Raw genomic sequence first — 140,085 nt, forward strand, 5'->3', positions numbered from 1 at the left:
AGGAGCTATAAAAATATACACAGAGTTCAGAGACCCTAGGGGGTGGGAGGGGGGAGGGGGAGGAGGAGGAGGTGGGGAAAGGAGGGAGTGAATGAGGGAGGGAAGAGAGGAAGAGAGACACAACCTCTGTTCGCCAGGAAAATTTAAAAAAAGGGGATTAAATTAATATACAACGCAAAAAGGGGAAAAAGGAAGGAAACAAGGTCATTCTAAGTTGTGAAAAACAAAAACAGCAGATAAAAAAATGTCTAGCAACAGAAGTGTAGTTTAACAGAGTGGGTAAAAATAATAAAACAATAGAAAACAGAAAAAAAACATCTAGAAATTATTTACTGGATATTCATATATATAATCTATAAGTATTGATAGCGATAAAAAATCTCACTTTTTTGATATTCGCTCACTATTTTGTGTTTTGGTATTTAAGACAAGTCTAAAGAACGCACGCGCACGCACGATCACTCACACACAAAGCGCACACACACACACGCACACAAACTAAACCCCACGCACGCATATGCCAACTCATATGCAAACTTGCTGTACTGAAGCACACTAACTGCACACACACGTCTAATGTGGAGCAGCAGCGCCATAATTATTATCCAAGTCGTATGCACACTCGCACAGTCACGCACACACATTATTAAAATATACAAGATTCTGAGTGTCACCGATTGGTCATTGGACCTCCTCAGGCCAGGGCCTGGTCATGTGACCGCCGCCCGGGCTTGCTGATTGGGTGAGTCCGAGGCCCCTATTTTTCTCAGGAGAAACAAACACAAACAATCTAGAATTCCTATTGGTAAGTTAGTGGCAGGGGCCGGTCTCTGGTTGGCTGATGGAGCTCTGAGGGGTGGGGCGGTGAGATAGGCATGTATGGCCTCTGGGAATCAGAGTTCTCCGGCGCTAAGTGGGATCAGGGATGTAGTTTTTTTTTTTTTTTTTTAGTTGTAGTCTCTTTTTTTCTTTTTCTTTTGTAAAACATCTCAGGTCCCAAGGCCAGGTCCATACTCCTCGAATAAAGTGTGTTGCCACACACACACAGACTGGCGTTATGGGGACGACTCTTCAATTCAGCACGGGTGGGGCTCTTTTAACTCTGAGTTAACAAGAAGGGGGCACTCAGAGGCTCTTGCCCATTCGTGAGGGCCTTGTTAGGAAGGGCTATGTACGAATACGACGTTGCCCTTAACGCACACTTGGTGGCCCAGTTGTGTGAGAATGGGGTGGGGTGGTTTATTCAGCTAGAAACACAACTGTGGCCGGGCTCACGGGGCAGTGAGTGGGGGGTCCATGGGACAATACTGGTAGTATTGAGGGGTTCAGGGTCGGAGCTGTGATGGCGAGCTTTGCTGTGGCTTCATTTGGAGCAGGGGATCGGTTGGTAATGGGTAGAGGGAGGTGGATGTGTCCAGTCGGCCGGAGCAGTGGCCGTCTCATACTTTGTAGTAAATGTTGGCCGGGCTCTGAGGCGGCATCTCCTGGACGATGTAGACGGGGTGTCCGTAGTCTCCGCTCACCTTCTCGTAGTGCGGGCAGTAGGCGGAGTCCGACGTCCGAAGGGGGATGATGATGTCGCTGGGCTCTGAACCGTTATTGTTGGAGCTGGAGATGCCACCGCCTCCTCCCCTCTTGGGGCTGGTGAGCGACGACAGTGACAGTGGAGGGTGGTGGGTGTCCGAGTGCTTGGCGTGCCGCCGCCTGTAGCACACCACGCAGATCACGGCGGTTACGAGCAGGAGGAAGGCAGAGCCTCCTGCGGCACCAGCGATGAGGGCGATGTTGGAGGGTTGAAGGGGCCCGTTCTCGCCACCGCCCTCGTTCCCGAAGTTACCGCTGTTGGGTCCTCGAGACTGGGTGGAGTTCCCTGTGCCGCCTGAAACAAATCATAGAACAATCTTACTCCAACATCCACACTATCACAAGCTGCTTTTAGTGTTTCCGTTTGATTTATATATGCATATTAATCATCCGGAATATACCAGGGCAATAACGCAGCTTCCTCTCACAATTTATGTTTTCATGAGCTTTTAAGTAAACATACCAATCCTTATGGCTCTGTACCACAAAAACATGAGTAATGGTGCTGGTTAAGCTCGGCTAGTGAAGGCTGCAGAGGCTTAACCCATGGAATGCAGTAAGTATGCAGCAAATCTCGCAGATGCTTATATGTGGTCTCTTTATTGATGTAATGAAGTGGACAGCAGTGCATATAAAATGGAGAGGGGCCGTCCATAGACTCAGTGTGTGAGTGCGAGAGCACTGTATAGTATATACTCTTGTGGACAGCCTGGCTAAGCCACAGTGTGGATCAAGGTAACACACTCTATTTCCCTAACCTTAACAACTGTATTTACTTGGCATTACAGCCTGCCACATGAAGAGAGCTTCACCGCTCAGCTCCTACCACCAGACCACACACTCTGCCTGCCTGCTGGCTTTCCTGCTTGCCTGCCTGCCTGCCTGTCTGTCTTTTTTATCTGTCTTCCTGTTTATCAAACTGTCTGTCACGTTATCTTTCGCTTTTGTCGGACGATTGCTCCCTCTGTCTGTTGTGTGTCTGTCTGAAACCTAAGATCTTCACAGGCCCCGGAGCTCACAGATTTCTCGGCAGGACGTCAGGTCAGAACTCAGCAGGTGGATGATGGTCTGGACGAGCGTATGAGTGTGTGTATATATATATGTGTGTGTATGTTTATAAAGTGGGGGAGGAAAGAGAGCTATGGCTCTGACACCGGACCGTGTGACTGTGTGCGGCGAACTGGTTAAGGCTGGTAATGCGAGTCCCTGCTATATAGAGCCTTTGGATTGGGCTATCATTATTCTTGGCACACATCCCTTTTCTTTTCTCCCTGTCTGTCTCTCTCCTGCGTCTCCTCCGCTTCCTCGCCCTCCCTTGCTCCGTGGTTCTCTCCGTCTTCGGGTTATTGTAGCTGTAATGACCTACCTTGCTCTGAGCTCAGTGCCTAGCAACACAACACACATTCAGACAAACACACACTAAGGAATGGACGTACACATCCTTTGCAAGTGAATCCATGCAAACACACCTCATCCCCCTGCTGTTAGGCCCCCCTGTTGCGCTGGACTGACTGGGAGCACAGCACTAATGCTGGACGTCGATTATACTCCCTTCTCCTCCTCCCGCTTTCTTCCTCCCTCCATTAACCCAACATCCCCGATTCTCCATCTCCATTATGATCGCCGCCTTTCACCGGCTCTCTTTATTATATCCTCTACCTTCACCTCTCCTCCTCCGCATTCTCTTCTCGCTCCCCCTATTTTCCACCTTCTTACTCCTTCCCGTGTTTCCTTTTTTATCACACAAGTTTAGACTTTGACGCCTTGTTTGCCCCCTTGTCTCACTTCTTTCTTGTTTTTTTTTTATTTCATTAGTGAATTTCACCTTGAAGAGAGACATCCAACAGGTGAGAAAGAAAAACAGGTCAAGGTGATAACGGAGTCTTATCCTTGTTTTTGAGCTAGCTGTCCTTCGCCTTCTATTGCTTGTAGAATTTACATCTCAGGAACTAGTTGGTCTTATCATCATCTATTCTACACGTTTTCTAGAACTGTGAACACACACGGTAGTTATTGTTCCACTTGCGCGTGTGTAAATCAATGCGTGTTTCCACCTTTATTTGAGTACATTCAAGAGCATGTGAAAAGATTACATAATTAATGGAGCACCAGAGGCTCCGATGCATAATGGCACGTCATTGCTATCCTGTTTCTTTTATGAATTCATTTGTGGTGATACAGACGGGGGGCTTCATGTGCATCAAGGGGCCTGTTGTGGACTTGGATCAGGGACTTTGAGGTTGCATACACTCCTGACACAATGCTCGGAGTGACAGAACGGCATGAATAGCTCGTTTAACGATAAACGATGCAGAGACCGTGCATTAGAAAAAACTGTTTCCTTCATTACTTTTAAATATATATTTCTGGTGGTTTCACTCAGGTTGTTTTTGTTGCACAATACAGGTGAATAAAGCCGACATTAACACTGCTAAAATCCAGATTGTCATCACCAGCATGTAGGTGGATTAGGGCTGTAAAGCTACTATCAAATCTGTATCCTATATCTTTTCATTTCACACAAATATATATATTCAGGTTTATAATGGAGGTGGGTGGAAGCTGTTAATCATTAGATTGCTTTGTTTGCTCTGTTAAACCTATCGACTGCCATTCATATTATTGTCTTTTTGCCGTCAAGTGCCAGACTTTAATATCACCAGGTAAAAATAACACCTGTGCAACAACAGTCAGCTTTATCCTGTTTTATTGAGAATGAACCCTGCCGAATGTTTAAATATGAAACTGAAAACACATCTGTTTACACATTTGTTTACATTTTGGCATCTTTGAGATCCTTCCACGAGTGTGAGTTAGTTATTTGACTAACTCATGACCCTGAGAAGAAGTAGTTTCTTTGCAGTAAATTCTCAGACTCTTAAAAACTCAGACGCTGTCCAGAGAGAGATTATCTGTTCATATCTAAATACTGTATTTGTTTACATCCCGAGAGAGGATCAGATTCAACAAACAGACAAAATGAGCAACTGTGAATCACCGGCAACATTTCAGCTATTAGTCGGGATGATATTGAGTGTATTCACACGGGGGATTTCAAATCCTGGCATAACTGTTGTGTCAGGAGTCAACACAATCATTTCAGATAAGTGTGTGCTAATATGTCCACGTGTGAGAGTCAAAAATGTGTAAAATCCTTCATCATGTGCAAAGATGTAAATCAGTCTCGTAGTCTCGTCTCGTTCTGGTAAAAACAATGCATACCATTGTTGCTTATTTCACACATGCAGCTCTCACCAATGTGAGGTATGGACAAGTGATTGGACAATGTGTGAATGTCCCAATTCACACATTTGGTATAGTACACAAATTCTCCACAGAGAGAGAGAAAAAGGGAAATGAACACAACCGATGTTCTTTTCTCCTCCACTGAATGACTGCGAGCTAGAGCGTGAGCCTAAGCCTCTCTCCAGCTCCATCTCCTTGTTCTATTCCCTTTTCCTCTTTGCTTTTCAATTATTCTTCTCTTTCTCCTCCTTATGTGCCTCCCACTTCTACCCACTCTGTTCCATCACTCCCCTATGTCTTCTTCTTCCCTCTCCCCTCATCTTTCCGCAATTCTCATTTCTATCTTTCTCTCTCTCTTGACGGAACTGAATCCAGGCCGCCCCAAGTAATGACAATAATAATTCTCTGAAATGTCGCCGGCGGTCTGGCCCTCTCTCCTGCTGCCCTCTATCCCTTTCTCCTCTTTCTTCCTCTCTCTCTTTTTCTTGTCCTTCTCCCAAGGTAGCTATTAGCCATCCATTCCCCGCCTGCAGCACTTAGCTCGCAGGGTTGGGTGCAGAGACGACGAAGAGAGCAGAGAGAGAGAGAGAGAAAGATATGGAACTGAATAGAGAGATCCACAGATGTCACCGCTGCACATTCTCCATCTGTCGCCTCCTCCCTCCCTCTGCCTGCTGCTTTTCTTTCTATCTACCAGTCTTCGCTTATTCTCTCCATCAATTTTATGGATGGATCCACCGAGGATTATCTCCATTCGGTCTCCTGCTTACCTGGGTTTCTGTTGGTGGTGCGTCCCGCTGGCGGGTCCTTCTTCGGAAGCCCATATGGGCCTGTGGAGGAAAAATAAGGGTGGAATATGAGCAGAATGAAAGAAATACAGAGACTAGAACAGCCGAGGCTCTCGCTACTGGAACCAATAAGTGACATTAGCAAAGAGAGAGCCAGCCAGAGAGAGAAATAAAGACAGAGGAGCTTTAATAAAGGCTTCCCTCCCTTCCATTCCCATTATAGGAGAGCACATATTGATTGGGCCTCCATGTACCGAGTGTGAGCACTTTTCCATTTGTTTGAATGGGAAACTAAAGAGAGGCCGTTTGTTGTTTTGGCCAGAGTGAATTTACACAAGGCCATAACGGCTTGTAATCTGTAGTCGCTAAATCAGGCCATCTGTCTAGCAAGCCCTCAGTAATGGTGATAGCATTAAAGTGCGTTTATGTGACACATGCAAACGCACACACGCACACACACATGCGCGCGCATGCACAGATGCAGCTATTGTAGAAGTGCCACTCCTCATCGCTGAAAGAGACGGTTCAGAAAATACTAATTTTGTTCGTTTCTGTGCCATCTGGCCGACAGTAAGCAGAAAGAATAGAGTTTTATATATCGGGATATGACTGTTGAACTCAAACATTTTAAAAAGAAAGTCTGTTATTGGTCATTGCAGCAGCAGGGGAGAGCAAAATTGATATGACCATGGGGTGCTTATGGGTAAAGCCACAAACCCACACACTGCATCGCACAAACTAGTGAATGTGTGTGTGCATGCGCCGCCATCAACCTACATACACTGACATTTAGAGAAGTGTAAAGCTATTGGCTGGCAGATCCCTCATGACGGTCAACCAAACAGAAGTTAGGGGCGGTGCTGTCTGGATCAATAGAAAGTGCTGTGTGGTCAGCAGGGACCAGTGGAGGGAGGTTCAGACTGAATGTGTGTGTGTGTGTGTTTGTGCATGTGTGTGCGTGTGTGTGACAGAGACAAAGAGCAAGCAAGATAGATAAAGAATTAAATAAGAAGAGACAGGTCAATGTATGTGTGCGGGGCAAAGGTGCAAGTGTGTGTTTTTTTTTTTTTTTTTTTACAAGTGCATGTGTGTGTTCCTTGGCGCGGAGAAGAGCGGCATATCTCATCAGAGATCACCATGAAGCGGCACGCCGCTTATTTAGACGACAAACAACACGGACGTGACCTTTCAGCCACACAGCAGATAAGACAGAGAGACAGAGGGTGACAGAGGGAAAGAGTGAAAATAACAGAGGAGGGGGGGAGTTGTAAGGAGAGATGGGCCAGCATGCAAAATGAAAGGGAAGTGATGAGGACAGGGAAAACGGGAATTTGAAAAAGGAAGCAAGCAGTGTCGCTTGAATGAAAAGGGGTTAAAAAAAAAAGAAAGAGAAAAAACAGGCGAATGCAGAGAGAATAGAGAAGACGTGGAGGGAGGACAGAAGAGGAAAGAAAAAAGACAGATGATGAGACAGGGACAGGGAGAAAAGGGAAATAAGGATGACAATAAAAAAAGATGCGTGTGTGTGTGTGTGTCTTAAAACTTCATAGAGCTGTGTAGAAGTGACAGAGTGTTGTCCATGTGTGTGTGTGTGTGTGTCAGGAAGGTTTCTACTGCCCATGTGGTGAAAAAGCCAAGGGGAAGGAGGTGTGTATGTGTGTGTGTGTGTGTGTGTGTGGTGGTATTTCTATTAGCTGAGCTGACTATGCTGATGTTACGGGCTGATAGAGCCACAGCAGCACCACTTGCCTCTTTGATGAAGAGCAATACACAAGGCCTGATAACACAGGATAGGCTAAAGAAACAGAAATAGGCGAGGTGTGTGTTCATGTGTGTGTGTGTGTGAGAGAGAGGGGGGGGGTCGTGTGAAGGACAGGTGCCCATTATGTGTAGGAATGCGCAGGTCAGTGAAAATGCATAAAAGGGCCTTTTTTTTTTTTTTTTTTTTGAAAAGCCTGCATGTGAGGGTCATTACCTGCGAATATTTTCCAAACAAATTAGAACTGTGTGCAGCCTCGAGTCATTAAAAATCACTGACTGTGTGCTTTAACACTGAATGGAGTCATTTTGTTATCGCGCCTTAGCGTGCAGGTCTGCTGTGTGGGGGAGATGCGTGTGTTCTCGCTGTGCACGTGTGTGTCCACATGCCCGCAAGGGCGTTTCAGTTAGGGTGTCACCACCACCATATGCAGCCATGTCTTTGCATGTGTGAGCTAATCTCCATGCCTGTAATGTATATCCTGCTCAGAGATATGCACATTTCAATGTGTGTGTGTGTGTGTGTGTGTGTGTTTGAGAGTGTGTGTCCAGCATGAGTTAAAAGGCAGAGTGAGAGGGGAGTCAACAGGGCTCATTAGAGCTGACTGATCCCACACTTCTCCGCTGTTCTCGCCACTTAACGAGACCTAATACGCTCAGTGAGAACACACACTCGCCAAGTGATGTACACACGCGCGTGCACGTGTGTGTGCGTGCGTGTGCATTTTGTACGTGTGTGTGTGTAGGACAGAAGAAGATGAGAGAGTTGGTTTTAAAGAGGAAAAGGCTGCATGTCAGACGAGGTGCAGTAATGAACGTGTTGTGCTCTGTACTGTACAGATGGGAGATGATGTGAGATGCGATGGACTGCAGCCAATGTGTGTTAGTCACAGTGTGTTGAGTGAGCGATTGTGTGTGATGCTGGAATAACAATGTGTGTGTTATGAGTAAGAGAGTGTGTGTGAAAAAAAAATGTGTGCTGGACTTACTGAAAAGCTCATATGTGTGTGTGTGTGTGTGAGAGAGAGATAGTGGTGGAAGAGAGAGGTGAGAACACTTACTCTGCCCCACTTTCAGCACCACCTTCATGCCTTGCGTGGCACACACTCCGCCTCTCATGCTATCCAGGCCTTGGCGAGTCCCATCTGACGTAGCTGGAGGGATGGAAACAAAATTACATAATTAGCCAAGAAGCAGGGTGGTATATACAGACACAAACACACACACACACACACACACACAGTGGTAAGCCATCCGTTAAAGCCACACAAATTCACTCACTCTCCCTCTCTCAATCTATAGCCGTCGCCAACAATAGCTTCTATTCATATGGTCGGCCATTCCAGAGAGTCAGAGAGTGACATTTGCAGAGGCAGCGATTTAAAACTCCACCAGAAGCTCTGAAATGTCAAACTACGAGGCGGCAGCACTTTAATAAGTCCTCATTTAGCAATCCGCTGGAATTCATTAACACCCCCACCGCACTGCATGGACTCAACCACTTTCAGTCAACTGCAATTGCTGCTCAGGGTGGAGAAATAACAGGAGAGGGGGGTAATTTAGAGAGGCACCGACTGGCTGATGGAAAAAAGGGATGGTAATCCAATCATGGGTGTATATGAAATAAAATGGAGCCCCCGAGACACAAAACACTGTGTGTAGAGAGAAACTGGACCTGATTGGTAAGAAAACAGACTGTGATGAATGAGCTGAAGCTCAAAATGGTAGCAACCCATTACTACCACTGCTTTTAATTAAGAGAATTTTTTTTCAAAAATCAGACTTGTGTTGATACAGGCAATGAGGTATTTAATATACATTCTGATGCTAGAGAAACTTTATTTGCAACAGTCCAATCAAAACAGCAACCCTAACCTCTTCTGGACCCGTTCTTTCTGCTGTAACCAGGAAGGAGGCCAAAGGAGGTCAAGCAGCGCTGACAAAGTGCGCCGGCAAGAGGGTGTGTGAGCATGAATCCATGCAGCACTCTAACACTTCCTCTTACATAAAGCACATCAGTGAATGCATTAAAGATCACTGGTCTGCAGGTCACAAAGGCTGGAGGAGGATGGGAGGAGGAGGAGGAGGACGGAGCAATCAGGATGGAAGAATCAAGAAAAAAAAAGTATAGGGCTGAAGATATGAGGATGCAGAGACTATTTAGAATTTTTATTCTGATCGTCCATATCAATCCTTTGTTTCTCTTCCTGAGGTTTCTTCCATTTTCAGTCCTCCCGATCCGATTTGAAAAACAGTTTTCATTTTAAAGACTTCAAAACTATCTTTGGTTTTAAAGTTTAACGTAATACAGGGACTGATATGTGGCCACTGTGGCTAGTAAAAAAAAAAAGACAATAAACATATTCTTCCTCCTTCCACCAACCGGCCCAAATACCACAGGCCCACACCACCCATTTATACTTATTTTTGCCTTTATAGCCCCTAGGCTAACCCTCACCTTGTCTCCTTAAAGAAATATAAAAAATAATTTTCCCCCCGCCACTTCGCTTCAGGCTATAGATTAGCCTGTCTGAAGTGAAGCAGTAAGGAAGGGATGGCGGGTGGCTCCGGAGAGAGAGACAGAGATAGAGAGAGAGAGAGAGAGAGGTGTGAAAAAGAGGCAGTTTTACTTCTAACACCTCCCTCTCTGTCTCTCCTTCCATCCCTGCAGGACGCAGAGTGTGAAAGCAGAGGAGGAGAGAAGCAGGCGGAGGTCAAGGCGAGCAGCAGTATGAAGGGAAAGGCAGCAGACAGGGATGGATGAAGGGATATATATAAAGAAGGTTTAAATAAAGCGCTGTGAAAACTTTGTGGGTTCATCAGGTTTTCCTACTATTTGTTGTGTTACAACATCACTTTAAACGTAGTATTTTTTTTCTCCCGTCTGAGACTAATGCAGGAGGAGAACGTAATTTATTTTAATGAAGTTCAAACAAATGAAAATAAGCGGAGTGTGCCAAATTAAGTACGCTGTGGTTTCATCAGGGCTTTTACAAGTGTCATTGTACTCCTAATATATGTGCGTGTGCTCAGATTCAGGGTGTAGCAACATGTTTTGAACATTATTTTAAGATTCAGAAAAGACCGGGCTTAATGCAAGAACCACTTATGCAAATATGCAAATTTTCTCACACTTAAAATGAGCTCTTAGGTACAAATGAAATTTGCAAGTGGTCCAGACATATCATATGAGCCATGCGAGCTTTATACAGACATTTTTGGCATCAGACAGTTTCTCTTTGTGTCTGCTCTGATGACTCGTTAGCAGCTTTACTGTTAATATTCTCTAATTGTTTCCGCTCGCTGTGTTTTCATCTGCTGTCTCCTGACAGCAGGCCTCGGAGCTGTACGGGGTGTGAAATTCTTTTGTTTACTCTTGGGTAACTTTTTTTTTTGGTGAATGAAACTGGTCCACACAATCATGAACAGGTGGCATTCATCAAGTTGAAACGGGCCATTCATGACAGAGTTTGTACAGTTAAGAAAGTTTGGTGAGTGCGACCTGGAACACTGAAAACCTCACAGAGAAAAGGGTGAGAGAGGCTTGGTACAAAAACACAAACATTTCCTTGCACAAGGCCCAACATCTTGAATGAAACATGTCGAAACACGCTGCATAACTTTTATAATTATTATTTTATAACTGCATTAAAATAAATCTAATTGTCTAATCTCTTAAAGAAGGGACCCTTATATAAGTTTCATAAAACTACAATATAACAACACTAAAGTCATATTAAAGCACAATTAAATGGGCATTTATCATGTTCACTGGTTACCCACTCAAGCGGAGCAAAGTGCTACCCACAAGGGAACTGTGTTCATTTCGCTTGTTATGAAACATACAGATAAATATATTCATTGGCAGTATTTTTCTGCATCTGTTTGAATACAAAATAAAAAAAATCATCATACATAAATATTTTCTGTAACTGTGTGGGACGGCCTCCCTGTAAATAAAAGTAAGTAAATAAAATGTCAGGAATTAGTTTTGTATTAAGTTTTGTATTGAATTCTGTACACAGACAATCATTTCATCAACTAACTGTATAATATTTATTCATTCAAATGTTTTTTAACATTATAAATCTCAGGTTCTTATCTAGGACACAGTGTATGAAAACAAAATGATTAAATGATTTAAAATGTATAATCTGTCTTAATCATCTTAGAGCTAAAAATCTGCTTTTAGCCTTAACTACATCCATATGCAAGGGGGTACAGAGTGTGATAAAGATGAGCTGTAGGGCAAAAAACAAGAGCAGCAGCCCTGATTAAAGGAATGGATTGAGGATGGCATAAATACCCTCAACTGGTCTGAGAGAGAAGGGCGGAGGACTATGATTTCTGAGAGTAATAACTGCTGACACGCGAAGAAGGACAAGAAGGTGACGGGAGACGAGGGAGGTGAGGAAGACGAGGCTGAGGATAGGAGGAGGAGGAGGAAGTCACGCAGGGAAGCGAAGCAGGGAGACTGATTGCCTGTGACAAGCTGCTGGGTGATATGATGGGGACAGGAGACTATGTGAGACGATAGAGATGACCCAGAGCCCAGTGGACACAGGGAGGAGGAGGAGGAAGAGGGAGGAGGAGAAGGAGGAGGAGGGAGGGAGACAAGATTCGAAGAAAAAAACGTAAAGTGGTAGGACAGAGAAAAAGTAGAGAAGTTAAAAACAGAAAGGAAGGAAAGAGTTTAAATGACATGATAGATAGCAGAGAGGTAAAAGACCCTAATGTCTCCATTATGGAAAAGTGGAGCGGTAATGGATACAAAGAAGAGGGAGACGGAGAGAGACAGACACTGAGAGCAATGGAACCAAATTGAGCCAGGAGAGCCTCCACAAATGTGATTTTGCAAATGTAAGTTATTTTTTTTAACATCATAATCAACAGGTCACAAATATCACGAAGGCAATTTCTGTTGAAACAGTGAACTGTATCAGGACAGATCCTCTTCAATCCATTAGACGTGTTACAGGTGCCACTATTTCTGTGAATGTCAATTTCACACAGGAACAAAGTGAACAAAGAGATCCGAGCTGCTTTGTCCTTGGATCGAAAATATTCCCCCACTCCATCTTGGTTTCTAAACACTGAAAATGTTGAAACATTTCCTTGCACTTGAGGAAAGGGGGGGGTAAAATATCACCAAATCAAGGTAGAGATAATCACAGAACATCTGTGAAATCCTGATGACAGACAGAGATGAGAGCGGGAAAGATGGATGCGATGTAGGAATGGCATGCTTCAAATCTTCCCCACCTCACTTTGGGAGGACAGACAGAGAGAGAGAGAGAGAGGAAAAAAGAGTGGGGAGGAGTGTACAGAACAATTTGGGATGAGATAAGACGATAAAGGAGGAGGAACAGCGAGGTAGAAAAGAGGGAGACGGGAGAGAGAGAGGACGGGATGAGTAATTGAGACAATGATCAGCAGTGATGGGGGGGGATGTGAAGCGCCAGAGGACAGAGGAGAGGAAGGGCGTCGCTCCGCCACCCTCATTCGACAGGAAGACAGGAGGGAGAGGCGGAGGAAGTGGAAAAACTTAATTAATGAAATAATACTGCAGTCAACCTCAATCAGACTGCACAGCACCGGGGCTCTGCACACAAAGAGGCAGGCAGGGCGGCCGGCCGGCCGGGCAGGCGAGGGGAGGGAGTGTGTATCTAGTTCATAGAAAAGATCACAAAGTGGATGAGAATCTTTCTCTGTGTCTCTCTTATTATTACCAAGGTCAGTGCCGGGCCAAGTCTCTTCTCTGCCTCCATTATCGCTGCTGAAGTTGGCGCACTGTTATGTAAAAGACAAAAATGACTCCATAGGAATCATATCTCACATGGGTCATTCATTCATGGACTTGAACCTCACGCCCGACACGCGTTCGTCCCTATATCAACCGATACTCACTGCAGTGGACTGCGCAATGCTACTTCATTTGCATTAAGACGCAGTCCAGAACTTGATGTTTGCCCTCCCACTCTATTCCTCGGGCCCTCCTGTGGCGTGCTTTACAGCCCTGCTTATATATTCCACACATGCTGAGTGACAGCCGGCCTCCCGCAGCAAAACACTTGCTCGCTACGTGAGTGATGTGAATTTGTGTACATGCTGATGTTGTTATTTCCATCACGCTCCTAACTGCCTACTTTGGGACACCACTCACATTTCACTTTGCTCAAAAGTCACAAGAAGTGCTGTTATGTTGCCCGATTTAATATATTTTCTGGTTCCAGCTTTTAGTGCGATGTTCTTCGAGTTTCTTGGTGCAATGTGGTTTTTACTGGAAATGGAAACGGAGCTCTTTGGGCATTTAAATCAAAAATGTAATGCCGAATCCAAGGCTGGATTATCAACCAGACCCCATGACCCCACAACCGCAGGGGTTCCAAAAGTTAAAAAATAGTTTAAGGATATCCACCAACATATTGCAGTATGAACTGAAAAGATAACGGTCTATAGCTGGCCCTGTCTTCTTGAGGGTCCTTGAATCCAAGGATGTAGATTCGATTTTAGAGGTAAGGGTAAACACATGATGTCAGAGGCTTATGGTGGTTCAAGATTTACAAATTATTGGTTGGCTAACACACCAGAAAAAAAAACTTTTAGTGCCTCTGATCTTCTTCAGGAGAGTGACCTGTATGTAACCTGAAAGTCAAAACCTGGGGCAAAATTACAATCCTCCTCCTTCTTGTGAAGCATAAAACTGTGAGCATACAACTAAAGGTGACAGAAAAGAGCAGTATTTCAGCATAGCGTAGTATTTAATATGTTTTACTTGCAGATGACAGGATGTATAACTCACTGAGAGGAGGGGCGGTCAGCGAGGGACCATAGTTCAATTTTTTCCCAGGGCCCTCAGGCAGATTAATGTCTCTCGTGTCAAGTTGCAGGGTTTTTTTTATAATAAAAAAGATTGAGGTGGGGCTGTCTAAGTATCGATGTTGTGCATAAATACTGTACGTGTGGCCGAGCCGTTGCAACAGTCTAAGTTAGCTACTGTACCACAAATTACACACACATGGTTTCGGAGCGCGAAGTGATGACAATTGTGATGACAATCAGATTAAAGGGAGCAAAAAATGGGAATGTGGCGTGCAGCAAAAGAGCAGATTAAACAACAAACCGAATGAATAAACAAGCAAACAAAAGGCCACGGAGGAACAAAGCCCGCTCGCTCGCGCTGGCTCACGTTCCACGAGCACCGCGGCGCCCCCGCTGGCCTCTGGTGTGTGCGGTGGCATGTTAGCCACGTCATGAGTGTGTCGGGTTAAGGAACTCAATAATCACGAATGCAAATGCAACGCGAGCGACGCAAAAGCAAGTGGTTGTTTTTGTATTTTACTCCGGGCACACTGATGCATGCTCGGGCTTGAGTGTGTTTGTCCTTGTGTGTGTTTGTGTCAGTGTGTGTGTGTGTGTGCAAAGTGTTCCCATCTGTGCAAATCAACCAATGTGTTGCTTCACAGCAGCTTTGCCTTTAAAATCCTCCTTTTAGTTCCACTTGTTTGGCTTTTCGGACCACATTCCCCAAAAAACAACCACGAAACTAAGTTTGTCACTCGGGTGGACTGGGTGTGTGTGTGTGTCTGTGTGTGTGGGGGGGACTTGGGGGTGGGATTTACAGTTGCCTTCCTGTTTAAATTTGTAGGCCTCACTCTCCAGAGGCTCTATGAGCTCCATGTGTGTCATCTAGATGATGAAGAGCATATAACCTGATCCCCTCTCCCTTGAGGCGAAGCTGAAGGATTCATTCTCTCTCCCTCATTCTCCACACATCCTCCAAAAAAAAATCCTGGATCTCGCCATCGAAATTTCCTGTAACTAAAAACGTCTTCATAAATCTCTGATGGCGTTTTTATAACCTGGCTATGACGCATTAACGAAGCTATCACAAGCCATTACCTTGCGGCGGCGGCACGGAGGGGAAAAGGCATTAAGTTGTGTACTGGAACAGAACGGGCATTATTTTAGCTCCCCCCCTCGAAAAAACACACCAGCCGAGTATTATTTTCACATTCCACCTCCAAATACACAACACACCATTACTTCCAACATAGCATGAGGTTTTCCAAACTTCTTTTTCTGCGGAGTTCAGGTTTTTTTGTTCTATTGTTGCAGACAAAAGGCTTACTGTTGACTCTGTTGTGGTAGCACTTGATCCATAAATGGGACCGGCTACAAACAAGGACAGAGAGAAGTCTGCATTTTTTTTTTGGTGCCTCTGCTGCACAATGACATGGTGGTATGTATGTGGTTTGGAGACAGTACAAGTATGTGTTTGTCACATGAGATAATGCAAGAGCGGGAAGAACTTTGTGCTGATAAAGACTCGCATTGTTAAAATGTTGGCTTGTTTAATGGAGAAAGTGTCCACTTTTTTCTGTTTATGATCACACTGTGGCTAAAGTAACAATATATGTTGCTATGTGTTGTGCGTCGAGTGGAAAGAGCACCAAAAAATTGGCATTTAAAGGTACTTTGGTTACTATGGTTACTAATTACTATTTAAAAGTCTACTTTATTAGCTAGAGAGTACATTTTATCTCACCCATGGAATACTGGAAGGTTAACATAAATCAAATTATGTTACTACCTAAAGTGCACGAACAAATTAAAGCCAAATTGAATGATTTCTGTTGGGAACTCTGCATAATTTGTATTCTGTATTAATGTGATAGTATAAGTATGACGTTCGTCCTAGAATAAACTTACTAATGCAACTGGTGTCTTTTATTTTTACTTGTTTCTTGCGAGCTCCAGCACACGTTTGTGAGACAGGGAACCAGAAGCGACAGGACCTGGACTGGCCGACGTAGGGAGCCAAGTCATGGTCACAGGTTGAACTCACATGATGTGTCACATGCTGACCAAAAAGACACACATAAATTCACAGAGAGGAATCTCACGCAAGCCCCCAATTTCACACATGCCTCCACAGAGAAAACCCAGACGTCAACTTGTACACGCCACTCACAAATATATTGTACACACACACACACGAAATCCACCAGAGGAAAATAATCTCAATGTCTTTGCTTGCGTGCGGTTGATCTCCTCTCTGCTCGATGACATTTTAATTCTCAGCACTTTGTCGCTTTCCATCCATCCTATTCTATTACAATCACCCCCTCTCTTCTTTATTCACCCTCCCTCCCCTGTTTCTCCATCTTTCGATGTCCCGTGTGCTTGAGGGAGGGGGGCTGGGGATAGGGGGCAGCTCAGAATCACATCGTATTAACCTCCAGTACCAAAACACACACAACAAAATTGGGCCAAGGCACAGCAGCCTCCACCCTCCTACCGCCCATCAGAGTTCCAAACAGGAGGACTGGAGTGAGGAGCGCACCTGATCTCCACATCTGACAAACACACACATGCACGCAAGGCGCTGAGAGGGAGTCTGATTGCTTGTGACAGATCCGCTGCCATTTTCTCGTTTAGTTCTGAGGCAATGTGTCTGTTTTCTGTCACCACGTTTGCCTTTGACTAAATCCACATCGTGATTTATTGGACAGCTTGCGCCATATTAATAATCCAGCTGTCGTGTCGTATGTGGGTGTGACCTTCCTTGTGCATTCTCATATGGCTAAATGTTTCGTGTAACACAAATATAGGTCATTAATGTTTGCATACAGTACATCAGTGTGCATGTGTGTGTGTATTTGAGACCCCTCCGGTTCATAATTTGGTTTGATGTACAGCAGGGTAATGATGGCTGTCATCTGCAACATTAACACAGTATGGTCACTGTGTCCCTGCGCATCAATAAACAATCTACACAACCTCTCAAAGCTGCTTATGGCCTCTATAAGAGATATATATATAGGTCCAAGAGGGGGGAGGAGGGTGGTCATTATCACTGCCAGAGCGAGAGAGAAAGGGGGGCATAAATAAGGTCATCAGTAGGCATCAGTGGCCATAAACATAGAGGCTGTTTCTTTCCTTTCATTCGCGTTAATTAAATAAGAAACAAATCGTGGAGGAGTAAACGTAATAAGTCTGACCGTCCAATTGGGAAAATAATACACGCCAAACAAATGTGACCGCCGGAGCATAGACATGCATAATGGAGCAAAAGAAAGACAGAGAGGCACAAAGAGAAAAAAAGCAAAAGCAAAAGCAAAAGAAAAGAGAGAGCAAGGCCATTAAAAAGAGGCCTAGTGACTGGGTGGATGAGCCTTGTGTAACGTCAGTAAAGTGCTAGTCATGTAGGACAGTCACGACCAATGTTCCTTACAACTGGGTCAATGTTCCCGTCCTGGGGCAGCGAGGGCATTCTGCGTGGTTTTTCTGAGCGTGTGCATGTAACCGCCAACTTCCACAAACCTGCCCCAAACTGCTATCCCTGCAATGACTGTCAAGTGCACCTCTGAGTGGACCTGCATGCATATTAAATGAATACTTCAATGACTACTTATCAATACTTAATGAATACTTATCAGTGAATCCCTGAGTGACTTCTACAGCACTGATTTTTTTTTTAAAGGAGCCAATGCGAAGCCTTTTCACATGCGGCTCAGTACGTGACGCAGCCCGACGCTGACGGGGCAGGAGATATGAAGCTGAGCGGCGAGGTTGAGTTCATGGTCACGTTTGACTATCTGAATGTGATATTTTCCAGCGCCGGCTGAGTCGATGTCGGATTCGCTGCAGTCACACAGAATATGAGGTAACACTTGGTGGTATCGCAGAGGAATCTGACTGCCTGCAGACCCGCGGTGTGCGTGCATGTCTTGTGCGTGTCCTTGTCTGCTGGTGTCTCTGCTGGCATGTGTCCGTCTTAAGGTTTGTGTGTGCATGTGGGTAGCCGTTCTGCATTATATCAGCCACTAGATTGGAGGCCTGGAGAAATGGGTCAGCGCCAGCCTCGTCGTTCCCTCTCACTGTCTCTCCTGCTCCATGCTCATGTTTTTTTTTTTCCCAGCCTCTCTTATTCCCAAGTCGCTCCCAGAATAAAAACGAAACACCTCCGGTTGTCCACTCCTCCTGCGGCTGCCTGGATCTGGGTTAAACCAGCCAAGTCCATCACTCACTCCCTCTTTCCCCTCCTTCCTGTCTCCTTTCTTTTCTTTTCTTTTTGTTGGATAAAGAAACTCTAAGAAGTCTCCACTTGTGTGTCTTAATAATCTCGGTCGAGGAAGAAGACACATGCAGCGTAATGATATGGATGTTCAGACGAGGAAATGAGACATCAGATGTGTGGAGTAAACAAAGCATGCTTCCACTTGCCATCTCCTGACATTTAGATTGAAGAAGTCATGAACACAAGCGGTTTCGATAAAACGCTCTTATGATCAACGCCGATGTTTTTGATAAAAACTAATTTATCATGTGTCTCAGCTGAAAACATGTCAGAGAACATTTTGGTGTCTTTGTGTCTATGTAAATCTATGTAGCTCATGGTGTTTCATCAGGGTGGTCCTATTTATACACACACACACACACACACACATATGCACATACCTGTTGCAAAAGGGGAGGGGGGGGGCACATCACAGGTAACAGGATACCATACTCATGACTAATAGTACTTGAGGGATGTCTCCCTCTTACATTAATGCCCCTATCATTCATCCTGTTGTCTTTTTTTGGCCCAGTAAGTTGTCCCCAAAACCCTCCCCTTCACTCTCCACCAACGCACTCACACACTCCCACACACACACAAACACGGGGGAGTGCACATTTACACACCTGTGTGAGCACACAATCACTAAATAAAAGCCCTCAGTCTCACATTAGCCTGATTTACCGTCTCAATTTAGGCATGAATTCAGTGCAGCCAAGAGGAAAACAGGAGACAACTACACCTAACTCGCAGTTCCACATCTCCTGTCACTTTGTCATACTTTCATCACGATGCGGAGAGGTAGAGGGGGGGGAGCTGCCGTCTGTTGCAGCAATCACTCTCTCCTCCGGTAGCTCTTGCTTTCCCTCCACTCCAACGTTTCCCTCTCCATCTCCTTTCAATTATTGCCTTTATGTTTTTCGAGCCTTTCCTGCAGTCCTCTTCTTTGTAGGGGCTTCCTCTCAGGCAGAGCCTAGCTGTGACATTGTCTGTCATTGCAGGATTACAGCGTTGGCACCTCGCCACGAACATGCCGAAGACGCGGAGGAGACGACCCTTTGCCGCATGCATTCTGCTCTGCCACGGGGTACGAACCTTTCGACTAGAAAAACAACTCATGAAAAACCAAATGTATCTTGAAGTACGAACTTCCCTCTGGGACATTAAGCTGTCAGATTTTCTTAATTTAAGTGACTTTGAGTCAACTTTGTAGCTGATGGTGACTTTTAGACAATAGAGATACTGAAAAGTTGGCAGAATACAGTTTAGGGAGCACTGAGAATATAGTTTGACCCCAATGATTATTAAAGGCCATTTTTGGCTTCATTTCTTGGCTGATATTTTAGTTTGTAGGAAAAACATTTGAAACAGCTCATTGAAATGCACCATGTCCATCCAACAAACACTGGCTCATATACACTTTTACTAACATCAATCACACAAGAGTATTAAGAGAGCCTAAAGAAAGCAAACAAAAAAGCACCATCATGTTAAAACATCACAGGTCAAGTCATTTTCAGATTATGTAAAACCTCTCTGAAGGACAAGCGGTCAAATAACGCCGGGCCTGTTTCTTGCTTTTGGGTGATTTGATATGTAGGTTATGCTTCTTTTGGTAAAATAGAAATTGGCAGAGCAGGGGACCGGGAAAGGGAGAAGTTGCTCGACTGAAGGACAAACGTCTGGTAAAACAAGAAGCTAGGAACAATGCAAAAAAAAAAAGAAGAAGAAGAAAAAAAAAAAAGAGGGAAGTGGGTCAACGGTCTGAAGGGAGGAACGTGACAGCGATCTGTGACATGTAGCAGGAGAGAAAGAAAGTGAAAGCAAGTGGGAAGATGGCGACAGGGAGAGGGGAGGGGTTTCTAAATTAAGAAGAAGGGAAGCAGAAGGGTGTGAAGGAGGAGGAGGCGGCGGAAGAGTGAGGGCGAAAATGTGAGCTAAAAAGATGGGAAAAGGCAAGAGTCCATGGGAGGAAGGAGCTGTTAGAGAGAAGAGCCTCATAAATGTCACTTCTTTCTGGGTGATATTAATGGCAAATGTCAAAGACACAGGACTTACAGGAGGGTTAGGTCTCCAAAAACACACACACAAACACATGCATGAACACTCAAACGCACAGAGTTTCTCCCTTCAGACAATGACTTTTGAAAGGAGGCAGTGAAGGAGTGGGCCTGCAGAGGAGCTGTACATCTTAAAGACTGTAATTACACATAACTGTCAGTCTAATTAAGGCTTTTAATGAACTCCACGAGAGCTCGGAAAGGACAAAAAAAAAACGCCAGCCGCTGGAAAACGCGCGCGTTTGTTTGCGTGTGTGTGATAAATGATGCGCTCAAGGAAGAACGCGCACATAAACGCCAACACAATCAAACATTTTAATGAGCCTGAGTGCAGCTTTGAGGTCCACCATCTAATAAACATGCATACCTGTAAGGGTCTCTCATCTCCTATTGCAACACACACACACACACAGAACTAATTGTTCCTGTCATTCCCTCTCTATGGTGATGAAGCGTTAAAGCCCTGCCCACTGCAGAAGCATGATTGGACCTATAGGAAAGACCTTTCAAACAATTGGATTTGCCATTAAGGAAAACTTTATTTAAGATTTAACTGAAATACATCACAACAGAGGACTAATCTACATTACACATCATTAAGCTCGGCTGCTAAGGCTCTTGGCTGCACTCTCCTGCTCGCTGGCCAGGTATAGGAAAATAGATTGTATTCAAAGGCTGGCAAAATGTTAGGTCTTGATGTAGTGGCAGATATAGAGCAATAACCAGAATCAAATGTTGTTTGATTTTGGATGGGCGAGCTCATGTACAATGATTGCACAGGGTACAGTCTCTGTTGTGGAGCTTTATAAAAGGGTCAGTTCACCCAAATTACAAATAAAATATATATATATATATATATATATATATATAATATAAAATGTCCTCTGTAGTTTGTAAGATTGTCTCACTTTATTCATGTGAATGTGCTGTACAAGTCCAGAAATGTGTGCATTATTATCATGTAGTAGCTGTGGCAGCAGCATTAGTTCCCATGGAACTAATGATATATGTAGCAACCCTAGCTTTGGGGGTAGTGTAGCTATTTTGAATATCATATTTCCCAGCTCTAGTATTTCACCGAACAGCTGGTTAGCTCAATCAAATGCTACATGGCTGGTTCATTTTCGGAGAAATGACTGGGCATTATTTGGGCATTTCATACATTTATTAGATAGTGACAGGAGAGAGATGACTGGAAATGAGTGGACAGAGAGATGGGGGGTGATACACAGAAAGTCTATGAATGTTAATCACTGTGGTTCATGGTTGTCATTTTAACCCCTGCAGCTCCTGAACCTTGTAGCTTGACTCTTGCCATTTGCTCTTTAGTTAAAACTCCCTTTTCTCCGCATAAAGAAGATCTGTTAAAGGCAGTGACACATTTTAAATAAGACTACTATTATCATTCCTTACTCTTTTGCTTTTACTAGCATTATTTCTTTCCATGTCAGGGGGGGCCACCATCCATTTTAGGGCCCCAGCTAATAGATCAAGAAACACGGGGGGAAAAAAAACAGTCTCTCCTTTCTTTCTCCTTCAAGTTTCCTTCTTTCATTGCATGCCATTCTTTCAACCAGGAGCTATGTCACAGGCTGTAGACATTGTGTGTACGCATACACACACACACACACACACACACACACAGAAGCACTTTAAACCTGGCTCAGTTTTAGTGTTTAAATGCACCAGCCAAGACTGTGCTATTACACAATCCTGACGAGCATGGAGGTCCCTATAATGGATCAACACAGATTCAACACAATGCGGCAGTGTGTGTGTGTGTGTATGCTTGCCTTTAAAGTCCTTGAACCATGACTGTAATACTTGAACACAGAGTCGTGCGTTTGTGCGTATGCGTGTGTGTGTCTTCGTGTGTGTGTGTGTGTGTGTGTGTGCTCTTTTGTAATGGATGCTTCAGCCTCTATGGACATATACCTTGCAGTTCAGAAATGTTTGACTGATCTTTAACAGTACAGGCCTCCTCTTCCTCACTACCCCCCACTGTTACTCTTGTTTCCAAAAGAGGAAAGTAAGAGAAACACACACACACACACACAGACACACATACATGCACAAAACATGGGAGCCAGCCAGCCGAAATAATACATCTTGACATCTGTGCCTGCATACTGCTCGGGGGAGAGATTGAAGAGAGAGAAAGTGGAAAGAAGAAGGGTGAGAGATGAAGGGGAAGATGATGGACAGCAGAAAAAAGCATAGGGCAATTATATACTGTTTGTGTGTGCGTGCGTTAGAAACTCAATGTTTGTGTGTCAGTGTATATTTCTATACGTGCGAAACAGTGAGAGAAAGAGAGCGATGACAGTTGTGTTTGTTTAGTTCTCTGTGATTAAAGAAGCCTGCTAGAAGCTGTGTGCTTAGCTGTATGGCTGTTTGTTGTGTGTGTGTGTGTGTGCGCACGCATGCTCGTCTCTGCTTTTCAGAAACGTGGGGGTGTATGCACTCTGAATGTGTCAGTCTGTCTTCACTTTTGCATGTGTGTCGTAAATCTTATTTGCGCGTCACGAGTGTGTCTGAGGGTTGACGCGTTTGAGCGTGCGCGTGTTGCAGTGCGTCTACCTCCACAAATGTGTGTTTTACGACTAATCTCCTGGTCTCGCTTGCTTTAGTGAACTCATCCACGGATATCTCGTGCACGCGGGACTGGAAAAACCAGTGCGTGCGGCTGCGTGTGTGCTCATCGATGCAAGGTTTCTCTCGGTGTTGTTTATATTTCTTGTTCGATGCAGAGTTCATTTCATGTGACGGCTCAAAGATATCTGTCAGTCTCCCTCTGTCACCTTAGTTCAACAAGCTTTATTAGCCTGATTATGATAATTCTCCAACTGCCAAAGTAAAGTACACAATGCCAAGTCTGTCAAAGAAGATAAAAACAAATGTACGAAGAAAACCTGTGCAGCAACTTTTGCTAAGTTCAGCAGAACATTCCAATATGTCACAAATATTTAATCTGTATTTGTTTAAGGGCAAGCTAAAATTAAAAACTAAATATTGCGAAACTCTGACTCATTCCGACAATAAGCAACACATTCAATTCATTTAGTCTGATGCATGTGTCCAATCAAAGTGTCCAGAGGGAGAACTCTATCTGTTCACTCACCATGAAGATAAAAAACATCCGCTAAACGCACGAATGATAATATGATGCTCCTTTGATTATGGGGCTTTTATTTTGCCAAAGACTTACTGTCTCGCTCAAGGGCACTTGGATGCTTGCATGCATCTTTTTCTTCCAAGTCAACCTGCTAAAACACAAGCTCATTCACATGCAGTTCCGTTTTGTCGAAAATCAAAAGCAGGGTATTAAAAAAAAGCACTTGACCAGAACTTAATGCGAGGAAGCAGATATGAGGAATTTTAAAACTTCCTTTTACTTTTCCACCATGTTTTGATGATTCAAAATGATCATTAAGTCCTGATCTAGAAACTTATAGTAAAAAAATTCATTCAAATTCATCTTTTGACTCATGCATGTGAAATTCGCAAGTGGAAAAGTCATTATTCTGCTAGATCTGATAGCAAGAGGAATGCATGTATCTCCCCGCCGCTCACTTTTACTGTGCTGTCTTGGGCTTTCAGCAGGGAACCGAAAGAGAGGAGAGAGCATCTAAAAGAGTAACACGTGTGCCGTGGGGGAAAGAGAGCTGGAGACGGAGTGACAGACATACAGAATGACAGAAACAGAGAATTAGACAGAGTTGCAGAGAGAGAGAGAGAGAAAAAGAGTTTCCCACCTGAGTGAAACTTTTAACAGGGTCAAGTGTGACGTTCGGGTGTAAAAACAGCTTGGGCTAATTCATAATTTAAACGTGCCATTCACACACACATGAACACACTGAGCTCCCGTAGGATCACAAGCCCACTACTCTCACCTCCAAGGACCGCTAGACGCTCTTTTAAAAAGGCCTGGTTTCAAAAGAAAAAGAAGAAGAAGAAAAAAAAGAAAAAAAAGCTGCCACAGCATGCCAAGACGTGGCAGATGGGAGACATTTTCAACTCACAAACTGACTGACAAAATCTCACATAACAAGAACTGATTCTGGTGCTGGTGTAAGGATTGATATGTGTGGTGTACTCTCTACACTCAGGGAGCAAAAAGAGTGCACTTCAACGTCAATGTCTTCAATGAGGGGTACTTAGCTAAAAATATCAGTTTCACGGGAGTTCTGTGATAGAAAGAAGAAAAAAAAAAACAGGCAGCACAAATCCAAGCAAACAGGCAGAATCGTGTTAGCATCTCATATAACGCAGCAGCCCTAAATAAACTATGACTAATTTGTCACTCTGTGTCATATTTGTGGGTTGAGCGACCCTTTTTCTTTCCGAGTGCCGCCGCCAAAACTTCTTCGATTACTTTATCGGTAATCCGTTTAAAGCAGTGTGCTCCAAGTTGCCGTAAATCTGTCCTGCTCCTCTAATCTTCAATTCATCACACATTTCCTAATCACGCTCCAAAAATAACAAACCTGGTATTACTTACTCTCTATTTTCTGTACAACGTGAGCCGAGCCAAATGCAAGCTATCAAAAGGTTTATGGTGTGTGTATGAATTACTAAAGACTAACAAACTACCCTGTCCATCTTGTTATATTGTAAAACACAAGGAAAAAAAAAAGGACTTTATTCTTAATTAAAGCTTCAAATAATATGAAACGGGCATGCAATAATGTACTAGTGCTTTCTTGGCAAGGTCAAGCTTGTAAAAACAGTTCTTAAATCTTCAAAAGGGACAAACCTGGATAAATAAAGGTTAAACCAATAAAACAGAGCGGCCATTCTCCATTAAACCTTGTCTTTCCTCCCAGCCGGCCGGCTTCCAGAGGCAATGACAGCAGGACTGTTGCTGCAGATGAGGTAAGACACTATTTGCCACAACGGGGCCCTCTTCTCCTCGCAACGTCACCAAGAGAGCAACCGAGCGAGGCTGGAGGTGCCAATGAATTAGTTCACTGTTTTCACTCATTATACTGAACTGACTGCCTCACTTTCTCTGTCTTTATTTACACCCTTTTCTTCATCTCCGACTTCTCTGGCACCACACACACACAGCCAACAAAGACCCCGCTCATAATGAGGGCATAGCGGTGTCTGAGTGTGTGTGGTTTGTGTGTGTGTGTGTGTGTGTGTGTGTGTGTGGAGGAAGGGGGATTATGGCAGTTCCAAAGCTGTGAATAGGGGCCAGGCTGGGCCTTGGCCCTGGCTGAATTAATTACTCTAATTAGCTTCTTAATTGCATATATTAAACCAGTGGTTAGCAGGGCTGGAGCCGTGGTTAGGGCCTGGATCTAAAGCTGGAGCCGGGGGTGGGTACATGCGGACAAAAGGGTATTACACACAAACACATACGTGCACACACATGGTGGCAAACAAGTTCCACCTTCCCCCACCCACTTGACGTGGGTGGGGGAAGGTGGAGTAGGTAGTCTGAAGTGGAGAAACGAGACCAAGCGCTCCCCTCCATGATGAGGGTATTCAATTATCCAACTCCCCCCTCATCAATATATAATCAGCACATACAGCAGCAGCAGATGTGTGGTACTAATATGGACGATAAGCCCCCCCAGAGGGAACAGAGAGGATTAATATTAGAACACCAGGGACTACTTGAAGCACTCTTCATCTGAAACTCTTCACTGTATCACTTACTCAGCGCTCGGCTCCCTGTGACATTCAAGATGCCAAACCCTGCCGCTGATTCGCAACCATCGAGCCTCGCCCCCCCGTCTGGTCCACGCACCACGTCACGCAGACTTACATAGATCATGACAACATCAGAGCCATTAGTTCCACCGCCTGTTCCCCTTCCCAGCTTTATTGGCTCCAACGTTTTGCGCATTCTAAACAATTATCAAAATCCCTTGGCTCTCCACAGCGGACAACATGCATCAAATTAAGCTTTTTTTGGGCTTGAGCTGACCCCAGAGTAAAAATAAGCCAGGCCGAGAGAGATAGAGAGCGAGTGAGAGACAGAGTGATCCTCCAGCCAATAAAGGTGGAATGTGTGTGTGTTTGTATGTCTGTGTGTGTGTTGGGAGGGGAAGGATTTGGACTGTGATGGCAAGAGGCGGGGGGTAAAAATTGCAGAAAATGCCTTGTTGTATTAGTGAAATACGCCCAAAGTATCTCACAACAATGACGATTAGTCAAGAACAAGTAAACAGCCAGTCCGCTAATGAATCTCTCTTCAATAAACAAGTAGAGCACACGTGCACGCACGCACACATCGTGCACAAGTGCCGACTGATAATGACGTTCTTTGTGGAGTTTTTTGGGGTAATTAGGGCCGCTTAAATGGCGGTTAAAAAGGATTTGCAGCTGATTGTTTGTCCTTGTGTCTTTGAGCCGTGGGCCCTCTTGCTCCACTGAGTGTCAACACTGTCTTCTTCCACTGTCTCCTCATAGCACACAGAAATCCTCTTTCATCAGCTTCGTCCACAGCCAGCCCTTCTTCTGCTTCTCTTCATTCCTCTCCTCTCCTCTCCTCCTCTCCCTTTCTGCAGGCTCAAATTTATTCTAGCTCATCTGTTTCCCTGTAATTTACTCTCTCTCTCACTTTTCCTCCTCCTGCTCCTCCTCTTCCTCTCCATCTTCTTCGACCGAACAGCTGCCGGGCTCCCAAGAACACCATAATCTCCCTCGCACATGGCAGAGATCATGCCTGTTACTTAAATAAACAATTCTCATAAAAGAACACCAGCAATATGAATAGAATCCTCTTGATGGAAACGGTTTGATATTATGGAAAATGATGCACTCATTTGTTTTCTTTCCCAGAGTTAGATGAGAAGATTTCATGTCGGTGCATTAAATACAGATCTGGAGTCAGGCTGTGGTTAGATGGAGCTTGCCTGGCTTTATCCAAAGTTCAAACATGCACCTACCGACATCTCTAACCTCCACCACCACGTCCAAAACCAAAATCAAAGCTTCTGTTCACTAACTGTACCTGTGAGATAACTGCTGGTTGGAGGAGTCAAAAAATAACATTAAATAACATAAAATTGTTGTTTTTACATTTCTATTCTTGGATGGGTTAAACAAACTAGTAATTTGTGTAAATAAACAAACTTGAGAGACATCGATGGATATATATTTTTTCAGTTTAGACACAGTCAGACTCCTTCAAGTCCTCAAGGCTTATCTTCTCGACTCACATTTCATACAAATACATTGTGTAAACAGCTTGTTTTTATGTTAAGCTACACTTACCATGCCCTTATTGCAGCCGTTTTTCACTCCACACTCATTTCCAATCAGTGTGTGTAAGCAAACACACACACACACACACATCATGTGTGCTTGTCTGTGTGTGGGGCCGCGCATCTGTCTGTGTGAATGCGTTCATTATGTTGATCAGGGGTCATGTTTGCGTGAACCTGGACACTAAATCAAAGCTATATTAGTAGGCTAATGCGTTCTCCTGATGGCAGAGGTCAGCCGAGAGGTGCGCTTGTTTTAAACTCCCCCATGTCTGATTGCCGGGAAACACATCCCTCTGCAAGAGGTTCCATCGGCAGAAGGCAGCAGCACAATGATGCCTTTGTCTGTCAAGCTGCGATGGGCAACGAGAAAAGTTTGCGTATATGTGCGTGTGTGTGTGTGTGTGTGTATGTGTGTGTGTGTGTGTGACGGACCGACAGTGTAGGAAGGTTAAATGAATCATACAATGTTAACCAGGAGCAATCCAATTAGGGAGGGATTCTTCTTGTCTGACCTTTAACAGGAGAGACGTATTCACACTCACTCACGCAATCAACCCCCACCCCATCAACACAACCACACACACACACACAAACTCTCGCAAACTACACGGTCAGCCTTCCACAAAAACAGACACACAAACATGGCATAGCACACACCCACAATGCACCCTTCGCTCACGCTCACACACACACATAAACACTCGACCAACATCACAATCACACACAGCCAATCTCACAGACAGTAGTGCGGCTCTGATTGCTGACCTAAATCGGCCAGGCGATCTGTCACTTTCTCTTACTCACACTCAGCACACATCTTTTTTTCATCCTTTTTTCCCCTCCTCTTTCTCTTCTGCCTCTCTCCACTTTTTTTTTTTTCTTGCCCAAATATCCCTCGCTCTCTCCGAGTGTCACTTTACATCAGCTCATTCCCGCTCCCGCTCATCTACTCTGCCTTATTATCTTTACGGAGATGCCTTGGCCTCATTTGTATCCCACAATATAGGTGTCAACGTACATGTTGCATATTTACAGTGATTTTTGCAGTGATCTGTCCTCATGCATCTAATGAAGATAATACAGTGAAGCTCGGGGGAATCTCAGACTTAATCATTTAAACTTGAGTTGACTACCATCCTTTTAAATAGAGTTGTCTTTTCTATTGCCTATTTTCTCCCGTCCATTGTGAGATGCAGATAAACTTTATCTCTGGAGGGAATATTAGTTGGATCCATTGCACCAACCCCCCGCTGGCCTATTCTATTCCATTTTCCACTTTTGCACTTTATTTGAAGCTATTTTCACACATGAGAGTTTAACTGAGGCTGTTCGCCCCAAGAATTCGATGTGTTTAGTGGAGTGTGAAAAATGTGTTGCAGGGCTAGAAAAGCAGTCTCAGGTCCACCTCAAAATAGTTGTCAGAGGCTGACTTGGAGCGAACTCGAGGCATGTCCCCCGAGGGCCAAAACAGATGTGAAAGCCTTAGCACACTTGAAGCTGAAAAGAAAAAAAAAAAAAAAAGCGTAACGCAACTTCATTTGTGTAAAATTCATGGTGGTCTTGGATGAGGAGGAGCACATCTGTGCATTTGTAATTTGTAATGAAGAGATTAACAGGTTAGAACATAGTCGGTAGAACACAAGACCATCACTCGAGTGAGTCACGATGTTTGAGTTCTTCAAGCTTCATCAGACAAGTATAATGTTACAGGCCAAAATGTCATCACTAAATAAAGTTAGTACAAGTGGCTGACTTTGTGTGGAATTTCTGATTTGTTCTCAATGATGAGATTGTGAAATGATTACACCCTTGACATGAAGCCACTCTCATACAGAGATGCCACAAATACTTGCACAACCTTGGCAAATTTTATATTCTCAATATTCTGCCTGTGTGAAGCCTCTCGACATCTCGACACCACTGCGACAACAGCTGCTTATTTTGTAACAGCGGTGCTTAGAAAAGACGACGGTTTAAAAAAGAAAAAGAAAAAAAAGAAAGAGAAAGAATCTTTCTACCACATCTGAGCATGGTGAATTTGTTTTGGTGTCACTTGTGAGTAATTTTTGAGTGTTTCATAGAAGACCCAGAAGAGAGAGCCTTTCAGAAGTGACCACAGGTTCAAGAGCAATGACTCGATGTCGTTTTGGAGCGAGCGTGCAAAAAAATGAGCCACTTGTTAAGGATTTAAACACAGAGATTCTGATACTCTGCAGGTTTACATGAGATGCACGATCACTTCCACAACAGGTAGCTTATCTCAGCAAGGGAAGATAGGATATGCACTGCTATACAAGGAATTTCCAGTGGAATTATTCCATATAAAACAACCTTTAAGCCCTTTCACTGTGGTCATCATGCATCTGTCTCCTTCAACCTCTCTCCTTTCCTCCTTCCTGCAGCTCTTCCTCTTCTCTCCCCCGTGTCTTCCTTGCTTTAGAGCCTGGCAGGAGGCTCAAATCAGAGGGCTTAAACTTGATCAAATATTCAGCAGATATAGATTTCTCAGAGTCCCTGGATTCCCCACCTCTTCCACCCAGCTGCTTCCCATCCCCTCCTTGCCTCCCTCCACCCAGCCTTTCCTTGAATCCCTCGCTTTTGCCCTCCTCGCTGCAGTCACAAACAACAGTTGTGTGCTTCGCACAAACATTATACACACTCACAACAGTCACGCACGTATGCACATGGGGAATCATAAACTAACGCAGAGTGGCGGAGAGGTGCAGCTCATTTAGGCTGCAGTGCAGTGTTTCTCTCCTCCATTGTCTCTTCTCTCTCCTCTGTTTCACTCTCCTTCTTTTTGCTGTCGCTCTCCATCTTTCTCCCTCTTAATCTGTCTCCCACTCCTTTTCTCCCTCGCTTCCCGCATTTTATCCTCCCGCCCTCTCCTCCATCTGGATTCTGTGTCATTTATTTCAGCTTAACCCTGATAAATAAACCAGTGAGTACTTCTGCATTATTGAACACTTCGACATCGCTGTCTGCATGCGCTGAGCCGGCCCCGTGCTGTCCAACAATTAGACCACACACACACACACACACACACACACACACACACACACACACACACGGCCCCACCCTGTCCCAAGTTACGCAGAGACACCGACCAAAACTTGCTGTTAAAGACTGAAAGGGTTACACACACACATTCATATAAATATGCGCACAGGAAAAGAAAGACACACGAGGGAAAAAGACAGATGGAAGGACAAGAAAGATAAACATAGAGACAGAAAAGAGAGAAAATAAAGTTTTGCAGAAAACAGTCTAAGACACCATAGTATGCTAATGACTACCAGCCAAACACACACCATTAACTTTGCCCAAAACTCATAAAGTTACCCAAAGACACACACATGCAAACATGCACAAACACACAGATTTATTTTTCTAGGTGTTCATGCTCCAGTCAGCTCTTCTATTATTCATATTAGTCGGGTGGGGGTTGTTTATCTCTGCCATTGTGCGACGGCAAGCACCAGGCTCTCTGCAAAGCCCCTGGGGCCCTGCTCCCTAAACACACCACTGGGAGTCATTCACGTACACACGCAAACACAGAGAAGTACCTTCACGTCCGTTCCACATATCTATACATGCACATGGTGGCCGCATAGTCACACACACACACACACGCAGGATTTCATACCTGTATCTGTGCACACACATACACACACACTGCCATCTGTCTCAGTACGCAACAACAACAACAACAACACTGCAGTCCCACGGTGACTGACCCGTTCACCACAACAGATCTGACCAATCTTTGTGTGTGTGTGTGTGTGTGTGTGTGTGTGTGTGAGCTATTTTCAGACAGATATTCTGTGTGCGTTTGCAACCGCAAGCCTGCTTGTATGCGGTGTGTGTGTGTGAGTGCATATATTTATGAGAAAGCCCTTGTGTACCGTGATGTGAGCATGCATATGTTAGTGTGAGCACCAAGGAAAATTACTGACGGGTGTGTGTATGTGTGTGTGTGTGTGAGTAAGAGAAAGAGAGGAGATCACTCACATATGAGGTCATATGTGCGTCGACTGTGAGCCTGCAATCATTCACTGCAAGTTGGTGTGTGTTCAAATATGTATGTATATGTATGTATGTGTGCATACATTCATGTGTGTGTGTCACATTCCCCTGAGAGCAACAGCGCCGATTGAAAGTGACCGCGTTGTTTTAGTGTCACCCTGCAGATGAGATGACATGTCTGCGTGTCAACCGTCACTCACATCTCATTCACATCAGCTGCATGCAGAAAGACACACCCGTCTCTGTCTGTTGTCGTCTCCTTCCATCTTTCTGTTCCCACTTTTTTCTCTCCCTTTCCTCCCCCGTTTTCCTTTCCTTTCATCTACCGTACGTGCACTGTTTAACTCCTTCTCACTCTTTTCCCACATCCTCCCTCCCCTCTTGCATCTCCCTTTTGGGACTCTCTGGATCTTTCCAGCCTTCACTTCCATCAGCCAACCTCCAGCGAAAAACACATCGACTTGACTGCTAGCCAGGCCTATTACTTATAACATTATGTTTTTAGACCATTTTAGTAGAAGCTGGGTGGTGTTTGCCACTTTGGGCCATTAACCTAACATGATTTATATTAGAAAATTGTAGGAAAGTATGTTCAGGCACAATTTAATAATATTTAGAACCATTTTATTTTGAAATTTAGCCACTTAGCATATTTTCTGATGACTTTTTTTCCTCTCGTTTTTCTTCCCTTATCCTGGTCTGCAGATTTATTGTAATATCACAAAACACTGTGTGTTAGAAACATGAAGAAATAACACAGACTGGCCCGTGTGACCGGAAATTAATCTCCCAAAAGCTACATGTCTGAGGATATGTTCACCAAAATTACAAAACCTTTGGATAATCCACAATACACGCTGTATTAGGGACTATTTTTTCACAGTGAGGCCCTGTGGATTATCAGAGTGACAAGGACATTGTTTCCAGAGATGCTGCTGTTGCTCATTTATAATGATGAATCCTGGACCGGCTTTGAACAACAACTGTCCTTTAAGTTGCAAAACAGATCAGCAGCCTGGAGATGGTTTCACCGAGCAGCTCTTATTAAGAAAGACACGTCATCAAGACCACATGCTGATTGTAAATGTGGATGACCGTGTGTGTGTCTTTGCGTGCACGGAAAGTGTGTGTGTGTTACAGCAGGCCCTGGCGCCTGGGTTCAAAGAATTCATTAAAAGCTTGATCTGTGGTTTGGGTTGATGTACAGAGCATGTCTGTCTGTGTGTGTGTGTATGTGTGATGGGATTGGAATGGTGAAAGAAAAGAGGAGAGAGGAACTTAAGGGTGGAGAGACACAGACAAAAACAGATGGAGAGAGAGCGAGAGTGAGTGAGAAATGGGTTTACATAAACCCTGACCCCGTGTTATGAATGAAAACATCAATCAATGAGTAGAACTAATCAATTTCCCCACTCTTTCTCTCCTCTCCACAGGAAGCAGAAGTTAAGAATTACATTTAATGGGATTCATGTAATCTGATTACAACACAGTGGCATCTGTGCCACATTAACAAAACAAAACAAAAAAAAGAAACTGAAAAAACTTTTTTCAGATTGCTCACAAGATTCTCTCAAGTCGCAAACATTGTTTTCTCTAGATATGATCTATGACACCACTTGTTGATGAAAACATATCATGATGTGGAAATGAAATCCTAAAGAGTATCATTATCTTTGCACCACAGTGGCAAACTGCAAAGGAAACGGATTACCCAGTGGACCTTAAGCAAGTTACTGGTAATCTGTAATAGGTTTAACTTTGAAATTAACCTCCACTGGCTTATTTCCTCCTGCTGTTCCACACACACACACACACACACACACACACACACACACACACATGCACTTGCACACTTTCTATGTGTGCCAGCATGGCCTGCAGTGTGCAAATTAAATCATGCTATGCTATAGGTTAATTAAAACAAGATTTCCCTGAGGCTTGCACATACATTGGTGCCCTTATGCACATGCACAAACATGCATTCACTGTAACTAAATTCAGGGACTATCTAGTCCTCGGTGAATTCACTATGCATGAAATCCCCCCCCTATAGAGCCAGTTAACGCATGCAAGCCACTGCACATATGTGGCCCTATATGTGAGCAGCTGGATTAACAGTTATTAATTATCTCACAGCCTCATTAAGTACACGGAAGCTCAGAGAGACTAAACACAAGTCTTCATTAAGAGCACACAATCAAACGCACACACTGCGCGCTATAAACAAGCTATCTGGTGACGTTATCAATAAGTTATCAGTACCAAATGCTCTCCGAGATCAGCCACTCCCTTGTCTCTTCACCTCTCCAACACTCACTCTTCAAATGTGTGAATACAAGTGTGTGTGTGTGTGACCTTGTGTAGCAACCATCATTGATTGGGCTGGAGCTGTCAATCGATCAGTCTGGTCTGTGTGTGGAGATAAAGGTGTTTCTATCTCTGGACACTCCTGTTGCCAGGTGGGAGTACAGACGGTGGGCAAAACCCGAAACTGTGCACCACATTTGGCTCGCTGCTTACAGATTGTTTTTTAGCCCTTCAAATGGTTTTATGAGTGCTTTGCTGCAGTGTAACAAAACTTCAAGTTTAAAACACTAATTATTTATTGACGGAAGTTCTGCAGCGTGCGCCGGCTTCGTGCACGACAACCATCATATAAGATTTGGACGCGGGTCACTTTGAATATCTCGCTGAATGCAAAAAGATGGAAACAAACTGGGGCAGCTGAAGATGTTGTGGTGATGCTGAATGTCCGGTATGTTGCTGATTACCTGCTTGGCTTAAAAGCCCTAATTTTGTTATGACAATATGAACACAATGTCTGGATGCTTCAAACCTGTTGTGTTATAGTGTGTTTCTAAATTATGGACGCCCTGTAGCAGATTCCTTGACTTGATTCTTGTCCATGCTGACATGGTGTTTTTGTTTGGGTTGTCTAAATTCTGAATATGGACAAAATTAAAAATCTGGCACTCTTAAATATTTACAACTTAGTCCATCTGCAGGCCATACGTTTCCTTAAATGTTGTCAACTGACTGCATAGTGATAAAGCGTATACGCCAATGTAATGTGCTTAGAATAGATGCATGCATGGCTGATACAATCTTTACTCTAGTACACCATAGGCACGAGGATAATAACATAACACTGATGTAAAGATATAACACACAAATCAAGAGATTTAGCTGCGAGTGTGTCGTTTTCATGAAGTGTTTTTTGCAGCCACAGTTGAAGTAGCTGTTCACGTTCTGCTCTTTAATGCCTGTCACTCCCTGAATCAGGTACGAGCAGGTATCAGATTACATTAATATTCCTCCCCTCTGCCAAAATTCCTCTATCCCTAGGTAAACCTCACCACCACTTCATGCTATCTCGCACCGCTCATATCTAATCCGAGAGAAATGCTTGCATGCTGATACTGACGTAGGGTGCAGGAGAAATATGCCCAGTGCCTCACCTCTTTTCACAAACATGCCAGGTAGGAGGACTGATAGTGAAAACTGAGGGCTCTTGAAACTGGTGAACAAACACAGCGCACAGAAAGACACGGGGGACTTCACAGACTCGGAGAGATCTTGTATTCTCTTTGTTTCTTTCTGTCTCTCCATCTCTGTCCCAGCTTCCTCCTCCTCCTCCTCCTCTTGGCTCTACTTGTTCCATCTTTTTTAGGGTTTTTTCATTTTGTATTTTTCTATAGCCGCAGATGAAAAGAAGTGAAAAGAGCATTTGCACACCTGACTGAATAGAGCTCGCAGGTGCGTGGGAGGGGAGCTATGGGAATCGAACAGGGTCTCTCACTCTCTCTTTGTCTACCCTGCTCGCTCGCTCACTCCTGAGGTGTTTTTACAGTGCTCATGTTTGTATTGGAAACTCATGTGTGTGTGTGTAACAATGTGTGCATACATGCATGCGAGTGTGTGTTGCGTGCTTTACTCCAATTGTGAGTGCTGAATGCTCTTGGCTCTCGGTCTGTATTTAAAAAACAACCCACAGGTTTCGGTTGACGCGACCTTTACTTGGAGATTGTTCCGTCCGATACTAACGCTTGGCCTGGCTTCGACTTGATGACCTCATCAGGTCTTCACACAAGTCCAAACAAACGTTCTGAATAAACCAAAACAAACTGTGCTTCACCATTTGTGGTCACCGCAAGGCTGGCACTAACAATAAACAGGCCCCAGGCCAGCACAGCAGCCGAGCGGGACAAAGACGCAACAGTGACAGACACACACACACACACACACACACACAGCCTTGTGTCAAATGTAAGCGTATCTCACTAAACACAAAATCCCACACAAGTGGCAAAGAAGGACAAATCCAGGGACACGCTGCAAAAGATTTAAACAACGGGAAGTCATTTTGACTTTTCATCACCTGAAGTGTGTTTAAGCTCACAGAAGTGAAACAAGTGAAATGAATTAAAGTAAGTCAAATAACCTAAAGACACAGCAGGGTTTGATTACTAGCTACTCTGGTCATTTTCTTTTTTTTTGCAGTGTACATCCTGTACTGTATCCACCCGCGGACCGGATCACACACAATTCTCAAACCTAATTACTCTAAACACACCCGCCCAATCATCACCATCATCACTGGAATAAACAAACACACTCAGGCACAATCAGAAATCAGCCATGCAATCATAACAACCCCCACCCCCACTACCCCACACACACACACTGCAATAAAGCTCAACACACACACACACACACACACACACACACACTCAATCCTCTAATCTCCTGTCGTCCCGTTTCCTCGACTCACCGATGATGTAGTAGTCGTGCATGCTCTTGAACTCGTGCCCCCAGAGGTTGGGCGAGAACTCCTGGAACTTGATAGTGAAGCGACGTTCGCGGGTGGGCTCGTCGCACGTCAGCACGATGTTGGGGGCGCCGGTCACCTCGCAGCGGTCCGCCTGTTCCCGCGACGACACTAGGTAGAGCTTGTAGAACTCGTACTCCGGTGTGGACCTGGCGGTGTCCAGAGGAGGGCAGATGAGGTCCAGCCGGTCCCCGATCTGAGGGTACAGGACGTAGCCCTTATCGTCCCTGAACCTGGAGGGAGCAGGGAAAAAAAATAGAAAGAAAGAAAGAAAGAAAGAAAGAAAGAAAGAAAGAAAGAAAGGAATCAGGAGGGGAAAGAAAAGAAATGCAATTCATTAATTAAAGTCTTTTGCTTCCTTCAACTGCAATATGAACCAGTTCACAGCCACCTGTTCTTGCTGCTGAATGAGCAATAGATGGGTGCTTTAACTCTCTTATTTCACCCATTTCTTTCTTAGTTTGCTTCCTTTCACTGGAAACAGGTGCCTTCATAGAAGAATTGCTGTGCACTCGACTGCACAAATATTTTTTCACCAGCTCACACAATCCCCTGATGACTGCATAAGGTGATGGAAGAAAAACATAGGGAAATATAGCCACTAGCTGATGATCTGTACAGAGCGAAAAAAAAAACCCCACTAATCTAAGGCCAAAAATCATTCAGTTATTAGAAAAGCATAACTACCCCACAGAAATGACCTTCGGTTCAGAGATTTACACTAAACACATACTTAAGAAGTCATGTATGCAAAACAAACTTGAGGCGCTCACAAGTGTGGGAGCAGGAGCAATATTGCCTTTAAAATAAAGCCTGGAGTTTGCTTGAGGCTACACGGAAACCGAAAACAAAGAATATTGAAAAGTAAACTAAAAGACTTGCAAAGTATTCACATGTGAATGGGCATGGCAAATGAAAGAGGAGTACTGTAAACAAAACAGCTAAAAAAAAAAAAAAACTTTTACTTTTTTTTTCCTTTGCAATGCAAATTTTCTGGCAGAACTCATTTTCTTCCCCAGTCCCCCCCCCATCCCTCATATTTGGAAGTGAGAACTGAAGCATGTCCGCAGAAGAAAGAAACAGGCGGACAACTATCGCGGCACATCAGCAGAACTGAGCTACCATGCCAAATCTCAGGTATGTACAGTTAATTAGTTTGCTAATTAGCTGTTTTGATGTCGGCCTGTCATCCACTTGTGATATGAATGATGTGCAGTCTGTTTGTTTATAGTCTACCTCGTGATTTGACACTTGTTATCTATGGAAAACCTGGAGCCTGAAGTAATTTGAATGCAACAGTTTGACTATATTTAACAAAATATGCCAGCATGGTTTATTATCACCATTATTTAAAAAATGACTATCAGTGAGCAGCATTGATTTAACACGCTCTTAATGTTGTTAAATGGATTTCCTGAGCAGGTTTTGAGGAAATATTTCACATGAAAATTGATGCTCCCAGCAAACACTCAAATCGCTCAAAACCCAGTTAGAAGCAGACATGAAAAGTGTTTCTCGCAGTATAGAGGGTTCTGGTGTGTTCACTGTGGCTGCACAGCTTTCAGAGGTCTTTCCAGAGCAGAGAACATGAAACACAGCACCCTCAGGGGCGTAAACTCAACAAATGACTCAGACTGTGTCATTCTCCCTCACAGCACAGGGCCATCTCTTGCTGATAAGGCCAAATACTATGAATTATCAACTTAGCTCCCGAGGCCTGTGATGACTTTAACACTCCGTGCAAGCATGCTTGGCTAACAGTGGAAACAGAAAGCAGTCTGTGCACACCCATAGAGACTTTCTCACAGGTTGAAAGAAATGTAACTGCTGACAGAAAGAAGGAAAAGTGTTTTATAGCGGTAAGAAATAAAAAAAAGTGAAAAAGGAGATTAGCTGTGTTTTCTCTTCCGTTCCAGCATTCTCGCAGAATTTTAAGTGACATTTTGATGTGGAAGTGGAAGGAAGCAAATGCCTGCACTGTTAAGAAGCTCATTTTCTGTTACCTCTGACTCAGACTGTCTTTCTGTTTCCAACTAATCCACACGAACACTTGGGAGTCACTCAAACCTGCTTAATTATTCTCTCTGTTCTGCTGTCAGACAATTTGACCATTAAAAAACAATACAGCGTCACAAAAGCACGAACAGATGCATAACTGTACTGTTAACAGACACAATAAATCTGAATGATGTCACATTAGCAACAAATTACACTTTCATTTGTCCAATAAACAAATGTCATTTTCTTCCAGGCCCCCGTGCTAATTAATTATTTACAATATTAAATAACTGAAGCTGCCAAATTGATTTCTGTTGCAATAACTTCATCTGGAAAACATTCTCTTTCTTTTTTCATACATGTCTCTCATTGCTTGACTTTCAGTCTCTAGTTCGGGCCTGCATTTCCCATAATGCAACTTTATAGTGTTTTTGTTAGACCTTCACTGCCTGCTAAATGCCCCCAATCTGTGAATTACCACTCTCCCAGTTTTAACACAGGCTTTCCATTAAAATACTCGCACTACAGGCACAAGACGAGATAATGACTTGATGACATCATGATGACAACATCAGTTTCTCAGACTTCAGAAATGTCCCTCCACAGCCACAGGCTGTCTGCGTAGTACTAACCGAGAGAAGTAAACTGATCCTCGTGTTAAAATTGGCGCAATGCCCCTTTAAAAGTTACTAAAGTGCCAAAACTTTTAAGCAGAAAACACACAAAGCTCTGCCACAATATGAGAGAAAAGACACGCTTTATTTAGCCTTGCTATCAGATCATCTTTGTTTTCATACCCGAACACACCCAAACACCACACACACACACACACACACACACTTAGCATGGGTGATGAAAACAGGCTTAGGCCTACATGCATTTAAGGCTTGGTAGTTGAATATTAGTCAGTTTGACCGTGCTTGTTTCCTAAAAACCACAATATGTATAAATAAAGAACTAATTTAAATCTTCAATAGGAAGAGATGGAGAGATTTTGTGACCCATCCTTCCCTTCCATACACGCTACATCTACCTCTTAGTGCTGGGAGCCAACAGCCTTACACCTGCTGTAAATTGAGATGTAAGCTTTATCTGTTGCCGCGTTTGGCTGCCGGCGTACACCAGAGGGGAACTTGAGAAAGCAGACTGAATGGCGGAAGAGCTTTAGGGCCCAAAGGCCTGCTGGGAAGCCACTGTTCCACTTCTCATTACCCAGGTCACTCGGGGTTATCAGGCAATACTTAGACTGGAGAGGTAGGCACTCAGCTTCACTCAACACGTACACACACACACGCACATATTTCACCTTCCTGTTGGGCCTCAGACGGGCGAGCACACGCACTCACACCATTTTTAGAGTATGAACTGTAAACATGGTGGTGGTTCCTGAGGCTTCACAGCAAAGTCTAAACATCTAAAAACAAATCTATTCCACACACACACACACACACACACACATAGAAATGCCCTCCTGCTAAACACAAAAGGTTTGCCCAAACACATCCACCCACGTCCAAACACACAGGTTTAGTTTTCCCTAAACACGAACGCTGAAAGACACACACACACACACACACACACACACACACACACACACTCTCTCTCTTCTAAAAACAAGCACCTTTTGCTTCCTGCATGACGCATTCTGTGAGTGGTATCTGATGGTACCCTGAGTCACAGTCGAGCTGCATTGCAGAATGGCAGAGCAAACACACACACACACACACAGGATGGTATGAGAGTTAGGGTAAAATGCCACTGGCAGGTGCAGGGCTCGAAAAAGAAAGGAAGAAAGAGGGAGAAATCAGTGAAGTGAGAGAGTGAGAGTGAGAGTGAGAGAGAGAGAGAGAGAGAGAGAGAGAGTGGGGAGTGGAAAAATATTGAACATGTCAAGCAAGGTATGTAGCAACAACAAAGAAATGAAATGTGGTGAACAAGCAGAAAGGAAACACGGAGACAAAGGGGGAAACACTCCACAGGAGGGAAAGACCTTAAAATATAACAGGACGGGGGGAAGAGACAAAAAAAAGAAGACTTGAAAAGAAAGAAGGGATGAAGGAAAGATAGAAACAGGCAGTGAACTCCGGCACATTTCTGCCACAGAACTCAATTTTCTGATAGGCTCCATGGTCAGGGTGTCAGATTTGCAGAGTTAACCCTGGTTAACCTAGTGTGTGTGGGTGAATGACAGTGTGTGTGAGTGCACTGTAAACAAGGCGGGATAGGAAGACCTTATCTAAATCTAATCAAGTGGTAGAGCAAGAAAAATAGCGCATATTTATCTAAGAATTCACACGTTGGTTCTCCTCTGTCAGCGCCAACAAACCCCGGACTAAATTCACACGCCGAGTATTCAGCCACTCGTGTGCAGTTTTTCCTCTGTAACGAGATGTATTAAAACCGCCCTAAAAGTCGGCTCTAAAAGTGTAGGACAGTTTGCGAGCCTTGTGAATCTCTCAGTCAGCGACGCTGGGATGCTGCGAAGCGCACTTCCAGTGGAGGAGTGCAGGAGAGAGCAGGGGAAAGTGAAGTGAGGTGAACTTATAAACAGCTTTATGGAGTTCATCTGTGACCACATCTAAATAAATCATCCCATTCAGACACAGCCCAGAGCGACATTACATTTTCCCTTTACTCTTTTCTTCCTAGCCACGGTTTGCTCTGAGAGACGCTCTCTCTGTCTCTGAGTGTCTCTTTCTTTTCCTCCCTTCTCTCTTTCTCCCTCATCTCTTTTGCCTGTCCACTCTCTCATTCCCTTTTTCTCAGCCGTTAACAATAGAGCCATTCATGTGGCCACACTTTGAAACATGGCGTGGGGGGTTGGAGTGGGCCAGAGGTGACACTGGAGGAGGGGGGTGGTAGAGGGTCGAAAGAGGAGGAGGAAGAAGAGGGGTGGAGGGAGTTGGAGGAGGGGAGAGCTTCCCTCTCTTTTCTTCTACGCAGCTCTTTTATGAGTGCAGAAACATCATTTTCTCAACCCAAGCATCGCCCCGCCACGACCCCCGAGCTGAGCTGAGAAGACTCAAGTGTCAGTCTCCCTGACCTCCCCCATGACCTCCTACACCTCCTGCTTCACAGCCTCCACTCCTCCCCCACCACTCTCTCCCACTCTTTATGTGCAGTTGTTAACACATTAACTTTTTTAACTTTAATCATTAAGAAATGGTTTGTAATATTTGGATAATTCCAATCAATTGGAAGATTTTGAGCTCACGTAGTTTTGCAAGAGATTTAAAAGCCAGCAATAGCCTCCTGGATTCTGTGTGCGCTTTTCTGTGAGCTTTATGCATGTGTGTTTCTGTCTTTTCTCTTGTCCATCCTCATGTTGTCTGCTGTAGTACCTGCTTTGGGCGGCGTATCGGACAGCTCCAACATTTCCCAGATTCCACAGCGGCAACCCGAGCCGTGTCCGGACCAAAGCCGGGCGCACAGGTGCAGCCGACGAGGGGAGAGACAAGGGATGTTGTGTGTGTGTGTGTTGGTGCACGAGTGTATGTCTATGCGAACATGAGAATATGAAGTAGAGGCAGGTTTGAGGGAGGGCAGACAAGTATGAGCGCTGAGTCCGTGAGAGAGAGAGAAAGAAAGAAAAAAACAGACAAAAGGTGTTGAGATGGAGAGACTGGGGCGCGAGACAAAAGAGAGAGGTGGGATTCAAAATGATAAAGCATCAAAACAAACACATAAGGACAAAGAGAGAGCAAGAAGTTGGACAGATTGCAACAGAACACAATGTGGAAAAATGAACTCAAGTGCAAAAAACAGACAGAAGGAGGATGAAGCAAAGGGAGAGGGAAGGACACCGAGGTTGGCCGAGAGCACAAAATAAACGAAAATGAAATCAGCGCGGCGGATTTACTCGAAACTCCACATCAACTTTGACCTCCTCCATCCTCTGGCGGGGTGGTTGTCCTTGAGCTAACCACAACCTGGTGTGAGTGGGAAGCCAAGGAGAGACAGCAAAGGACCGATCTATTAGGGAATAATAAACGATGGCGGTATTCGTTTCTGTGGTGGAGAAGATTTATGGCGGGCCCTGCGCATAAAGCTGTCTGCGCTAATCTCATGGTATACACAACGTAATCACACACACAGGGGCCCGTGAGTGCTCACATACAACCCACCCCCCCTCCTCTCCCTTTTAATGTACACATGCTGTCAGACGCACGGCAGGGGAGTACGCACACTAAAGAGTAGCAAACCGATCGGCTACGGGAGGAATACACACTCTATGGGACAAGCGTGCACGCACACACACCCGCTGAGCTGCAACACCTGCAGGCCATCTAGTAGCTGTCTAAAGTAAATCCGCTGGGTCTCATTTGCAGGAGAGGTGCTTTCCAAAGAATGCCACAATGAGCAAAAACACACACACACACATACACACACACACACACACACACACACCGGAAAGTGTCCATTTTGATGCTGTCATTTAAGCCCACATGGAATCTTTAAACTTCCCTTTTGAAGTGAAAAATTCAGCCATAATTAACTTTATTCTATCGCACGTTCATTTGCTTTAATGAATTTCCTTTTCACTCTAGTGTTAAAGTCTTGAAAGAATAAAAAAATAATTCCTCAAGCATGTAGAAAATGATTCAAGAGATTTGGAAATGTAAAATTATCTCACTCTACTGACAGACTGTTTTACCTACTTCAAGAAAAATATTATTTTAAGCCTCAGTGCTGGATTAAATCACTTGCTACGATGGAGATTTTTCGCAGAGCACCCACACAGAGAGGGACTGCAGTGGCTATCATTTTCCACTGTTCTGCTGTAGCGATCAGTACCCCTCTATGCTGCACAGCCCAGAACCACCAGCTATATATATATAATGTAAAACATATGCTCGGGAGTATATAAAACATGAATTCAACTAATGCACAATCTGTCTCTGACACAGTATTTGTAGGAGCAGCGGCTCCATCAAATTGACCTGTTGTGCTCGGCACGTCTCACCTACTTCTTCTGCCTCCATCTGATACTTTTACAATGAAAAATTCAGGAGCTTTTAAATTTTACCCATGTTGCGTTCTTTTATCTTGACCTCATCTTTGATCAGTTCTGTAATGGAAAAGAGCCTTTTCAGTGCTTGTACAAGCCCATTTTGTAACTTGAACTTGAGTCCTTGGACCAAGAAATGTTATTATCTGGAGCTGTATCAGTGTTTGGGGTCATGAAATATACCTGAATTACACCTATATTCGTGTTTTTATTTAATTATTTAGTCATATCAGTCTGAGAGTATTGAACTGTTCATTAAAAATCCATAAAGTCCCCAATGTTGCTTTATGTAATACTCAAGTTAAAGGGAATTATCCTGTATTCCTGTATTATCTTTGACACAGTATTTGTCACCTTGAACTGTTCTTGGAATTAATAATCAATGATCATCAATTTAGTTACTGGAAATTCAGCATCATCCGACAGGACCTTTTGCAAGCAGACATTGCAGCTTCTGCTTCTGCACAGGGCAGACAGACCGTTTTAAAATATCCATAATCATTATTACTGTCTTCATTAAAGAACCATATACCCTGGAGAAGAGTGCAGAAAGTGGTCTTTGACTGTGTGTATAGAGCTGGAGAGAGATAGAGATACATTTGTATGAGATAGAGGGAGACAGAGAGGGGTAAGGACGAGACAGAGAGGGAGAACGAGAGGGCTATAATGTAAATTGATGAGCGCTTGAGTCTCTCTAGAAGGCATGGCCCAGATACCTCCGAACATTTCTATTATGGATGTAATGGAGGAATGGATGCGAGTTCGACGAGGAGAGGGAGAGGGGGAAAGAAAGTTACAAGCTTGGTTTCCATCCAAGAACTTCTGTTTTGTAAATGATCTTCCCTTTAGTTAGATGTAAACAGCAAATCCTGATCGATTCTTTTCTATATTGAATAACAAGCTTACCCTCAACCTCACCGTCCCACTGGTGGGTCAGTCAGCATAAACTTTTGCTGTGCAGCCAAACTCTGTTCAAACCCACAGCGATGTATTTTTAAACTCTAGACCCCCCCCCCCAAAAAAATACCAGATATGTCAGGGTGAATTTGGAAATGTGTAAAATGATGCACAAAATATGAAAAATATTTCCATTTGATGGAATGGTGTAGGCATAAAAGACATTTTAAAAACAGCATATGCTTTAAAACATCATATATTGTGGCTTCAATGAAGAGCTTATATGATAGTCAGACAGCGTGAAATTTTTCCAACCGTAAAGCTGCACTAATCAATACTGTTTGTGCAGCCAATGGATCTAATAACTATGTGTAACGGCCGCTTGCAGTCATAAACCCACACAGAATGATTCACAACTCTGCGCTTCCCCTCCTCAGAGTCTTTCAGCATCTTTTAACTCTTTGTTTTGGTTTTCTGACCACCCAATTCTGCCGTCACCAACCCTATTCCAGCAGCAAACATGCTCTAAGAACCAAACTACCTGCTTAGCACCAATTAGCCAGACATTTCCTTTAGGAGGTGGTGGAGACCAAAACAGAAGAGTAAATATTGGATATATTGATCAGATGGCAACAAACATGACTTAAAATGAACACTAACATGGCTAAATATACAATAGTTTGCCAACACATTTACCTTAACAACAAGGCTTTAATATTGCAATCCTATTTATGTGTGTGTGTGTTCTGTTGTATGTGTGTGTGTTTCCAGTTTGTGCTGTAACAGGCCAAAAAACAAAGCTCAATCACTGCAGCTTTAAAGCCACATATCTGGAAGTAAAAAGGCCTACTGGATGTTGAAGAGTTAAAAAGAAAAATAGGAGAGAAAGAACAAGAGATAAGCCGACTATGAAGAGCAGTGTGAACAAGGAGAGAGGAGCACAAGGTTGATGTAAAGTCGGTGAGCGCTGGAAAGCCCTCAGGAATGTTAGTGGTGAGAAACGACAACGGCTGTAATAGTTTCCATATGGCGAGCAAGGCAGGGAAAAGGGAGAGAGCGAGCGAGGGTGGATGAGAGATGACGGAGAGAAAGGTAGAGAGACAACGGCGACGTTAAGGGAAAGAGAGGGAGAGAAGGGAGGTGGCAGTTAGCAGGTAGGGATGCAGAGCCTCGTTTGAATAGTTAGTTGGCATCATGGGACTCTGAAGGTAACGGTGTCCTTGTCATCACACACACACACACACTCGTGTCCGGAGGCGGTCCAGAATGCTGCAGCGTCTGTGTCACATCCAGTACATATCACACCCAACATAACCACAGAGACACGGGATGGAGGCACGCTGGATGCCTTGGCATTTGCAAAAAGCGCACACACTCACTCACACACACAGTGTTTGTCTTTCTTATAAACACACACACACACACACACACACACACACACACACACATCTTTCATCTTCCTTGCTGCTGTGCTCCTGCTGCGTTCAATACATTCCATATGATACAATGTAGCAGATAAGCGCAAGTAAGTCACATTCGGTTGAAACTTGTAGCTGCACCATGAAGAGAAACTAGAACTAACTAACCAACAACTACGGAGAAACACTTCGTCTCCTCTTTGAACAAAGCCGAACAACGCAGCTATATTCAGGTCAACGGAAACTTTTCTCGAGCAAACATCTCTCTCTATTTTTCCTCATCTTTCTCATTTGCATCCTTGTGTGCATGTTTCTGTTCCTGCATCTCCAGCTTAGAACTTTTGTTCTTTTGACTCCCCCAAACATTCGCTAGAAGGGAGTTCCAGACAACGCGCTATATTCAGTCTCTGGTGTCTCACTCAGCCCCACCCTCTTGCTTCATTTCTAATTCCTTCACCTCTCTATACCTTTCTTCCTTCCTTGATTTTAGTTTCTTCAGTAACACTTTAGTGCTACAGGAATTAAATAATGCAAAAGCAGATATAACTATTAGCCAGGAAAGTGTGACTAAAAGCCTAATGGTGCAATAATTATATGTTCATTTATAATGCACTTTAAAATTCACAGTATGGTACCCTCGGGGAGATTTTAGGAACAGCTTTCAGTGTTTTTATGTACTTGCTTTAAACAAGTGATGTCTATTTTCACTTAGTTTTATTATTACAGTTTGTATTATTATTATTAATGTCCTACTTTGTGTTGTTCTCTGTATTACATCTTGCTACTTTGTATTTTGGTTTATGTTCATTTGCGTTTTTGTTTAGTATCTTGTCGTTTTTACACTTATCTCTGAGACACGACCTAATAAAGCCAAGGTTATCACTGTTCTGTGAAAACCATGCGTCTGCAAAACATCAATTTTTCATACCTTTATAAAAATGGCTCTGTTTCTGAAACAGCTTTCTGAAATATATTTTTATCTAGCTTCGAAAATACCAATTAAAGAAGGACTATCTTTCACTTTATCTGAAAGATACATGTGTTTCCCCGGATGGCAATGACAGATTTACCACTAAATCAATGGTCAAACATATTTCTCTCATGCTTATGTCTACCAATCATAAATATTTTAATTATTGATTTTGTTTTGTTGATTATTTTAGTCACAATGTCAGAAAACAATGACAAATGCCCATCCAAATGTCCCAGAGCCCAGTATAACATCTTCTTTCTGACCAACAATCCACAAGCCAAGATGTTATTTCATATTCAATATTCAGGCTATTTAATTTAAAATGATATCAAGCAGGGAGCCTAACTGAAGACGCTGGAACAAGAAAATCATTCCTTTATTTAATCAATTACCACAACTGTTGTCTGTTCCTGTTCAAGGCTAAATTGCGGCATATTAGTTTTTGTAATTTTTCCACAGTGTCAGTTTGCATTGGCAGTATTTCACGCTTCCGTCTGAAAATGAACATGATGACATGCACTAACCAGCAGCCACAAAGCCACAGTGGAAGGAATTGTTCCACAACGAAAATGAAACATTCCTCTGGGGGGGGATCACATAAACCCTAAAATCAGACTTTTGACGTCCTTCCTCATAGCTACACTATTCCCCATTTACTTCTTTTTCTGTCCACGCTCCTGAACCGTCTCTTTAACCACCATTTCTTCCTGCTCCTGTGTCTCCTTTCCTCTCACCTGCCCTCCCCCTCTCTCCACGTTTTTCAGCATGTACTCTGGATGATTTGCAGCGGTCTGGATTGGTCCCATTAAGGTGGTTTAGTGGAGGTGTGTGGTGATAGAGCACTGTGGGTCCTGACAGCTCACTGTGTGTATGTGTGAAAGAGGGAAAGAGAGCAGAAGGAATTGAGAAGCCCCCTCCCTGTTCACAACTGGATACACCTACACATGTGAACCTCTCAACGGAGGCTGAAGGACACCCTTGAGACCCCCAACACACAAACACATGATACAGACCCTCCTCAAACCCCCAGTGAGGTCTTTTGTGTGTTTAGGTATATATAGCTTATGATGACATATATACACACACACACATACATGATAGTGACAGCTGGTGTTGATGCCTGGTGTCTTTAAGTCTTTGAGCTTCAACTCATTCGCTTCAACCACCTCGCTAATTTAATTAGGGCACCCTGGGCTCTGGAGGAATGAAGGTTATAATGCATGCAGTGGCTCTCATTCTCATTCTTTATGCTTCACACACACACACACACACACACACACACACACACACACACATAGAAAGAGAACCATCCCAAAGTCGGTCCCTCTGGGAGTGAAGGAGTGGGGTGAGACGCTGACCTGCCACAGTGTGGGTCAGTCACACATCCAAAGCTCCCCGTATGTGTGTTTGAGTGGATCCACATGCGTTCATGCATGTAGGCACATACTCTGGAGGGTCTCCCCTCTCCTCATGTGTGACCTGGGCAGGCTCAACTCTGCTCCAGAGAGGCCACAGGGTGCAGGGAGTCTGAAACTTTAGCTACAGGAGACTCGACTTAAGCTCAGTCAGGCCACGGTGTCAGGAGAGCGGTGTAATCCATAGGAGGTCCCTGGGGGCCACCAAGAATGCAGGGCCCTAGGGACATATCTTTTTTTTTACTTTGCTGAGTGTGTGAGAAGAAAGAGTATGCAAGTAATGTATCCATTAAACGGTTCAAACTCCCCTACCCTGTCCTCTCAGCTCCAAGCTCCAGCTGAACACATTCACATATATAGTTAAAAATAATTTCCTAGAGCAGCAGGATACTGTAGCAAATGTCAGTGACACATGAGTAAATTTAGCATTTTGAGGACTATTTTCAACTGTGGATTAATACACATTTGGCGTTTCTGGTAGAAAGGCAAACATAAACTGAACTACAGTGCCCATGAGCATCATAATGCAGGGCACTGTCACCCAGCCCAACACTGTGACTCGCTGATGTGTTTCTAACAGTTTTTGGACAACAATGGCGCTCAGTGACACGGAGGAAGACGATATCAGGATTGGACACACAGACAATACTTCTCAGTAGGATATTCCCAGCATTATTCCTTAAAAGAGACAGCATCTGGAGATTTGTAGGTTTGAGGTATGTTTTGGTGTAACGACATGGTATAAAAGATTGAAGGCAGGAAGAACCAGCAAGTCTGGCTTTTCCAATCTGCTGTAGCAGCTATTTCTTGGCGCCTTGTTGTGTCACTGTGAGGTTGTCTGGCAACCAGCAGAGACTCAGAATTTCACATAACCCTTTGTGAAACCACAACTTGTAATTTTTTACTCTTCAGTTTTTATGCAAGAAAACAAGATTGAACATGTTGATTTGTGAGCTTTGGAGGTTTTGGTAAGCAAATGTTTCAACTTCGGAAAGAGACAGTTTTCTGCTCGTTTTGGCTCTAGCTTCATATTTACTGTACAATGCATGAGAGCGGGCGGTATCGGTCTTCTCATATAACTCAGCACTTCCCAAAATGTTGAACTATTCCTTTAAGTGACAACATTTGGTGTTGTTCTGTTCTGCCCTTTGTTCTATGTTTAGGTTAAGGATAAGGTTTGTTTATGGTAAGGGAATTCTTATACTCAAAGATGGTCTTCATAAGTATATACGTCCAATGATATGTGTGTGTATCCCAACAGGGGCCTTGTGTATCTGCAGCAGTGCTTAATCCACCATTTGAAATGGGAACCTGGCTTCCATTCGGTTTCCCCCACAGGCTCCGATCAACGCTACCCGACTCCCAGACTCAGCTACTCCGACTCCAGTGGAACGCATCTTGAAGCGATTTGGGGCTCAAACCCTTTGCTGCTCCCTCTCCCCCCCTCCTCCCAACACGTTCTTTTCTTTTGGATCGCCAAGCCCCCATCACCACCCAAACCCACCCAAACGCCTCCTCCCGTTCTCAGCTGAAGGAAGCTTTAAGGGCTTAGGGGAAAGCGCTAGAGCGGCGGTCCTGGCTCGACCCAGGGGTTCTGGAGCCCCGCGGTAAAATCAACAGTTAGCCCGCTGCATGAGCAGAGAGTCCGAGCAGCCAGGGAGGGAGGGATGCGTTCATGAAAGTAGGACAGACGGGGTCTAGGGCTAGCCTCGATTTCAAACAGACACACATAAGTGCAATCACAGGCACACACATGCACACAAACATGCTGAAAGAGAAAGCCTCCAGGTCATCAAAAATCCTATTCACTCCCGTCAGGATATTGAAGTGTGTCATGCCAATATTTCAGTCCTGATAGCTTTGCCAGAATGTGTGTGTGTGTGTGTCTGAATATGTGAGTGTGAGAGTGCACGGGGCGTGTGTGGGTGTGTGCTTCAGCACGTTCGTGCGCATACCTCGCCACTTCTCTTCCACTTTACTTTCTAAAGAGTGGCTTTTTAAAAAGTCGCCTGGGTATTTTCAAGGGGGCCTGTCTAATTCATGCAGGTGAAGTGTTTTAAAGTTCCATTCCCCGTTTACCTGCGGGGCCTGAAGAACACACAACAGAGGTGTTGAAATAACACTTCCTCTCCTCCCCTCCCCTCCTTCTCCCTCACTTTTATCACAACTTCTATCCTTTTGTCCTTCACTTTGCTCCCGTCCCCCCACACCTGCCTCCCCTCGCTGCACTCCTACTCTCTTTCTTTCCATCTTTTCTTATCCCTCCTTTTCTTCCCTGCTCCTTCCCCCCCCAACTGCTCTCTTTTTACCTCACCCATCCCTCATCCTCTCTCTCTCTCTCTCTCTCTCTATTTCACTCTGCCTCTCATAGTGTTTGAAGCAGAGTGTTTGTCTCTAGGGCTGGATGATTGACAACTGAGAGAGAGCCAGGCAGCTCTCTGGTGACAGATAAGGACTTTGGCTCTATTACTCACTGGGTCCCACAGACACACACAAACACACACACACACACACACACACACACACAAACTCTCACCCATCATCCCACATGCACACGGATTCACTTACTTGCTTGCACGCACGCACGTACACACACACACACAAAGAGAAACACACACTCCAGGTCCCATGCTGCTCCCACAGTTCGGCAGGGAGCAGACAAACCTATTTGCATTAGGAAGCAGCGTGTAAAATAAATAAAGAATCGGATGAATCGAGGAATAAATAGACAGGAGGCACGGCTGGGGATGAGTATGACTGATTTGCAGGGTGTGTGTGTGTGTGTGCGCCAGTGCTCTCTTTTTCAACCTCTGGGCTCTCGAGTAAAAAGAGCAGCAGTGCAGCAAAAGAAACACCCTGCACACCCTGTTGAGCGTGCACACAAACACAAACACAAACACACACAGTCAAATATACATGAAAAGATTCTACAAAGCCCAAGTCATTATGGTAATGAAAAATGAAAGGGTCTAAAAATACTGTTTTATTCCTCCCTTTGTTTTGGGGGAAACTCCAGAGAGACCACTGGCTGACAGAGGAAAAGAGGAGGAAGGAGAAATAGTTTTCCTCCTATCTGCTTTTCCACGAACGTCTCCCACTACAGTCGCCCAAATCTCTGGTTTGCAACACTCACTTTTCTTCAAAGCGATAAATTGGATTGAGTGCAACTGGTTCAAATTGGGTGCATGTTTATGTTCTTGGCACTAAAAGGAAACCTCATAGACTTGTTGACTGACAGCTGAAAGTGAGAGGAAGATGGCGAGAGAGGGAGGCGGCAGCAGGCGCATAAACAGGTGCGACATCAGATACGGCGAAGGAAAAGAAGAAATGAAGAATAGAGAGCAAACGTGGAATTAGAGAAAAACACGGAGAGTTCAGTTACTTATGTAAGTTTGTGCAAGAGTGAAAAATAGGATGAAATTTCTCTTTGGGGTGGAAAGAGAAGACAGGAGATGCAGAACCGGGGAGGAGAGAGTCGTGAGAAGGAGGAGGGAAGGATTAAAGACTGTGAGATGTCGTGCTGAGTTACAGGTGTGTGTGCCGGGGACTGATAGGGGAGAAAATGGAGATGGAAAAAAAAAAAATAGATGAGTGAGGAATAATTAGGCCGACCCCCGGCAGAGGAGTGTGGCAGGTGAAAGGACGAATGGAGGGGAAAAAAAACGAGGGAGAAAGATGGACGGTCGGTGGGGAGATGAAGAAGCGAACGGTTGAAGGCAAGGACGCCGCGACATAGCAGGGGAAAGCGGAAAAAGAAAGGGAAAGGCTAAGGCGTGACTAAAGAGATGGCAGGCTCAGCGTGAGAGAGGGAAGAAAAGAGAGGAGGAGGGCAGCCTGGAGGACAGAGGTTTTAAAGTGAGAGGAGAGAAGGAGGAGGTGACGGAGATAGACGCAGAGCATGAAAATGGCCTTTGTCATCCCTTCTCAAACACAGAGCCGGAAGACAAAGGGAGCGTGAGCGCGAGCTGCTTTTTCCAGCATCTCTTAGATGACAATAGCTATTTGTCTCCTCATCAGACAGAGGGGAGAGGAGAGCGGAGAAAGTACCCTACACACTGTTCCTCGTGTCTCTTCCTCTTCACTCGCTTCCCATCTCTGTCCTCCTCACCCTCACTTTTTTTCTATTATTTTTTCAAACCACCTCCCTTCCTTCCCTTCCTTGCCGCAGATACACAAACAACCTTAAACATAGTTCCTCTCCCTCTCCGTGCTATGGATCTAAAATGCTCCAGCCCTCTGTTAATGTGTGTAAAAGGGGGTGGGGGTGCTAGGGGGGGGGACCCCATCCTCCCTTATTTGAGGTTAGAGGTCAGGGGTCACGCTTGAGTGCTGATGGTGCATCCTGCCAGACAAAGCAGATTAACACTCACACACACATATAGGGTGAGGAATGGTATGTCGCCCCTCTAACCCCCGCCTCCCTCCCAGCTTGTTCCCAAGCCCCGGCCTCATTGGGTGAGATAGTATCATAAGTTGCAGGTCGCGCCAATGGGAGGTCAAGGCCTCGATTGTGCATGCGGTCAGCGGTCAAACCACCTCTTGCCACGGGCGGTGATGTCACTGCCGAGTTGGTATTCATAGCGAACAAATTGGAGATAAACACCGGGGCATCATTTGGTGCTGCGGCTTCATTTTTCATGTTTGCCATTTAGTGGATACTTCTATCCGCCAAATACACATTTGTCTTATTATCCATACTTAATGTGGCACAGCTGGAAAGTAAACCTTGTGTTAGTCCCATTCTGCACTCGGCTCAGCTCAAGTGAGTCCCAAAACTGAATAAAAATTAGAAGAATGCTATCTGGGTAGTGTTTAACTCTAAATTAATTTCATTTAGTCATCTAGTCTGACACTGCACTGACAGGGAATTAAAGATAAGATTAAAAAATGACTTGATATGCAAACTCAGTTTATGCCATCATCTCAAATACTGTAATATTTTATTACATCTCCTCAGTGGGAAATTGTCCTCACCATCCTGGGATCCACACATCAAGGTAGTGGTAGGAGTACTTGTTATAGCTGCAACTAAGGATTATATATATTTCATTGTTCAATGACATTTAGTCTATAAAGGGTGATAAATTAATTTCTCAGAGCTCAACTTCATGTCTTCAGATTGCTCATCTTGACCAACCAACAGTCCAAAATGCAAAAACAATATATGTATAAAACCTGAAACAGAGAAAAGTACTAAATCCCCATATTTGAGAAGCTGAAACCAGAAAATGTTCAGCATTTTTCTTTGATAAGTAAGCAAATAAGGATTAATTCCTTATCAGGATTGCTGCGTCTTAATTTTCTGTTAATTTGCTTACACAAATAAACAGAAACATGTTTCAGAAACATATTAGATTTTGAAGTTGGCTATGGATAACAGTTTTTAATTCAGCATCCTTTGACAAAATAATCTCACCACGAGGTCCATTAGCTGTTCTGGAGCTTTTAATCATATCACATTAACTTTGTCAGCAAACTGAATTTAACCACCGTTTCAAATTTTTTATTTCATTTCATGTTTTTAAAAACTTTCTCTGCCAAAAAAAAATAAAAAAAATCAATTTTTCTTATTTTATGAATGTCCTTAAACCTTTTGAAAGTGTATCCTTAGCCAATAAAAGTTGCTGCATTAGAGAATTAGACTTAGAAAAAACACATTTTGGAGGCCATGACAGTTTATAGAACTTCAAAGACTTGATTACAGACAAATATGACTTGAGGACAGTTTTTACAGTGTAAAAGTACACTCAGCCAAAGAAAAACATTCAGCCAAAGAAAGAATGTAGAACTGCAACAAATCAATTTTGTTGTCCTTCACTCCACTGTTGATCTGTGTGTGAGGTCGTCCTTCTGATCTGGCATCAGTGGGCAGCTCTGCCAGTGTGTTTAGAAGTGTTAAATGCCCCCCTGACCTGCTGCAGTCTGTTATTAGGTCTACTGACTGCCATGCGTGCTAACTCATACTGGCATCATCGGCCATGCCTGGCAACACGCACACATATACACACACACAAACTCACATGTGCAAACACTTGCAAGCAAACGTGTCGCACCGACACACACACACACACACACACGCCGGGCACTCAGCAGAGGGTGAATAGCCAGTGATCCTCCTCCTCCTTCCGCCTTATCAGTGAGTCGCGTTCCGCCTTAGCCATGCATACTGTACAGTCATTAATCATGATTCTCATTAATTATCTATGCACCCGGCTGGCTAATTAACACATCAGCTCAAGCAGAACTAATGCTGCATGCTAGTTCACCTCCCACTCACACCCAACACTTTCCAACCCACACACACACACACACACACACCCTACAACTCCAAACCCGCTTCTACCAAACTTCAGATCCTGCGAGGAGCAGACAGACTTGTGAGGAAAAAAAGCTTTAATGTGACAATAAACCACCAGCTGCAGATTAAAGGAACAGTCTGCCATGTTTAATGTCTGCTGCTGTAATTTAAGTCTTTGCTGAACTCATATTTGCTCTACTTGTCTTGACAACACAGGTTAGTGGTTAACTCCGGTCCATTTCCCACGATGAATTTTGACAGCCCCTAACAACGGCCATAAAAATGTATTTGTCACTATCTGCAGGAGGACAAAGAAGTGCTAGAGTTACAAAAGCATGGGCTGAAAGAAAAACCTCAAAATCCGGCAGCTTTGTTTGTTGCTTACAGTTGTACACCTGTAGCTATCAGGATCAACATGAAAAATGAAGACGAAGACATCTCCAAAATAAGAGGGGTACTGTCATACGTTCACTTCATGAATTATTCAGCTTTTATGCTTAAGTGATTGTAGTAAGATGAAACATCATTCTGCATTAAGAGATTTTTTTCTTTTAGTGTTTCAGAAAATGACAAATTCAAAGAAGCATATTTGGGGTGATGCATGTTCATTATTTTTGGAATTTCATTTTTATTCAAAGAGATGCACCTTTGGAATCTCAATTACGATGCTCAAAGCATTTTCAGAGCATTTAAAATTCAACGTCTCTTTCCAGGAAATCAGCGCCTAATACAGATAATCCACAGAATTAGCTGTCTGTTTTCTACAGCAGTTTGTGGATATTACCGATGATCCAAAAATTAAACACTAAGTTTCTCATCAGAAATCCGCTTCAGTGAAAGGAGTCCAAATAGAGAAGATGCAATGAGGAGGCGGAGCACGGACAGTAACTAACACTCCCAGTGTGTGGACCCTGCAGTTAATTGAACTGGATGAATGGGAACCCTCTCCAGCCTTCTGTGGGAAGGTCAGGCTTTCACCACCCTACACCAATCACCAGAAGGGCCTGCTTTTAATTTGGTCATTTCTTCTTAGTTGGAGCAGACAGAGATAACAAGCAGTGAGATGGATTCAAACGGACTCCATTCAGGGTACCGTTGAGGTGCCACATCCTGCTGCGGGATATCTGGCCACTCCATGTGGTTTATATGCTGGTCAAGCTTCCATAGTATTTACGCCCTTAAATCTCCCATGAGGCCTTAGGCTAGAATGAGATATGTGCCTGGGGGTAAAGCGGAGGGTAATTCACACTCAGACATGGAATTATAATGTTTCCATGCATGAAGCCTCTGAATAATTTACAGCTTTCAATGGCTTAACATTACTCCTCCCGCGAACATACACACACACACACACACACACACAGGTCTGGAACTGCGCAGACTGTGGTGCAGATTTAGTCATCGCCCTCGCCTCACCAATCTCTCACTGGTGCAACACTAAATACTGCCCCCCTCATCTCATTCTTCCCGACAGCCTGTGCAGCATATAATTATGTCCCCCCCTGAAACCAGGGCAGTAATCTCAAACACTTGTCTGGCCATTATTATGGAGGCTCTGGCTTCTCTCTGCCCTCACCCTGCCTTCCCTCTGCCACTCTCATCCAGCACTTGTTCTTTCAGCGGAGCTCTGATTTCTCTATCTCTGCTTCTTCATAACTCTCTTTCTCTCCATGGGCCAAAAGGCCTGAATGAGAGAGAGAGAGAGAGAGAGAGAGAGAGAGAGAGAGGCGCTCTGACATTAACAAGATTGCTCGTTAAGAAAGGAGGGAGGGGGAGATGGAGAGAGGAAGGGAGGTGGAAAATGGAGTGGCTGTAATTGGAAGGTTTTTGAAAAGGAGAGAAAGAAAAGACAGAATTAGGTTTCCATCCAGGGCCTGTCTGAAAGTGTGTGTGTGTGATTGTGTGTGTGTGTGAAGCAGATACAGAGGGGACTAAATATAAGGCGAGAGAATGACTTGTTGGATTTCTCAAGAGGTGCTAAAGGTCAGACTCACCTATCAATCAGGTTCATACAAAAGGGCCCGGTCTAGCTATCCCCCTCCTCCCACCCCTCTGGCCTACCTCCCACCAGCTCCCACCAGTTCTCTTCGGAGACAAAGGAACACTTTACAGTAACAGGCTTCTGGAGACTATTTCCTCCCGGTGCTTGTAGCGGCTGCACTGTCAGCACGCCCATTACAGAAATGCATTTCATTGGCATTTCACTTCTTGTTGGGCACGGAGGCTAGAAAGCTGCTTCCCCAACGCCAGACACATCCTGCCGAGACAGCTCGGTTTATGGCAACATAAAGAAGTGTCGGCTTTTTCTTCGCGCGTGGCTAAAAATATTTACTCTCTCCAACGTACTAAGCCTCAAGGAGTGACGAGCGCTTTTTGTGGGTGCATATTTTCTTTTTGAAGGACTGCACTGAAACTTTCTCAGCTCATAATACTTGCTAATAAATTTAGAGAAACCGATATCCCGGTGTCTGAATGAGCAAGCCACCCCAAATAAGTCCGCGTGTGGCTGAAAGCGCGGGGCTTTGCATTTCTTAATGTGCAAATATGTGCCAATAAATGTGTGTATGTATGTGTGTGTGTGTGTGTGTAAGTCGGTGTAATCCCTCGCTATGGGACGCCCTCCCTTCTTCCTGTGCCAGATGAGGAGATATTCTGCCAAATTCGACGGGCAAGTGGGCTGCCAACTGCGAACATACACTCTCAACCGCACACAGAAATCATACACTGGCATGTGATGCATGCGTATAGGACACAAAGAGCCATGTCTGTGTGTGTGTGTGTGTGTGTGTGCAGACACACACTCTCGCACATGCCCGGCTGGGTGTGGGCAGGTTTATTCTAGTCTATAGGTCTGGAAGAAATGTCGGAGGATTAGGGGAGAGAGCCCACAGAGAGGTAGATGGAGGAGCTACAGGAGGGATGGGAGGATGGAGATGAAGACGGAGGGGAGAGAAGAAAGATCCGAGAGAAAGTAAATTAAAGATGGCAAAGAAAAGATGGACAGAAATCAGATTGTTGCGCAAGATGACGGAGGGATAAAAAGCCAGCGCTATGAAACCGTTAACTCCATGGTTTATACAGCAGGATGGATTATCTACCTCTCTGTTTCTCCCCCCTCCTGCTCCAATCTCTCCATTGTGTGCCACTATAGAGCTCTATGGAAGCAGCGGTGTAGGGGGAGGGATTGAAAGAAATTCCCTCTCTTTCTCTTTCTCCAGCTAAATTAATAATATGAAGCTCTCCATCCCTCTCAGTCTGCTTTATCCTTTTATTCGCCCCCCTTCTCCGCTTTATCTCGGAGTATTCCTTGATTCTATTATTCCCTTGGCTGTATGCTAGAGTTATACAAGTATACGCTGGTGCTGGTGTGTGTGTGTGTGTGTGTGTGTGTGTGTGTGTGAGTGAGAGACTGTGTGTATTCAAAGCAAGCTTGACAGGCTGCACACCAAACTGAGCATGAGAAGTTTTTTTTGCTGGTGAGAGACTGCAGGGTATGAAAGAGCGAAGGAGTGAGAAATAGCGAGAGATGGATACAAGTGCGACAAAGGGAGAGACGGAGGTAGAAAGGGAGAGAATCGGAGAGAGAGACGGGAGGGGAGTGGGTAAGAAAAGAAGTGAGAGAGAGAGAGAGAAAGTGACGTGCAAAGGCGGAGGTGTGAGATGAGACCAAATAGATCAGAGTCACAGTTTCTAATAAGAGGTATGACACATACTCATCCTGCCTTTCTTCTTCTTTCTCTCTCTCTTTTTTTATTCTTAACCCTCTTTCCTCCCTCCACAGCGCTCCACCCTCCGTTCTCTCCCCCTTCATCTCTCCTATGTCTTTACTCTTCATCAGTGTTTGAGCTGGAATTTATATAAAACAAAGAAGAAAAAAAAAATCTGCAAGGACTCTTAACCAGGTGCACGTGCAGCAAATTATGAATTATGTGCAAAAATTATTCATTTGAGGGGAATAAATTGCTAATTCATAATAGATTAAAAAAAAAAATCCACTTGTAGTACTTCGTGTGCACAAATTACCTGCTGGGCTCTGTACACACCATTTATGGCCAGGAGATTTCAAAAGGCACGAGAAGAAATCTAAGCCCTTTATCCGGCAGCTAGACCGCATATTCCACCTCACACCTCCTCTCACCTCTCGCCCTTCACCTCTCGTGGCTTGTTTGGGCAGGAAACGAGGACGTTCTGGCCGAGGCTTTTACTGTTTTTTCCATGCGAACAGGTTAGCCCACTTTTAATTGCGCCCAAAGCTCGCCAAGCCGTGAACGCATGCATTTCCACCACGCCGTGCCACGGCAAAGAGGACATCCACGCTGCTGGGATCCTGCGCACCCTCAACAACCCCTGTCGAGCAAGCCGCCTCTTGCACTGAACTGATGGCTCAACGCACGTACAGCTCTCCTGATGGCGCCAGATAAAATGCAAACTGAACTTTTCCTGCTGCTTGACATTAAAAAGTTTTATAGCGAAACAGTGGGAGCCTTCTACTGCGAGGCATGTGTATAGTGCAGTAGCTGCGAACAAAAGCCTTACTGATCTGCATAATCCGATGTGGACATATTTAGATGTTCATTTCAGATCAGAAAAATAGCTTAACACTCACACAGCACCTATATTCATGTATACAATACAGAAATGGTACTCTAGGTACTCAGCAGGTGCTGGTCTAGCTGAAGCACTGCTCCTCACCCCCTCCTTTCTCCCCTTCCTCACCCTTTTTTTTCTCATTTCTCTCCCCCACTCTGCCAATGGATGTCTTTAATCAGAGTGTCAATCAGAGTGCGACGCGTGTAAGAGAATGAAGCTTAATCCAATATAAGATACGCAAGATAATACAGCTGTTAAAACCATCAGCCGCCTGCTAGATAACAACCCTGTCACCCACATTAAGTCTCCCTCTCCCTCCCTCCCTCATCTGCCCCACTCCCCTGCTTTCACTCTTCGTCATTGTCGAATCGCGCTCTCCTAATGGTGAAATGAATGGTTGTTAAATCTCAGCATCACTCCATCAATTTTTGGGGGGGTGTTTCTTTATAATTGAAGTCTCTTTGCATCATAGTCTACTTCAGGGTTATTAATGTTAACAAGAAGTCTAAACCCAGCCATGGAAAACAACACTTTAACCCGTGAACAAATTAAATAGTAAAAATACAATTTTAGTATTTCTGAGAGAAAAGGAAAAAAAAGATGTACCTTACATAAACAATACATATTAAATACTATAAAGCTAAATTAAAAGAGGATAAACCTAACCTACTGACCTATAAATGGGAGCCTTTAATACCTACATGAACTTTAATTAAAAGTTGCTTTAAAACTGATAAAACCATGACCCCTCCATCTCTTTTTCACCACTACCAGAAAGACAAATCTTGATTTCTCCTGTGCAGCGTTGTCTGCCGGAGGTTGGATTAAAGCAGTGAGATTATTCATAGGATTGGGGCAGATTAACCAGTTAATGTGACCTACTGGGCAAACCAGTCAGAAAAAAAAAAAAAGGAGAAAGAGGAGATAGTATGTGCGAAATGGAGTGGAGTTAAAAACAAAGGGGGAGAGAGCGAGATAATGAAACAGGACCACAGGTGGGCAAACCGGTTCAAGGAGGTGAGGAGTGAACGCTCGTCGGAGCACTGACAGACGTTTAAGTTAAACAGACGTTTAGATGGAGAGATAGCGGACGAGGAAAAACTGGGAATTAAATAGAGGGAGGAGGGGCTCGGGTTTAAAACAGCACGCTTAAGAATGGAGAGATAAGATAGGACTGCGAGCTATTCATCACATTTATAGGAGAGGTGACATTTAGCCAGGCGGTGTATGTGTGTTTTGTGTGTGCCCGGGCTTCAGAAAGGTGTGAATCGAGGCTTGCATGCAGAAAGAAAGTGGGTATTTTGTATCAGATTCTGCATCTTTGCACGTTTATTTGCCATATTTTCTTTGAGGAGAACATTTGTCAATGTGTAAACAGACAGAATACATGCAGAAGTGAAGACCAACCATGACTGTGACAATAAAAAGTGCAAGAATAAACTAATAATTATTTGCACTATGTGCTCATCTTTCCTTGTTTTACCAGTTCTTGCTGTTGTGTGTAGGGGCACGGACGATGTCCTCAGTCTCACAGTATGGGAAACCTGTCACCTTCTAAAAAAAACACACACACACACTCACACACGCACAAAAACACCTGTCTCTTGTCTAGGTGAGCAATAACGCACGGGTGGGACGAAGAGATAGAGAAAGAGCGGGAAGGGCTTTGGAGAGAGAGAAACAGGGCTTAAGGGGGACAGAGGGAGGACGGATGGAAAGCTGGAGATAAAGTAAGCTTCAGACAGCGAAGCAAAATGTGCGCTGGGAGAAAGATGCACTTTGTTGTGAGAGGACAGTGGACGAGGGGACTGACGGTCAGGTTTGAAGGTGGAAAACAGGGGCAGGGTGCAAGCGATGGTCTGGAAAAAAAGACGGGTGGGGTGGTGGTGGAGAGAAGACGACGAGAGGGGAAAAGGCGATGGGAGGAGAAAGACAGAAGGGTGAGGGAGAGGAGGGAGGGTCCGCGGGTTCATAATCCCCTTACAGACAGCTTTGTTGAGTGATTGACAGCCCAGTGTGCCACGTTAGAGCCAGAGCGCACAGGGGCCGGCATGACTGGAGGGATTATCTCTCCCCTGGCTTACCACCACCCATCGACCCCCCCCCCCCCCCCACCACCACCTCATCACCACCTCATCACCTCCCCACAACACCCCCCCCGCCCCCTTGATAGGGTCAAGTGGTACAGGCCTGTTGCAGTTGTTTTCACTCTCTCCTCTTTTCAGGCTCGCCCAGAAACCTCGCTTTGTCTCCCGTGATTTTGTTGTTTTGCAAATAATGCTTAATGTGGCGATGGAAGGGGAAGAAGGGGGTGGCGGCGGCGGCGGTGGTGGTGGTGGTGGTGGGGGGGTGTACACAAACCCACGCAGGGCATGTACACAAGCACATGCACCCACGCATGACGCATGCCTGACATCCACACAATAGCACACAAGTAGCAGGCGCACATAAAAACTGGCTCTATTCAGCATGCAAGGGCATCGTGAGGATACAGAAGCACTTAAACAAGACCTTGATTGAATTCTTTTGTTCTAGCTAAGTACCGCTATAATAGAGTTAGCTCGCCCATCACCAGAGTGATTACATTTAAGAAGAAACATAAGGAGAAAGCAAAGGTTTTGATTAAAAGGAGATAACCTAAAAAAAAATACAGCTGAATTACAGCACTTATGCACGATAGTGGCATTGTTTGGCCGCTCTGCAGCAGCCATATTAAGGCTTTGAGAAATCAGATAATGTGTATGATTAACCAAGTGCCAGAACACACACCTCAGAGTTTGGACTTGTTGCAGTGCTCAGCTGTGTACACACACACACACATAGATATAACGGCCACCCAGGACTTAGGCTCCAGATGGGCTAGGCCTAACTGGGACCAGTGGCTTTACTGAAACACACAAAATCGGGAGCCAAATACAAACACCACAGCAGCTGTGTGTTAGCGAGCAAGCAAGGACAGACACGAGTATGTTGCAAAGCCCGAAGACCAAAAAACTGCCAGAGAGTTATAAGCATCGCACGCAAATGTGCAAATCCGCACATGAGGTACAGGACTGCACATGTACGGCACAGTGACCCACAGTCGTGCCACCCATCCATCAACTGAAGACCAAAAAGAACACAAGAGGGAGACTGTCGAAAAGGAAGGCTTTTGTCCCATCTCCCCCTCCTTTTTTACCCCCCCTGCGCACCAACATTCTTTCTGGCTTGATTTTTCTTTGTGGGGAAGGAGGGAAGAAAGAAAAGAAAAGGGTGAAAAGAAGGGAAGAAAGGAGGGTGCTCCATCTGTTTTTTTTTTTCTTCTCTTCTCCCCCTTTCTGTGGCTGGGGACCTGCAATACAGCTGCCCTCCGATCAAGAGCAAGACGGATAAAGAATGAGAGAGACAGAGAGACTTTTGGAAAGGTGGTTAGAAGATGGGATAGCTAATGAAGGGAATGGTTTCCTGATTTCCAGAGGACGTCAAAAGAGGAGTGGTACATCTGCTCAAGCACATACGTGTGTGTGTGTGTGTGTGTGTGTGTGTGTGTGTGTGTGTGTGTGTGATGAGGCCGAGCTCTGGTTCGCAGACCCTCCCAAATTACTTTGACACCGTAGTGATAGGCAATCATGATTATTCATCCTGTCTTCACTACAGAGGACCTATTTACTGCTTGACGGTGATGAGCGAATGAGAAGAAACAGAGACTGCACATCAAAAACCCACCCACAAAGAAGAAGAGAGACGAAACGGGACCAGAGTGGGGGGAAAAAAGGGGAGAAAAGGGGAAGGAAAGATGAGAGCAATTTAAAAAAAAAAAAAAAAAAAGGGAAAAAAAAAAGAGGGAATAAATTTTACTGTCTGCCAGCTAGCTGTAACATGATAACGGCTTGGATATGTAGAGAAGAAAATTTACACTGGTGCTGAGCCAGGCAACGAGAACGAGAGAAAGTAAAGGAAAAGACAAAAGAAATGAAGGGGGGGGATTAGTGCGGAGAAGTGGACTGGTTTTACAGACTACGAGAGGGGTAAGGGTGCGTGTGGGAGAGTGCGAAGCCGGAGAGCAGAGTGTGTGTGAGGGCTTTCAGTGGAAGTGCTGGGGGGGAGGGAGGGGGCTCTTTTGTTCACGGGGAGCAGAGGAGGGGGGGCGAAGCGAGAGAGCAGAGAAGGAGGAATGGAAGGAAGGAGTGAGGGATATGCTACTGACGGAGTGGGTGGGTGGGTGGAGGGGGGGTACCTCAGAAGAAACCCAACCCCTCCACTTGGACTTTTTCCAGCACCGAGAGCAATAACATTTTTCATCTGTGCATGCATGAGTATGTGTGTGTGTGTGTATACACAAGCTATCCGCTGTGAGCATGCACGCCCCGGCCTGTGTTTGCCAGTGTATACGGACGCTGGTGTGTGTTAAGGCTGACTGCAAGACATGAGGACAAAAGGCAAGAGAGAGAGAGAAGGAGAGAGAGAAAGACAGAGACAGAAAGTAAAGGAGGGTAAAACCGCTAAAAAGCAGCTCCGAGTCGTTTATTATAGCCAGTGCTGGGGTATCAGATGATGGCATGTGGACGGGGCAACAACAACCCACTTCACCGCTCTTTCTATACAAGATGGATCTTGTTAGAGTTAGTTGTCCTAAACAACAAAAGCACAGCTCTGCGCTCCGTACGCTGCAAAAAAAAAAAAAAAAGAAACAATCATTTGGAGCCAGTCAGCTAGTTTACTTATGTACTTGGCCTTAAATCATCGCTTCAGTTCAAAATACTTTTTATCGGCAAAATGTCCGAGAAACAGCCTTGTTTTAGTTTGACAACCGTGCATTTTTGAGTTTAGTACAATGGAGCTTTGAAAGGAGGTTCAGAAGGCTGGATTGTCTCCGTCCAATGAGAGAAATATAACCCTTCAAACTGATATCAAAGCCAGGCCGCGTTTTAAGAGAAAGAAAACGGCACTTTCCTACTCACAAATGACACTCGTGGGTTTTGCTGCTACACCTTTATTTAGTCTGACATGACTATTAGTTTATGGTGGCTGATGGTAGCAAACTTTAAAAAGACATTGCGAGATGTTGGATAGTGAGTTAATACACCCAGCTGTAACCTGCAACCAACATAAATCTCGGCTGCTGTGTTCAGCAAAGCTCCATACGTTTGAGAAAATCGAGCAAAATGTTGTGATAATGTGATTTTAATAGTGAAATCTCACATTAAGTGCACAAAGGATCATCTTTTTACATTGCTGTTTGCGTGATTAAAACCAACAGGATGCAGAATGTTCAACACTTTGGGTTTAGGGGAGCTGCTAGGCAGATTTTTAAACTTTGGTGAGTGCCGGACTGACTCTTTCTCTCTGCAGCCGGTCTTATGCTAAGCTAAGATAATAGCTAAGCTAAGATAATCGCCTCCTGTTTCCAGCTCCATGCTTAATTCAAAGACATCAGAGTGGTATTGATCTTCTCGTCTATCCCTCGGCAAGAAAGCGATTAAGCATATTTCCCAGAATGTTGAACTGTTCCTTTAAAAGAGAATAATATTCCGATGCTTAAATGAATACATAATGTGAAAACTGTTCACAGTTTCTCTTCCCTTCTCAACATCAGTGAAAAATAGAAGCGGGAAACCTTGAGCCAAAAAAGTTTACGGAGTTCAACCACAAGTGAAGATTTTTCAAATCACAAAAGCGATTTAAAACAGAAACACTTGACACGCACTTCCTTCCACCTCAGTGTGTGCTCTGTACAAACTGAGAACAGCTACATAAAGCCCCGAACCTCCCGCATCCCAGACTGAAGAATTAATCTTAATCTTACATTTCCATCTTAATCTTGCATTTTTAACGTCAGCCCTGCTTAAATTATATCTAATGCAGAACCCAGGAAATGGAGCATGATTTTTCCTTGCACAGCTAGCCAAGGTCAGTTTCCCCATAGACTGTAAGAATGATGGGCTAATGCCAAAGCCAGATGGAGTACGCTCGCTGTATGGTCTTTTACCTCCTAATTAGAACTATGCATATGTGCACACACCCACCCACACACACTAAAGCATCAGGAGAAGAAAGCGTGAAGTCTGGAAAACTAATCAAGGTGCTGGTTAGTGATGGAGAATATTACAAAAGATCTGAGGTAGAGAAGTCGGTCTTTGCTTAAATGTTTTTGTTTATTAGTAAGCCAAATTTCAAGATGACTGGATGTTATTGTAGCAGGGTAGAGCAGGACAAGGTTTCCCACTAAAGCCTCTTAGTATGAGGATCATCGCTGACCCATTGTAAGTAAATGGGTAAAGATTATCTAAAGGCTAAGACGCTTTTGGAGTAACAGGTCTCCACATCTCCCACACAAGAGACCAAACATCTACTCCAACAGCCAGGAGGATCCACACCCCCTCCAACCAGCCCCCACACAAATAAAAGCCACGTATCGTATTTGTACTTGAGCAGTGAATAGTTGCTCTGCTTTGTTACCAGGCTCCTTGCAGGCAAGAGTGATTCATGTATGCTTACTTTTGTGGCTCTGTGTTTTTTCTGCAAATCTCTGGATAATGACTTCTTATGCCAAAAATATAAATACAAAATGAGATATTTCAAGAAAACGCCACCTGTAACCACTTCATCACATACACATACAGCTAGCAGCATTGTGCCTTGCATTTCTGGGTCCATTTCGTTGTTTGACGGTGTATTTTCTGTTATAAAAGAGACTCTGTTCCACCTCAGCTACAGTGGATCACAATAAAAGAAAAAGCATCCAGTTAAATGTCAGGTTTTGGAGTGTATTTTGCAGAATCAAATAACAAAGCCTCCTAGATTCACCACCAAATCACACAAGATGAAAATCCAAGAAAGGCAGAAGCTATTTAACTGTAGCCTCAATAGGCCAGAATGAAAGTTGACTTTTGAATAAGAAGCACGCCTCGTACACTGACTCGGAGAAACGTGGTGACTTTTATTCACTGTGTTATTATCCCTCTTTTTGCCCACAAACAGCTGATACACAGTCTCGGAGATTAAATGCAATAGGAGGTGGGTTCACAATTAAATGTAAATTACAACACTTCATCCTGGAGTGCAATGAACTTCAAATATTGATTATGCAGTGGGACAGTAGAGCTTTCTTTTAAAGGAATTGATTTAGCTTTTGGCAAATTAAGTCTATCAACACATTGGTCTGCTGCGAGGCATTTGGCATCATTTCTGCTTCTGTGAGTCTTGCATACTGTGTGTGAAGTGCGTGTGTGTGTGTCCGCAGCGTCTCGTCTTATCATAAAGATGAACTGCAGTAAATACAGAGAGGGAGAAAACACTGCCAGTCTCTTAATCGCTCCACGCCAAGTTGATCAAAGAGCTCATTCTGCCCCGAAAGTCAATGAATACTTTTAAAGCTTACCAGGTTTCATGCTGGACTTCACAGGGATAAATATTATGGGACGTGTCAGTAATGAGGAATGAGAGGCCATCTCGGTTGTATGTGAGCAGGAAGCAGCTAGTCATGGTGGTGACCTATGGATCATCAGTCACTCTCCCTGTCTGGGCTGTGTCACATCAGCCAGTACCGCTGTCAAACCCGAGTGCGCTCCCAAACCATTCATCTCTCTCTTAACTCGCCTTCCCTCACTGTCTTTCATGCTTTTTGTGTCCTTCGCTGACCCTGCCATCTCTCTGCTCTCCTCCCGTCTCCTCTATCTTTCCCTCATCTCACCCTGACAACACCCACTTCTTCTATTTCTGCCCTTCTGCTCATATCGGTCGAACATGTTTGCCAAAACTTCAGCTGTGACAAGGCACAGCTGTCCACTAGCAAACCCACTCATTTGTCTCTCTTGTGTAGACACACACACACACACACACACACACACACACACACTCTGTCTCTCTTTAACATTTAGTTAGAAAATCATTTTCGGGCCAGTGTCCAATCAAATGCTGACAGCCACAGACAGACGATGAAGGGAAAATGATGGAGTTTGATTGCTGATGAAAATGATGGAACGCAAAGGCTAAAACTGGAATGAACTCTGGCTGCTGAGCATGTGACTTGGAAATAAGCCAACCAAACATGTCTTTTGTTTGCATTTGATAAGTTCTGCATAACGTACAGGGCTATGCAAAGGAGGACTCCACCTTAATGTTACTTGAGGGGAGAGCAGTTGAGCAGACACTTAAAATCCTGTTTATTTCTTCAAGAAAGGTGAAAGAAATTCTAATTGTTTGCCAGTGGAAATCAACCTTTTTCAAGAGTTGCGTTCAAAGGTGTGAAACAAGTGAGGATAATGCAGATGACTGCACTGGAATCAAGAAAATGTTAAGTAAGCTACCTGTGCATAATTGTAGAAAACACCTGAATCAGGTTCATTTTAAGGCTGAAATATGGAATTCTGATTCTGAAGACTTTAACACTGACAGAAAAAAAAGGAGACTATGAGAAGGAGACTTTTTGAAGTGCAAGTGCACATGGCATACATCAGAACAGCTTAGAGTCTGGAAATCCTAACACACATTTTAGTATTCATAGCACAAACACACAAATGCCTGCACGCCCTCTGTCACAAACCAGAATCCACACACACACACACACACAAAACGATGTTAACTCCCTCCCGCTGCTATCCCGTTTATCTGGAATGATGCCGAAGCTTCAGTAGCTGCTGTAATACGAGCCCGACCCAATGTTGTGTCGTGATACTGAGCCTAAACAAAACTGAGGAGTGAGGAGGAAGCAGAGGAGCAGGGCTAAGAGCTAAGAGACTGGAATGTGAGTTTAAGAAAGAAAGAAGGTGATGAACAGTGTGACAGAGGTTGCCTCCACGCTGAACACCCCCTCTGGCCTATAAAGTCTACACACACACACACACACACACACACACACACACTTTCATACTGGCTTCTCATCCCACCAGTCCGCTTCTCTGTGTCACCCGGGGGAGGAGGATTGACCTGGCCCAGTCCAAATGCTGCCAGGAGGATTGGATGATCCTGCTTAGGCAGGGTGTGCTGTGAAGCAAGCTAATGAGAGGCCAGTGTGTGTATGTATGTGTGTGTGTGTGTGTGTGTGTCTGTGTGTGTGTATGTATGTATGTGTGTTGGCTGGCTTTGCTAAGGGGCTCTAGGTTCAGCCACCCAAGGCAATCTGCCCAGTGATGCTGGGACACATGTGACCCCTTCAGACCTACGGCCTGGATTACTGTTACCACTACTACCATTGTAGTAGGGTGTGTGTTTCTGTACATGCGTATGTTTCCGGGGGCAAAAAGCCGCTTGTTTCTGCATGCGTTTCCAACACTCTGAGCTAGCTCAGCCAGCCACACGTTTTTAATCTCCTTCATACTAATCATCAGCACTTTTAACAATTACCAAAATCCCAAAGTCACTTCTAAAGCCCCTGGGACTGGGGAAGTAAATTAGTTCTTTAGCTAACCCCAGCATATTTACAACACCGCTTTATAGCTGTTATGATGTTGATGAATGTGCACTGCCCCTGCCAAATAAACTTATAATCGAGTGATAAAATAATGAATGAATTCCGAGTGGAACAACAGTCCGTGACGCCTGCCAATTCCCTCACCTCTCCGGTGTGTGTGTGAGGTTGTGGGCACACATATCTGGCCTCCAGTGTTTACTGTCTCATTGCGGCGGTGTGTGTTTAATGCTCACTTGCACACGCAACAAAAGGAGATACACGAGGACCACACACTCTTTACACACGTGTCCGACATAGATGGGAGGGGAGGTCGAGCCCCCCGGGGGTCATTTACGTGCGTGTGTGCGGACATCTGTTGAGAACGTGCGGGCTGCAATAGATCTGTCTGTTCACATGTCTCGATTTTTCACAGTCCGACTGCATACCTGTGCATCCATCTGCCTGGCAAAGAAAGACAGAACAGAAAGAAAGAAAAGAAAAGAAAAGAAAAGGAAGAAAAGGATCCCAGCCGCTGGCCTGGATTGGCTGCTTTCTCCTTCTCCTTCCTCTGGCCTTTCCATTCTGCCACATCAGCTGAAACCTTCTTTTCACAGCTCCTGTTGCTCTCAGCTCGTAAACTTACACACACTCCTCTTTTTCACCAAGGGAGAGGGAGGTAGGAAGAGAAAGAGGGTGAGGGAGTGAAGCTGCTGCTTTCTTGTTCTAACAGGCAGCTCGAACAATATGGTTCATATTCTTTCCATCTCCTTTTTTCTCCATTACATTCCATCTTTTGTTTTCACACCCCCTCACTCTTAAAATAAAGTTAAAAAAAAAAAAACTACCCAATGGATATTCTCTAATCATTTAGCCTAAGGATGCGTGTAGGCTTACCAGGCTTCTGCTTACTTATCCACACAGCCCAGAAAAGCCTCGGTGCATGCATGCATTATTCATGAATGGGAAACCTATGGGCGGATTTTTAAATGGGGGTTGGAGTGGCTGAAACCGGGTGTGGAGTTTCGAACATACAGCCGATCAATAAACGGGTGTTGGAATGACGCTCATTTAATATGACACCCTGTTTGACCCACTAACACTTATTCCACTCTCTGTGCTCGGTCCCAGAATGCCCTCGCCGAGAAGATTTCTAGTGATTTTTTTTTTTTTTTTTGGAGTCTTTTCTCTGGTTTTTTTATACTTGAAACACTTAGCCTAGTTAGCTAGTCTTTTATCCGGCGCCAATTAGCCGGCGATTAATGAATTATTGAGAAACGGGAAGGGGGGATTAAATTTTAATGTGGATCTTAGGGGGAATAGTTGTATTACAAGTCACCGGGAGCGCTGAGCGAGGAGACGCCCACCCTCGAGCAGCCGTTTACAATAATCTACAGCCTTTTTGCAAAAGTATGAAAAGAGGGAGAGAGAGAAAAAAAAGAGGAAGAGAGAAAGTGTGAGCGGAGGAAGGGGTGAATGAGAGGTTTTTGGCCTTAAGAACAGATGCTGAAATCAAACTTGCAAAAGGGCCAGAAACTACAAAACTCCATATGCTGTGATCAGAGGACCACAGCCAACATTCTCCCTACTTGAATTCAATTTGTGTGTGTGTGTGTGGCCACCAATGTGACCTACAGTTGTTCATCCCGTGTGTGTGTGCATGTGTGTGTGTATGGGTCACCTGCCACCCCAGCACCCGGTCCACTTCAACCTATCCCCCAAACTCCCGAGCAGTAATGTAAGATTCGATCTTTCATTAGGGCGGCTGTGTAAGGCCGATAATAGGAGATGCTGAGATAAGGATAATGTATGTCTGAGAGGGACGCTCTTCCCAAGGTGATCGTTCTGGTTCAGTTCCCTCTTCCTCAAGCAGAACCTGTATTGGCACTTCAGACTTAACTGCTATTGATTTACTTATAGGGTTAGGACTGTCTCTACCCCCACGCTGCTCTCCCTACAGCACCTTCTGCTTCTCACTCACCTTCTGGCACCTGTCTCTGTTTATATTCCTCAATGTACAAGCCTGTCTCTTTTCTCTGCAGTAATTTAAACTGACGGGGCAGTCAATAAAAGAGGCGGAACTCTGCGCTCGATGGCCGTGAGCCTTTTAATACTATATTTTCTCGTAGCTTATGGCAGCCTGATCATTTTATTTAGCGTGTATTCCAGGAATTAATCAGGTGGTAGAGTCAGAGGCATGCGTATCCGCTGCTACACCCATGGGTGCCTCCTTTTTCTTCACCTCTGTCACTTCCAACACATCTTTGAGTGCGTCAGTGGCTTCTGTAGTGCTATAATTAGTGGCTGGATGTGACACATGTTTCCAATTTGCTACGTCTGGTCACCCACTGGAGGTGGGTTGGGCATGGGGGGGTGGGGGGGAGTGACAGAGCGAGATAGAGATGCAGACAGACAAAAAAAAAAAATGACAGGAGGGAAAAAGACCCAGAGATGGACGGGGAGGGAAGGGGGGGACTGGTGAGGTGGAAGGAAGCAGGGACAGAAGAAGGGCATTGAAAACAGAGGCAGCATGAGGAGAGGAGCTAGAGAAGAAAGGAAGGTGAAAGGTGTGAAAGAAAGGAGAGGGGGCGAAGAGAAGAGAATGAGCTGCAGATTGTTCACAGAGGCGGAAAAGGAAGACGGGAGGCAAGGCGGAGGGGAAGCTGCAGGTGGACGGTCTAAACTTCAAAGCAGCACATCCAGCAGAGGTCTGGAGGTTAACAACGTGACAGTCCATTTGCTACACAGACAAGATGTGAACCATACATGCGCCCCTGCACCTGATTGATACAGACTACTGCTTCTGCTTACTTTTCACCTCATTTCAGAAGTACAAACCACATGTGTGTGGGCTCCGGACTTTGTCCTTGGGTGATGCGCACTATTTGGACAAGCAGGGGCTCTTAACAGATTTCAGCCCAGGGCCAAGACTTATTTGCCCTGAGGCAGCTAAAACTAAAAGTACTGCTCTTGTCATGTAGAGACAGAGGAGAAACAAGTACATGGAAGTGTGTAAAAGGGCCAAGAAAATAAACAGGACCAATGACTAAGCTGATTAACTATGAATAGTAATCTTCATGAATAAGCCCCATAGTGTACAATAGGCTTTGTATTTTGAATATATGAGTGAGCAAATCTCAATGTGGAAATGAATATGGAGACCAGCGTCAAAGGCACCACCCTTCTAATTGCCAGCCGGGCCCATTCACTGAGCCATGACACCCACCTAACACTAAACTCCATTAGGAGACAATGGCGTGGAATCACCTGTAAGGCCTCAAAAGCCCAGGCTGTTAGCTTCTCAGTGAAAATTACCCTCCCGTGTCCAACTCTACTCCCTGTTGGGTGAATCCACCCACTGCTGACAAAAAGCCCTCATTAAGGGCTTCATGCCTGGCTCCACAGCGGGGGCCCACGCACAGTCACATCTGTGGAGAGGGGAGAAACCTGCCAGGCCATAGCCTACAGCACATGGACGCATTAAAAACCTGTTAGTCCTGGAAAAAAAGCCCCTGGTATGGGTGTGTGAGATTGAGATTGAGGTGGTAAGGTTGGTAGGCTGCCTAAAGTGAGTCACAATGTGCTATTGTAGTTTTTGGTTGTTGTTTTTTTTTTTTGTATCATAAAGTGAGTAATGCAGGCAAAGTTAGAAGAAATGGGAGCTACTCTGGGCCAGCTCCCTTCAAGCTGATAGCCTGGTGGCCTACATATACTATTTATTAAGCTGAGAAACATCATTGTCCCAGTTTGTCCCCAGAAATGTAGCCAGAATTTGCAGAAATGAAGCCTGGTGTCACCTCCATACAAGCCGCCTTGTTATTCTCCAGCACCCCCCTCTCTCTCTCTCTCTCTCCCTCGCCGCTACCGGGCGTCTATTCAGACACTGGGAAATTGGCAGAGGTGTGAGAAAAGTGGTGTCGGTCGTTAAGTCCGGACGACCGAGAGGTGTTTAAAATGACATTTCCTCAGCTAATACCTGACACCTTCTCCAGAAGGAAAGACAAAATGCAAATGAGCCTTGCCGGGGTGGGCAGACGAAGGGGGTTTGTTTGAGAGGCCTGCAAGGCCGGGGCCTAGACTTTAATCAAGGTCACCCAGCAACAGCAATTAGAGCATCACACACGTCTTTATTATCCTGCACACTGCCTCTATCTGTTCTGGCTTACAGGGACTTTACCAATAAGACGAGCTGCAGCTGGATTATCAACAATAATCAATGTATGAGTGTGACAAATTCAGAACAGCCGTGAAACGGAGCAGCCTGTTTCAGCTACAAGTGTATACATTTATCAAATGACACTGTTTGGATTGGAGATCTGTTAGATTGTAAACAATAACGATGTGATTTTTTTTTTGGGGGGGGAGAAAGTACAAATTGGAAAATCAAAAATAATGAACAGGCTCCTGTCACGGGCACCCACTCTGCAGTAGGCCTGCGTGGACTCTGAGGTGAATTTCTGCCCTTATGGAACTTTATTTGTGTTTTTTGTGGCATGTTGCATGACCAGAAGGCACACATGCCTTCATTAAACACTGGATAAATCTCAGCACAACTTCTACCACATTTCAAACATCAAATTCAATTAATCAGTTTGTGGCCCCCCCTCTCTCCTCTCTCTCCTCTCTCTCTCTCTCTCTCTCATGTGTGCACTGAAAACTTCAAGTTCAAACCTGCAATAAGGCATCCAGTAAAACTGTGAAGTGAGGACTGCTCTTACCTTTCGTTCAGGGAATTCCAGTAGATAGGCTCCATATTGCTGGCCGTCGTCCCCAGTAAATCCAGTAAGAATATCAGCAGGATCCACAATCCATTCCCACTTCCTCGACACGCCATTTCAACCCTGACACCCAGCATATACAGCCCCATTTAAAAGAAAATGGGCAATATATTCTGTGTTTTTCTTTCTTTCTTTCTTTTTCTCAATGCTGTTTGCAAGGCGACTCTCAAAACAATGGATGTGCGACTACAAGCCGATCAGGCTATAGGTAGAGGCAGTCAAAGTGTGAAGTGAAAGCCCGCTCTACACAACCTCATGGATCCACAATTCATCAAATTATAGTGGATCGAACCAAAAGCAGGTTGTGAAATGTGCAGGAGAAACTTGTTCAATCCGTGCGTCAGGATCTCCAAAAAAAAACGACGGTTTTTCTGCGCGTCCACGATCGTACTATTTCAGTGCCAATCCCATGACTTTCCCGTTAATTTCTCATTAGTCCTCGTTTTTTTTCCAAAACCAGTGCTCCTCGGCTTCAAAATATAACTCCACTGAATCGAAATCTCTGAAATTTATCGCCACCCAGAAGCTATTTCTGTTGCCTTTCGGTGCGCCCTAATTGTCTTTTTCCGAACAATGTTCCCTTGTTCTCTGTGCAGACTCTGTGTGATTTCTCTCCCATTACCTTGTTTTCTCGCAAGAAGATCTACCTTCCAACATATCAGGCTGGACCGAGAAAGAAATATTGTCAGTCTGTTGGAAGGGAGCAATCGAGATCAGGCCAAAAACAGTGAAGGTAGAGCGTTTTTTAAAATGGAAAAGATGTCACTCGTGTCCACAGCTCCATCCTCATAAAGACATGTTGATGCTCGGTGGGCTTAGTCAATGCGCATTACGATCCTTATTTCTCCGCTTTGTGAAAACACGCAGGTTGTAAATCCGCAAATCCTTCAGCAAAGGATTCGTTGAGAATTAAAAAAAAAGGAAAGGGGAAAAAAAAACAAATCCAAAATCGATGATAAGTCCAAGAATTCAAGCTACAAACACAAGAAAACTGAAACAAACCAAAGACCTAGAAAAGCATCCCCACTCTAATAATGTCGCACAAAGGCCAACGTGAAACTTGTGAAGTGATTAAAAAAAATAAATAATAAGATGTGAGTTGTGAGCATCAGTCCTTGTTGGAAATTGACGCCTGTCTGATGCAGCGCATCATTTGGAGAGCTGGACGCGTCGCTTCTCGTCCACAGGAAAGCGCTTCATTCGTTATCTCATCCGTCTCTCTGCCTCAAAATCCCACTGGTTTGACTTGCCCTAATGCTCGCAGCACATTGACAGACCGACTGGCTTGTTTGAGAGAAGGAGGAGGGAAAAAGGGGACGTGGATGAATGGAAAAAAAATCCCCATCCTCCGACTGGCAGGCAGGGCGCACTGACGGAGCGCAATTCTTCCAGGCTTTTTCGGGGGGGGCGGTATCGAGTCCCTTTCAGCACCTCCTCTCTCCTCCTCCTCTCTGAGTTTCAGGGGCCCCCCGACTCGGACCTCTGGACTCCCTGGCGCTCTATTCTGCCTCCTTTCAAACCCAGAAGAAGAAGAACCCCCCCACCCACCCTCAAACTATGATGAAGGCGCCCTCCTCTGCTCAGTGCCACGATGGAAGAGCAAGAGCGCCCCCATGCAACTTAGAGGGCCTCACATGTGGCACTGGAAGGAGGATTGCACTGAGAGGATCCAGTTGAAATGTTAGGATATTACACAAAAATGTCACAGCAAAGCTATAAGCCCCTATAGGAGTATATAAGCTTTATTGTTATTGAAAAATGCCTCATGGTTCACTATGAGATCATTGTAGGCGCATTAAAGGAACACTATGACAGTATTTTCAAAGACTGACTGTGAGGAAGTCGCATATTTCTGAAAACCAGAGCTAACCATATAAGAAAAAAAACTTCCCTGAAAAGAATGAAGGCTGAGCATGAGCATTGGACTGGATTCACCTCATAAGTCTGCAGCCCAGAAAGATTCCTCTCTCTCTCTGTGGGAGGATGTGGCCTTCTCCTTCTCACTCTCCTCCAGCTGACAGAGCAGAGGAAGAGTCCCAGCATCCAGCACCAACACTTCAAAAGTTCCCTGTTCAGCTTCATGAGGTGCAGGACGAGCCGGGTGACAGGCCACCACAGAGGGCCACACACACCAGTGTTTACACGGAGGCCCCCCCCGGATGCCAAGAACACTGACACTGATTCACTTTTACACTATTACACACACACACAGAAACATGTGTGAGGTGAGGAGTGGGGGACTGTCAAAACTGTGGCTGTACTGCCCCCATGTGGTAGATGGAGTGTATGTAACTGACCTCACTGTACGTCAGAGGGATGGTGGGGTCCGCCTTTAAACATTGGAGTTTTACGTACTGTACCTGTCCCATGCTGTCTGTGATGGTGTCGTTTTCCAGAGCTGCACCCGGGGAACAACAAATGTTACAATGCTGTCACACACTGGAAATCAAACCTGCAAGATGATGAGACAAAAACTTAAAGGAGCAGTCCATCAGTTTTACATATGTGGTCCAGTTTACTCAGCACTTCCTCCTCGGCCTGTAAAAACAGTTGTATGAAGTCTTAAGTGGCTCCTCCAAATAAAAATAAATAAAACTGATGATGTCATAGTGATGTCATCAGCATTGCAATTGAGACTTAAAAAGGAGGAAAGAAAGAAACATTAACCAGTGAGCCTGCTTTAAAAATTGGAGCAGTGGGAATTTAAAGAAATGTTTGCTATTGAACTGCATTATGGGAGTTGTAGGATCAAGCGTTTCGGACTGATCCTAGACACTTAAAGACGAGTTCTGCTGCTCTGTATGGAAGTTCGAGGGTAAGAGGAGTAATTAGAGGAGTGTTCTTTTAAAAATTTGGAGGTGTGACTGCTTTTTCTGGAAATTGTCCTAAACTACAAAAATGAATAAAAATGTTCATTTCTGTACGTTTTTACGAACATAAACTGATTCAAAACTTTATTTTTAAGCCACGCTGAGAAAGAGGAAACATTTCCTCAGACTGTAAGCAGTGCCCATGTGACATTTTCAACTAAGAAATTCATCCTGTGCAAAAGCTTATCATGCAGCCCAGCAGGCAATGTTTCAGTATAGAAGTTAGCAACACAGTTCCAGAGACAAAGAGGGGAAGAGACCTTTAATACGATACAGCAGGAATACCTCCCGCTGGCTCCTGCACAGCCAGGGAGAGAAAGGAAAAAATGAAGACAGATAGAGGAGAGAGCATAGGGAGGAAAGGAGGAACAAAACTGAAGGAAAAGTCAGGTCTGCAAGTGTAGCAGTCCCAAAGCTGGCAAGGCTTTAGTGTCTTGCTCGAAGGCACTTCAGCAGAGCAGATGAGCGATCTTACAGAGGATCAAACCAGGGTCTGCAGGCTGAAGGATAATCTGCGAGCAAGACAAAAGTGCAGACATTTCCTCTGCAATGCAAAATTACAGCATGCCCTCAACCAAAAATTGTAATTGCAGGTTATGAGATCCAAACAAGAAACAAATACAGCACGGAGATTTTATAGAGCTGGTCAGAGAGAGCGAGAGAAAGGAAGAAAATATTTTTTAAAAAAGAGAGCAGAGATGGAGCCAGTTTCTGTTGCACTGACCTCTTGAAACCTTGGCAGGGCAGATGACAGAGCTAAATGTAGTGGAGGAAGACAGACTGCTTCAGAGACAACAGGAGTTCAGAGGTGGAGCTGGCATGAAAAACAAACCTTCTGCTCTGTCTGGGAATCTATCTGTGTGGGAAAACCGGCTGGTTTGTGGCTCTTGCTCGCGTTCGGTGTGTGCGTGCGTGGTGGTGGAGATGACTCAATTTTAAAAACTGCAGAGCTATAAGATGCCACCTACATCAGATCTGTCACAGTGCCGGATAACTGAATGTACTTTCCGCAGAGATATGAATGGAAGGAAGGAGTATGAGGACGCACCTCTTTGCCTGATACACGCTGACATGTCGGCCTTTATCACGGCTTATTTATACACGCTGACCTCGTTTACAGCACCGACCTTCAACTTTTCTCCATAACCGCATCCTCCTCCCTGGTGACTTTGGATACAGTCTGCACCAGCTGCCAGACCTCACCACACAAACACACACACACATTTGCAGAAAATGAAGCATCACTTTCACACAGCATGTACACATAAGCAATTACAGTAAGTGCATGGTTAACATTATGCATGTAATGGTAGGGGCTAAGGTTAAGGATAGACACACGCACATCCGCAAACGCACAAACAGACACCCACGCAAGGCTGCAACACAAAGACCTCAGACAGGAAAACATGCACCCTGATGGGAATGAAAATCACACCGAGGGTGGTACAGAAATGTGTGTGTGCGTGTGTGTGAAGGTGTGGGTCGTTGTCAGAGCATGGCACCCTCACCCGCCTTGCAGCTGATAGATCTCAGCTGCACGTCTTTATCCTTCAGCATCTGTCTGTCCCTGTGAGCTTCCTCCTCCTCCTCTTCCTCACACACACACACAGTGCTGCAGCAAACTCTGCTGCCAACATACATACACACTCTTCCTGTAACAGAAGAGGGAGATGGGGGGGGGGATTAAATGAGAAGAGGTGAGGGGTTGTGCAACACGTGACGTGCAGATCACACATATGGACGGTGCCCAGTGACTCGCCGATTCTGCATCAGTAAACAATTTGTACCCGACAGCTGATCATCCTCACACACCTACCTACATTTGCATACATAAGCAGCCTGTGTGTGTGTGTGTGTGTGTGTGCTTCTTCAGCCGTACTTACCAGGATTTTCCATTGACTGCAATCATTATCTAACCTCTGATGCAAGCCCTTCTCCTAATTTACCCAAATTAGTTCTAATTCCACCCCTTAACCTCTTCTTCACTCAAAAACAACCTTAACTTTGCAGGTGCAGAGTGCATGCAGGTGCAGCTGAATGTGTTTTCTAAGTGTATAATACCTGAAATCTTCATCTCCACCTCCCCCCAGCTACTGAGAAAAGATACGTTTTACATTTACATTAGTGACATCATGACTCATAGAAGGTAGCCTAACCCCATTGCTTACCCTAACCCAGATTTACTGCCGAGCTGTGTCCCAATTCCATACTTACCGATTCTAAACAGATTGTGAGTACGCTGTGTGATTGCAGAGAGGTGACAGAATAAAGTGTACTCAAAGACAAGCTCACTAAATCTGCCTGATTTATGAGCACGCTGTTGGACACTAACATGCTGCAATGGGATGCACAGAAATTGAGAAGCTGCTTTGCAGCTGGGGAATTGTGGCAGGACACAAGAAAACGAGCAGGATTAAAAGAAACGTCCGTCGGCGCATCTATCGTAATATATTTACTCGGAGTTTATCTGAGAGTCAATGGAAGGCTAGAGAAATATGAAGGAGGTCATTCACTCTAGATGCCAGATTTCATCCTTGAACAGAGACAGGGCTATGACCGGAAGGCTACAAAATGTGGCTGAAAGCTTCAGACACACCGAGTAAGCGGTGAGAATTCTTTGCTGAAAAGTGTTTTCCAGTTTGTAAAATCACTAAGGTACATTGGTTTCTTGCGTAGTAATTAAAAAGCAAATATTAGAGACATTAAAATAATAATAGTGATAAAAAAATAAACTGAATTAGCAGACATCGTTTCTCTTCTTCAAACTTCCTGCAGGAGTTTCGACCTCCAGGTGCTCTGCTGCTGCATACTGTGATAAGTTGTATGGAATTGGGACACACAGCGGTGATTTTCAGTTATGCCAAACGTTAACAGTAATTGCGGTCAACTGTATTCACCTTCTGTACCGGGAGTGAAACCAGGTGCCAAAAAAATGGTCTTAAAAATCACAGGCTGGACTTAACCCGTACACTGCCTTTAATCCCAAAGTCCTCAATCTAAAGTGGCCTCTCATGGGACTCACAACTCGTCGACTCAGGAGTATTTTCCTCGTCTTTCTATCTTCACAGGGATATTCGAGGCAGGAACACACTCACACACAAACACGCATCTTTCTTTACTTTGGCTTTCATATCCTCTGCGTGTCTTCCCCCCTCCTCCTCCTCCTCCTCCTCTGCCTCCCTTTTCATTTTATCAACAGGGTGCCTTCTTCCTCCTCCTAATCTCCTCCTCCATCTGTCTCCTCAGTTCCTAGCAGAGCTCCTCTGACCTGGCCCACTGCTCCACCTGCTAACCCCCCACCCCCCTCTTCCTAACACCACTCTGCCTCCAACCTTCCCAACCGCTGACTCCTCCATAAACCTCCCCTCCAGCCACTGTGGAGAATGGGGAATGAGGGACGGAGGGTGTTTATGGAAAGGTGTAAAGAATGGACTAAAGCTGGGACAAGAGTTGTCCATGCAGCCCGAGGGCAGGTAGAACGATGAATTTAGGTCCTCCTGCTCTACCTTTCCCCAGAGTGCAATTACGCAAGCAATTACTCTCTCTGGGCATCACACAACCCACTAAACCGCCAAGATCACATCCAATCTATCAGGGCCGGCTGGGATACTGGATGCTTAACGTACTTCAATAGGCTCACCCTCATGATAAGTAGCTACGGGGATCGCCAGAGGGAATGTGTAGAGAGCACTATGAGATGATGAGAAGAGGATGAGGTGAATGATAGAGGAACGGTACTGGCACACGTGCGAGTACATATCTTAAGTTGATATTCTGTATGTATTAGGGCTTATATATATTCGTGTGAGAAATATCAATGCAGAGCCACTCGTCTCTACCTGTCAGCAACAGTAGAATACGAGAATATGACACATCTCTTCTCTGCATTAATCTTCCCAGCTATTTCAGATAGATGTCCATGTGCGCGCCTCCACATCTGGAGTGAATAGAAAAGGAATCAGACTCCGGAGTGAAATGAAACCTCTGGTGCTGAGCTTTTCCCTGGCTTCAGAGCATGTGCGGGAATACAGGTGCCAATTATTTTCACATCTAATGTAAACCAGAGAACAAGGACACGTCAATCACCACTGCTGCCTTTTGGAATGGAAATGGGATGTATTCATAGGAGCGCGGCTATTTTGGCGGCTGATGAAATGGGTTGGTAGGGACTTATAAAAAATATCCCTGCAGATTCAGGCTTTGTAAGGAAAACCTCAATTCATCTGAACTTCAGACTGGCCCCGTCTATAATGAGCAGAAAATGTGCGATGTGAAAATTACATTCTACTACTGACTGTGAACAATGAGGGGTTTCATATTTGATGCATGCTCGTGAAGACGTTTGCTATTTTCAGATTAAACTCCTATCCTAACTGGCGTTAACAGATGAAGTCATTGATCATTTGCAGGTAGGACGCGCACGTAGCCTGAAATGACAGAAATACGAAGGAAAACAAGACACTGCTAAAACGAGACACGCTGGCAGTTAAAGGCTAACCTCAGCACACAAGCATGCTCATATCGTCGCTGCAAACATGCCAGCGTAAGTGTAGTAGTTAATGTTTGCTTAGTTTACTATGGCAGCTGATGCTTAAGGGAATAGCAATAGTTTTGCAGGTATTTGGTAGAAACTTTTGGTTGGATGAGAAATTAAGGGATCACCGAAACGTTTACAGTTCAAAAACAGACAAAAGGGTTCATCCTCTGGGCACCATGAAAACGCCATGGTAATCTATCCAATAGTTGTTGATATTGGAATAAAGTGGTGGACTGAGCAACCTGTATTCATAATTTTACTTGATTAGTACAAATATAAATAGCAAAATGCACTGAAGGCATCAAAGTGAAGCACTCAATGAGGCACTGATGTCACACATATTCCTTTATACTATTTAATATTATTAATGATGCATCACTCTATTAAGAGCATTCTAATTGCCTCATGTTTTTTAAAGTAAAATCCTTTTTGCAAAGTGTAAGTATATCAGCAGTATAAACGCAGTTCAGTTAATTGTACATTATTTTCCTCCTGGAAATACTCATATAAAAGTGCAAACTTCAAAACGATATTTAAATGTTGCACACGACTAGTAATTTGTTACTTCTCATTACCTTTATGGCCTAAAAGTCAGGATACTTCTTTTCCTACTCTGTCTTTACCTACTCCCTCAGCTTTATTAAAGTTGAAACTAATTTTCTGGAGTACCTTTAAAAGCCGCCCCTGTGTCTCCAACCTCACACAGCTCTGACTTGGACTCACACAGGTTGAAAACCTGTCTCATGTCTGGGATTTCAGGAGCTATCACAGGAAGATAATCCTTCCTCCTTGGTGTTGGAAAGGCTGATGACCAGGATGATGACCGATTAAGTGATAGCAGATAGAGTCCACTATTACTGTCAGCTCAGCCCAATCTAGGAAGCATGGAGTCGAATCTTGTCCCACTGCAGACCACATCTGATCAGGTTGAGAGCTGTCTTCATGCTTTTTATACTTTACTGAGGTGACAGTTTTTTTCCTAAAAGCCTGAGCTGTGAAGTGAGAGGTGTACCAAATAATGTGACAGCTGTGTATATGCAGCACATAACCCATTAAGCCTGAGGAAAACTGGCTGTAACGACTCTACTGGTGTGTCAGAGACGGGTCAGTGTGAAGCCCTGTGCTAAGCGTCTGCCAAACACATCCAAAGTCTCTCTGAGATAAAGGAGCTGTCACTATGACATTTTGAGAAATGCCATGTATGACAGCCTCTAAAAGCTACAGCAAATCTGTTCTCCCTGCTTCATGTTCTTAAAAAGCCTTTTTCCTTTCAAAGGCGCCGAGAGTGACAAACCAGAAAGAAGTCTAGACATTTTAGCATCTCGAACTTCAGAGCTGTGTTTTCCTCTTTTCCTCCATGCTAATTCAGCCGGGGTCACACCGCTGAGTGTTTGCTTGAGTGCTTCGCCGTGGGATTAGGAGAGTCAACAGGCAGACAGCCATTTGAATAATTGTTTTCAAATGTCTTTCTTAATATCAAGATCCCATTACTTACTATTCTGCACACTCGCTTGGTGATGGGCGCTGGGACTGTTAAGTTTGTGTGGTGCGCCTGTCTAATGGAAGGCACTTATGCAAGGCCATGGAGACTCACTCAGGATGCGACGTAAATGGAAGCGCGGAACACAGAAACACAGAACACTTGATGTGGATTGGCTCATTAACTGCACAAGTGGAAAGACTACACAGCAGCCACCTTGGGATGAAGATAATGGCTCCGCTGTCAACTGTGTGACAGCACTGAGGTTCGGTCGACAAGGCTTTCTGGAGGCGGCACAGATACACATACAAATACCTCAGTGACAGATGTTTTGTAAGATGATAATTCTTCAATGTAACCTCTAGAATTTCATTGTCGGGAAGGTGGATTAGCCTCTGAAGAATCATTAGACAATGGAAGCTGAACACATATGAAATTAGTGTGGTTTCAGCCTGCGGGGAAATGTTTTGACAATTAGAATACAAGCCAAATTGAAGATTTGGGAATAGCTGTGCATTTTAGAGGTATATTTGGCAAGTTCTTCAGCAAGGTTGGCCTGATGTGGTTTGCCACATTTGTCATGAGATTTAACTTTGTGGTTAAAAAAGAAAAATGCTGTTTGAATGTGGATTATTAGCCTTGAGGTAAGAAACCTTAGGCTTGGTTTCTACACCTGGTATACCCAAGATAATGAGCAAAAGCGCTTGTGAACTGATAAAGCTGTACTAATAGTATTTTTTGGCTGCTTGGGGGCAGGGCGACAAGCTGTAAACCATGGTCCCGTATGTCAGATTTAGGGTCTTTATTTACAGAATATGGCATAAACGGAATATAATATGCATAACTATGTTTTCATTGGTGTATAATCACCTGAAAGCAAGAACTGTTGTGTTTTTGTTACCTTAGAACAAGCCTTTCATATCTACAGACGGCACGGGTCCGCTTCCACGGTGTCCGTCATGTTTGTCCACCATGTTTCTACAGAGGCCAGAATGGACAAACATAACAGTGGCTCGAGGTGAGGCCACCTAGAGCCACTGTTTTCCGCATCTTTGGCCGTGGCCACGGTAGTTTCTCCATCACGCTAGGAAGGAGAGGATGAAGCAACAAGGTTATAAAAAGCAACGACACACCGCTGGATTCCACTAAATCCTACACACTGCTCATTTAAGTAAAGCCGTGGACCATGAGACCAAAACAGCGAGTTACAAAGTGCTGAAACGCTGTGTGTAATTGCATCCTTTCGTAGAAAAACTTTGATTACAGCAGCTTTAAACTTTAGACCTTTCAAGTGACTGGATTCTTTCGATCTCTGGCAGTTTCTAATGGCTAGATATGATGTAGAAAAGCTTTTACGTGTCTGTAAAAGGTCTCGCGGTTCAAACAACATGACACAAGCTAAACATCGAAACCAAGGAACTGTCCGTAGATTGACTTGATTGGTGGCAGCGTCTCTGTGTCATAACTATTTTCTGGCCCTAATGGCTAAGAGCGGACATCCAGAGATGACAAACATCTCACTCATCACCACGCACACACTTCACTCTGGTTAAGATGAGTCCAGACCACCAGACAAACAAGTAGCAATCACTTCATCACTGGATTATCTATTACACTGTTTGGCTTTCTTTTTTTTTTCTTCTTTCTCTGCCCCCAATTTTCCTTCCTGTCGTCTTGCTACCTACTTTCCTCTCCCAAGGCGGATATGGTTGCTTAGCAACGTGCACAACACAACAGCACAGCGCTCCAACTTGGCTCTCTGCTCTGTGTGCCCCTGTGGTTTCAGACAATCAAATACATGAGTGTACGTGCATTCATACAGAATGTGTGTGGGAAAGGTGAAAGCTATGAATAGTTTCCATCTCATAAGCGAAAGCCAAAAGTCCCTTTAGCTTTAAAGAGCTGCCTCTTGACTTCAATGTAACATCATCCTGCATTCATCGGGGATTTATTACAGGGAATCCAACTCTGGACTGCCTTAAACAGAAAGGACAAAAATGAATGAGGCCGTGAACCTCTGAAGAGGCACTTTTAATTCACTCCAGCTTGAATAAAAGCACCAGAAATCCACCTGTCGTACACACAGCCGTCCATCTAGAGACTTATATGACAAAAAGACAGACATGGTTCCTAATGCTTCCTGGTAGAGCAAATTTATGTAGCATTGTGTGAAAGTTTCGATTGATTTTATTTGGCAACAAATTTGAGTTCCAAGAAGTGAACCTTGAATCAGCACAGGCCTCAAAATGGATTCCTCAGTGTCTGAAGGTACAAGGCTTAGATTGGAGAAACCCTACAGCAAAGCACACACCCAATGATGGCAACAAAAGCATTGAGCAAATCACCGCAGTACATTATTAATGCAATAATACAAATACAATGTGTTTTGTGCTGCCACATCCACTCACACAGGTACAAATGTAATCCGAGCACAATCTGTAGAAAAAATAAATCCAGACAGTACTTGTTTTCCCAGGTGCATCCACAACTTAAAGACTTTCACAGATTGTTATGAGGTTACAGTAATTAAGCTAGCTGCTTACAGAGTATACATTCGGAAAATTAGAATGATCATCACGGCTTTACAAAAATATACATTTGTGGGCATGCACTGAGCGACACGACACTTGGTGCGTCCGATCGTTTAAAAAAGAAGGTAAAAACAGGAGATCCCGTCAGTTTACAAAAGCAAAGCTCAAGAACAAATGGCACTTACTGTAACTATAGCAGTTAGGAATCTCCGGGGCAGCATTACAGCCACACACACACACACGTAAACAAATACTCCCACAGATACAACAACTCAGATCAGTAGACAGACACCGGGCCGCTTCACACCGCAGTCAAGGCTTTCAATTCAACCAAACTCATCCAATTTAGGAAGTAAAAAAAACAACAAAAAAAAACAACAGAAGTTTAATAGAAGATTCATTATATTTCATCTTAGATTAAAACATCTGTTCTTTCTCTAATTAAATAACAAAATGAAGTAATACCAGGCTATGCTTTATGCAACACACATGTTGTCTCAACCTGAGTAAGGCTTCAAAGAAAACCTCCTTGGTTTTAGCATTGATCGGTCTTTGCATATATTTCCAATTCTTATTTATCAAATTGGCATTACAATAATGAGGTCTTCAAATACAGAACACTGAAAATCTGTTCTGTACTGACCCGATGTGCACCGTGTTGATAATCCTTTCATTTTAACTCTGCAAGTGCGAGTACTGTCAATGTTGTAAACGATGCGATATGTTGAAATTTATGTTACTGTAAATGTTGAAGGTAACTGGATGATTAAAAGTGATCCAGAAATGCTTCCCCACCTTAGGACTCCATGTTCCTGATGGCAAAGAGAACTGACTGACCCATAACAAACTTTATCCCTACAAAAATACGCCTGAAATAAATATCACATGGCAGGTGTAACTCAATTTGTGTCAGCTGCCTGAACTAACAGAGATTCAGGCCTCCGCCACCTCAGTACTCTTCTCTGGGTTCCCCTCTGCAGCAGGGCTGAGTGGCCCGGCCCACCACACACTCAGTGTGTTGTCTTGTCGGTTCTCCTGCGCTGACATCACAGCTTCGCCCCCCTCTGCGTCGGAGGCAGAGTCCCCCTCACTGTCGCCGGGCCACGGAAACTGACGCTGGCCGCTGGAGGTTGCCAACAAAGGCATGAAGGGATGAATACTGTAGAAGAGAAGGGTGATGGGACAGACAGAAAATGGAAGGGGGTGACAAGGGTGTAATGCAAAATTTCATAGCACTGATTTTGTACTGCAGTGTTGTAAAACACATTTAGATATTAATACATGATGTATCTCACAGACCTAAAACAAGTGAATTAACTGGGACTCATTTCAAGTCCAGATCCTATCTATAATTGTGGCACATTCACAGCCATGATATGTAATTTGGAGCTCATCGGCCACTTCATCCCTTCCACACAGAACACACCAACGTTAGATTACATGGAATGCTACTAAGCAACAGATGCACTTACTGTTTTTTTTCATAAATGCATTGTGAAGCTGTACTTATTGCTCTCAGCTCTCACAAAGCAGTAACACTGTATGTTGTTATATTACAATGCTGAAATTGGAAGCCGTCTCCCCTTTGATCCAAAATATTTTGTATGATTTGTTTGCATCTGCTTTTGTGGGAATGATTGTGGGACTCAAACGATAGAACACAGCGGGACAATCAGGCAGGAAAGCAGCAGCACAGTCACTGAACGTGATTGAAGGACCTGCATTTTATGATTGCTTGCTTGTCTTCGCTCTGCTATACACAGCTGGTGTTCTGATTGTACGGACATCCAATAAGATCTTTCAGGATTCTTTATGTTTGTGACTGTTTGTAGGAATTTTTTAAGTTAATCCTCTTCCTGTGTGGTTCTATTTGACTTGACAAGACACCCCGTGATCCGGGCCAATGCGCAGCTTTGGTTTCTACATTTTATCAGATTTATTTTACAATCGTGGCAAGTCATTACAAAGACATGTTATGTGTCATCAGCCAATGGGATGGGTTTGATCTTTTAGCAATCACACCTGATGCCGTTAGTGCAGTCCCAATGGGCCTGGAACCTGAGCTGAGGTTGCAGTAGCTCCTCGTTACCATCTGGAGCAGCCGTCTGGGTGTCCCATACTGACACCACTCCCTCCGTGTCGCCGCTCAGCAGGTACCTGCCGGACCTATACAGAAACAAAGATCCATACACAATATATCAACATAAAAAAAGTACTAACAGGTGATCACTGATTTTGTAGTCATGCTCTGAACAAAATATTCAGGTTTAAGCTCTCTCACTAGCTCTAGTGAGTGAAGTAAACTTACAGGTCCAAGTCAAAGTAGATGCGCTGGTTAGTCGCCACGTTCCTCTTAAGTGAGAACACGACCTTGCCTGGCTCTCTTAGGTCCCAGCACAGGATTTCTGGATCCTACACACAGACACACGCTATTAGTTCAGATTCTTTTTTAATACACAAGTTAAAAAAATGACATTCAAAATTCCACCTCAAATTTACATTGAGACCGTCCTTGTATTGGTTATGATCGCTTGATGTTGATTTCACATAGACCTGCAGTGTACAGCAAATCTGTACTCTTGACCTCGTTGCTAAATTGTGGATTCATTACCTGGCAGAGCGAGCTGCATGCCTCAGAGTAACTTTGTAGAATGATTAGCTAGTGTATATTAGATCTGAGCAGGGTGACGTGAGGGAACAGACGTGAATGGAGGGCATTGAAATGGCACTTTGTGGTTATGAAGTCTCAGTGCATTGAGTTGTCTAACTAGGAGAAGACGCGTTACTAAATTTATGGTGGTGACGTCACTCGTCTAAAAATGCAAAAATCTAATAAGTGCAAATTCAAGGTCCTGTGACGGCTTACCTCTGCAGCACCCTCGTAAAACACACTGAATCCTTTTGACTTTCACTTTTGGGGGAATGCCATAGTGCTTAATCACATTTGTTCCATGCCGACTCATGCCATCAAGACAGGAACTTAGTATATAAAGCTCTTATCCGACAGCCCTGATAATACTTCTGTAAACCAATTTTCTGAGGCAATAGAGCAAAGTTGTTTCTCACCTGCTTAACACACGCAAAGCTTTCTGATGGTGTGTGTGTGCGTGTGATTGTTCAAATGAAGCAGCATTATTACCCTCAAGCCTCCTCTCTGCATGCTGCCGTATGCAAGTGTGTGCGTGCATGTGTTCACCTTGCGTCCGCCGGTGTACAGGTAGTTGCCGTCGGGGGAGAAGAGCAGATGGGTGAGGCCTCCGTGGTGGCGGGTCGGCAGCAGAGCCAGCAGGGTGCCGTCTTGGCAGGAGTAGAGGCCAGCGCAGCGGGAGTAAGAGCCACAGGCATAAACAGACTGGCAGGGGCTGAAGCCAAAGCAGGAGATGATGCCACTTTGGCCCTGTTTCTTCACTGCAGTGAAGACAAGAGAGTGGCATTTGGCAGGACTTTTTAAAAAGGTTCACAAGACTCCCAATCACTTCTACTTAAAGTTGACTTTTGGCAGCTCGTATCATGATTACATCTCCGAGAGGAAAATATTTCTCAACAATGCACACATAAACTCACATTTCGATCATCTGTTTCTTTTTACGTTTTTTTTTTTCTGCTTTCCAAATCATCTTCTTTCTCGCTCTTTAAGAAATAGGCTTTTAGCACGTTTTTGGCACAGATGAGCAGACGCGAGGGTTTGGCACAGTCCTCACGTGTATCACATATCCTGTTTTTGAGATTAACCATACATCTTCTGCATAATTTGCAGCTATTAATTATCAAGCAGAACTGATGGAGGCAAGAAGCCACAGAAAGCAACGATCAACAGAGGCGAGTTGCCAGCGTAGTACAGCTGAGGTTTAGTTTACTAAAAGAAATCCTTATTTGGGCCACGTATCTCTTATCAGGTTTGTTTGTTGCCACCTAGAACCACTCAATAATAAAATTATGAAAATGCATTGAATTGAATTTCAGGGATCTTTCTGGTGCTTCAGAATATAAACTAAAAGGCAGACTGTGATGAGGAACTCATCACAGTAAACATTTAGTTTCCTTTATTTTTTTGCCAGAAGTACATAATAAAAACTTTTTGTTTAGTTTGTTCAAGGTCACCTCAGGCTGTGAGATGTGACAGCCAGTTGTCAAACAGCAACTTTCTGAATACAAGAAACAACTGACTTCACATTATCCTTCCCACACGGTTTGCTTGTTGTTTGTCTTGTGGGTTTGATTTTTACAAGAACATAGCTTGTGAATGCAACTCTTTTTGTAAAATATTCTTTACTCAGAGTTTGGAGCATCCTTGAACAACAGAGAGAGTTTTCAAAACAGTCCCTGCTCTCAATAATCCACATTTTATGCAACTCATAATTCATTATCTGCTCTAACTGATATGACTATGTGAGCACAGTAAATCGTGCAAAAGCCCCAGTATAGAACTTAAATCTCAAACCACTGACCTACAGTGGGCCGCTCCTCACAGTCTCTCCCTGGACGATCGGTGTAGAAGACTCGGACAGTTTTGTCAAAGCCGCAGTAGAGCTGCGTTCCATCGGGCGAGAAGCAGAGGGAGTGGGCCGCCGTCAGCTCGTCCAGGTGATTGTAGGGTCGGAAACTGGCTCGTACTTCCCCGTAAAACGCATCCCACAGGTGGACTGGGTTGTCGCGGCTACTGCTGGCTAGACTGTGGAAGGGGAGTGAGAGGCCGGACAAAAAGAAAGGTAAAGAGGCGAAAAGGGTGAGTTATAAAAGGACTGAGATGACAGGGAATAGAGAGTGAATGATGCACATTATGAAACAGGAAAAATGACTCATTGTAGGCTTTCAACACGTAAGAACATATGTAACCTGCAGTGGATGCTGTGACAGAATAAAAGATAAAGAGACACAGAACAGGTTCAAAGGAAACAGGCTGCTGAGATTCTTTTGAAGTATATATGACAAAAAAATATTCTTGTTTCTTTCTTTCTGACCTCTGCTGCTCCACATCCACCTGAATGTATCCATGCATCAAAACAAACACACCGCATTGTGCTACGCCTCATTATGGGGATAAGACCACAGCACACCCTTACTGATTCAAATCAGGGCCAAAGACTGAGCCATGCCTTTTTAACTCTAATTACTGGGCGCTGAATAAATGCCGAAACATCGCTGCGGCTCAATTAGACAAAGGAAATTAGCCCCTACCACTACTGCCGTGTTCTGTTATGGCCCCTCTGAGCCGCAGCTTTATTCCAGAACAGGGAAATGCCCAATTATAATGCTAGACCGCTGCTAGCTTGGAGCAATGCCTAGAACTCAGTGCAACTTAACCGAGCCATAACAGGGGCCCTTATTCCCTCTCTACAGGAGGGGCATCAACAACACGCGGCTTTTGGCAGACGGCGAGTTCAAGGAGCGCGGGGGGAGGAATGAGAAACAAAATGGGAGATGTGAAAAGAGGGGGAGGCGGAGAGAGGAGGGAGACGGAGAAGGCACTAGAAAAAACAGGTTTGCTGTAAATGCGTTTAATAATCACAAACATAACCTTTTATCTGGCTGCGTTGGCCCTTAACAATTTACTCGGTGCTTGTGGGACCACCTGGCTGCGGCCTGCAGGAGCTCCTCTCCGATATGTGCCAGCGATGTGAAGATGATGAAGCGCTCCTGCTGCCGTCTCCTGCTGGCATCCTCGTCCTCATGACAGGCAGGTCTATGCGCGGCTTTGGCAGAGGGCCTCTGAAGTGGTTCATCGTCCACATGAGGCCTTTGTTGATCATTGTGCTGTTTACAAAACTCTCATCTTTAGACATGTAGCTCCTGACCCCCCTCACCCCCCTCCTCTTACACACTGAAGGCTGTTTGGCGTTGGGGTGGAGCGGTGCCAACGCTGGGCCTTGATCAGAGGGATCTGTCGGGGGTGGAGGTTGGAAGTGGAGGATGATGGGAGCCGTGGGAGGAGGTATATACGCGGTGAAAACGGTTGGCAACTTGACCTCAGCTCGTTAGCACGGCCCTGCCTCTCAGACGATACGCATTCTCCACGGTGACGACGGGGTGTTACTGATGTTGGCTCTGCTTCACAGTGATCGCACAAACACATGGTGATGTCATAATGGCCACATTTTAAAAGCCTGCCTGAGACGAACGCGATGAAAAGAGAAGTCAGGGAATCATGAGACCCATAGGTGTTGTCTAGACTCCGGAGAGCTGTTAGTGGGCTGAATCATGCCGAAAAACACTGCAGGCGGATTGTGACGAAGGCCAACTCTTCAGTCATAATGAGAGACATCACAAAGCTCTCACAGCTCCTCTCAACGCTGGCAGCCGTCCCCCAGAACTAGCACAGATACCACAGGGATCAAAGGATGAGTCACACACTATCTCCTATATTCGGATAGTCGATTAGATACTCCCCGAAAATCTAACTCACTCACACATACACACACTCTAACCATCCAAGATCTAGATTAAAAACACCAATCACTGACTCGCACCAGCCTCGATAAACAACACAGTACCTTCCCTGTATATACATATTTCACCATCTGGCAGCTTGACCTTCAAAGTGAACTTTAAATGTCTCATCTATCCAGCTGTTAAGAGCCGAGGCTCGGGGCACGGTCTGGCAAAGATCGAGCTGAACTCACAAGCACGTGTCCGGGTCCAGAGAGTTCATCTTAGGGTACCAGCAGTAGTCGTAGATGGTGTCTCCCTCTGCCATCCTCAGCACCGGACTCTGCCACAGAAAGAAAGAAAGAAAAAGTTCAGGGCCGTAAGGACGGAAACATGCAGTATTTAAAACTCGTAATGAGCGATAGGATCTGTCAGTGCTGATGCTGGTACTGAATAGCTGGCTAGAAGACAAAATCAAAGGCTTTTCACTGTAGTGAAATTCAATATCAAAAGCCAGCGGCGCCATGTGAGAAATGGAGCAATCAAAGCTCAATTTTCTACCCTTTTCACAAACGGTCTGAGATCTCTGTAATGGAGGAAAATGGATTATATTTCAATTATTTTTGTTCAGTGATCCCAATCTACCAGCCTGTAATATAATTAGGAGACTGGCTCACCGCTTGATACCCTAAAAAACAGAATGACTATTTTTATTCTAACTGTTAAATCTTCAAGCTGCTGCCTTAAAATGATTGAAAGGTGTTTCTTTGTTCGTACTTGATTCTAAGCGCAACATAGAGGCAGGGATCTTGTTCAATAATAACATGAGTCTGGGGACACGGTCTAAAAAGGTCAGACAATACACAACAGGTTGATGATCTTTTCTCTACTGGAAATATATCAGAATATTTCAGACAGTGTCTGAAAGAAATACAAAACTTCTCAAACACGATTAAGGCATTAAAAAAAAAAGACATCGACAGTGGTGCAGAACACAAGTCTCTAGAAATCTCATCTGCAGTCTCAAACTGGATAACTTCACACTTTAAGTTATTTATTTATTAGCTCTAAATTTCAACAGGGTGAGTAGGGGATGCTTTGTTTCAGCTTTTGTTTCTTTTTAATGTCTAATTTTCTTAACATTTCACCGACTTGCCCAGGGACTACACGTGGTAAAGGCAATTTGCTTAAACAAAGTACATTAAATCTCTGTACTTTGTTCTTTTTGCACTATCCCTGTTCAAACAAACAAACAAACATACGTGTTCTCGGTGCACACCAGTTCATTGTATTTGTTAAACGCCCAAAGAAGTGAGTTGGAATCCTTAGACCAGTAGTCCAAAGTTCGACTCATCTAATATCATGTAGCGAAATTCAACTTCATCAATTAGACCCAAGTTTTGAGAATGCGAAATCTAATTATGGCATTTGAAAACTCAAAAAGTAACACTAACTTGGTCCTGATGGGGGCACTAGAGGAACTGTTTCAGACATGTAAACAGGCACATTGAGGGTTTATGTATCTACAAGTTCTGATCTTCAATAACGGTCAACCCCACTGAGGCAGAAACTTAAAAGAAATTTAGGGTTTTCTGAATGTTTCCAATGTTCCATTATCAGCTACCTTTTCCAGCCTCCACACAAACATGATGGTAAGCCGTCTGTGTGCTCACCATCTCAGGAAGCAAGTCCCAGTTGTAGCTGTAAATCTCTGGAGGGAGGTTGTACACACGGAGCACGTTGTCTGCACTGTTTGTCAGGATACAGGAACCATCGGGGGCCCTGGTTCAGGAAAGGAGGGAGGATGAGGAAAAGATGCACAGAATAAAACAACATGTGCATAGGTTGGTGTTCACAGTGTGGACTCAAATTTAAACAAATGCCATCATTGTACTTGATCACAAGATTAAGAAATGTTCGGCACCAGTGTTCCCACTATCCCAGTATACTACTATACTGCAGAAGAGAAACACAACAGGAGTTCCTAACTTCATCTGCACTTAAAGAATCCACAGTAATCCAACACACTGAGATCTGTACATCTAATCTGTGAATGTAATGGTCTTATTTATGGTAACCATACTAATGACTCCCATATTCAATGATGTTACCGTTTCATACTTAGCACCTTCAAAACCTCATCCCTGTGGTGTATTATATGTCATGTTAATTTTAGAAGTGATTACCATTTGCAGCCTTTGAGGTAATTCTCTGGAAGGCTGGAGTACTCAGTCCAGGAACCAGTCAGCATCTGGGGGTTCTGGGTAAAATCTAGGCCAAGCCTGGAAGCAAGATAGAGAGAAGGGCAAGTCTTGAGTTAATGAGTTTAAAAGACAGGAATAAAACTATCACACAAAAAAAAAAGTCAACGGCAGAATTTCCCGTCTTACTAGCCTTGAGGGAATTCATTTACTGGCATGAACGAGATCACAACCTTGACTTGTGACTTGTAGTTCTGCTTCCAATTTGTTTAATTAAGTGAAACATTATCTGTTGACTTTTCTAGCCGGGGACAAAACTGTTGCTGTATATAAACCACAGCGTCAACTTACATGAAACTCTTTCACCGTTAACGACTGCTCCATGTACAGAGAGTCACTACACATCAAAGATGATTGTTAATTACATTTCAGGAGTCTTACAGGTTCAAGGATGGTACAGAACTGTATGTCAATCAAATTGGAAGCCCGCCCCTGGTGCTGAGACAGGTTAACGCCATCATTTTTCACCCTGTCTCATGCATTCGTTAAATATATAGAATAAGATTTTAGATCATTTTAGTGGAACTGGATCATATTTTATGGAGAAAACATTTCCCCTCTGTTGTCCTCCTCACTTTAATCAACAGTCGTAACCTGCTTTGGTCACTGTGCACTATGAGTGTGTACTGAAGAGTAAATATAGAAGCTATGCCAAGCAGAAAGTGGTACAAATAAGAAAAATAACAAGAATAAGATTCACCGGCAGCGCAGGTTGAATTTAAACACAAACAGGTGTTCGTGGTGGTGAACACACACTGGCATTTTGCAGCGCTTCATTGAGCTACATGATTTTTTTGTTAGACTATATGGCAGTCTTCCAGTTACCAGAACCTCTTGCTCTTCAGTACATGCACAAAACATTATCTCCAGTTACAGAAACATGTGTGTTTAACACATCTTCATAATCATTACGTAACATCTCCACCCATCACAAGACCCCTGCCTGGAATAGCTCACTTGAAGGCGTGCCTACTGTATCATTACCCCAAGTTATGTGGGAACAGAGGTTAAAAATAAACCTGACTTCTTCCTCAACTTACTGCTGCCCTTCACTGGGGCTGTCTGCGGATCTGTTTCCGTTGTGCTCCTCCTCTGGTTTCGTCTCTCCTTCTTTGAAGGGGGCATCATGCCCCGCATCTCCATTCTGATGGCATTCTTCTTTACCTCCCCCACTGACCGGCACCCCTTCCCCTTCTTGATCTTCCTCCTCACATTGCAGAGTTTCTGCAACCAAAAATGTGTGCACGTTGATCAATCCTGGATCATAACCTCTGATATGCATCCAAAATATTTCCTTGAACAGATTTTTTTTCCTCCCCTTTCTTAGATTTTATTTGACACATGCACAGCTGCAGATACTTCACCTTGTGCTGGCGGGTGTGCGTCTTCCTGCAGAAAGCCAGCCTGCGCTGGTGTTTCTCCGAGCACCTTGGCGGGCTTTGGCTCCTGTTCCTCCTCCTCGCTCATTCTCAGCCGCTTGGCAGACGGAGGCGCCCCGTCCTCTGACGTCTCCTCCACCACCACCGCCTCTAAGCCGTCACCTTCGGGTAAAGGCGGCGCCTGTTGAGGGGGCTCATTGTCCGCTTCTGCGTCCTGCCCCGCGCCTGCTACGCCTCCGCTTTCGCCGCCTCCAGCTGAGTCAGACATCTCTCTCTTTGTCTCTTTTATCAATTCCTGGTCAGGTCTTCTTATGTATGTGTCCAAGAGTCTCGTGTCCGGTGACTGGCTGTCAGACGTGGGTGAGGTAAGTGCTACTGGGGTAGTGCTTCTTCCTGCAGTGTGGGTGTTTGAGTCTGCTGGGGGTCGAGGACATCACAGCACCCAGTAGCCTAAAAAAAAGATGAAGGCGAAGAGGACAAAGAAGGAGGGAGTCAATAAACACAGAAAACATGGAGGAGCAGCTTTGCAAATGAAGACAAGTGAAGGTGACTTTAGTTTGTTCACAGGGACTGACACCCACAGACACCTGTGGCTAGTCGTGACGCGCCTGCTAAGTTAACGTTTACCGGCTTACAACAGACAAACACGTCCACGTCTCACTCCATGAACGCTCTGCTCTCGTTTCATAACGTGAGAGATGCCGGTGAAGGTTAAACGCCTTCATTCCCTCTGACCGTCTGTCCACAACACAAACAACCGCCTCACGTTAGCGCTCGTTAGCATTAGCCCGTGCTAACCTACCTGTGTTGCGGCGTGCCTGGCCTCTGCTTCTGCTCGCGTTTTGCCGAGAAACTCTTTCCTCCTCGACGGTGTCGAACTTTTCACCCAAAGCCGGAGAGCACGAACAGTGTGGGCAAACTATTCGACGTCCTTCTACTTCGGGACTTTGTGTTTCTGTTCACCAGTTCATCACGAGAAGTTGTAAACACTGTGGGCGGCCATGTGTTTCCAACTATCGCGAGAGTTGACGCTGATGACCGGTAACACGCTCATGGAGGGATCCTCCTAATACACGGAGGCACAGCAGTGTGTGGGAATGTCACACTCTCACACACACACACACACACACACACACACACACACACACACACACACACACACACACACACACACTCTCTCTCTCCCTCTCTCACACACCCTCTCCCTTTTCTCTCTCTCTCACACACACACACACTCTTTCACACACTCACTCACTCTCTCACAAAACACTCTCACACTCTCTCTCTCACACACACTCTCTCTCACTCACTCTCTCTCTCACACACACACTCTCTCCCTCTTTCTCTCTCTCTCACACACACACTCTCTCCCTCTTTTTCTCTCACACACACACACTCTCCCTCTTTCTTTCTCTCTCTCACACACACACACTCTCTCCCTCTTTCTCTCTCACACACACTCACTCTCTCTCACACACACTCTCCCTTTTTCTCTCTCTCACACACACTCTTTCACACACTCACTCACTCTCTCACAAAACACTCACACTCTCTCTCACACACACACTCTCTCCCTCTTTCTCTCACACACATACTCTCTCCCTTTTTCTCTCCCTCTCTCACACACTCACTCACTCTCTCACAAAACACTCTCACACACACTCTCTCCCTCTTTCTCTCTCACACACACTCACTCTCACACACACACTCTCTCCCTCTTTCTCTCTCACACACACACTCTCTCCCTCTCTCTCTCTCACACACACTCTCTCTCTCTCCCTCACACTCTTTCACACACTCACTCACTCTCTCTCACACACAAACACTCTCTCTCACTCTCACACAAACACACTCACTCTCACACACACTCTCTCTCACTCACACACACACACTCTCTCTCACTCACACACACACACACTCTCTCACACACACACACACACACACACTCTCTCACACACACTCTCTCTCACACACTCTCTCTCACACACTCTCACTCTCTCTCACACACACACACACAAACACTCTCACACACACTCACACACAGATCAATGAGAAGCACTGAGTCAGTCACTGCTAAATGCTATTTATTTAGTATTTATTTTGTTCTTCAAACAAACAAAAGCCAAACTATTTACACATCTTTCAGTTGTTCTTTTCCAAAACAGTTTCATTACATGTATGCTGTTATTTTAACAACATTCAAAGACTCATTAAGCAAAAGGAGCGGAGCTGACTGGGATATAATAATCATATTTTTTTTTCTTCTTCTTTCAAACTATTGTTGGAACTGGTTTCTAACAAAACCAGATGATCGACTTCATACCGCCGAGCAGACGGGCCGTGACAGGATCTTTAAAAGGCTGCAACTAAACATCCGGGGCTTTCCGACAACACAAAGCTGTGGTTTCTATCTAATCATAAAAGCATGTGTAGCGCAGTAAAATAAACTGCAAACAACCTCGAATTCATCTTTTAAGACAGACCGACCGACCCGACAACTGACACCACACGACATGAGCTCTTTAAAAAAAAATGTCAAACAGGTATTTTTAAAGTCATTCACAAATAAGAGACTTTGATAGCGTACTCGTGATTAAAGTCAATGTCCTCGTTTTGGCAAATGATTGCAACAGCATTAAACTTAGTAACCATTAATATTAATTCAAGATCAATTCAACAGTTATGACGTACTGGAGCCTACCTGTGGCTACATCAGGTGACTATCCACCAACACCTCAGCTAAACAAAATGGACATGTATCTATCTCAAGTATAAGCTGACGGTATTCAATGAATATAAGTCGCAAATTTGGATTAAAAACTGCATATTGTTTAGTAATCAAGGGTATGAAAAGACTACTGGTTGACTAAAAGTATCAATCTCTCAAATCCAAGTCGATACACATACATGGAAGAAGACACTTTCTAAATTTTCGGCACATGGAATTTCCTCTCGAGACAACACACTACTGACTGGTCGATTCCTCGTCTATTCAGTGCCATCAGGGATGGTCAGCAGTACTACCAGGTGCGCAAACAAAGCAGAGGCAAGTTGTGACCCCACCTCGAGGTTTAGTGTCAAAACCCACAATCATTACAAATCACGCAAGCTTGCTCATACAACCCTGCTTCTAATACAAGCCTGATTTGACATCTCTACACTGTAAAAAGTACCAAAACATTTAAGTTCCCCAGTGTGAAAAAAATATATATATCAGAAAAAAAAGCCCCAACTTGTATCTAAATCTGAGGATGACCTGTCACTCACTAACTGCTTCAGTAGTATATCCAACAATAGTTACGACACAGCGACGTGCTAATCCTGTGCATCCCACCCAGTCAGCTCAGCTCCGAACAGCACAGACTTCAGCCCTTTATTAAGCCTGCACCTTTAGCAATAATCTAAACAGGAAATCTCAACAAATCCACTCTTCATTTTAAGGAAACCAAAAGGGCAACAAAAGCCAACCACCAGCAAAATCAGATTAATCAAAGACCGCTTGCTGCTCTATTCTGTAGCTAACTAGTACATTTCATGGTAGTACATGTATCAGGTTAATACAGATCAGAGGGTTCTGTCAGCTAACAGAAAACTGTCTCATAGAAAGCTCTTCTTTCTTTGATGTTAGGACAGTCAACAAGGTGATTTCCAACTTAAAGTCATCATTTTGAGAACATCTTCAGTTCGCCATTCAAGACTGAACTATACAATTTAAGGCATGTTGAACAGAGAAATAAAGCAAAATCCACTATGAGAGAAAAATCAAAACACAAACTTTTACATTATTTACAAAGCTCAACGTTTATACTGATGAGCGCTGATGCTTGTGTGTGTCTGTATCTGTGTGATTTGATGTAGCCCTGGTGTGTATGCAGACGTGGTTCCAGAGGAGAGCCAATGTAACTGTGTGTACGTTGCGTTTGCTGTAGGTGTGCATGTAGTGTGTCTGCAACTCCTTTGGACTCTATATCTATGTGACATGTAGCTATGTGTTTGTGTTTTGTCATGTTTCAAAGTCTTTTTATACAATTCTTTCAGTCCATCCTGTTCCACAGCTGCAGGGATTTCTGGTGGCTTCGACGAAATCCAGCCACGTTTGCCGAAACCCAACCCAGCTCTCAGTCTCTGACGTCTAGGCAGGTCTTCTGTCCTCTTGGTTAGAAGATCTCCACACGCAGCCATCTGAGAATTTTAGGCTGAGATTGGCGATGACATCTGGGCAGTACATGCCTCTTTATCCTCCTCGCTGGAGAGCGCCTGATGAAATCCCAAGCCTAACACTTCCAACACAGATGGGATCCATGGTCGATAAACCTGTAACGTCATCTGGTAACTGTCCAACTCATAATGCCAATATCCGAGGTCAAGACAGAAAAGTTTCTTAGGGTTTAAGTTCAAAAAGGACATGTTTAGGGTTAACTGGTTCATGGGTTGGCTGTAGATTAGATCCTCCTTGCAGAGGGCAGCAAATAAAGCACAGCCAGACTCCTGTGAAAAGACAGAAATAGCACAAGATCATCACCCCAACAGTCCAAAAAAACCCCAAAACAAGATTCCACAAGATTAACCAGGACAAAATGGATCAATTTAAGTCATTAGTACACAGCACCAAGAAATTAAGCAAGAATATCTTACCAATGCCAAGGATTCTTCAGCCTGCAGTCACTCTACAGCTTTCAAGGCAGTCATCAGGTTGGGAAATGAAGTAGAAGAGTCCTTGCCAACAGCTCTTTAGACCCATGCCTGCCTCTTTTACTACGCATGTTGATCAAACACTCTTGGTGGGACTTTTTGTAGAGACTGCAACATCCATCTTTGATAAGTAACTATCAGTCAAGTCTTGGAGCCACATGTCCAACACCTCAGTCCATGTGGGTTTCCTTTCCATCCCCGAATATTTCAGGGTTACTGGCAAACTAAAGGAAACTCAGTGAGTCTTTCGCAAACTATATTCAAAACGATTGGTTTTCTTGAAGAACATTCACTCCATATAATCAATGTCTCATGAATTTTCCTTCATCCATTTGCAAATTTTTTTTTCTTTCTACTCTGAAAGGTAATACAAAAATATGGTTATATACAGGAGGTGGGAGAAGACGTGCTTCTCGAGTCTCTTATTTCAGTTTGGGAATATCTTTTCAGTGACTTTGTCAAAGTCGTTGCAATCCTCCTGTTGTAATTGTGCTCCCATCCCCAAAATGGTACCTCACAGCTTGAATGAACAAAAGTGCATAGGTGAGTTGGTGAGGGCAGGGTGTGAGTGCTCATGAGGGTTGAGGTGAAGACAAGTGCACTAACCAGGTGTGCTCAGATCGCCCTCTCAGTTCCCTCTAGGGTTATGCAGCCCTGCACTCTGTTCTCTGCCAAACAGAGCCCATCCTTGATTTTCATGCCTCCGCTCCATGGTTGATCAAGTCTCAGGATCCACGACCACACACACACACACACGCACACACACACACACACACCAACGGTCCAGTTAGAGGATCTTGTCCATGTTGTTGTGATGCCTGCAACTTTTCCTCAAACCAACACCACTCAATGTCCATATGGCAGAAGCGCACTTGCAAACCCCACCCGTCTTATGTGGGAACAAAAAATTAAAAACAAAAACAACAACAAAAAAACAAAACTGCACCCACAGATATCCATGTGGTTTGTAAACAACCAAAGCTCCAGTATGGAATAGAAAGAGTCCTTTCTTTTAATTCTTAGTCACTATTTGTACGACCAGGATTGTAGAGGCAGTGTGTTCAACTGTATCCATCCCGAGTTTTTTTTTTCTTCTCCACCATGTAAATAAAAAATAAAAAAAGTCCTCGCTAAACTCTTTGAAGCTTTTTTGTATTTTGTTTCCATTTTTGAAATCTTCTGAGGAAAAAAAATATTATCTGGTATCAGCACGGGTTTCTTGTCATTTTTTTGGAATACATTCAATATTTTCTTAAGAAAGAAATAATACACACACTTCACATGGCGATAATGAAACAAAAATGAAAAACAAATTAAGGAAAAAAAAAAAATTAAAACACACAACAAAAATAGCAGCCCCAAGTGCTCATCATCTTAGTCCAAATACTTTTTAAACTTTGTATATAATGTATATATTCATATATATTTTTCATTAAAAAAAGAAAACTCGTCATTATCAAATTGCAACAACGAATAAGTAACACAATATGCTAACATTTCATGCACCGTTCTGTGCACTTGCACATTAAGATGCTGTATTTTTTTTTTCAGAGTCAGAAACTCGACATCTTTCATTCACAAGTTCGAGAGCTGACAAAAGGCAACGTGATCACACCCCAGGAAAACAGACTGGACTAACCTTCCGATGGATCACCCCTAGACTGAACTAGAAATATTTACGATATAAACTTACATACTTTACATACACTGTGCTGAGCACTGACACACGTCACACTCGCTCTCAAAAAAGAGTTAATGTCTCAATGGCCACGCACCCTATCCAAGTTCTTAGGCACAAATGTGCATTCATACACATACAAAAAAGCACATGTATTCAAAATGAGTACCTGTAGTCTTAACTCATTTCTACGAACAGTAAATGAACATGCACACTGAAAACACACGCACATGCGCGCGCACGCACACACACACACACACAGAGTCTCATTCTGATGCACACACAGTAATGTCCCTCATGATTTGCCCTGTCTGCTAGTCCTTACAGGTCTAGAGACAGCTCCCCATATGGAGAAGCTAAGGGAAATAAACTAGTGGTGGTCATCGTGTGATGAGCGCAAAGCTAACATTTACAAATGTATGCATTTCTATTTCATCTATCTGGGGATGAAGAGCTGGTGAGAGAAAGGATGTGTTGTGCAATTGCCCTCTCTCTCTCTCTCATTTATTCATTCACGCTCTCAAAACATACAGATCAAGTCCCTGTTTGGAGAAGGGAAACATGCACTCTAAACATGAGAATACAAAATTACCATTTGAACAAAAAAGACAAAAATGGCCTCTTATGTTTCATACGTCTTGGTAAGCAACAAAAGAAAGAAAAAAAAAACATTGTGCAGACTGGTATATTACTGACACAAACCAACCATCACACATCAGTCACTCTCACAGTCATTCATACACATTCACAAAAATATTCACTTCTATAACTAACCCCATTTGTTTGAAATTTTTTTTTGTTGTTTTTGTTATTTCTTTTTTAGGCAAGTGCAAATCTTCAAGTTTTTTTATAATCCATTTTTCAATAGCTTTACTTTTTATATAAACGTAAAAAATGCTAAACAAGAGAAATATCAACAGTGTTTGTCTTTCGAGAAAGGATTTGCTCTCTGATAAGGTTTCAACTAAAGGTCCCCCTGACTTTGAAAACCTAACAGCCCGACCATTCACCCCACCGACTGTTTCACCGCCCGCTTCCAGTTCCGATGCGCATGCACACGGATTATGTGTATGCGCACTGATTCCCAACACACACACACAAAAAAAAAAACTATTCAAATCCCATCTCAATAAAGTGCATTAGTTCAGTATAAGGTGCTTAATCTTTTGAGTGCCAGAGGATACCCATCTTCCTTTTAACCTCACCCCTCCTCACCCCCCTCTCCCCTGCTCAAGTGATCAACTGGTGCAGCAGGGAGCCCTTTTTTTTCTTGCCAAAGGGAAGGAAAGAGTGGGAGGCGCAGATCCAGGCGCCTCCACCCGCACCATCCCCTCGCGCTCGCTCGCTGCCTTCCTACCCCCAAAACCCTCCCCCGTCCCCGGTTCCCCCAGCAGTGCACATTCGTCATCAGGTTTGTCTGATTAAAAGACAGAAGGCCTCAGGTAGCTATTGCTGCTGCGCTGCGTCACATCAGTAATCCTCCACCATCTCCATCTCATTCAGGCCCATACAGTCGCCCGCATTGTGGAATGAGTACCCTGCAGGGAGGAGGGGGGGGAATGAGGGCAGAGAGAAGACACAGAGAGAGCAGAGTAAGATCAGAGGAGGACAGGACATCGGGGAGTCAGAAGAGCTGGCTCAGACGGTTTAGGCAGGGGACAAAGATGCAAGCCAGAATTTATTTATAAGAAGCCCCCTGGAATGGAAAAACCTTATTTGTAAATATGAGAAGAAGCTCATCACAAACAATAATGAATATTACATGTTTATGTACTGTACATAAATAAAGGTTTAAAAAATAGATAGTGGTAGGAACAGCTATCAAATACCGGAGAGCTTGTGAAAATGTGTGGACAATCTATTTACTACAAACAGAATAATGAGGCTGCATCCATACCACAGATTACAATATCCATTTTTACCTATATCACATTTGTTTGGCCACCCTGTTTATATCTACTTCAGGAGCGAGCTATATTCCATCCTGGTGTTTATGCACTAAACAGCTCACGGGCACATAAATACACTTCAGACATAAGCCCATCCTATGAGCACCTCCTACTCACCACCTGGAGAGGGTGCAAACAAGTCATCAAGGAGACGCAGTACTTTCTGCTGCTGCCTCAGAAAGCTGCGCTGCTTCCTCTTTTACTTTTGTCAGGCTCAATTTGAATCCGGGCGATGAACACTATTTCCATTTTTGGCTTGTTTTGTGTATTAAATCTAACTTTGATGAACAAGTATGTAGCTGTTGTCGACAGGTAGTGTTTTGTGTAATCACAGTGCTACTCCGAGCTATTTAAAGCTAGCTATTTATAGACCACTCCCAGATAGATTAAGTCAAAAAAGGTTGAAATATGAAATGCCGGTCACGTACCTAAGATGCTGGGGTCAGAGTGCAGCATCATGGGCTGTTTCTTCTTCATCTTCCCCCCTTGGTTGTCATAGAGACCAGCCTTGCCCATGTGGTTGGCTTGAAACATAGACTGCAGGGTGCTTGGATTCATACCTCGCATTGAGTCCTGAAAGTAAAGAAGGGCAAAGAAAAATGGAGGCGATTATATAAAATGTCTAGACATTCTTAATGGCACCGCCAAAGTATTTTTCTAATCAGCTATGACAAAATTAAACCAGAATTCATCCAGTTTTATCAGTAAATAAAAGGAGAGCTGTTGTGCCAGTTGAAGACACAAAAGAACAAACATGCACACAAACAACACAACTCCATCAGTGTTTGCATGTTTAGCACAAAGGCGTAGCTGCATTTACCTGCAGAGGGAAGTTCATGTTCAATCCAGCCACTTCCTTTGATAACTGAGACACATGAAGGGGAAAAAAAAGAAATCCTCAGTCAAACATAATGAAATAACACACCGATTTCTCTTATGGCCATTTCGTATTACAAGCTTATCTTTACAAATTTTCTTTTCTCTTTATTAAAGGCAGCATAACACATTACATCCCTATTCTGTGACTAACTGTGCTGGGTATGCAGCACTTCTTAGTTGTGGTCTGTTATAATGTGTAATGTTTTTAAATACATATTCTTAGTGTAAATACACGGTTTATTTTCATGTCTGGTGAAATGTAGTTCTAAGTATTACTTTAATAAATAGTTTAAAACATCCACTAACATGATTAAAACTATACTAATGCATAAAAATGACAAATCTGATGTTGAGGCAAATATGTGGACAGCAATCTTTCTTCTTGCTGAGAAAACCCTAAAATAAAAATGTATTTAAACGTAAATGAACAAAGTTAAAACTAAGCTTCCTTGACATAAAACAAGTTAAAGTCAAAGCAGTTAGTTTGCTGTCTTAATGTTATCAGATCTTTTCTTACTATGTTCTGTATGGAGGAATGGCTGTCGTGTCCTCTGATCACCTCTGTTAGAGTCAGAGTTTCAGCCAGCAAATGGTCCTTTTCCTTTGCTTGTTTGGTTATGGATGCTGAATTGACTGGGGTGCATCCAGCAGGTCATATTTTTGACATCTACTGTGCTCAACATAAAAGACCTTTAGAGCTCAGGCCTACCTGCTGCTGCTGTCTCTGTTGGTTGGCTTTCTGTTTGGCACGTCGCTCCAGAAACTGTTTGGCGAACTCTTTGGCTTCCACTGTGTCCCCTAGGTAGGACCGGATGAAGTCCAGCACTGCATAGGGAGACTCCACCTCCTTCAAGTATGCCACAATCGTGGCAACTAAAAGACATTAAGTTGAAATGATTAGCACGGCTGAGATTAATTTACTTTTAAGTACATAAATATTCACAGATGTTGAATTTTAACACATCACAATCAACTATCTGAGCTGAGGGTGAGTCCTCCTCACCTTTGATATTGCTAAATATGTAAAAGCTGAGCAGCTTACCATCCAGAGAGGAGGAGGAGTTGTTGGCAGAGGTGTTGAGAGCGTGCAGCATCTGTTCACACCAGGTGGTGAAGCCGTCCTGAGGCTTCATGCCCTGCAGCAGCTTCAGCAGCTTCTCCTCCTCTTCCGTCCGCTTACGACGCATCATGTACTGATCACTGCAGAGGACGTACACGGTTCAGTGCATGTTAATTATGCTAATGACTCTAAGATATACACATATAGATTATTATAATCAGCTTCAGTAGGTGTTAAAAGGGCAAAGGTGCAGTAATTTTAAACATTCAACATCCTTCCTTTACTTGTTTTAATCTGGTCTCATGTACCTGAGTGAAGGACTGCTGCGGCTGTTCTTCAAGCCCATGTTGTTGTTGCTGTTGCCACGCAGGCCGGACTGGTTCTTCACAGCCTCGTCCCACATGCCCATGCTGCCTGAAGAGCTTCCGCTGCCACCCTTACCCTCCATACCTCCAGGCCCGCCCCACATGCCAACACCATCCACCCACTGCCCTCCCATGGAGGAGCTCCCCATCGACAAGCCGGAGTGCTGGAAACAGATTGAGAAATCATTACAACAAATGACCTGTCATTCTTTTCTCTTCTATTTGTATTCCCTACAAGGCTCTGACTCTCTCTCAAAACGTATAATTTGAGTTGCTGAGACTCACGCGGTCTCTCTGCTGCTGGGCTCTCTGTTGCTGCTGCTGCTTCAGGAGCCTCTCTGCCTCCTGCTGCATTTCCAGCAGAGCCAGAGCCGGGGGCTTTCCTGGCTTGGTGAGCCCAGAGGAGGGAGCCCCGCTCCAGCCTGAGCCACCTGCCCCAGGACCCTGCTGCTGGGGGGCCTGCTGCAGCAGCTTCATAATCAGTTCCTGCTGCTGACGACACTACGGGAAGACACGACAGAGGTCAACACTTTCTCCTATAAGCTCGACTAAAGTCGGTCAATGGCATTCAAAGTCACTGTGCTGCCATTGAATTTGCATTCATCTTTAAACTGTTATATTTAATATGACAACCAATTGATGACAGAGCATATGTAAACTTAAGAAATTAAACATAACTCACCTGCTTGCGTCTGAAGAGCTCCTCCTCCTCCCTCCTCTTCTGCTCCTCCTGTTGCCTCCTCTTCTCCTCCCTCCTCTTACGCTGCTCCTCCTCCTCACGCTTCGCCCTGAGTTCAGCGTCTCGCCTCTCCTGCTGGAGCTGAAGGGGCAAATATCAGGAGTTAAACAGAGTTAAAGAAACACAACAGAAAAAAGGTCTGAATCCTCACTTTAAATTCGAGTTATTGTTATGATTGTACCCAATTATTTCAGTTGAAATGTTTCAGTTGTTTGTGTTCTAAGGCTGGAAATCTCATGACTCAACCCACCTTTTGAAGCTGTTCGAGAGTTGGACCCTGAGTAGAAGGATTCATTGTTATGTCCCAAAGACTGGCTTCACCGCCTACATGGAGATAGAGTTGGGTTATTTTAGCATCATTACATACAGTTTTCATGTGTACATGCATGTATGAAACCAGCTGCAGTGTGGAACGCACCTGACGGCTGTGAAGCTGAGGTATGCATGTCCCACATGGACCCTGTATCTGGCACTGACATCGACCTGTTCATCGAAGGCATCATACTCTGCTCACTGCACCTGGAACGCACAAAGCAAGGAGTCAGAAAGTCAAAATCTCCTCCGACGACACAAACACAAAGTATTCTAACACGTGAGCTGAGGCCTACCTGTTAATGAGCTGGAATAGCTGCTGCTGTTGGAGCTGCTGATAAAGAGCTGCTGCTGCTGCCAGCTCCTGTTGCTTTTTCAGGCGCTCCTGGTCCAGGTTTCCCTAAAAACGAAAAGAGTGAACACTAGTTTGAAAATGCTTTTTTTTTTTTGACCAAAGACACCAAAACACAAGTTTTCATACATAGTGGGCAAAGTGTAAGAAAGAAAAATTGTGGTATGTTTTTACAATTGTATTTTTACATGCAGCCATCAGGGAACTGTCCAGTCTTTGTCACCACAGACAAACTAGTCTGGGTGTCAATTGACCATATAGGACTTATCTGTATCTATAGTGTATGTGTATGTCTGTAGTGTTACATTACATGGTATGGAACCTGCCCTGTTCTGCTCCACTAGTTTGAAGCTTAAAAGCAACCAGTGAGTTTTACAGGAGGCCGCAGCAAAATATGTTTTTGACTATGGTTCAAATTTGGATGTCTCGTTCCCACTTCCTACAGGAGGGGATTAAGATATTCAAAATGACACTTGTAGGTGAAATTGAACTTGTGCAGCCCGTCATGTTTAACTGAATTTGAATTAATTGTTGGTCTTTTACCGTGACCTGTCTATCAATCTTCCCTCTCCTCTGCATCCTCCCTTCCCCATCCTCTACGTTGGCTGAGCTCTGACTCACAGTCCCGGCGGGCCCCCGGTTGGGCTGCGGGCGCTGCGTTGGTGGTGGCTGTCTCACCAGCAGGGGCGGCGGGGAGGGCCCTGGGGCGAAGGGCACGCGGCCCCACATCTTGATGACGTCCCCCAGGGGTTGGAAGCCCTCGTCGCAGCCACGCTTCACCAGCAGGGTCATGGTGAAGTAGCCAGCCTGGAACCACTCGCACATCTCCACTGTGGTGAATGGGCCTGGTGATTGGACGAGAAGAGGGAGGGCACAGATTTACAATGCAAACCCTGTGATTATGCAGCTGCGTGTGTACCTCACTTAAATTAAAACTATGCTTGCATGTATGAGTGTACATGTGGGTAAGTGTGTACCCTGGATCTCTCCCTGTGGGTCCTTGTAGAACCACTTCATGGCGGCCTCGTGTGACAGTGGCAGAGCAGCTGCTGTGTTCCTGCTCTCCTGCTGCTGCTGCAGAGCCTGGGTAAAACACTCCTCCTCCAAAGAAGTGTCCTGCAGTGATGCAACCATCTTCTCTGCCTCCTACACACACAGTTGAAACACAGTTGAAATGTTTTCCCCGTTATAATTACATAATATTTCGGAGACAGCTGCTTGAAATGTGCCTCCTGTTGTTCCTACCTGCTGCAGGTGCTTCATGCCCTCGTCGTCCTCTGTGTCTCCTCCAGATGGAGGGAGGAGAGGGGCAGCGGAGGAAGGGGGTGGAGGAGGCAGACTGGAGGAGGAGGCAACGCTGGGGCTCAGCTGGGTCTTGGAGCCCCCTACCGGAGCCATGTCTGACACAAAAACAACAACAACAACAACAACAAACAACATTAGTAAAACAATGGGTCCTATTTTTAGAATTTCTATTTAAGGGATGATGGAGATGGATGTGGAGTGGGAGGGGGGTAGGGGCACTGACGGGCTCTGCATCTGATACAGCAGGAACAGCAGGTTCAGTAAACAAGATATTAAATGACTGGGGCTAAACATATTGCGTATCAAACCAAAATATCAACGTGGCTAAATTTCCTCCCACACACACTCTGTCCTCAGACTAAAAGCGCCTGGCTGGATGCAAGAAGCCAAAAGCTCTAAAGTTAGAGGCAGGACACGACTCACAACGCCTCAGATTTTCTAGTCCAAGAAGAAGAAGAAGAAGGCCAAACGTTTTAAAGGAGGTTACATTTTTAAAAACGCATATTGTACTGGTGCTTCCAAAAAGGATTTAAAGGTTAAAAATAAGAATCATTTTGCATTTGTCACAATTTAAACCCTAACATTGAATATAATCGGACACAAGTCTGGGATGTACAGTATAGTATACTGAAGTTTATTTCTGTAAAGCTTTTACTGTTACACAAACAAGCATATAGACTGAGCTCAAACTCATTGGGCAGTAAAAAGCTGCTCTAAATCCATACGGGACATTCATAATGTGTCCGGTATGTGCTGCCGATGGATTCAGTTTCAAAATTAATTTTCAGTAAACAAGTCATCTACGGGCAGAGACTGATACCACATGCAGAAATTTGTATCACGTTTCATGTCGCCCAGTGTAAAAGACCATGTGGTGAAGTGTGGAAGATTTGGGAGGCTCTGTTTAAAAGAATACAGGAGAAATGGAATATAGTATGCATAACTATGTTTTGTTAGTGTTTAATCATGTGAAAATAAGAGAATGATTTATATTTACAGATTCTTTCCCACAGTGTGCACCATGTTAAACCGCTGTTTCTACAGTAGCCTACAACCGACAGCTCTATATAGGACCTTTCCAGGCCTCCACAATAGTTTCTTGCGCTTTCTTCAAGATTAGATGAGAATGAGAATGGGGATATTAGGGGAGTCTGCTGCTAACTGAATCCTCTTTGTGTTGTGGGGAGCATAACAACACATAAAACATAAATTGAGGCATACCTTCACTGGATGTGCTGCTGGCCTTGACGGGGTGGCTGTTATTCAGCTGAGGGTTGTCCACCAATGGGCCAGCATTGCTGGGTCGAGGCTCCAGGAACGGAGGAGTACAGTGGAGTGGAGGAGAGGCGGAGGGTGATGCTGGCTTCGTCTCATCATCCCCTACAGCAGAGCCAACTTCTTTACTCTCTGTGACAGGGAGGGAACAAAACCATGAAATAGGATGCAACAGTAATTAGTAATGAATTCTGCTTAACTTGGAAAACCTTATGAACAAAGTGCAAACAAGAAAGAAAATCTACAATCATCAAATACAGAAAAGATGAAGTCTTTCCTCACCCCTGTCTTTGTCTCCTTCAGCACTGTTCCTCTCTATGTCAGCGAGGCACTCCTCTTCTTCCTCCTCTTCTATCCCCTTAAACTCTAACTCCTCTTCCAGGATTGTCTCCTTGCCACCCTTCTGACAGAGAAAGACGAGAAGTAGTGTTAATCAAAGAGTGTAACAAATGTTAGACGAGAAAAAAAAAAAGAAAAAAAAGAGAGAAATATATAAACACACCTTCATAGGCATGAAAGCTCCAGAGGAGTCAAAAGTGCCCATCTCCCCGTCCTCCTCGTCCGTACACCACTCGGGCAGGCCGTCTCTGTCATCCTCTAGTCCATCACTGCCTGCACGCCGGCGGCCACCACCGTGACCCTCGGCGTCCCGGAAGTCGAAATCAAACTTCCTCCGGCGATTCTCACCTGGACCAACATGGTCCCGCCAGCCTGCTGAGCGAGGACCACCATCTGACAAAGAAATGGGCGGCCATCAGTGAGGATACTGTCACAAGTAATAATAAGAGGAGCCATAAAAATAGCAATGAAATTTGATTCCGTTCCTACTACAAAACCTAGAGAAACAGGGCATTGTAAGTTTGTGGCACAGACAATCACGTGTTGTATCTCACCTTCTGAGGATGTTGCTCTGTCATTAACTAGCCTCAGTTTAAAGTTTAAGACGAGTTTAAAAAGGTCATGTGACCCCTTATCCTGACTTGTTATGTCCTCAGGAACTGTGCAGCCAAAACACAGCTACTGTGTCTTGTAGAACTCACTCTACTGCCACTAGATGTCACTATATCTACTGTTAAAGTTAGACCAGCTGAAGACATCGTCATAATAACACGGAGAAAGGAGCAGTGTAAATCACTGTCTCGTATTCAGGCCATTTTAGTACCTAAAACATTATCAGCTTTAATCATGTCTGACGTGAGCTTGAGCAAAAAATAATTGCCTTATGTGGTTTGAAGTTGTTCAACATTAAGAATACTCATATTAGAGGCTCACGTATTAAACATTTTCTCAGTTGCAGCTAAACTGAGCTAACAGCAGCAGTCCCTTCATACTGGTGAATAAAAGCATAAAGGGTGTGTGGACTGCCTATCTGCATCTTAAAAAAAAAAAAAAAAAAAAAAAAAAGGGAAAATAAACAAGCCTTTTCCTTTTCTCGTGTGTAGAGACAGCACTACAAATAATACATAAATGTTTGTATTTATCGTACCATCCCTGCGGGATCCAGTAAGTCTCCAGCTGCTGCCTGGCTCCCCCTCTTCCTCGTCGTGCTCCTCCCGGAGGGTGCGCCAGTTATCGCTGTCAGCCCTTGTGTACTCCTTCCTCCCTGGACCCCCGGGACCTGCCGATTCTTCAAAGCCAGGACGCCCAACCTCCCGCCTCAGCGGCTTTTCGAAACGACGCTCACCCCTGAGGAAAGGAGGGGAAATTGAGAGAAATTCATGTCAGTGAAGTGATAAACAGAGGAAAACGCAAAGCCCGAAACATTAACAAGTTTTTAAGTCAGGAAAACATGTCCAGCAAAAACTTGTCTCACCAACAGAAAAAAAAACAATTTAATAGAAATACAACAAAACAATACTTGAGCCCAGTCTAGGCAGATAAGAAAAGATGCCTGCAAAAGTAAGATAAACCATCCCGAGAGAGCAAAAATAAACAAAGATAGCAGAGAGGATTATTGAGTTCATTACACTGGATAACAGCTTCTCTCAGCAGTGAGGATATATGCCTTCACTTTGCAATAGAGCAAAGTAATGCATGATTCATTTCATCTTCAGGTAGAGAGTGCTGGAGTTTCTTACCGGTCATCCCAGCTCTGGCTGCGGTGGATTTCTCGGACGCTGCGGCCAAAACCCACCTCCGCTTCTTCAATACTTCTTTGGTAGAATCCACCTTCACCACGACCTCGTCCTGATGACACACACAAATATAATCCTTTTTATTTATTGAACGCAACTTCACAAAATGTCTTATGCCACCATTTAACAAGTTTGTATCCCCTTCTCTCTCTCACAATCATTCTTCTAAGTTGTTTCCTCGGCTGTCCTGAACCGGACGGCTCATGTTTACATTGGCCATTCATATGCGTAGAGTGCGGTGTGTGCACAAGGTGAGTTCATAAGCCCCAGTGGTTTTAGACAGGTGTGGCTGGACAAAAGGAGAGCTATTTAGACAGGCCAAGAGGAAGTGTGCTGCATCAAGATGGTGGAAGAAAAAAAAAGGGAAATAAACACTTCAGTGGCTGGCTTGAATAAACTGCCTTACTTTCCCTGGATAACAGCCATTGTAGTTTCAGCCAAGGGTTTTGGGCAGCGTTTCTGTTGCTGTTGGACTCATGTTAGCTTTAGCACAAGTGGTTGTGGATTTATCATGAGTGCACTTAGGCTGAATCAATGCTATACTTTATTTGTTTCCGTTTTTCTCCTCTAATAGGTGTCTGGGAGGATTTTTTTTTTCTTCCTTCGCTTTTTACCTCGGCCGCCTCGTGTGGCCCCTCGTCCTCGGACCACTCCAGCTGGGGCGGCTCCACCCACCCCTTTTCCCATGAGCCTCAGCACCGCCACACTGTTCACAGACATGGAGAAGTTCCTCTGCAGAGAGAGGGAGAGGGGGAGAGAGAGAGAGAGAGAATGGAAAGAGCAAAAGGGAGGAATGTGAGGAATGTGAGCTCACAGGCACATTTGTCAACAGACAGAACAGCTCGCTTTGGAACTGAGGCCGTATCACGTTGAGATATCACATGACGAGCTGTAACGATCGATGTTTGCAGGTATTAGTGTGTTTGTGAGCCGGTGTGTTTGGGACAGACCTGCTCCTCCTCAGTGAGAGGCACCAGTGCCAGTGGCTGCATGGGCTCATCTTGCAGAATAGCAGCAAACTCCTTATCCTGCATGTCCTCTGGGACCTAAAACGACAACAATGGACACTTAGAAAGACAAAACTTTTACTATGACTTCATAAAAATAAAAACTGACCTAGAAATGGGTTGTTATTTTTGAGGAGGGGAAAGTAGATAAAAGTTTAAAAGCAAGAAGTAAGTAATGCTAGTGCTCCTCATTTTTAGCACCAGTGACCTCCTCAGCCTTGCTAAACAGTCCCGAGAGAGACTTCGGTTTTCCCACCAACCTTGTTGTCTTTGATATAAAGTGCTAACATCTCCTCTCGGCCGTAGCGGTACTCGGCCAGCTTGTACTTTGGCATGGCGGGGGAAGGAGGGGGGGACGTCACACTCCCCCCACTGGACAGTGCACGGAGCCTGCGGGAGGAAGAGTACAGGAATCGTTAAGGATAATGTATTATTTAAAAATCAATATTTCTCTCGTCAGGACAGATCAGTCTTTGGTTTCAAAGGCAGAACTTGGGAGGAATGTTTTTGCAACTTTTAATATTAATCAAATACATAAGAAATCATAATAAATAACTCAGTGTAAATTTCCCTGCTGGCACAGAATTTAAAAAATAGAGCTATTAAGCAACCATGATAGAATTCCTTTTAATCTTAACTGGAGAAAAATATCTAAAAGCATCCATCTTGCAGGAGGGAAAAAGGAATTTACTAAATGTTCTGTAACAAATCAACCATCCTCCTACGCAGGTCCCCCTGAATACACTTGGCTCAACACGGATGATATATTAGCTTTCCAATCTCAAGATTTCATTTTAAAAAGCTATTACTAGCAGGCCAGATTCCAAGGCCTGCTGTTTAACAATGGCGCCATTCACATGCCTCTACAAAGTGTGTCATTGACTCACAGCCCCACATCAAAACCATATGCAACTCAGAGGTGTAGAGGTGGGTGTGGTGGCAAGAGGTAAAGGGGGAGGGGGCGTCATGAAAGGCCGGTTGGTAGCATGTGGCATATCAAAGAGGATATAAATAAGTGGTGAAGTAACTAATAAGCATAACAAGGGGAGAGCTGAGGAAGCATGCCAGTGGGTGAGGTACTAAGAAATATTTGCATATTTGTATCCACACAGGACAACGCATGAAATCTCAAAGATCTTCTCACTTAAATATGTACATTCATGATGCTTTGTGAGTCTTGTAGAGCAAAGGTTGGCCTAATATTTGTTACATGAATCTAAATGTGAGGCAGAAGGTTTTAACTCTGAATTCGACTGCAGTGACTAAGTGCATACTTGCCGACTCTGCTGCCAACAAAACCTCAAAGGGTTGAAATTATTTTGTGATGCTAACAGGCATTAAAAGACTTGTAAACATGCTGGCCAGACAGCCGTATGTGGTGAGCACATGAACTGGCCACTGCACGGATACATTGAAAAAAAAAAAAAGGGTATGAGGATAAAAGTGGGCTAGAAGGGCCACTGAGAGGAAAGCAGCTGCAGATGTGTAAAGAGAGAAATATTCTGCAAGGCTGGCATTGCATCAAGAATGCACACAGCAGTCACAGGCCGTTAGAGATGGAGTGCTACCAAACTGAGACTACGCCCCCACCATTAATCGTTACACAAACATACACTGAAAAGGAGGAGGAGGAGAAACTGCAGAGAGACAGGCAGAGATGGACAGAACACCGCTGGGAAAATACTAACATGACTTCAGGTTTACCACAGTTTGTAATCACAAGAGGAAACAAAGGACTGAAAACATTAAATTGCATATACAAACCCGATGAAGCCATGCAGACAGTTATGCTGCTTTACTACTACATCCACCCCAACCCCACCCTTCATCAAGGGGGTATAAAGACTGGTCTCTTAGTCAAAAGCAAAATTTGAAACTAACAGTTATCGATTCATCTGCAGATTATTTTCTTGGTGTTTATAAAATGCCAGGAAAAAATGGAAAATCACAAATTGTGCAGAGCCCAGGGTGACGTCTTCAAGTATCTTGTTTTGTTCAACTAGCAGTCCAAATGCCAAAGACATTTAGTTTACTACAAGACAACAAGCAACTCCTCACATTTACAAATGCCAAAAGCTGAACCCGGAAAATTGGATCGTGGCCATTTTGAATTAAAAAGTTACCATCATTGTATCTCAGTGACTAACTGATAAATCATCTAACCGTCTCGGTGCTAATCTCTCAAAGTAAGGGCCATTTTCCCATTAAATATACTACGCACAATCGCAGAGGATGATTCCTGATTTGGTCCATGACAGGTATCTCAGAAAGCGGAGGCCAGATTTCCATCATATCCACAGTGAATATTGGAGTTTCCAGACAATGAATCACAGTTTTTCCATCAACTTCCTGACCCTTCTGTTTGGCTTAAATGTCCATTTCACACAAAAATGCGTAGTTTTAAGATTCCTTTAAAAACAACAACGAAGAAAAGTCCTAAAAATGTTGAAGTTTGAACATCTACAATGACATGGCTGAGTAAAGTATCTACTGACGAAGGCCAGGCAATACAGTCAAAGGTTCCAGAACAAGCAAGTAAATGGAGAGAAGTCATACTTAAAAAAAACAACAACCCACATCTCACTTAATCTTCCAACAATTACATAATTTCCAAACCTCAGCATGAGAGCAAGTTCAGAATATTCTGCTGGGTTTAATGCTGCTTTAAAAACTTAATAATGTAAAGAAATCAGATCAGTTACCATTCTGGGCCGAAGTTAAGAGTCTCAGCAGTCATATTCCTCACGTCCACACAGAACTGAGTATCTGAAGGGAGAGAAAAAAAACAAAACAAATAAATGTAGTTTTATTTTCTGGGGGGGGGGATGCAACTTTAAGAAAATCTATGAACAAAAAAGGTTTTAATGTGCCTTACCCTGTCCAGATGATCGGAGCAGGCTGGACTGGGCTGGACCAGGCTAGAGCTGGCTTGCTTTAGTTAGGCTTAGGTGACTAGAAGGCTGAGTGGTGCTTAAGCTGTGGTCACAGAGCTCCCCAAACACACAGACACAAAGAGAATAGCTGCCAGTTTCAGGTGCTTGAGGAATACCAGGTTATCAGGTCCTAACTAGGTAAGGAAGGGGGTTCGACGATAGTTTGGAGAATGGAAGCTCCTGCTACTCACAGCCGAAAAAGGTTGTTAAACATAAAAAAAGAAACAAAAAGAACCGTGGAAATTAACAATGGAACAAAATAAAACACTCTTGCTAGTAATAAGGTTTTCTTTTTTTTTTTTCTCTTTTTCTTTTTTTTTTGTACAGCAGTTATATCTCACATTAAAGTTAAAAATATGAACTGATTCATCAAAAAAGGTAACGCAGGAACGAAACAACAGCCAAAACAATGAAACAGGCTGCTGGAACAGCTGCCAAGAGCAGACGCGACTCGCACTCCTCTTCTCCTTTCACTCTCTCTCTCCCTCTGTGCCTTTTTCTCTCACTCCAACTGAAATGTGGATTGACGGAGACCTTCCAGGTGACTCCTTTATTTCCTGTCCTCCTCCCTTTGCACCACTGGAAATGAAGCAGAGATTGAGAGACGGGGATCAGAGAAATTGAACAATTAAAAGGAAGATGGAAGGAATAATGTTAGAAGTGTGCGCTTAATAAAATGATCTGCCGGTGAGAGGCAGTTTCACGGCTTGGCAGACCGCCTATATTGTGATCGGAAAGGAAGTGTAATTTGATTTTCCGTTGTGTGGCCACGACACACTATTTTCACAGCATGCCTTAGACTCACTGAAAGGTACTGGCCCGATTTGATCAATCCGTTAGAGCACACTGAGCCGAGAGAAAAACAACGTAGTATCCCTCCACGAATAAATGAAACTATTTGTAGTCCAGTGCTCAATCATTGCTCGGGGTTGCTGCTGCTCAGAGGAGATTTTCCATCCAGAAATCTAGGGAGTCTATTTGAGTGATGTTGTAAACCAGCTGTTTCCTAAACCATGCAGCTGGTTGGGGATAGTTCCTGAGAATGTCATGGCAACCAAACTAATATCCAGGCAGCTATATTTCAACAGTTAATGCTCACTCTCGTATGGACGAAGCATTCAAACACTGAACAACTTAATTCCAGTTATGTTCATGATACAGGAGTACTTTAAGTGAAGAGGGGTTGGCAGAAAGAAAGTTGGCCCTCGCTCACATGTTGATGATGCCAATGTTTATGAAGGTAATTATGTGTATTTTAAACCTTATGTTCCTACTTTTTGTCATCACGGAGGTTCTAAGTTTTCACATTTCATTTCTACAGAGCACTGCTGTCACATGCACAACTCTCAGGCCAACACTGTCTGATCTAGCTGAATTCAACATGTGATTTAACACATATCCTTTAGCATGCCATCATATGCGATGACAGTGATTATGTTTCCCATGCACTGTTTAGCATTAGCTTCTGCTGTTGTGTTTCAGTTTTACTGATCTTTTTTTAAACACTCTGCTCTGGACTGCTGGGTTTTGCAGCTGTAACCTGGAGTGTGTAACCCAGTAAGTTAGACAGTTAGATCATTACTGTACCCTGGTTCGACTCAAGGAGCGAGGGAAGGCTAATGTGCAAGATAAACACAAATATTTATTCACACAACAACAAAAAGTGAAATCCATTCGGATTCAAATTCCCCTGAATAACCAACAAAAAAACAAACCTAAAATAAAGTGTCCTTTCCAGCTTATAGCTGTTCTGACAGCAAAGTTCAAAGTCCAATAAAGTTCAGTCCACAGTCCACATAATCCATGTCTGTCAAAGTCTATTTAGTGTATGTACTACCCGGGTAGTGTGTATGTGTGCAGTACGTTGTGACTCTTCACAAAAGATGAGGAAGACGGAGGATTGTGCATCCTCCATCTCGCCTCAGACGGGAACCCCTGGTCAATATCAACACCGTCTGAATCGATGTGGATCCAGAAAAAACAAAACAAAAAACAATCGCAGTCCTCGGTAAAGAAAACAAATCACAGCAATTTCTCCAGTAGCAGCCGTCCTGGAACTCTCATAACAACACATGTCCATGAAAATAAACGTTAATAATCTCGCTCGTAGATTGTTGTGGCATCAGTGTCAGGCTTGACTAGCACATCTAGTTTCCAGCATGCAAAGCACACCGCTCACTGAATTTCCCGTATCGACTGTACATGAAGCGCCCCCCTTGTGGCTACTCAAAGCAACTACAGTCATAAACACAGCTCTCTTAATGAACTCACACTTAATGAAAAAAATATGAACATGAAGCCTACAATACACGTAATAAACCAGACTGTCATTTTCAGCTAATCCAAAGGACACTAAATCTACGTGAAGATTAATTTATCATGCAAGACGCTGGTCGGGCTATTTCATCTCCACATGAAACAACTTTATGAACAACAATTTACATTCTAAACCATAACTTAACCAGAAATCCGGTTGTGTTGACATGAATTTCAACTGAAACGTCACCAGCTGATTTTATCATCTGTGCCTAACTGCAAACCACATGTTGATAAAATGATTCATTGCTTAGGGTCGGGTGATGTAGAATGTGAGATAATATAAAGTTGTTCACCGTCAGTGATTCTGTCTGCTGATTAAATGGAGGTGTCAATCTCTTTACTATTTCTGGCTGTATTAAACATTGAGTGCAATGTTAAAAATTAGCCGTACTCCTTATGGCTATATTGGACTTGCAGTGTTTTTGCATCAGTGGGTGCATGCAAATATTGCATTCCAGGTATTCAGCTATCGAAGGAAGATTTTATCTGTCTCTGCCATGAAACTTGGCACATCAGTCAAAGCCTCTTAGGAGAAGTTTTTTCTTGTTAAATGAGTACTAGTTCTAAAATATGGACAAAAATCTGCAGGAACATGGGGAATATCTGAAGTACTGTGCTCGCACCCGTTGGCACAAAGTTAAACTGCATGATGTACATTTAAAACGACACACTTACTACATGCTATTCCTATGTTAAGAAATGTAAATATCCATCCATCTAGTTAACTTCCAGATGTCTCTATTTTTGAGTTCACATAACTTTCCAACCCTGGTCAGTTTTACCTCTCTGCAGCTGCATCGTACAAGCCCCTACCACTTCTACGCCAGCTGAGGACCATTTTCCATTTGATTCAGCTTTCTAATTATGTAGTAATATATAGTTTTTTTTTTTACGTACCCGATGTTTAAAGTTTGTGGTAGGTACAGGCTTGCCAATCACTCTAAAAAAGAAGAGGCATTCAGCTCCGGTGCTACTCAGAACAACACTGACAACAAATGTGTCACTGTGAATCACTCACGTGCGAGACACGCTTAAAATAGCGTCAAATGTCAACACTGTCAATATGCCAGAAAATACCGGGACACTATTTGCTCAAATCACTGGGCTCTTATGAAGCACCTCAACGGTTATTGTGACATGATAAAAAAAAAATTCTAATGCAGATTGCCAACACATCCCTGTATACTTAACTGGAAAGTCTTTTGATACGTTTGTGAGGGAAAAAAAGTTTTCAGTGCAAGTGAGGCACTGTGTTCTCTCAGCATTTTCAATTAACAACAGAAGATTTTTGAAAATTGTCATGAAAGACGCTGGAGGTCTTCTGTGCCGTTGACTGCTGGAACTTTTGCAATGTATTATGATTCACTGCTATTGGTCAATACCAAGTAACGACCGGGAATTCAGTTCAAGACCGCAGCAGAGTGCTTCGTCTATTTAACATATATTGTAATATACATGTTTAAGACAACAGTCGACTGTAAAATTGAATGCTGACAGGTCCAAAAGTGTTTGGATTCATCTGACAGAGATTTCCTTTTGTATTAAACCTCTGCTTGCCACAACTGTTTGAGGAACTCCTCCCAGCTGCTGATGAGAATGACTCAATAACTATTAAATCTTATATTAAATCAGAGTAATGTTGTGTAATTCAGTGAGCACTGTGACCTTAAACCCGGACACTCTGCAGTTATTCACCAATTTAACAGCAGCGAAATAAGAAAACATTCAACATAAGAATCCATTAATGATTAAAAATCAGCGAGATTACAGTGAGATCAATCAATACCCATCATTAGCTGAATTTCAATAATGGAATAACTTTGAACATAACTTCAGACATCTTCACTTTGGTTTCTAAATATTGATTATTATTTTTTTTAAAGATGCAGTAACGTTGCTAACTTAGAAAGCTGAAGCAAGGTCACGGGATAATAAGGTCTGCTCGCATCTTAAACACGGCAAACATTTGAACGTTACTAAATTATTATGCACTTAAAAAACGTGGCGGGAGGACGTGTCGACGGTGCGGCTACACAGACTGTGAAGCCACGCTGAAAGCTGGCATTCAATGCGCATCCATTTGTAAGATCAACACAGTGAAAAACGCTGGATTGTTTGGCCGTGAAGATGGCTAACGTATAGGCAAAACAGCCCCGAGCTGACATTAGCTACCGTCAATGGTCGCGGGCTAGGTTACGTTAGCATCCACGTTGTTCGTATTTCAGGCATATTGATCTGCGGTGACATGAAAATAAAATCAATATTTACAACAGAACCTGACCCACGATATCATATTTCTGTTGCATAACAGAGACGGGTTAGCTGGCGTGCTACCTAACCTAGCACACGGTAAAGGCCTTGTAGCTTCAAATGACACCAGATATGATGGCGGAGGGGGGCGGAGTGTCGAGCCGAGACTCCCCGGCCTGCTCCGCCAATGTGCGGACGGCCACCTCCAACCGCTGTCGGGTGTTGAGCTAGCGTTTAAGGGCGGTGTAAACAAAACAACGGGGTTTTATTTTTTTTATTTTTTTGCCGTAAAAGCACTTGCTTGCAAATTGCCCCCCTCCTCCTCCTCACGACAGATAAAAGCCAAAAGCACTCGAGCTTTGCAGGAGCTAGCTCCCGTTAGCCAGCTAGCTGAAAGACAAGCTGCAAAGAGGAACCACGGCTTACCTTCACTGCTTCAGAGCTACCAGACTGGCGCGTCTACAGCCAATATATCGTATGCATTGGTCTCTTTAAACACTGTAAACGTATTCATTCGACAGAATCGTACTTTCAGAAAGTCGCGCTCTGTGTTTTATTTATTATTTTCTCCCCCTCTCCTCCAACGGTCGCAGCTGCGTATCAGTGTGTGTCTGCTGGCTCCCGGTCGCTGCTCTTCTTGTTGTTTGTGTTTCGGAAACATGGCCGTCCGTGTGATACCACGTGACTGGACACTGACAAGCGGCTAACCAATGTTGTAGCAGGGCAAACACACCCCTATTTTATCAAATGTGTACCACTTTTTTTTTTTTTTTTTTTTTTTTTTTTTTTTTGCATCGGCATTTTAAGGCAATTAGCACGTAGAAAAAAAACCCGAGGGGCGACGCCAGCTTTAGTGTGAGGTTGCGCTTGGTGGCATACATCGAAAGCAGCCAGCGTTATTGCAGATTGCAGAACGTGTGGTGGCAAAATAACGACATTAATAACTTGTGACAAAGTTGTTTGGTGGACTGCATCGTGCTTTGATTGCACGCTGAGATATTTTAAGTCATTGGCTCCTGTATTAGCGATACCCTTGAAAGTGAACTGAATGACTAGCAGGGCATGTAAGAGCGGCAATGCCAAACTGAGCATGTGCAATACGTTTGTGGACGGCAGTACAGTGTTTATCCAGCAGGGGGCGCTGTTTAGCGACAGTGACACTATGTAAACATACAGGAGTAGATGATTCTGGACGTACACATGCAGTCTCTCTTTTGGGGCCTGTTGTAAACATGCATGGAGACTAATTTGAGAATATATTCCATGCGCTCTAGAAAAAGACGGCTGAGATTGAATAATAAAACATGAATAAAATGTGCGGATTTTTAAATATATAGTGTATCACTTATAGATATTCAATCCGGAATGAATAACTGAAAAAATGTCATTGTGTGGTGAGGAGCTACAGATACATGTCTGAACCTGCATGCGATCAAACTAGTCGAGCACAAGGAGCCAAACTGGAGAACACCAACATCACAGACATTATAGAGTAGAGGAAGAAGAAGAAGAATGAAGTACAAAAATCACAACAAATATAACTGTGGCGTGACCTTTAATTAAAAATATATAGCATTACTGTGAGTATAGGAGCATCAGAGCGTCTGGTCCAAAACTCCAGTTTCTCTCTGTGTCAATTGGTTTGTGATCCTTTTATCAATATATTATACAACTCCACCACCAACTGAATAAGTGTCTTAGGAAGGTCCTGATTTTTTACTTAATTTAATCTTGGAAGTGTGAATGTAAGAGTGTGGTATTTAAATGTATAATGCAGGTACACGTACAACCTCTACAATGAACAGACAGTGGCTGGCTGAACAGAGGGTCATCATTTTTACCTCATGGCCACCGTCAAGTTTATCACAATGGAGGTGTGTCTAATATTCTGTTGACCCATGTGTACGTGGATAAGGCGGATAAAAGCTTTACAAAAATAGCATGTGTTGCAAGACAGCTGTGCTAAATTATATAACATGGTATTCATGTTGTTTTAAAACTATGTGCGTAAGTGCGTGTTTTGAAAACATAAAGAGCATAACTAACCGGAATAACTAATCTAAAAATAGTATTAATTATGAATATTAATGTCTGTATATTAATCCGTAGAAGTGGACTTGTAGATGCTTAAAATGACCACTAGAGGACAATAAACACTCATGATCAGTTTGTATGTGCTTCAAACTATGTTATTGAGTGTGCCTTGTTAGGTCCTGGTTGCTTGGCAACCTCAAGCCTGCCCGAAGGAGGAGAGGGGGGAGAAGCCGAGCAGCGGCCATCTTAGCAGTTTTGGCACTTAATTGGAACTTGTCTGTCTAAAATGACACACAGAGATAGCAGTGTCTAAATAAACATGATAAAAATGACTATTTGAGGTGTGCTTTTTGAATACAGACCCCCGGCAACAGCCCACTCGTCAGTCTCAAAATTTCTGCAGGAATTTTCTAGTACTGAATTTGCTGAGCAGTGTCAGTAATAATGTATGGGGGCGACGGGGCCAGAGTCAGGCACAATTTTATTAACCCCACCGTCATAAATGCTACATAACACTGTCAGTATCATAAACAGTCACAATAAACGGTCTGTGACGTGTTCGTGACACAGAGTTATTCTGAGGTAAGCTAGAGTTGGCTAGTGTTGTACTGAGCAGATAAAACATCTCTGTACTGTCTATCTATAGTGTTGTGACTGTGTCATATCCTGTTCCTGTGAGCACAGTTTTACTCTGCAGCTCATCTCTACCTTGGCATAGCTTTGGCATTAGGAGGTAACATGTTAGCGCCCTGTTGGGGGCCGTTTGAGAACAAGCATCTTTGTCTATTTCATGAACATTTAAGGGAGTGACTCCCATGGCCTTGCGCCTGTAAATATAGGGGGTCTAAGTAATGCAGAGTTTAAGTCAGCTATTCATATTTCAAGTTTGACAAATAACAGTTTCTATATAGTGCTAATAATTTGAAGGAAAGCACCCATAGATGTGTATATTCTCTGGGTTATGTACATGTCTAGCCATTTTTCAATTAGAGTGAGATCCACTTTGAAGTGCAGCTTCGCAGTCGTAAAAACTTACATGAGCTTGAACTTTAGCTTATTCCGATGGGAGAGAAGGTGCTTGTAGCATGAAGAACGACTATTATTATGCACGATGAGTTTTGATCACATTGGTTTTAGCGTTCTTTCAAACGTAAAAAAAACCTAAAACAGAACAAGCAGTCTAGCTTCACTGGCTGAGTTGAGGATTTGACTTTAAAATGAGGACAGACTACAAAAATGAGCAAACAGCAGCATTCAGTATAACAAAGAAGACAGATGACAAAAAGATACCGATGATATATTGCCCTAGGCTTGTTCTGCTAATATAAAAAGGTATAAATAACACATCCTGGTTTTTGGTTAAACACAGTTGAGATGAAGAAAATCAAGATGAAGAAAACAGAGTTATGTTAAGACAACTCTTTACTGTCTTTATCCACCACTTTTTTTTTGGGATTACCTGAGATTCCAGTTGTCCCTCAGGGCTTTTACGGATCTGATAGCAAGAGCACTCATCAACTGATCGACTGATTGAGGTTAGAGTCTTACGAACCAGATGGAGTCGAGAGACATTCAAAGCGAGCAGAGGGCTTTTTTCTAATCACCACAAACTAGATCCATGATGCCGTACTTTATCCCTACACCCGAACACACCTGACCTGCAGGCTCAGCACGTTCATGTCACCGCAGTCCATCAAACAGTCGCTCTTTAAAAAGGCTAAAACAAGGCGTGTAGCTAAAAAAAATAGAAAAGGCGTAGCTTAAAATGGGCGAGGTATCCTTTACATAATTCTCCCTCTAAGGAATTTAGGCTTTTTAATACAGTACCATCTTGGAATGCACTATATATTGAGATATATATATTGAGTTTTGGGTGCCACAGGCCCCTTACATGGGTGGAGGAGGAGATCACTTATTCTTTTCCTATTTCATCGGATTAAAATTCAAAACACGATGATTCCAAACTCCACCAGCTTTGGTCACTCTTCGTCCACAGTTTCCCTTTTTGAATCCTCCTCTTTCTGATCCAGGACCTGAGGGGTGGGGCTGGGCAGGGCTGCGACCTCTGTGGTAGCCAATGAGGAGGGGTCTTGTTGTTCAACAATCCTGAGGGAAGAGGTCTCTTCCTGTGGGAAAGTATGGACGTATGAACAAAATATTTAGACTCACGCTCAATGTTAGCACAACCCATATTATCACGGTAATCCTTTAAGGAGAACAATGTGGCAGCCCAGGTTCTGGTATCGCCTGCCATGGCTTACTGGCACACCGAAAATCAGAACAGGTACAACTTTTCATGCAACGATGAGTCAAATTTACCAACAAGTCCTACTATTAGTAGTCTGTTTTGTTCAAGCAACTGGTTAAGTGGCACCAAGCTGACTTACTTGCTCCGTGAATCGATGATTCACCTGATCAGCGAACTCTTGCATCTCTCCTTCCTCGCCGTTGGAGTGGCAGCTTGGACTTGGCACCTCAATTCCATGGCTTTCCAAAATGGCAGCTTCTGGTTGTGTCAGACAGGGAAGAGGAGATAAGAGGTGGAAACACGGGACTGTACGTCCAAGTCCGTTGGTTGTTGCGTCGCAAATCTTTCATTAGAAATAAGATACCATGCGAGTTATCAGGTTCTCACCGATATTAGCTCTTCTTTTCATCTCCTTCCGACGGTTGGCGAACCAGTTGTACACCTTCAATGCCGTCACATTCTCAAACTCAGATAGCTTACAACCTAGGTGATGAAAAGCACACAACAGCCTCTCGTTTATAGAGCCAGAGAATAACACAGCAAAACCACAATGGAGATGAGATTTAACAGGCATGTTGTCTACATAATTTAGGATTAGAGAATGAATTTTACACAAAACCAATGGTGCAGTTTTTAAAGGTAATTTGTTCTAGTAAATACAACTACTCAATATTAGTGAATGTTGTGTTTGGATTTATCCATCTACACTTCATATCTGTAAATACAATTTATGTTACACTGGCAGATATGTAAGTATGCTTTCATTAGTGCACCTGATATTACAAATCGTTGTGTTGTGGTTACTTTGGAGTGAGCTTTTTATATCTACAGAGGGAACAGATCGTCTTTTACAGAGTCTGCTATGTTTCTACAAGAACCCATAACGGACAAACCAAACACTTCGTGCCATCGGATTGTTCTCCAACACACTTGGAAGGCGAGTGATATTCAGTAGGTTGACACTAGATGTCACCAATTCCTACAAACTGGGCCTTAAATGATCTTTAAAAACCTATAAACAACACATGCTTGGTATTTTTACTTGATCAGTATCATTTATCAAATGAGCCATTAAAAAATTCCCTGTCCACTAACTAATCAGATTCTTTCAAGTTCAAAGTATACTAGTTCAAGTATGCAGAAGGCCATTTTTAAACATGAGGGTTGACCAGCACAGGTCTCGATTCAGTACCTGGGTTTTGAATGACAGAGTTACAGGCGTTGGCAATCTCCTCTCGCTTGGCTTCATCTGGGTACTGGTTCTCCATGAAGAAACTGTAAGAAATAAACATCCTCAGTATTGGAAGGCAGTTAAGTCCCACTGCATCAGAGGCTACAACGTTTTATTAGAAGATGGCACCAGTCTGAGTCTGCGCTGGTTACGCCCTAATTTTACACCTCATCAACTTTTTGAGTCATTGTATTGAACTAGAGGAGAGTAAGGCCAAATATTTAGACAGTGGAGGAGCATCAACAGAGGTCCTCACTGTAAAGGAACAGATTAATGGATGCATTAAGTGGATTCATTTCTGAAATTCAAGCATTGCATGCTTAAACATGTTCCTAAGCCTATAAATATGAAGATCCTCCAGTGAAAACTGAAATTTATATATTACAGCAAGCATGTAATAGAGAAATCAATTGCATACATCGGGGCAGGACTGTGGAGGGATGCCTACTAATCATTCTCTGCATGGTTCAGAGTTACTGAGAAGACTGTTTGGGACAAATATGTACCAGAGAAGATGAGAACAGTATGGTGCTATAGGACGTTTCATCCTGGGATGGTTATTAATAACAATTACCTCAAGCAATGCTGCATTCCTCTCATACGTGAATAATAATACACGATGTGACGAACCTGTGCCGACGTGTTCAAACTCATCTAAAGCCATTATTGAATGAATTAAAAAATGTAACAAAAAAAAGAAGTAAAAAAGTAAAAAGAGGTGGTGAGATATTTATTTTAAAAATATTAATAACTGAGGGTAAAATCAGAAGTCACTATTCACACTTACATCTTAGAAATTAACACCATAAAAGAGAGGCCAAACAAAAACATCAGAAAACAGAAAAATAGCTGCCTGCACAAACATCAGTAGAATAAGATTTACTGACTGTACATGTTTAATTTTCAAGATATGTATGTGCTGAAGTGATTGCCTTGTTATGATCTTATTTGATCTTATTATTCACTGATAGAAACATATACATGTTGTAAGAACATGTAAACATATTGGTCGCTTTCTGCACAAGATCATAACCTGTACAAGTTATGACTTTGGCTGGACAATATAAAATATCATCCTTCAGGCCTCTGGGGCTTCATACATTTCAGATTCATTCACATCACAGTTGTGGAAACAATAAATATCAGAAAGTCATCATTTAGCGCGTCTTTAACGCGCACACACGCACACGTACTGTATATGCGCGTGCGTCACTAGTAGCCATGGAAATAGAACGGTCACGTGCAGACGAGGTCATATATAACGCCCGCTGACCTTTCGCACGTTCTCACTTTGCACGTGAACTTGACCCGGAGTCGACCTGCGGCAAAGACTGACCACTTGGAAAACCTGTACCGGACAACCGAGAGGAGAAGAAGGAGAAGAAGGAGAAGAAGGAGAAGGAGAAGGAGAAGGAGAAGGAGAAGGAGGAGAAGGAGAAGAAGGGGAAGGAGGAGAATGAGGAGGAGAAGGAGGAGAAGAAGGGGAAGGAGAAGAAGGAGGAGGAGAAGGAGAAAAAGGAGGAGGAGGAGAAGAAGGAGGAGGAGGAGAAGAAGGAGGAGGAGGAGAAGAAGGAGAAGGAGGAGAGGTTTTTTCAGCTTTATTTACAGTTGGCAGTAGAAGAAGGGGAAGGAGGAGAAGAAAAGAAGGGGAAAAGAAGAAGGAGACGCACCAGAAGGAGCAGAAGAAAAAGGAGGAAGACAAGGAGAAAAAGGCCGAAGGAAGAGAAAACACCTGCGGGAAAGATGCCTCCTTCCGGACCGCCCGCCTCTCCGAGGGACCTGCTGTTTGGAGACCTGCCTGCGCCGGACCTGTTTGCTCTGGACCCGCCTGAGCTGGACCCTCTTGCGGGTAAGACACTTAAATCAATGTATTCTGATTCTTATTCTAATGTGTGAGCAGAGCCTGTGTAATTTAAAAGTGGACGAGTTGGAAAATGTTTTGAGATACAGATTGGGTCATACTCGATGTAAACGTGTTGTTAGTTGGTTTTAGCGCTTTAAAACTTCGAGAAACATCTTAACAATAGTGCAGAGATGTACTTTGAACTGGACGTTTTTATTTTGATATATATGTTTGTATTTGTATTAATTTTGTCGATTTTGAGTGAAAACATTTTTAAAGTTAAGATGGCGACTGGGCCGTTTTTCATAAAACGCATCGAATGTACATTTTTATCACCATGCGCATGCGTAATCAGAGTTCACCTGGTTTAAATGTACACAGAGCTGTTGTCGTTTAAAGTTCCTCACGTAATGAATCATTTTTAGGGACAAAACTAAAATATATTGTAAACGATATGGTGAAATTAGATTTATTTGTGAGATTAGATTATTTTTTTTGGATTGATTTAATTATTATAACTATCTGCTCCTTCAGTTAAAAGAGGAACTATATTTTATAGTACACCTGTAATATTTAATATGATTGTTAACAATGGTGGAGTGAATGACGTATTACATGGTTGGTCTGTGTTAAAGAAAATGTCCCTGTGTGTTTGCTTGGCCCACAGCCTGAAACTAATTTAACTTGGTTAAAGTTTATTGTTAACTTGAGGAGTAACCAGTATGTGCAGTTTTTCACTTTTTCATTAAGTGCAAATCCTGTTTTTTTACATCATGTGTCAGAGGTTGGCCTAGATTTTTGTGTAAACCTTTTATCTTTGTCATACGGTTTTAAAATTTCTTCTGCAATGCCTCTGTTCGGTCACGTCTTGTTCAGTAGGCGTGTGATGTCGTCTGGTTTGTCTCTGCTTTGTCTTGTTTGCGATTCAGTCGTCATGTTTGTGCTTGTAGGAAGACTGGGCAAGACAACTTGTTGCCGTTGAACTAAATTAATATTTTTTGTAATAAGGTTATTGCATGTTGATGGTGCACGGTCCATGTTCGGTACCACTGTGGTGGTGTGTGTGTGTGTGTGTGTGTGTGTGTGTGTGTGTGTGCTTCAAAATTCTCATGTGCATGTAACCACGTGGGAAAAGGCTGCATCTCATCTGTATCAGATAATGTGGAGAGCTGTGAAGGCAGACGGATAGATTGAGTGCTGTGAGCAAATGAGCATAGGTAAAAGGAATTACACAACATATGCATGAATAAAAGCTTTATACACAAACATGACTATACTATACTAAACATGACTGCAGTACAGAAAATTACAGCACGCTGTTAATGTTAAAGACTTTCATGCTTATGTCCACCTTTTTTTATTTTTTACCTGTGGTTCATACATCCATGGAACATCCACGCATTTCTCCCATCTGAGCGTTTGTATGTACGCAGAGTAGATAGGTATATGGTCCACAGTATTGACAGTGTCACGTAGCGAGCCTTCTTGTTGTAACGTTGACAAATGAACTGAAGTGAGTGGTGCTCTAGTCCACTTGGTGGTGTTTCCATGTAGAGGAATTCTCTGCACTCTGGAGACAGCTCTTGTTCCACTTTCCCTCTACTGCTGATGTTTATTATGCTGACAACAGGAAAGCCATCTGCGCCCAAAATGCCATGTTAAAGCTTGTTTCGGTGAGCTTCTACAAACGATGGAATGCCTCTCTATATCTGCCCATGGAGCTCGGTATACACAGCCAACTCAGGTTTCACACTCGCTCTCTGTAATCAGGACTCAATATGCAAAACAATACCCTTTGCAATCCACCCACAGTAAGAGGAACAGCTACTGTAGACATCAGTGTTTCTCTCATTGGTAGGGAAGAAGGTAGAAAAGGCTATCCTACCTAAAACCCTGCAGTCAAGAACTCCTTGATTCACGGCTTTTTATACAATTCTGGTCTAGAATTTATAAGATTTAAATCTTTGATTTAACATGTTAATTGAAAATATGATGTAGCTTCAATAACGCACTGGAAAAAGTAGTATATACTCATATCATCAGATCATGATGATGAAAATACTACATCTCTTTGAATTTAGGGAGAATAAAGGCACAATATAGACTGATGGGAAACATTCTAAAATCAAAGAATGGCATGCAGTTATTGTCCCCGGCCACATTCAAACCAGAAAGGTTGTAACATACAGTATGCAAAATAAGAGAGACCATACATGAAATTTAGTATTATATATGCATGAAACAAAACAGGTTTTTTATTTGATTGTATTTTATTCGTGTTTTTACAGATGTGTTAAAAACATTAAAACATGCAGTATTAAACATTAGTAAGTCAGTAATCAGTAACCTTATTTTACAATTCCACAGTTTTAGTAAAGATAGAAACATACTAACATGCAGTAGTTATTTTATATCATTTTACTTTAATTTAAATTCATAACCAATCTAATCACACAGGAACAGGAACCCTAACTTCACCAGCACTCTCCAATGTCATGCATGAAGATGCAGTGTGTAAAGGCACTACTGAGGGCCAGAAACATTTCTTACATGATATATTGCATCCACTGATCATCCTGTGAAAATGCAAAATAATGACTAATGCAGGGTACACTACAGAATGTCAGAGGTACTCATGTTCAAGCCGCTAGATGATACAAACCCAGAAAGGAAACGTTTCCACAGAACCCTGGCCTGTTTGTGCTGCATGCTTTTGTAAGTTTTAGCACCTTTTCCACATGCAGTATATCTAATTTGTTTGATAGTAAGAAAAGATACCTTCCCTATTTTTTTTCTTTTTTTATTCAGTTAGCTGATAATTTACATATTGAAGTGTTCAGCAATGTCATCTGTACAGTGATAGGAAAAATGTATTAATACGCCAGAAAGAGACAACATGAGGTAGTTATAATGTAACATCTGGAACGTGGAATCCAGATAGCCAGGACCTAATCTGATTTAGCCTACATGTGGAGTTTCTTCTATGTGAAAAACACATGACATGGATTAGAATAAGAGTAGGAAATGTAGGATGTAGAATTTTGGGGAGGTTTGGCTGATACATGATACTTGAAGTCAGGATTTTTAGGCCTCTGCAGCTTTGATTATGATCCTTTTCATGCCTCTTTCCCCCCTCAATATAATTCTAATTTAGTCCAAAATACATGGGACCAAATTCATAATAGACTTTGTCCATTACTGCGAGTTCAAGGTGTCCCTTTATCCTGAAACTCTTGTAAGGTCCTTTTCTTCTTGAAGATGTTTTCGGACACACAGCCCTGTTAGAAATAGTGAAATCACTGTCTGTGTCTGTCGGCTCTTCAGGAAGCTCTCCAGAGTCTTCAGTGGGACTTCTACCACACTGTGGTCAGTCTGTTCATTCAGTGCATAACCCCATAACTAGGGAACATAAACCTAACCCCATATGGAGAGTTACGGTCAAAACGTGGGCAGCAGTAAGCCAACCACACGTGCTTTGAATTGCCAGGCGGTCCTGTTGTCTCGTTTGATGGTCGCACCAGAAATGGTCACTCCTGTCACCATGAAAGATTTGCCATGGCAGAAGTTTGTTTAGGCGACGGCGGATGGTGTCCAAATACGGGTGCCAGGAAGTGTCCAGGAAGTCGGTAATAACGGCACTACATTGGTCAGAGATATTGTGGGAGGATTTGTCATCCGGCTCTGATTGAAACACGTCAGGATTCAATGGGCCACGTTCTATATCTACAGCTCTGTGTAGTCCTCCAACACGGCCTGGCTTGTCCTCGATCAGAGGAGGGGTGTTTCAGTGAGGGGGAGTGCTCTCATGGTGCCACTCTCATTATCAGAAACCAACTGTAGGGAAAGAAATGAAAGGAATGTGGTGTTATTTCAAAGGCTGAGACATTAAACTTCATATACCACTGATTTTCCACCACAAGTATGGTGTCAGCACTTTTAAAAAGAAACCAAAAAAATATTACAATTATGTTTTTAAAGCTTAAAGGAGTAGGGGACATTTTGAGAAATGTACTTCTTGCAGAAGTTAGATAAGAAGTTCTCATGTTTGGAGTGTCATATGAATGTGTTTGTTTTGTGCTAAGCTAAGCTAAACTACTTGCTGGCTCCACATATTTAGCTTACAGACATTAGAGTGCTGCCAATCCCGCTTCTCGACAAAAAAAGTGAGCGTATTTTCCAAACAAAATATCATTGTTATAGAAAGGTATGCGCATGGGTATTGTGTAGTGATTGACAAGTGATGCCTGTTTGTCCAGCATGGGTGCCAGACATACTTTGTACCTACTTTTTACCACATTTACCTCCAGTAACTAGCCCGAAATCCAAGCTTTAAAATCTCCCTTTCACCAATGCATTTGTTTTCTGTTTGGTTTGTGCTTTTTTACATGTGCGGATTCACTATCGCTGTTATCGGGACATTTAAATTAAATTTGGGGGTGTTAGGAGTGGGTTTATTGAGTGTTTATGAATGTAGTGTGTTATCTACAATAGATGGTGTCAGCAAACCCCCAGTTTGGAAAAGCAAGTACGTCAACAGACCCACTTTAAACCTCAAACTATCCTTTAATGTAACTGTAGCCACCTGGTTCTTCTGGTTTTAAGGAGTCAAAATGTCTGTCCCAGTTAAATAACAAGCAGCTTCTCTTAGTTTAATTCGAAGTGACAAATACAACAAATGCATTGGTTAAGCTCTCTCTACCTGTGGGCTCATACATCCACGGTGTGTCAATCCTCCTCTTCCCATCAGTTCTTAAAGATGTAGGCCGAGTAGAGGGGGAGGCGGCAACTGCTGTCATACAACGTGGCGTAGCGAAGATTGTCTGCAAACTTCTGGCAGATCTTCCTCGGGCTGGTTCCCTTTATCCTGCAGGTGGGTCTGCATGTAGAAAAATGGCTGCAGTCTTTGAAGCTGTTCGACACACTGGCACTCACCAGGGGGGACGCCATCAACAGGAAGGATAGGACGCTGGAGCAAGACGGATGCATCATCACACAAGTGGACTAGATGAAAATAATACAAAACTTTCCTCATCGTCTGGGGTTTGACACGCCACTATGAATGAAGAATGTGGTTTCATGTGGTGTTGAATATGCCAGGCTCTGTTCGTGTAGTTGTCATATCTAGTAAAGTATACTGACTGTTGGACAGAGACTCAGTATGCAAAGCAGCAGCAGCTCAGAGTCTATTGGCTGGAAAGCTGACTTATCTGCTCCCACAGAGTCTGTGCAGCCCTGCATCTCTGCACAGGCTTCTGTCAGGCTGTGCACCTGTGCTATCTCATAAATTCGCCCTGTCAGTTGTATTTACCTTATTTTGAAGACAATAAAGTAATGAACTGGTACATATTATGTATCATATACAGGGACTGGGACTGGGAAGGAGATTCATCTTCCAGCAAGACAATGACCCTAAACTAAAGCCAGAGCTACAATGGGAATGGTTTAGATCAAAGAATATTCATGTGTTAGAATGGCCCAGTCAAAGTCAAGGCCTAAATCCCATTGAGCATCTGTGGCAGAAACTTGAAAATTGCTGTCACAAACACTCTTCATCCAATCTGGCTGAGCTTAGCTATTTTGCAAAGAAGAATGGGCAAAAATTTCAGTGTCTAGTGTGCAACACATACCCCAAAAGACTTGTAATTGCAGTGAAAGGTGGCTCTACAAGGTATTGATGCAGGGGAGCTGAATACAATGTGCACCATATTTTTCAGATTTTTATTTGCTTAAAATTTTGAAAAACTATGTATCATTTCCGTTCTACGTCACAATTATGTGCTACTCTGTGTTTATCAATCACAAAATCTCAGTAAAAAAAACCCTTGTGGTGTAAGGTGGCAAATGTGAAAAAGTTCAAGGGTGTGAATACTTTTTCAAAGCCTGTACACTACTTTCTATATAAACTCATCAAAACCCTTATGGTCTCAGTAATCAAAATTGGATTGTTGGTTTGTTTTATTAAACTTTAATAGCACAGCCGTGTTTTCTTATAAAGGCTGTGTGCCCTTCAACCAAAAGCCTGCCCCTGCAGAGGTGGCCTGTGGCTGTGAAGGACTGGAGGCACCTGAAACCACACGACATGGTCCGCTGCTCTCTATGAACCTTATCCTTGCCACGGGAAGCTTTAACAGATATGGAGCCCGCTGGACATTACACCTAGACTTGAACAGTCTGAAGCTGCCAGTACCGTCAGTCCAAGCAAGGACAAGTTCAGTTTCCTTAACCAAGAACTGTGGCGCTCCAACTGTACATGAGAAATATTTATTAGACTGAAGATTGCCTGTGTTGTTTTTACCTGTGAGGATAGTATACCTGTCTTTGAAACAGCAGTGAATCATTGAAAAATGAACATTGTGTTAACAGTTAATTGTGACTGTAAGACAAGTGACACATGTTTTGCTTATATTATGCATTTCTGTTTCTTCCTCTGGGCACCTGTCACTAGTTTGAAGTGGGTGGGACTCATTTAGAAAAGGTCATGATCAAACTACACTCATACAGTTCTCCAATCCTAATGAAGCAAGTGTGGTCTTTCATGGTTTTATAACCTAGAGCGACCCTGGTTAACTTGTAACCGGAATGACTTCAGCAGATGTTTTTAGATGTGAGGATATGAGGATCATGAAAATAAAATTAAAATCATTAGGAATTAAACGTACTCAAACTCAATGTGTATTTAGTTAAAAGTTCTGATGAACACTTTATTGTAACATTACACACATGGAGCAATATACGGGGGGCAATGATTATTTATTTATAATATATCCCCTAAAACATTAAGGTTATTTATACATTATAAACTGTGGCTATTCTGTAAATGCTTTAAAGAGGCTTAATAATAATAACTAGAAAATTTCTAAAGAAATTTTGAGTGTGCCTGACTCTGGCCCCATTATCCCATACATTATTACTGACACTGTCATTTAGACAGACAATTCAAATTAAGTGCAAATAACTACTAAGATGGCTGCCGCTCGGCTTCTCCCCCCTCTCCTCCTTCAGGCAGGCTTGAGGTTGCCAAGCAACCATGACCTAATCAGCTCTTTCAGGCACACTCAATAATAAAATTGTAAACATGGCTTGTGATATGTCTCCGTTCATTTTGTGATTTTTTTTAAAGGTGTGCTCCGATGTTCTCGCAAACTCCTGAAACAAGTTGAGTCACGCTTGAAACAGGTTTAGTGTCTCACCCTGCCAGCACGCCCCAAGTACAGTTGTGTTCAATTATAAATATCAGCTATATGTTCAGGCAGCAATTTAATTTAACGCATAGACCAATTGACTTGGTAAAATGATAGTGTAGTGAAAGTTTCAGTGTTATGTCTAATGTATTCAGTGCTGATCTCAGGAATAGTGCCAGTGCTGTGTGATCGTATCTGCTGGAGGAGAAGCTCGGGGTCACTGAAGATGATGTTTGCAAGCTGTGGAAAAGTCTTAGCAGATTCTATCATATGGCAGCAAAACTTCTAAGCCTACATATATTGACTAATTCACTGGATAAAAAATGGAATCATTGAGTAATCCACATGTTGTCCCAAAGGTTTACAATTTGAACAACAAGTTGCTTAACCTGTCAAAAATAAGTTGTAGTTACTACTTTTGGACATAAGATGGCAGCATTGTCACTCAGGTGTACATAAAAAAAATGTGGCGGCAGTCTTGAAATTTGTTCAGTCATTATGGAGGCCATTTGAATCAGGACTGGGTCAAACACGTGTGCAGACATGCTGTGATAGGCAGCGAGAGGTCGGTCCAGGCTAATGAAAATGAAATCAGTGCTAAATAGAAAAATAAAAAAAAAAATAAAAAAGATCCTGAGCTGAAAGAAGAAATCGTATTATAGGAAGGAGTAAAAGGTCATGACAAAATGAAAAAGTGTGAAATGTTATTAGAATAAATATCTGAAACTATCCCCTGTAGCCTGAATTCAAAATGGATACACTTAAAAATTATAAATGATATTCTAATATTTTAAGATTTCCTACATTCCTCAAGGTTGCATTAAAAAAAGTAGTTCCACAGTGTTCATTCTGATATTTTAGTTTTTTGTCAGCGACTTTTACAATCCTGCTCTGAGATCTGTTCCTGTGTTTGATCTGGCGGTAGAGACACAGTCCGCTGCTTAGTCAGCTGTCTCCATAACTCCATAATCTGTGTCTGACCCTCCAAAACTTTAGGCTTCATGCCCCCAGACCATCCTAATACTTCAGAAGTTGTAACGATGGTTTCTCCAGTTTATTTGTTCAATTTAAAGTGAGGGGAATAGGATTTTGTGGATGTTCAAGTCTAAATTAAAAAATCTGATGAGCATTTCATCATGTTCACCTCTAGTCAAATGGAGCAAGGTGCAAACTGAGCTCATGATGAACTGAACATTTCAAATGTTGATATATCGGCCCATAAGACCTGCTCTAATCTTAAGTAGTTCATCGTCAGTGATTCAAGCCAAGAGGAGTTTTTTCTATTTTAGCAACAACTTTATTACTGCTGGTGAGCTGTCAAACCTGCAGCTTGAAGGTGAACCAGACACTTCCTTACTTTGCGAGTGTTAAGCTGGTTGTTTCAAAGAAACTGTCTTCTGCTTCTGTAGTGGTTTTTGGCCTGCCAAACCTCTTCCTGCCAGAGTTTTCTTCCACTTTCTGCCTTTTTTGAAAGTGTAAGAGACGAGGGCTTTGAGACGCTGGGCCTCACTTCAGACAAGGTTTGGAAGAAGGCGCCTCCTCCACTCTGACTTAGTTTACTTGCTTAGTTTGCTAAATTCTAATGCCTATGGTGATGCATTTGATCCCATATCGACACTCAACAATGAGCGAGCCTAATGTGTGGTTTGACATAAGTCCTAAGATGTTCATTAGTTTTGACTCTGGGAAAAACGGTACGATTCCCCAAAACTCTTCTCTGTGGTTGTCCCCAAATGGTGGAATGACCACCAACGGCTACAAGAACAACACATCCTTCACCTTTAAAAAACGTGTAAAAACCTTTCTCCTGCTTCCCTGCCTAACAAAACTAACAACTACTCTATGCTCCTTTACACCTTTGTCAGCTTATGTCCTCCTCTGTAAGTCGCTTTGGATAAAAGCGCTGCAAATGCAATGTAATGTAATAATGTAATGTAATGTAATGAAAAAACTACAGTATCTCTGAACTCTAGTTTAGTCTCTGTGATCTCCTTTGACAACTAACGTCATATTTCTTGCTCCATTCACCGAGACTCCCTTAAACAGTCCGTAGCCCCCCTGGGGGAGTTCCACTAAAATGAAGACACTTTAATGGTCTGTCTGGCTTCCTTTGTTAACAGTCCTTTTCTTGCCGTTATTATAGCACTATATTGTTTCCTGCAGTGCGATATTGTCCAAATAATGCTTCAGAACTGTTTGTTACAACACCTGCTTTATACAGACGGGGTTTGTCAGTACCAAACGTTGTTTAGGAATAGTTTGCAGCACATTTCAAAGTTTATTTACTGCCACTGCTGAAGAACTAGTTTGTTAACCCATTATTTGTTTCCTTATTACTTAATTTGACCCTATTTTACCTCATTCAGTTCAAGTTTTCAAACTCCCAACAGTTTTCTGTTTACCATTGTACCATCAAGGTGTTTTAAACTGTAGACTGTAGATAAGTTGTGTTCTCCAAACATACAACTCTGGAATATGGACTGATGTAATAAATTTGTTCAGGTTTTTACAAAGTTTATCCAGATAATTTTAGCTCTTTAGTGGAGAATCTGTTTGGAGGCATTTTATCCAAAACAATTATTATGACAGATCCAGCAGATTTAGTATTGATGACGAGGGCTCCATTCCTTCTGACGGAGAGGATGTTGACCCCGACTTCATCTGTTCAGATGAAGACGAGGGCTACATCTCTTCGATGGAGAGGATGGTGACCCTGACTCTTCTCTTCGGATAAGAAGAGAGCTCCGCCTCTTCTGATGGAGAGGATGGCTTCATGTTAACTCAAGATCACTGAGGGTAAAGTATCTCACCGAACAGTGGACCATGTTACATAAATAAATGTTCATTTATTGAATTTAACTCCAAACCTATGGTAAAACAAGAACAGATACTGCATGGTAGGGACTAGTGTGTAGGATTTCGAGGCAAACTGTAAATAGAGTCCCCTCAATGTCACACACTGAAGTGTCAGTGTGTCTTTTCTTGAGCGTCTCTAGTTGCTGAGAGCTTCACAAACATGCTGCCACAGAGGAAGAACGTAGTGACAGCTTCATCTGCACAGCTGTGTTCCTCTGGGACTGTCATCCCTCTGGTTGATGATGCTCTGGTTTTGTTCCGGTAATCGGAATGAAGCAAAAATCTAAATTTTGTGTGTGAATCGCTCTTAGTCTGGCCCCTCTCCTGAGGACCAGTTTGCTTTGGGACACCCGACCAGGATGACTCCAACAACAACACAGGTCCCAGGGTCCCAGGAACACGCCAAAACCTCTCCACCACGATAAGGTAGCGATCTGGAGAGGAAATTTATTGTTTCCGATGTTACATTACAACATACATTACAATTCATACATTTTACTACATACAGTACAGTACATTTACACATTCAGTTACATTACATTACATTACAATTTACAGCATACATGACTACATTAACTACATACATTACATTTTATTACATTACATTACTACATTACTACAGTATATACATTACATACATACTACATTACAGACGAACAGTTACATTTTACTACATTATTACATTACATTGACTACATGACATTACATTTACTACATTTTACTACATTACATTACAGTTACATTTTACTACATTACATTACAGTTTACTACATTACATACTTACGTTAACTACATCACATTACATTTACTACATACATACTTACATTACATACATTAATACATGACATACTACGATATACATACATCAACTACATTAATTACATTACATTAATACATTTACTACATTACATTACATTACACTACATTATATTACATTACATTTTACTACATTACATTACATTACATTACATTTTACTACATTACATTACATTACACTACATTATATTACATTACATTTACTACATACATTACATTACATTACATTACATTTTACTACATTACATGAATTACATTACATTACTACATAATTACATCATTACATTACATTTTAACTACATTACATTACATTAATTACATTTTACTACATTACATACATTTTAATCATTATATTACATTACATTACATTACATTTACTACAAACATTACATTTTACTACATTACATTACATTACATTACATTTTACTGCATTACATTACATTATATTACATTTTATTACATTATATTACATTACATATATTACATTTTACTACATTACATGCATTACATTTACAACATAACATTACATTAATCAACTACATCTTTACTTGTTCTCCATCTTCTCGATGTCAGAGGAGGGGGAGGAATGTCGGCCCTTCGTTATCACGAGGACATCCTATTCGTTAGGTTCGTCATGTTCGTCCCAGTGATAACAGTGATGTCTTCTTCATCGACAGGATGGTCTACATCGGCCTCAAAACAATCCATGATGATGAGTTGTTTGCCATCTTAAACTTCTTCCTCAGGTGATGTGCAGTCACAAGAAGCAGAAGTTTCATCTGACGACTCCTCATCATCATGATTGTTATCGTCTTGTAGCCATCCATGCGACTGAGCTGTTCTCCTCTGTTCAGGACTCTTCTTCAGAAGACTCCTCATCATCTGACTGGATGTCTTCCACCATCCAGTCAGACGAAGAAGATTACTCCTTCCAGCGTTTCCCTGGCCTTGGACCGGGGGTCCAGTCCTCATCACTGTGCTCCCTGCTCCTCTTACTGGAAACGCTAGTACCAGAAGAGGAGGAGGTGGGATCCTCGATGCTGCTTGAGGACTCAGGCGATGATTTCACACTCCCAACATCATCGCCTTCATCGACCTCATCAGCACCCAGAGAGACAGTGATGTGGCCATCGTCTTCATCTGAGGAACGATGCCAAAAAAGGCTCTGTCATCATCTGAAGAGCTGAAGGCAGAGCACTTCGCCTTCAGATGAAGAACAGAACACTGAGAAGGCATCGTCCTCATCTGAAGAACTGGAGAGGGAGTCTTCGCCTTCGTCTAAAGAGCCTGAAACAGGGACGTCTTCGTCTTCGTCAGAAGAGGTGGATCCCTCGTCTTCATCCGAAGGGATGAAGCCGAGGTCACCATCCTCTCCATCAGAAGAGGCGGAGCTCTCGTCTTCATCCGAAGAGAAGATGTCGGGGTCACCATCCTCTCCGTCAGAAGAGATGTAGCCCTCGTCTTCATCTGAACAGATGAAGTCGGGGTCAACATCCTCTCCGTCAGAAGGAATGGAGACCTCGTCATCAGCCCATCGAATGAGGATAAGAACACCTGCCTCTTCCACGAAGCCGAGGTCATCTGCAGGAAAATATTAAAAGAAAAGTTGAGTTATAAAGTTCAGTTATAAAGTTGTGAATAGTTAAAAATAGTAATACATCCAAATAACACTTAACAACTTAAATTGCACTGTGTCATAACGTTGTGTGTGAGAAATGAGGACATGACAAAACACACATGCAAATATCTCTCATGAGTAATACGTGTCACAGGTCACAGCGTCCATGCAGAATCACATCACTTATTTACAAAGGTGATGAGAACACATCAAACGGCTCACACACACACACACACACACACACACACACACACAGTGGTACCA

The 140,085-nt window shown here is 43.5% G+C and overlaps 4 protein-coding genes and 1 long non-coding RNA gene across 11 annotated transcripts; all 5 read right to left on the reverse strand.

Moving 5' to 3' along the window:
• Positions 1 to 931: 931 nt before the first annotated feature.
• On the reverse strand, positions 932 to 74,773 carry efnb3b (ephrin-B3b). Its single transcript, XM_010738763.3, has 5 exons — positions 73,261 to 74,773; positions 36,522 to 36,811; positions 8,438 to 8,530; positions 5,601 to 5,660; positions 932 to 1,879 (listed from the first exon to the last, which is right to left on the reverse strand). Exons 1-5 carry the CDS (start codon positions 73,407 to 73,409, stop codon positions 1,440 to 1,442), a joined length of 1,032 nt encoding a protein of 343 aa, XP_010737065.1. The 5' UTR covers positions 73,410 to 74,773; the 3' UTR covers positions 932 to 1,439.
• Positions 74,774 to 84,233: 9,460 nt separating this feature from the next.
• Positions 84,234 to 95,849, reverse strand: wrap53 (WD repeat containing, antisense to TP53). The gene is made up of 11 exons (XM_010738762.3): positions 95,547 to 95,849; positions 94,730 to 95,194; positions 94,406 to 94,589; positions 93,291 to 93,386; positions 92,778 to 92,886; positions 91,359 to 91,447; positions 89,187 to 89,410; positions 87,935 to 88,146; positions 87,047 to 87,150; positions 86,761 to 86,904; positions 84,234 to 85,897 (listed from the first exon to the last, which is right to left on the reverse strand). The coding sequence occupies exons 2-11, from the start codon at positions 95,010 to 95,012 to the stop codon at positions 85,672 to 85,674; spliced, it is 1,671 nt and encodes a 556-aa protein (XP_010737064.2). The 5' UTR covers positions 95,013 to 95,194; positions 95,547 to 95,849; the 3' UTR covers positions 84,234 to 85,671.
• A 962-nt stretch (positions 95,850 to 96,811) lies between these two features.
• LOC109140876 (uncharacterized) lies at positions 96,812 to 100,639 on the reverse strand. Its single transcript, XR_002042590.2, has 2 exons — positions 99,380 to 100,639; positions 96,812 to 99,232 (listed from the first exon to the last, which is right to left on the reverse strand). It is a non-coding gene; the product is annotated as an uncharacterized LOC109140876 (long non-coding RNA).
• A 110-nt stretch (positions 100,640 to 100,749) lies between these two features.
• gigyf1a (GRB10 interacting GYF protein 1a) lies at positions 100,750 to 120,718 on the reverse strand. Of its 3 annotated transcripts, none has more exons than XM_010738759.3 (25): positions 120,421 to 120,717; positions 115,368 to 116,004; positions 115,195 to 115,258; positions 112,753 to 112,882; positions 112,436 to 112,531; positions 112,100 to 112,217; positions 111,429 to 111,537; positions 110,837 to 111,036; positions 109,853 to 110,082; positions 109,633 to 109,753; positions 109,297 to 109,482; positions 108,016 to 108,170; positions 107,748 to 107,916; positions 107,314 to 107,615; positions 106,715 to 106,818; positions 106,525 to 106,625; positions 106,357 to 106,430; positions 106,050 to 106,187; positions 105,653 to 105,868; positions 105,311 to 105,531; positions 104,985 to 105,142; positions 104,652 to 104,815; positions 103,884 to 103,928; positions 103,492 to 103,636; positions 100,750 to 102,652 (listed from the first exon to the last, which is right to left on the reverse strand). In XM_010738759.3, the coding sequence occupies exons 3-25, from the start codon at positions 115,227 to 115,229 to the stop codon at positions 102,585 to 102,587; spliced, it is 3,285 nt and encodes a 1,094-aa protein (XP_010737061.1). In that variant the 5' UTR covers positions 115,230 to 115,258; positions 115,368 to 116,004; positions 120,421 to 120,717; the 3' UTR covers positions 100,750 to 102,584. The 3 variants fall into 3 exon arrangements, with proteins under 3 accessions (XP_010737061.1, XP_019124694.1, XP_019124696.1); XM_019269149.2 differs by having other exon boundaries at positions 102,516 to 102,652; positions 109,633 to 109,750; positions 120,421 to 120,718; XM_019269151.2 differs by having other exon boundaries at positions 102,516 to 102,652; positions 107,392 to 107,615.
• A 2,754-nt stretch (positions 120,719 to 123,472) lies between these two features.
• Positions 123,473 to 127,682, reverse strand: LOC109140868 (homeobox-containing protein 1). 5 transcript variants are annotated; one of them, XR_003463751.1, is made up of 6 exons: positions 127,240 to 127,530; positions 125,469 to 125,551; positions 124,664 to 124,759; positions 124,416 to 124,534; positions 123,920 to 124,154; positions 123,473 to 123,763 (listed from the first exon to the last, which is right to left on the reverse strand). XR_003463751.1 is itself a non-coding variant. In XM_027288047.1 (5 exons), exons 2-5 carry the CDS (start codon positions 125,542 to 125,544, stop codon positions 124,008 to 124,010), a joined length of 435 nt encoding a protein of 144 aa, XP_027143848.1. In that variant the 5' UTR covers positions 125,545 to 125,551; positions 127,240 to 127,682; the 3' UTR covers positions 123,799 to 124,007. The 5 variants fall into 5 exon arrangements, 4 of the variants coding, with proteins under 4 accessions (XP_027143848.1, XP_027143845.1, XP_027143847.1 ...); XM_027288047.1 differs by lacking the exon at positions 123,473 to 123,763 and having other exon boundaries at positions 123,799 to 124,154; positions 124,416 to 124,531; positions 127,240 to 127,682; XM_027288044.1 differs by lacking the exon at positions 123,473 to 123,763 and having other exon boundaries at positions 123,799 to 124,154.
• Between the last annotated feature and the right edge of the window lie 12,403 nt (positions 127,683 to 140,085).

Source organism: Larimichthys crocea, chromosome XIV (assembly GCF_000972845.2).
Source record: "Larimichthys crocea isolate SSNF chromosome XIV, L_crocea_2.0, whole genome shotgun sequence".
Taxonomy (NCBI): domain Eukaryota; kingdom Metazoa; phylum Chordata; class Actinopteri; family Sciaenidae; genus Larimichthys; species Larimichthys crocea.

Coding starts and splice junctions, on each gene's coding strand:
- efnb3b (XM_010738763.3), bottom strand. CDS start 73,409: ATGGGGCTGTATATGCTGGGTGTCAGGGTTGAAATGGCGTGTCGAGGA. Junction 8,531..36,521: donor GCACGACTACTACATCATCG/GTGAGTCGAGGA, acceptor CCATCCCTCCAG/CTACGTCAGATGGGACTCGC. Junction 5,661..8,437: donor GGTGCTGAAAGTGGGGCAGA/GTAAGTGTTCTC, acceptor TTTCCTCCACAG/GCCCATATGGGCTTCCGAAG.
- wrap53 (XM_010738762.3), bottom strand. CDS start 95,012: ATGTCTGACTCAGCTGGAGGCGGCGAAAGCGGAGGCGTAGCAGGCGCG. Junction 93,387..94,405: donor AGCCCCAGTGAAGGGCAGCA/GTAAGTTGAGGA, acceptor TCTTGCTTCCAG/GCTTGGCCTAGATTTTACCC. Junction 86,905..87,046: donor ATCTACTTTGACTTGGACCT/GTAAGTTTACTT, acceptor GTTTCTGTATAG/GTCCGGCAGGTACCTGCTGA.
- gigyf1a (XM_010738759.3), bottom strand. CDS start 115,229: ATGACTGCTGAGACTCTTAACTTCGGCCCAGAATG. Junction 112,218..112,435: donor CTCTCACTGAGGAGGAGCAG/GTCTGTCCCAAA, acceptor CTCTCTCTGCAG/AGGAACTTCTCCATGTCTGT. Junction 107,917..108,015: donor GCATGAAGCACCTGCAGCAG/GTAGGAACAACA, acceptor CTGTGTGTGTAG/GAGGCAGAGAAGATGGTTGC.
- LOC109140868 (XM_027288044.1), bottom strand. CDS start 125,544: ATGGAGAACCAGTACCCAGATGAAGCCAAGCGAGAGGAGATTGCCAAC. Junction 124,535..124,663: donor GAAAAGAAGAGCTAATATCG/GTGAGAACCTGA, acceptor TGACACAACCAG/AAGCTGCCATTTTGGAAAGC. Junction 124,155..124,415: donor ATCATCGATTCACGGAGCAA/GTAAGTCAGCTT, acceptor ACTTTCCCACAG/GAAGAGACCTCTTCCCTCAG.